Source organism: Anser cygnoides, unplaced genomic scaffold (genome assembly GCF_040182565.1).
Source record: "Anser cygnoides isolate HZ-2024a breed goose unplaced genomic scaffold, Taihu_goose_T2T_genome scaffold_72_1, whole genome shotgun sequence".
In the NCBI taxonomy this organism is placed as follows: Eukaryota; Metazoa; Chordata; class Aves; order Anseriformes; family Anatidae; genus Anser; species Anser cygnoides.
The window spans coordinates 33,911-178,089 of record NW_027103086.1 but is presented as its reverse complement, the minus strand read 5'-3'; the positions used below and the strand labels follow the sequence as shown (position 1 = coordinate 178,089).

At 57.6% G+C, this 144,179-nt stretch overlaps 1 long non-coding RNA gene across 1 annotated transcript; it reads right to left on the bottom strand.

The window, feature by feature from the left end:
* Positions 1-56,143: 56,143 nt before the first annotated feature.
* On the bottom strand, positions 56,144-127,061 carry LOC136789579 (uncharacterized). The gene is made up of 2 exons (XR_010828271.1): positions 123,626-127,061; positions 56,144-57,367 (listed from the first exon to the last, which is right to left on the bottom strand). It is a non-coding gene; the product is annotated as an uncharacterized lncRNA (long non-coding RNA).
* Between the last annotated feature and the right edge of the window lie 17,118 nt (positions 127,062-144,179).

Genomic DNA, 144,179 nt, shown 5'->3' with positions numbered 1-144,179 from the left:
CACTCACTTCACTGCATACCCAGTGGTGCCAGTGCACTCTCTGGACGCACTGCACTGCATCCCCAGTGGTGCCAGTGCACTCTCTGGACTCACTGCACTGCATCTCCAGTGCTGCCTGTGCACTCTCTGGACTCACTGCACTGCATCTCCAGTGGTGCCACTGCACTCTCTGGACTCACTGTACTGCATCCCCAGTGGAGCCCGTGCACTCTCTGCACTCACTGCACTGCATCCCCAGTGGTGCCAGTGCACTCTCTAGAGTCACTGCACTCCATCCCCAGTGGTGCTAGTGCACTCTGTTAACTCACTGCAGTGCATCCCCAGTGGTGCCAGTGCACTCTCTGGACTCACTGAAGGGCATTCCCAGTGGGGCCAGTGCACTCTCTGGACTCACTGCAGTGCATCCCCAGTGGTGCCAGTACACTCACTGGGCTGACTGCACTGCATCCCCAGTGGTGCCAGTGCACTCTCTGGACTCACTGCACTGCATCCCCATTGGTGCCAGTGCATTCTCTGGACTCACCGCACTGCACCCTGAGTGGTGCCAGTGCACTCTCTGGACTCACTGCACCGCATCCCCATTGGTGCCAGTGCACTCTCTGGAGTAACTGCAGTGCATCACCAGTGGTGCCAGTGCACTCTCTGGACTCACTGCACTGCATCCCAGTATTGCCAGTGCACTCTCTGGACTCCCGGCACTGCATCCCCAGTGGTGCCAGTGCACTCTCTGGACTCACCGCACTGCACCCTGAGTGGTGCCAGTGCACTCTCTGTACTCACTGTACTGCATCCCCAGAGGTGCCAGTGCACTCTGTGGACTCACTGCACTGCAGCCCCATTGGTGCCAGTGCACTCTCTGGACTCACTGCACTGCATCCCCAGTGGTGCCAGTGCAGTCTCTGCACTCAATGAAGTGCATCTCCAGTGGTGCCAGTGAACTCTCTGGACTCCCTGAACTGCATACCCAGTGGTGCCAGTGCACTCTCTGGACTCACTGCACTGCATCCCCAGTGGTGCCAGTGCACTCTCTGGACTCACTGCACTGCATCCCCAGTGGTGCCAGTGCACTCTATGGACTCACTGCACTGCATCTCCAGTGGTGCCAGTGCACTCTCTGGACTCACTGCACGGCAACCCCAGTGGTGCCAATGCACTCTCTGGACTCACTGCTGTGCATCCCCAGTGGTGCCAGTGCACTCTCTGGACTCACTGTACTGCATCCCCAGTGGTGCCAGTGCACTCTCTGGACTCACTGCACTGCATCCCCAGTGGTGCCAGTGCACTCTCTGGACTCACTGCACTGCATCCCCAGTGGTGCCAATGCACTCTCTAGACTTGCTGCACTGCATCCCCAGTGGTGCCAGTGCACTCTCTGGACTCGCTGCACTGCATCCCAAGTGGTGCCAGTGCACTCTCTGGACTCACTGCACTGCATCACCAGTGGTGCCAGTGCACTCACTGGATTCACTGCACTGCATCCCCAGTGGTGCCAGTGCACTCTCTGGACTCACTGCAGTGCATCCCCAGTGGTGCCAGTGCACTCTCTGGACTCACTGAAGTGCATTCTCAGTGGTGCCAGTGCACTCTCTGGACTCACTGCAGTGCATCCCCAGTGGTGCCAGTTCACTCACTGGACTCACTGCACTGCATCCCCAGTGGTGCCAGTGCACTATATGGACTCACCGCAGGGCATCCCCAGTGGTGCCAGTGCACTCTCTGCACTCACTGCACTGCATCCCCAGTGGTGCCAGTGCTATCCCTGGACTCACTGCAGTGCATCCCTAGTGGTGCCAGTGCACTCTCTGGATTCACTGCAGGGCATCCCCAGTGGTGCCAGTGCACTCTCTGGACTCACTGCAGTGCATCCCCAGTGGTGCCAGTGCACTCTGTGGACTCACTGCAGTGCATCCCCAGTAGTGCCAGTGCACTCTATGCACTCACTTCAATGCATCCCCAGTGGTGCCAGTTCACTCTCTGGACTCACTGCACTGCATTCCCAGTGGTGCCAGTGCACACTCTGGACTCACTGCACTGCATTCCCAGTGGTGCCAGTGCACTCTCTGGACTCACTGCAGTGCATCCCCAGTGTTGCCAGTGCACTCTCTGGACTAACTGCACTGCATCCCCAGTGGTGCCAGTGCTCTCTCTGGACTCACTGCACTGCATCCCCAGTGGTGCCAGAGCACTCTCTGGACTCACTGCACTGCATCCCCAGTGGTGCCAGTGCACTCTCTGGACTCACTGCACTGCATCCCCAGTGGTGCCAGTGCACTCTCTGGACTCACTATACTGCATCCCCAGTGGAGCCCGTGCACTCTCTGGACTCACTGCACTGCATCCCCAGTGGTGCCAGTGCACTCTCTGGACTCACTGCACTGCATCCCCAGTGGTGCTAGTGCACTCTGTTAACTCACTGCAGTGCATCCCCAGTGGTGCCAGTGCACTCTCTGGACTCACTGAAGGGCATTCCCAGTGGGGCCAGTGCACTCTCTGGACTCACTGCAGTGCATCCCCAGTGGTGCCAGTACACTCACTGGGCTGACTGCACTGCATCCCCAGTGGTGCCAGTGCACTCTCTTTACTCACTGCACTGCATCCCCAGTGGTGCCAGTGCACTCTCTGGACTCACTGTACTGCATCCCCAGTGGAGCCAGTGCACTCTCTGGACTCACTGCACTGCATCCCCAGTGGTGCCAGTGCACTCTCTGGACTCACTGCACTGCATCCCCAGTGGTGCTAGTGCACTCTGTTAACTCACTGCAGTGCATCCCCAGTGGTGCCAGTGCACTCTCTGGACTCACTGAAGGGCATTCCCAGTGGGGCCAGTGCACTCTCTGGACTCACTGCAGTGCATCCCCAGTGGTGCCAGTACACTCACTGGGCTGACTGCACTGCATCCCCAGTGGTGCCAGTGCACTCTCTGGACTCACTGCACCGCATCCCCAGTGGTGCCAGTGCACTCTCTGGAGTAACTGCAGTGCATCACCAGTGGTGCCAGTGCACTCTCTGGACTCACTGCACTGCATCCCCAGTATTGCCAGTGTACTCTCTGGACTCCCGGCACTGCATCCCCAGTGCTGCCTTTGCACTCTCTGGACTCACTGCAGTGCATCCCCAGTGTTGCCAGTGCACTCTCTGGACTCACTGCACTGCATCCCCAGTGGTGCCAGTGCACTCTCTGGACTCACTGCACTGCATCCCCAGTGGTGCCAGTGCACTCTCTGGACTCACTGCACTGCATCCCCAGTGGTGCCAGTGCACTCTCTGGACTCACTGCACTGCAGCCCTGGTGGTGGTAGTGCACTCTCTGGACTCACTGCACTGCAGCCCCAGTGGTGCCACTGCACTCTCTGGACTCACTGCAGTGCGTAGCCAGTGGTGCCAGTGCACTCACTGGACTCACTGCAGTGCATCCCCAGTGGTGCCAGTGCACTCTCTGGACTCACCGCACTGCACCCTGAGTGGTGCCAGTGCACTCTGTGGACTCACTGTACTGCATCCCCAGTGGTGCCAGTGCACTCTGTGGACTCACTGCTGTGCATCCCCATTGGTGCCAGTGCACTCTCTGGACTCACTGCACTGCATCCCCAGTGGTGCCAGTGCACTCTGTGGACACACTGCAGTGCATCCCCAGTGGTGCCAATGCACTCTCTGGACTCACTGCAGTGCATCCCCAGTGGTGCCAGTACACTCACTGGACTCACTGCACTGCATCCCTAGTGGTGCCAGTGCAGTCTCTGCACTCAATGAAGTGCATCTCCAGTGGTGCCAGTGAACTCTCTGGACTCACTGCACTGCATCCCCAGTGGAGCCCGTGCACTCTGTGGACTCACTGCACTGCATCCCCAGTGGTGCCAATGCACTCTCTAGACTTGCTGCACTGCATCCCCAGTGGTGCCAGTGCACTCTCTAGACTCGCTGCACTGCATCCCAAGTGGTGCCAGTGCACTCTCTGGACTCACTGCACTGCATCACCAGTGGTGCCAGTGCACTCACTGGATTCACTGCACTGCATCCCCAGTGGTGACAGTGCACTCTCTGGACTCACTGCAGTGCATCCCCAGTGGTGCCAGTGCACTCTCTGGACTCACTGAAGTGCATTCTCAGTGGTGCCAGTGCACTCTCTGGACTCACTGCACTGCATCCCGAGTGCTGCCTGTGCACTCTCTGGACTCACTGCACTGCATCACCAGTGGTGCCAGTGCACTCTCTGGACTCACTCCACTGCATCACCAGTGGTGCCAGTGCACTCTCTGCACTCACTGCACTGCATCCCCAGTGGTGCCAGTGCACTCACTGGACTCACTGCAGTGCATTCCCTTTGGTGCCAGTGCACTCTCTGGACTCACTGCACTGCATCCCCAGTGGTGCCAGTGCACTCTCTGGACTCACTGCAGTGCATCCCCAGTGGTGCCAGTGCACTCTCTGGACTCACTGCTGTGCATCACCAGTGGTGCCAGTGCACTCTCTGGACTCACTGAAGTGCATCCCCCGTGGTGCCAGTGCAATCTCTGGACTCACTGCACTGCATTCCCAGTGGTGCCAGTGCACACTCTGGACTCACTGCACTGCATTCCCAGTGGTGCCAGTGCACTCTCTGGACTCACTGCAGTGCATCCCCAGTGTTGCCAGTGCACTCTCTGGACTCACTGCACTGCATCCCCAGTGGTGCCAGTGCACTCTCTGGACTCACTGTACTGCATCCCCAGTGGAGCCCATGCACTCTCTGGACTCACTGCACTGCATCCCCAGTGGTGCCAGAGTACTCTCTGGACTCACTGCACTGCATCCCCAGTGGTGCCAGTGCACTCTCTGGACTCACTGCACTGCATCCCCAGTGGTGCCAGTGCACTCTCTGGACTCACTGTACTGCATCCCCAGTGGAGCCCATGCACTCTCTGGACTCACTGCACTGCATCCCCAGTGGTGCCAGTGCACTCTCTGGACTCACTGCACTGCATCCCCAGTGGTGCTAGTGCACTCTGTTAACTCACTGCAGTGCATCCCCAGTGGTGCCAGTGCACTCTCTGGACTCACTGAAGGGCATTCACAGTGGTGCCAGTGCACTCTCTGGACTCACTGCAGTGCATCCCCAGTGGTGCCAGTACACTCACTGGACTGACTGCACTGCATCACCAGTGGTGCCAGTGCACTCTCTGGACTCACTGCACTGCATCCCCATTGGTGCCAGTGCATTCTCTGGACTCACTGCACTGCATCCCCAGTGGTGCCAGTGCACTCTCTGAACTCACTGCACTGCATTCCCAGTGGTGCCAGGGCACTCTCTGGACTCACTGCACTGCATCCCCAGTGGTGCCAGAGCACTCTCTGGACTCACTGCAGTGCATCACATGTGGTGCCAGTGCACTCTCTGGACTCACTGTACTGCATCCCCAGTGTTGCCAGTGCACTCTCCGGAGTAACTGCAGTGCATCCCCAGTGGTGCCAAAGAACTCTCTGGACACCCGGCACCGCATCCCCAGTGGTGCCAGTGCACTCTCTGGACTCACTGCACTGCATCCCCAGTGGTGCCAGTGCACTCACTGGATTCATTGCACTGCATCCCCAGTGGTGCTAGTGCACTCTCTGGACTCACTGCAGTGCATTCTCAGTGGTGCCAGTGCACTCTGTGGACTCACTGCAGTGCATCGCCAGTGGTGCCAGTGCGCTCTCTGGACTCACTGCAGTGCATCCCCAGTGGTGCCAGTGCACTCTCTGGACTCACTACACTGCATCCCCAGTGCTGCCAGTGCACTCTCTGGACTCACTGCACTGCATCCCCAGTGGTGCCAGTGCACTCTCTGGACTCACTGCACTGCATCCCCAGTGGTGCCAGTGCACTCTCTGGACTCACTGCACTGCATCCCCAGTGGTGCCACTGCACTCTCTGGACTCACTGCACTGCATCCCCAGTGGTGCCAGTGCACTCTCTGGACTCACTGCAGGGCATCCGCAGTGGTGCCAGTGCACTCTCTGGACTCACTGCAGTGCATCCCCAGTGGTGCCAATGCACTCTCTGGACTCACTGCACTGCATCCCCAGTGGTGCCAGTGCACTCTCTGGACTCACTGCAGTGCATCCCCAGTGGTGCCAGTGCACTCACTGGACTCACTATACTGCATCACCAGTGGTGTCAGTGCACTCTCTGGACTCACTGCACTGCATCCCCAGTGCTGCCAGTGCATTCATTGGACTCACTGTACTGCATCTCCAGTGGCGCCAGTGCACTCTCTGGGCTCACTGCAGTGCATTCCCAGTGGTGCTAGTGCACTCTCTGGACTCACTGCACTGCATCCCCAGTGGTGCCAGTGCACTCACTGGATTCACTGAACTGCATTCCCAGTGGTGCTAGTGCACTCTCTGGACTCACTGCAGTGCATCCCCAGTGGTGCCAGTGCACTCTTTGGACTCACTGAAGTGCATTCTCAGTGGTGCCAGTGCACTCTCTGGACTCACTGTACTGCATCCCCAGTGGTGCCAGTGCACTCTGAGGACTCACTGAAGTGCATTCTCAGTGGTGCCAGTGCACTCTCTGGACTCACTGCACTGCATCCCCAGTGGTGCCAGTACAGTTACTGGACTCACTGCACTGCATCCCCAGTGGTGCCAGTGCACTCTCTGGACTCACTGCACTGCAGTCCCAGTGGTGCCAGTGCACTCTCTGGACTCAGTGCACTGCATCCCCAGTGCTGCCAGTGCACTCTCTGGACTCACTGCACTGCAGTCCCAGTGGTGCCAGTGCACTCTCTGGACTCACTGCAGTGCATCCCCAGTGGTGCCAGTGCACTCACTGGATTCACTGCAGTGCATTCCCTCTGGTGCCAGTGCACTCTCTGGACTCACTGCAGTGCATCCCCAGTGGTGCCAGTGCAGTCTCTGGACTCACTGCACTGCATCCCCAGTGGTGCCAGTGCACTCTCTGGACTCACTGCACTGCATCCCCAGTGGTGCCAGTGCACTCTCTGGACTCACTGCAGTGCATCCCCAGTGGTGCCAGTGCACTCTCTGGACTCACTGCACTGCATCCCCAGTGGTGCCAGTGCACTCTCTGGACTCACTGCACTGCATCCCCAGTGGTGCCAGAGCACTCTCTGGACTCACTGCACTGCATCCCCAGTGGTGCCAGTGCACTCTCTGGACTCACTGCACTGCAGCCCTAGTGGTGCCAGTGCACTCTCTGGACTCACTGCACTGCATCCCCAGTGGTGCCACTACACTCTCTGGACTCACTGCAATGCATCCCCAGTGGTGCCAGTGCACTCTCTGCACTCACTGCACTGCATCCCCAGTGGTGCCAGTGCACTCACTGGACTCACTGCACTGCATTCTCTCTGGTGCCAGTGCACTCTCTGGACTCACCGCACTGCACCCTGAGTGGTGCCAGTGCACTCTCTGGACTCACTGTACTGCATCCCCAGTGGTGCCAGTGCACTCTGTGGACTCACTGCTGTGCATCCCCATTGGTGCCAGTGCACTCTCTGGACTCACTGCACTGCATCCCCAGTGGTGCCAGTGCACTCTGTGGACTCACTTCAGTGCATCCCCAGTGGTGCCAATACACTCTCTGGACTCACTGCAGTGCATCCCCAGTGGTGCCAGTACACTCACTGGACTCACTGCACTGCATCCCTAGTGGTGCCAGTGCAGTCTCTGCACTCAATGAAGTGCATCTCCAGTGGTGCCAGTGCACTCTCTGGACTCACTGCACTGCATCCCCAGTGGTGCCAGTGCACTCTCTGGACTCACTGCACTGCATCCCCAGTGGTGCCAGTGCACTCTCTGGACTCACTGCACTGCATCTCCAGTTGTGCCAGTGCACTCTCTGGACAAACTGCACTGCATCCCCAGTGGTGCCAATGCACTCTCTGGACTCACTGCTGTGCATCCCCAGTGGTGCCAGTGCACTCTCTGGACTCACTGTACTGCATCCCCAGTGGTGCCAGTGCACTCTCTGGACTCACTGCACTGCATCCCCAGTGGTGCCAGTGCACTCTCTGGACTCACTGCACTGCATCCCCAGTGGTGCCAATGCACTCTCTAGACTTGCTGCACTGCATCCCCAGTGGTGCCAGTGCACTCTCTGGACTCGCTGCACTGCATCCCAAGTGGTGCCAGTGCACTCTCTGGACTCACTGCACTGCATCACCAGTGGTGCCAGTGCACTCACTGGATTCACTGCACTGCATCCCCAGTGGTGCCAGTGCACTCTCTGGACTCCCGGCACTGCATCCCCAGTGCTGCCTGTGCACTCTCTGGACTCACTGCACTGCATCCCCAGTGGTGCCACTGCACTCTCTGCACTCACTGCACTGCATCCCCAGTGGTGCCAGTGCACTCTCTGCACTCACTGCACTGCATCCCCAGTGTTGCCAGTGCACTCTCTGGACTCACTGAAGGGCATTCACAGTGGTGCCAGTGCACTCTCTGGACTCACTGCAGTGCATCCCCAGTGGTGCCAGTACACTCACTGGACTGACTGCACTGCATCCCCAGTGGTGCCAGTGCACTCTCTGGACTCACTGCACTGCATCTCCAGTGGTGCCAGTGCATTCTCTGGACTCACTGCACCGCATCCCCAGTGGTGCCAGTGCACTCTGTGGACTCACTGCACTGCATTCCCAGTGGTGCCAGTGCACTCTCTGGACTCACTGCCCTGCATCCCCAGTGGTGCCAGAGCACTCTCTGGACTCACTGCAGTGCATCACATGTGGTGTCAGTGCACTCTCTGGACTCACTGTACTGCATCCCCAGTGTTGCCAGTGCACTCTCTGGAGTAACTGCAGTGCATCCCCAGTGGTGCCAGTGCACTCACTGGATTCACTGCACTGCATCCCAAGTGGTGCTAGTGCACTCTCTGGACTCACTGCAGTGCATCCCCAGTGCTGCCAGTGCACTCTCTGGACTCACTGAAGTGCATTCTCAGTGGTGCCAGTGCACTGTGTGGACTCACTGCAGTGCATCGCCAGTGGTGCCAGTGCGCTCTCTGGACACACTGCAGTGCATCCCCAGTGGTGCCAGTGCACTCTCTGGACTCACTACACTGCATCCCCAGTGGTGCCAGTGCACTCTGTGGACTCACTGCAGTGCATCCCCAGTGGTGCCAGTGCACTCTCTGGACTCACTGCACTGCATCCCCAGTGGTGCCAGTGCACTCTCTGGACTCACTACACTGCATCCCCAGTGGTGCCAGTGCACTCTGTGGACTCACTGCAGTGCATCCCCAGTGCTGCCAGTGCACTCTCTGGACTCACTGCACTGCATCCCCAGTGGTGCCAGTGCACTCTCTGGACTCACTGCACTGCATCCCCAGTGGTGCCAGTGCACTCTGTGGACTCACTGCAGTGCATCCCCAGTGGTGCCAGTGCACTCTCTGGACTCACTGCACTGCATCCCCAGTGGTGCCAGTGCACTCTCTGGACTCACTGCAGGGCATCCCCAGTGGTGCCAGTGCACTCTCTGCACTCACTGCAGTGCATCCCCAGGGTGCCAATGCACTCTCTGGACTCACTGCACTGCATCCCCAGTGGTGCCAGTGCACTCTCTGGACTCACTGCAGTGCATCCCCAGTGGTGCCAGTGCACTCACTGGACTCACTATACTGCATCACCAGTGGTGCCAGTGCACTCTCTGGACTCACTGCACTGCATCCCCAGTGCTGCCAGTGCATTCACTGGACTCACTGTACTGCATCTCCAGTGGTGCCAGTGCACTCTCTGGGCTCACTGCAGTGCATTCCCAGTGGTGCCAGTGCACTCTCTGGACTCACTGCACTGCATCCCCAGTGGTGCCAGTGCACTCACTGGATTCACTGAACTGCATTCCCAGTGGTGCTAGTGCACTCTCTGGACTCACTGCAGTGCATCCCCAGTGGTGCCAGTGCACTCTTTGGACTCACTGAAGTGCATTCTCAGTGGTGCCAGTGCACTCTCTGGACTCACTGCAGGGCATCCCCAGTGGTGCCAGTGCACTCTCTGGACTCACTGAAGTGCATCCTCAGTGGTGCCAGTACACTCTCTGGACTCACTGCAGTGCATCCCCAGTGGTGCCAGTACACTCACTGGACTCACTGCACTGCATCCCCAGTGGTGCCAGTGCACTCTCTGGACTCACTGCACTGCATTCCTAGTGGTGCCAGTGCACTCTCTGGACTCCCGGCACTGCATCCCCAGTGCTGCCTGTGCACTCTCTGGACTCACTGCACTGCATCCCCAGTGGTGCCAGTGCACTCTCTGGACTCACTGCACTGAATCCCCAGTGGTGCCAGTGCACTCTCTGCACTCACTGCACTGCATCACCAGTGGTGCCAGTGCACTCTCTGCACTCACTGCACTGCATCACCAGTGGTGCCAGTGCACTCTCTGGACTCACTGCAGTGCATCCCCAGTGGTGCCAGTACACTCACTGGACTGACTGCAGTGCATCTCCAGTGGTGCCAGTGCACTCTCTGGACTCACTGCACTGCATCCCCTTTGGTGCCAGTGCATTCTCTGGACTCACTGCACTGCATCCCCAGTGGTGCCAGAGCACTCTCTGGACTCACTGCAGTGCATCACATGTGGTGCCAGTGCACTCTCTGGACTCACTGTACTGCATCCCCAGTGGTGCCAGTGCACTCTGTGGACTCACTGAAGTGCATTCTCAGTGGTGCCAGTGCACTCTCTGGACTCACTGCAGTGCATCCCCAGTGGTGCCAGTACACTTACTGGACTCACTGCACTGCATCCCCAGTGGTGCCAGTGCACTCTCTGGACTCACTGCACTGCATTTCCAGTGGTGCCAGTGCACTCTCTGGACTCAGTGCACTGCATCCCCAGTGCTGCCAGTGCACTCTCTGGACTCACTGCACTGCATCCCCAGTGGTGACAGTGCACTATATGGACTCACTGCAGGGCATCCCCAGTGGTGCCAGTGCACTCTCTGGACTCACTGCACTGCATCCCCAGTGGTGCCAGTGCTATCCCTGGACTCACTGCAGTGCATCCCCAGTGGTGCCAGTGCACTCTCTGGATTCACTGCAGGGCATCCCCAGTGGTGCCAGTGCACTCTCTGGACTCACTGCAGTGCATCCCCAGTGCTGCCAGTGCACTCTGTGGACTCACTGCAGTGCATCCCCAGTAGTGCCAGTGCACTCTCTGCACTCACTTCACTGCATACCCAGTGGTGCCAGTGCACTCTCTGGACGCACTGCACTGCATCCCCAGTGGTGCCAGTGCACTCTCTGGACTCACTGCACTGCATCTCCAGTGCTGCCTGTGCACTCTCTGGACTCACTGCACTGCATCACCAGTGGTGCCAGTGCACTCTCTGGACTCACTGTACTGCATCCCCAGTGGAGCCCGTGCACTCTCTGCACTCACTGCACTTCATCCCCAGTGGTGCCAGTGCACTCTCTGGACTCACTGCACTGCATCCCCAGTGGTGCTAGTGCACTCTGTTAACTCACTGAAGTGCATCCCCAGTGGTGCCAGTGCACTCTCTGGACTCACTGAAGGGCATTCCCAGTGGGGCCAGTGCACTCTCTGGACTCACTGCAGTGCATCCCCAGTGGTGCCAGTACACTCACTGGGCTGACTGCACTGCATCCCCAGTGGTGCCAGTGCACTCTCTGGACTCACTGCACTGCATCCCCATTGGTGCCAGTGCATTCTCTGGACTCACCGCACTGCACCCTGAGTGGTGCCAGTGCACTCTCTGGACTCACTGCACTGCATCCCCAGTGGTTCCAGTGGACTCTCTGGAGTAACTGCAGTGCATCACCAGTGGTGCCAGTGCACTCTCTGGACTCACTGCACTGCATCCCCAGTATTGCCAGTGCACTCTCTGGACTCCCGGCACTGCATCCCCAGTGGTGGCAGTGCACTCTCTGGACTCACTGCACTGCATCCCCAGTGGTGCCAGTGCACTCTCTGGACTCACTGCAGTGCATCCCCAGTGTTGCCAGTGCACTCTCTGGACTCACTGCACTGCATCCCCAGTGGTGCCAGTGCACTCTCTGGACTCACTGCACTGCATCCCCAGTGGTGCCAGAGCACTCTCTGGACTCATTGCACTGCATCACCAGTGGTGCCAGTGCACTCTCTGGACTCACTGCACTGCATCCCCAGTGGTGCCAGTGCACTCTCTGGACTCACTGCACTGCATCCCCAGTGGTGCCAGTGCACTCTCTGGACTCACTGCAGTGCATCCCCAGTGTTGCCAGTGCACTCTCTGGACTCACTGCAGTGCATCCCCAGTGGTGCCAGTGCACTCTCTGGACTCACTGCACTGCATCCCCAGTGGTGCCAGAGCACTCTCTGGACTCACTGCACTGCATCCCCAGTGGTGCCAGTGCACTCTCTGGACTCACTGCACTGCAGCCCTAGTGGTGCCAGTGCACTCTCTGGACTCACTGCACTGCATCCCCAGTGGTGCCAGTGCACTCACTGGACTCACTGCAGTGCATTCCCTCTGGTGCCAGTGCACTCTCTGGACTCACCGCACTGCACCCTGAGTGGTGCCAGTGCACTCTCTGGACTCACTGTACTGCATCCCCAGTGGTGCCAGTGCACTCTGTGGACTCACTGCTGTGCATCCCCATTGGTGCCAGTGCACTCTCTGGACTCACTGCACTGCATCCCCAGTGGTGCCAGTGCACTCTGTGGACTCACTGCAGTGCATCCCCAGTGGTGCCAATGCACTCTCTGGACTCACTGCAGTGCATCCCCAGTGGTGCCAGTACACTCACTGGACTCACTGCACTGCATCCCTAGTGGTGCCAGTGCAGTCTCTGCACTCAATGAAGTGCATCTCCAGTGGTGCCAGTGAACTCTCTGGACTCACTGCACTGCATACCCAGTGGTGCCAGTGCACTCTCTGGACTCACTGCACTGCATACCCAGTGGTGCCAGTGCACTCTCTGGACTCACTGCACTGCATCCCCATTGGTGCCAGAGCACTCTCTGGACTCACTGCACTGCATCTCCAGTGGTGCCAGTGCACTCTCTGGACTCACTGCACTGCATCCCCAGTGGTGCCAATGCACTCTCTGGACTCACTGCTGTGCATCCCCAGTGGTGCCAGTGCACTCTCTGGACTCACTGTACTGCATCCCCAGTGGTGCCAGTGCACTCTCTGGACTCACTGCACTGCATCCCCAGTGGTGCCAGTGCACTCTCTGGACTCACTGCACTGCATCCCCAGTGGTGCCAATGCACTCTCAAGACTTGCTGCACTGCATCCCCAGTGGTGCCAGTGCACTCTCTGGACTCGCTGCACTGCATCCCAAGTGGTGCCAGTGCACTCTCTGGACTCACTGCACTGCATCACCAGTGGTGCCAGTGCACTCACTGGATTCACTGCACTGCATCCCCAGTGGTGCCAGTGCACTCTCTGGACTCACTGCAGTGCATCCCCAGTGGTGCCAGTGCACGCTCTGGACTCACTGAATTGCATTCTCAGTGGTGCCAGTGCACTCTCTGGACTCACTGCAGTGCATCCCCAGTGGTGCCAGTGCACTCACTGGACTCACTGCACTGCATCCCCAGTGGTGCCAGTGCACTATATGGACTCACTGCAGGGCATCCCCAGTGGTGCCAGTGCACTCTCTGGACTCACTGCACTGCATCCCCAGTGGTGCCAGTGCTATCCCTGGACTCACTGCAGTGCATCCCCAGTGGTGCCAGTGCACTCTCTGGATTCACTGCAGGGCATCCCCAGTGGTGCCAGTGCACTCTCTGGACTCACTGCAGTGCATCCCCAGTGCTGCCAGTGCACTCTGTGGACTCACTGCAGTGCATCCCCAGTAGTGCCAGTGCACTCTCTGCACTCACTTCACTGCATACCCAGTGGTGCCAGTGCACTCTCTGGACGCACTGCACTGCATCCCCAGTGGTGCCAGTGCACTCTCTGGACTCACTGCACTGCATCTCCAGTGCTGCCTGTGCACTCTCTGGACTCACTGCACTGCATCACCAGTGGTGCCACTGCACTCTCTGGACTCACTGTACTGCATCCCCAGTGGAGCCCGTGCACTCTCTGCACTCACTGCACTGCATCCCCAGTGGTGCCAGTGCACTCTCTGGACTCACTGCACTGCATCCCCAGTGGTGCTAGTGCACTCTGTTAACTCACTGCAGTGCATCCCCAGTGGTGCCAGTGCACTCTCTGGACTCACTGAAGGGCATTCCCAGTGGGGCCAGTGCACTCTCTGGACTCACTGCAGTGCATCCCCAGTGGTACCAGTACACTCACTGGGCTGACTGCACTGCATCCCCAGTGGTGCCAGTGCACTCTCTGGACTCACTGCACTGCATCCCCATTGGTGCCAGTGCATTCTCTGGACTCACCGCACTGCACCCTGAGTGGTGCCAGTGCACTCTCTGGACTCACTGTACCGCATCCCCAGTGGTGCCAGTGCACTCTCTGGAGTAACTGCAGTGCATCACCAGTGGTGCCAGTGCACTCTCTGGACTCACTGCACTGCATCCCCAGTATTGCCAGTGCACTCTCTGGACTCCCGGCACTGCATCCCCAGTGGTGCCAGTGCACTCTCTGGACTCACTGCACTGCATCCCCAGTGGTGCCAGTGCACTCTCTGGACTCACTGCAGTGCATCCCCAGTGTTGCCAGTGCACTCTCTGGACTCACTGCACTGCATCCCCAGTGGTGCCAGTGCACTCTCTGGACTCACTGCACTGCATCCCCAGTGGTGCCAGAGCACTCTCTGGACTCATTGCACTGCATCCCCAGTGGTGCCAGTGCACTCTCTGGACTCACTGCACTGCATCCCCAGTGGTGCCAGTGCACTCTCTGGACTCACTGCACTGCATCCCCAGTGGTGCCAGTGCACTCTCTGGACTCACTGCAGTGCATCCCCAGTGTTGCCAGTGCACTCTCTGGACTCACTGCACTGCATCCCCAGTGGTGCCAGTGCACTCTCTGGACTCACTGCACTGCATCCCCAGTGGTGCCAGAGCACTCTCTGGACTCACTGCACTGCATCCCCAGTGGTGCCAGTGCACTCTCTGGACTCACTGCACTGCAGCCCTAGTGGTGCCAGTGCACTCTCTGGACTCACTGCACTGCATCCCCAGTGGTGCCACTGCACTCTCTGGACTCACTGCACTGCATCCCCAGTGGTGCCAGTGCACTCTCTGCACTCACTGCACTGCATCCCCAGTGGTGCCAGTGCACTCACTGGACTCACTGCAGTGCATTCCCTCTGGTGCCAGTGCACTCTCTGGACTCACCGCACTGCACCCTGAGTGGTGCCAGTGCACTCTCTGGACTCACTGTACTGCATCCCCAGTGGTGCCAGTGCACTCTGTGGACTCACTGCTGTGCATCCCCATTGGTGCCAGTGCACTCTCTGGACTCACTGCACTGCATCCCCAGTGGTGCCAGTGCACTCTGTGGACTCACTGCAGTGCATCCCCAGTGGTGCCAATGCACTCTCTGGACTCACTGCAGTGCATCCCCAGTGGTGCCAGTACACTCACTGGACTCACTGCACTGCATCCCTAGTGGTGCCAGTGCAGTCTCTGCACTCAATGAAGTGCATCTCCAGTGGTGCCAGTGAACTCTCTGGACTCACTGCACTGCATACCCAGTGGTGCCAGTGCACTCTCTGGACTCACTGCACTGCATCCCCAGTGGTGCCAGTGCACTCTCTGGACTCACTGCACTGCATCCCCAGTGGTGCCAGTGCACTCTCTGGACTCACTGCACTGCATCCCCAGTGGAGCCCGTGCACTCTGTGGACTCACTGCACTGCATCCCCAGTGGTGCCAATGCACTCTCTAGACTTGCTGCACTGCATCCCCAGTGGTGCCAGTGCACTCTCTGGACTCGCTGCATTGCATCCCAAGTGGTGCCAGTGCACTCTCTGGACTCACTGCACTGCATCACCAGTGGTGCCAGTGCACTCACTGGATTCACTGCACTGCATCCCCAGTGGTGCCAGTGCACTCTCTGGACTCACTGCAGTGCATCCCCAGTGGTGCCAGTGCACTCTCTGGACTCACTGAAGTGCATTCTCAGTGGTGCCAGTGCACTCTCTGGACTCACTGCAGTGCATCCCCAGTGGTGCCAGTGCACTCACTGGACTCACTGCACTGCATTCCCAGTAGTGCCAGTGCACTATATGGACTCACTGCACTGCATCCCCAGTGGTGCCAGAGCACTCTCTGGACTCATTGCACTGCATCACCAGTGGTGCCAGTGCACTCTCTGGACTCACTGCACTGCATCCCCAGTGGTGCCAGTGCACTCTCTGGACTCACTGCACTGCATCCCCAGTGGTGCCAGTGCACTCTCTGGACTCACTGCAGTGCATCCCCAGTGTTGCCAGTGCACTCTCTGGACTCACTGCACTGCATCCCCAGTGGTGCCAGTGCACTCTCTGGACTCACTGCACTGCAGCCCTAGTGGTGCCAGTGCACTCTCTGGACTCACTGCACTGCATCCCCAGTGGTGCCAGTGCACTCTCTAGACTCACTGCAGTGCATCCCCAGTGGTGCCAGTGCACTCTCTGCACTCACTGCACTGCATCCCCAGTGGTGCCAGTGCACTCACTGGACTCACTGCAGTGCATTCCCTCTGGTGCCAGTGCACTCTCTGGACAAACCGCACTGCACCCTGAGTGGTGCCAGTGCACTCTCTGGACTCACTGTACTGCATCCCCAGTGGTGCCAGTGCACTCTGTGGACTCACTGCACTGCATCCCCATTGGTGCCAGTGCACTCTCTGGACTCACTGCACTGCATCCCCAGTGGTGCCAGTGCACTCTGTGGACTCACTGCAGTGCATCCCCAGTGGTGCCAATGCACTCTCTGGACTCACTGCAGTGCATCCCCAGTGGTGCCAGTACACTCACTGGACTCACTGCACTGCATCCCTAGTGGTGCCTGTGCAGTCTCTGCACTCAATGAAGTGCATCTCCAGTGGTGCCAGTGAACTCTCTGGACTCACTGCACTGCATACCCAGTGGTGCCAGTGCACTCTCTGGACTCACTGCACTGCATCCCCAGTGGTGCCAGTACACTCTCTGGACTCACTGCAGTGCATCCCCAGTGGTGCCAGTGCACTCTCTGGACTCACTGCACTGCATCCCCAGTGGAGCCCGTGCACTCTGTGGACTCACTGCACTGCATCACCAGTGGTGCCAGTGCACTCACTGGATTCACTGCACTGCATCCCCAGTGGTGCCAGTGCACTCTCTGGACTCACTGCAGTGCATCCCCAGTGGTGCCAGTGCACTCTCTGGAGTCACTGAAGTGCATTCTCAGTGGTGCCAGTGCACTCTCTGGACTCACTGCCGTGCATCCCCAGTGGTGCCAGTGCACTCACTGGACTCACTGCACTGCATCCCCAGTGGTGCCAGTGCACTATATGGACTCACTGCAGGGCATCCCCAGGGGTGCCAGTGCACTCTGTGGACTCACTGCAGTGCATCCCCAGTAGTGCCAGTGCACTCTCTGCACTCACTTCGCTGCATCCCCAGTGGTGCCAGTGCACTCTCTGGACTCAATGCAATGCATCCCCAGTGGTGCCAGTGCACTCTCTGGACTCACTGCACTGCATCCCCAGTGCTGCCTGTGCACTCTCTGGACTCACTGCACTGCATCACCAGTGGTGCCACTGCACTGTCTGGACTCACTGCACTGCATCCCCAGTGGTGCCAGTGCACTCTCTGCACTCACTGCACTGCATCCACAGTGGTGCCAGTGCACTCACTGGACTCACTGCAGTGCATTCCCTTTGGTGCCAGTGCACTCTCTGGACTCACTGCACTGCATCCCCAGTGGTGCCAGTGCACTCTCTGGACTCACTGCACTGCAGCCCCAGTGGTGCCAGAGCACTCTCTGGACTCACTGCAGTGCATCCCCAGTGGTGCCAGTGCACTCTCTGCACTCACTGCACTGCATCCCCAGTGGTGCCAGTGCACTCTCTGGACTCACTGCACTGCATCCCCAGTGGAGCCAGTGCACTCTCTGGACTCACTGCACTGCATCCCCAGTATTGCCAGTGCACTCTCTGGACTCACTGCAGTGCATCCCCAGTGGTGCCAGTACACTCACTGGACTCACTGCACTGCATCCCTAGTGGTGCCAGTGCAGTCTCTGCACTCAATGAAGTGCATCTCCAGTGGTGCCAGTGAACTCTCTGGACTCACTGCACTGCATACCCAGTGGTGCCAGTGCACTCTCTGGACTCACTGCACTGCATCCCCAGTGGTGCCAGTGCACTCTCTGGACTCACTGCACTGCATCACCAGTGGTGCCAGTGCAGTCTCTGGAGTAACTGCAGTGCATCCCCAGTGGTGCCAGTGCACTCTCTGGACTCACTGCAGGGCATCCCCAGTGGTGCCAGTGCACTCTGTGGACTCACTGCAGTGCATCCCCAGTGGTGGCAGTGCGCTCTCTGGACTCACTGCACTCCATCCCCAGTGCTGCCAGTGCACTCTCTGGACTCACTGCACTGCATCCCCAGTGGTGCCAGTGCACTCTCTGGACTCACTGCACTGCATCCCAAGTGGTGCCAGTGCACTCTCTGCACTCACTGCACTGCATCCCCAGTGGTGCCAGTGCACTCTCTGGACTCACTGCAGGGCATCCCCAGTGGTGCCAGTGCACTCTCTGGACTCACTGCACTGCATCCCCAGTGGTGCCAGTGCACTCTCTGCACTCACTGCACTGCATCCCCAGTGGTGCCAGTGCACTCTCTGCACTCACTGCACTGCATCCCCAGTGGTGCCAGTGCACTCTCTGGACTCACTGCACTGCATCCCCAGTGGTGCCAATGCACTCTCTCGAGTCACTGCACTACATCCCCAGTGGTGCCTGTGCACTCTCTGGACTCAGTGCACTGCATCCCCAGTGGTGCCAGTGCACTCTCTGGACTCACTGCACTGCATCCCCAGTGGTGCCAGTGCACTCTCTGCACTCACTGCACTGCATCCCCAGTGGTACCAGTGCGCTCTCTGGACTCACTGCAGTGCATCCCCAGTGCTGCCAGTGTACTCTCTGGACTCACTGCACTGCATCCCCAGTGGTGCCAGTGCACTCTCTGGACTCACTGGAGGGCATCCCCAGTGGTGCCAGTGCACTCTCTGGACTCACTGAACGGCATTCACAGTGGTGCCAGTGCACTCTCTGGACTCACTGCACTGCATCCCCAGTGGTGCCAGTGCACTCTGTGGACTCACTGCACTGCATCCCCAGTGGTGCCAGTGCACTCTCTGGACTCACTGCACTGCATCCCCAGTGGTGCCAATGCACTCTCTGGACTCACTGCACTGCATCCCCAGTGGTGCCAGTGCACTCTCTGGACTCACTGCACTGCATCCCCAGTGGTGCCAGTGCACTCTCTCGAGTCACTGCACTACATCCCCAGTGGTGCCAGTGCACTCACTGGACTTACTGTACTGCATCATCAGTGGTGCCAGTGCACTCTCTGAACTCAACTGCAGTGCATCCCCAGTGGTGCCAGTGCACTCTCTGGACTCACTGCACTGCATCCCCAGTGGTGCCAGTGCTCTCACTGGACTCACTATACTGCATCACCAGTGGTACCAGTGCACTCTCTGGACTCACTGCACTGCATCCCCAGTGCTGCCAGTGCATTCACTGGACTCACTGTACTACATCTCCAGTGGTGCCAGTGCACTCTCTGGGCTCACTGCAGTGCATCACCAGAGGTGCCAGTGCACTCTCTGGACTCACTGCACTGCATCCCCAGTGGAGCCCGTGCACTCTCTGGACTCACTGCACTGCATCCCCAGTGGTGCCAGTGCACTCTCTGGACTCACTGCAGTGCATCCCCAGTGGTGCCAGTGCACTCTCTGGACTCACTGCACTGCATCCCCAGTGGTGCCAGTGCACTCTCTGGACTCACTGCAGGGCATCGCCAGTGGTGCCAGTGCACTCTCTGGACTCAGTGCACTGCATCCCCAGTGGTGCCAGTGCACTCTCTGGACTCTCTGCAGTGCATCCCCAATGTTGCCTGTGCACTCTCTGGAGTAACTGCAGTGCATCCCCAGTGGTGCCAAAGCACTCTCTGGACTCACTGCACCGCATCGCCAGTGGTGCCAGGGCACTCTCTGGGCTCACTGCACTGCATCCCCAGTGGTGCCAGTGCACTCTCTGGAGTCACTGCAGTGCATCCCCAGTGGTGCCAATGCACTCTCTGGACCTCCGGCACCGCATCCCCAGTGGTGCCAGTGCACTCTCTGGACTCGCGGCACTGCATCCCCAGTGGTGCCAGTGCACTCTCTCGAGTCACTGCACTACATCCCCAGTGGTGCCAGTGCACTCACTGGACTCACTGTACTGCATCATCAGTGGTTCCAGTGCACTCTCTGGACTCACTGCACTGCATCCCCAGTGGTGCCAGTGCACTCTCTGGACTCACTGCACTGCATCCCCAGTGGTGCCAGTGCACTCACTGGACTCACTGTACTGCATCCCCAGTGGTGCCAGTGCACTTTCTGGACTCAGTGCACTGCATCCCCAGTGGTTCCTGTGCATTCACTGGACTCACTGTACTGCATTCCCAGTGGTGCCAGTGCACTCTCTGGACTCACTGCACTGCATCACCAGTGGTGCCAGTGCACTCACTGGATTCACTGCACTGCATCCCCAGTGGTGCTAGTGCACTCTCTGGACTCACTGCAGTGCATCCCCAGTGGTGCCAGTGCACTCTCTGGACTCACTGAAGTGCATTCTCAGTGGTGCCAGTGCACTCTCTGGACTCACTGCAGTGCATCCCCAGTGGTGCCAGTGCACTCTCTGGACTCACTGCACTGCATCCCCAGTGGTGCCAGTGCACTCTCTGGACTCACTGCAGTGCATCCCCAGTGGTGCCAGTGCACTCTCTGGACTCACTACACTGCATCCCCAGTGGTGCCAGTGCTATCCCTGGACTCACTGTAGTGCATCCCCAGTGGTGCCAGTGCACTCTCTGGACTCAATGCAGGGCATCCCCAGTGGTGCCAGTACACTCTCTGGACTCACTGCAGTGCATCCCCAGTGGTGCCAGTGCACTCTCTGGACTCACTGCAGTGCATCCCCCGTGGTGCCAGTGCACTCTCTGCACTCACTTCACTGCATCCCCAGTGGTGCCAGTGCACTCTCTGGACTCACTACACTGCATCCCAGGGGTGCCAGAGCACTCTCTGGACTCACTGCACTGCATCCCCAGTGCTGCCTGTGCACTCTCTGGACTCACTGCACTGCATCCCCAGTAGTGGCACAGCACTCTCTGGACTCACTGCACTGCATCCCCAGTGGTGCCAGTGCACTCTCTGCACTCACTGCACTGCATACCCAGTGGTGCCAGTGCACTCTCTGGACTCACTGAAGTGCATTCCCTCTGGTGCCAGTGCACTCTCTGGACTCACTGCAGTGCATCCCCATTGTTGCCAGTGCACTCTCTGGACTCACTGCACTGCATCCCCAGTGGTGCCAGTGCACTCTCTGGACTCACTGAAGTGCATCCCCAGTGGTGCCAGTGCAATCTCTGGACTCACTGCACTGCATCCCCAGTGGTGACAGTGCACACTCTGGACTCACTGCACTGCATCCCCAGTGGTGCCAGTGCACTCTCTGGATTCACTGCACTGCATCCCCAGTGGTGCCAGTACACTCACTGGACTGACTGCACTGCATCCCCAGTGGGGCCAGTGCACTCTCTGGACTCACTGCACTGCATCCCCATTGGTGCCAGTGCACTCTCTGGACTCACCGCACTGCACTCTGAGTGGTGCCAGTGCACTCTCTGGACTCACTGCACTGCATCCCCAGTGTTGCCAGTGCACTCTCTGGACTCACTGCACTGCATCCCCAGTGTTGCCAGAGCACTCTCTGGACTCGGTGCACTGCATCCCCAGTGGTGCCAGTACACTCACTGGACTGACTGCACTGCATCCCCAGTGGGGCCAGTGCACTCTCTGGACTCACTGCACTGCATCCCCATTGGTGCCAGTGCACTCTCTGGACTCACCGCACTGCACTCTGAGTGGTGCCAGTGCACTCTCTGGACTCACTGCACTGCATCCCCAGTGTTGCCAGTGCACTCTCTGGACTCACTGCACTGCATCCCCAGTGGTGCCAGTGCACTCTCTGGACTCGGTGCACTGCATCCCAAGTGGTGCCAGTGCACTCTCTGCACTCACTGCACTGCATCCCCATTGGAGCCCGTGCACTCTCTGGACTCACTGCACTGCATCCCCAGTGGTGCCCGTGCACTCTCTGGACTCACTGCACTGCATCCCCAGTGGTGCCAGTGCACTCTCTGCACTCACTGCAGTGCATCCCCAGTGGTGCCAGTGCACTCTCTGGACTCACTGTACTGCATCCCCAGTGGAGCCCGTGCACTCTCTGGACTCACTGAAGTGCATCCCCAGTGGTGCCAGTGCACTCTCTGGACTCACTGCACTGCATCCCCAGTGCTGCCAGTGCACTCTCTGGACTCACTGCACTGCATCCCCAGTGGTGCCAGTACACTCACTGGACTGACTGCACTGCATCCCCATTGGTGCCAGTGCACTCTCTGGACTCAGTGCACTGCACCCTGAGTGGTGCCAGTGCACTCTCTGGACTCACTGCACTGCATCCCCAGTGGTGCCAGTGCACTCTCTGGACTCACTGCACTGCATCCCCAGTGGTGCCAGAGCACTCTCTGGACTCAATGTACTGCATCCCCAGTGTTGCCAGTGCACTCTCTGGAGTAACTGCAGTGCATCCCCAGTGGTGCCAAAGCACTCTCTGGACTCCCGGAACCGCATCCCCAGTGGTGCCAGTGCACTCTCCGGACTCACTGTACTGCATCCCCAGTGGTGCCAGTGCACTCTCTGCACTCACTGCACTGCATCCCCAGTGGTGCCAGTGCACTCTCTGGACTCGGTGCACTGCATCCCAAGTGGTGCCAGTGCACTCTCTGGATTCACTGCACTTCATCCCCAGTGGAGCCCGTGCACTCTCTGGACTCACTGCACTGCATCCCCAGTGGTGCCAGTGCACTCTCTGGACTCACTGCAGTGCATCACCAGTGGTGCCAGTGCACTCTCTGGACTCACTGCACTGCATCCCAAGTGGTGCCAGTGCACTCTCTGGACTCACTGCAGGGCATCCCCAGTGGTGCCAGTGCACTCTCTGGACTCACTGCACTGCATCCCCAGTGGTGCCAGTGCACTCTCTGGACTCACTGCACTGCATCCCCAGTGGTGCCTGTGCACTCTCTGGACTCACTGCACTGATCCCCATTGGTGCCAGTGCATTCTCTGGACTCACCGCACTGCACCCTGAGTGGTGCCAGTGCACTCTCTGGACTCACTGCACCGCATCACCAGTGGTGCCAGTGCACTCTCTGGACTCACTGAAGTGCATTCTCAGTGGTGCCAGTGCACTCTCTGGACTCACTGCCGTGCATCCCCAGTGGTGCCAGTGCACTCACTGGACTCACTGCACTGCATCCCCAGTGGTGCCAGTGCACTATATGGACTCACTGCAGGGCATACCCAGGGGTGCCAGTGCACTCTGTGGACTCACTGCAGTGCATCCCCAGTAGTGCCAGTGCACTCTCTGCACTCACTTCGCTGCATCCCCAGTGGTGCCAGTGCACTCTCTGGACTCAATGCAATGCATCCCCAGTGGTGCCAGTGCACTCTCTGGACTCACTGCACTGCATCCCCAGTGCTGCCTGTGCACTCTCTGGACTCACTGCACTGCATCACCAGTGGTGCCACTGCACTGTCTGGACTCACTGCACTGCATCCCCAGTGGTGCCAGTGCACTCTCTGCACTCACTGCACTGCATCCACAGTGGTGCCAGTGCACTCACTGGACTCACTGCAGTGCATTCCCTTTGTTGCCAGTGCACTCTCTGGACTCACTGCACTGCATCCCCAGTGGTGCCAGTGCACTCTCTGGACTCACTGCAGTGCATCACCAGTGGTGCCAGTGCACTCTCTGGACTCACTGAAGTGCATCCCCCGTGGTGCCAGTGCAATCTCTGGACTCACTGCACTGCATTCCCAGTGGTGCCAGTGCACACTCTGGACTCACTGCACTGCATCCCCAGTGGTGCCAGTGCTCTCTCTGGACTCACTGCACTGCATCCCCAGTGTTGCCAGAGCACTCTCTGGACTCACTGCACTGCATCCCCAGTGGTGCCAGTGCACTCTCTGGACTCACTGCACTGCATCCCCAGTGGTGCCAGTGCACTCTCTGGACTCACTGTACTGCATCCCCAGTGAAGCCCATGCACTCTCTGGACTCACTGCACTGCATCCCCAGTGGTGCCAGTGCACTCTCTGGACTCACTGCACTGCATCCCCAGTGGTGCTAGTGCACTCTGTTAACTCACTGCAGTGCATCCCCAGTGGTGCCAGTGCACTCTCTGGACTCACTGAAGGGCATTCCCAGTGGGGCCAGTGCACTCTATGGACTCACTGCAGTGCATCCCCAGTGGTGCCAGTACACTCACTGGGCTGACTGCACTGCATCCCCAGTGGTGCCAGTGCACTCTCTGGACTCACTGCACTGCATCCCCATTGGTGCCAGTGCATGCTCTGGACTCACCGCACTGCACCCTGAGTGGTGCCAGTGCACTCTCTGGACTCACTGCACCGCATCCCCAGTGGTGCCAGTGCACTCTCTGGAGTAACTGCAGTGCATCACCAGTGGTGCCAGTGCACTCTCTGGACTCACTGCACTGCATCCCCAGTGGTGCCAGTGCACTCTCTGGACTCACTGCACTGCATCCCCAGTGGTGCCAGAGCACTCTCTGGACTCACTGCAGTGCATCCCCAGTGGTGCCAGTGCACTCTCTGCACTCACTGCACTGCATCCCCAGTGGTGCCAGTGCACTCTCTGGACTCACTGCACTGCATCCCCAGTGGAGCCAGTGCACTCTCTGGACTCACTGCACTGCATCCCCAGTATTGCCAGTGCACTCTCTGGACTCACTGCAGTGCATCCCCAGTGGTGCCAGTACACTCACTGGACTCACTGCACTGCATCCCTAGTGGTGCCAGTGCAGTCTCTGCACTCAATGAAGTGCATCTCCAGTGGTGCCAGTGAACTCTCTGGACTCACTGCACTGCATACCCAGTGGTGCCAGTGCACTCTCTGGACTCACTGCACTGCATCCCCAGTGGTGCCAGTGCACTCTCTGGACTCACTGCACTGCATCACCAGTGGTGCCAGTGCAGTCTCTGGAGTAACTGCAGTGCATCCCCAGTGGTGCCAGTGCACTCTCTGGACTCACTGCAGGGCATCCCCAGTGGTGCCAGTGCACTCTGTGGACTCACTGCAGTGCATCCCCAGTGGTGGCAGTGCGCTCTCTGGACTCACTGCACTCCATCCCCAGTGCTGCCAGTGCACTCTCTGGACTCACTGCACTGCATCCCCAGTGGTGCCAGTGCACTCTCTGGACTCACTGCACTGCATCCCCAGTGGTGCCAGTGCACTCTCTGCACTCACTGCACTGCATCCCCAGTGGTGCCAGTGCACTCTCTGGACTCACTGCAGGGCATCCCCAGTGGTGCCAGTGCACTCTCTGGACTCACTGCACTGCATCCCCAGTGGTGCCAGTGCACTCTCTGCACTCACTGCACTGCATCCCCAGTGGTGCCAGTGCACTCTCTGCACTCACTGCACTGCATCCCCAGTGGTGCCAGTGCACTCTCTGGACTCACTGCAGTGCATCCCCAGTGGTGCCAATGCACTCTCTCGAGTCACTGCACTACATCCCCAGTGGTGCCTGTGCACTCTCTGGACTCAGTGCACTGCATCCCCAGTGGTGCCAGTGCACTCTCTGGACTCACTGCACTGCATCCCCAGTGGTGCCAGTGCACTCTCTGCACTCACTGCACTGCATCCCCAGTGGTACCAGTGCGCTCTCTGGACTCACTGCAGTGCATCCCCAGTGCTGCCAGTGCACTCTCTGGACTCACTGCACTGCATCCCCAGTGGTGCCAGTGCACTCTCTGGACTCACTGGAGGGCATCCCCAGTGGTGCCAGTGCACTCTCTGGACTCACTGCAGTGCATCTCCAGTGGTGCCAGTGCACTCTCTGGACTCACTGCACTGCATCCCAAGTGGTGCCAGTGCACTCTGTGGACTCACTGCACTGCATCCCCAGTGGTGCCAGTGCACTCTCTGGACTCACTGCACTGCATCCCCAGTGGTGCCAATGCACTCTCTGGACTCACTGCACTGCATCCCCAGTGGTGCCAGTGCACTCTCTGGACTCACTGCACTGCATCCCCAGTGGTGCCAGTGCACTCTCTCGAGTCACTGCACTACATCCCCAGTGGTGCCAGTGCACTCACTGGACTTACTGTACTGCATCATCAGTGGTGCCAGTGCACTCTCTGAACTCAACTGCAGTGCATCCCCAGTGGTGCCAGTGCACTCTCTGGACTCACTGCACTGCATCCCCAGTGGTGCCAGTGCACTCACTGGACTCACTATACTGCATCACCAGTGGTGCCAGTGCACTCTCTGGACGCACTGCACTGCATCCCCAGTGCTGCCAGTGCATTCACTGGACTCACTGTACTGCATCTCCAGTGGTGCCAGTGCACTCTCTGGGCTCACTGCAGTGCATCACCAGAGGTGCCAGTGCACTCTCCGGACTCACTGTACTGCATCCCCAGTGGTGCCAGTGCACTCTGTGGACTCACTGCACTGCATCCCCAGTGGTGCCAGTGCACTCTCTGGACTCACTGCACTGCATCCCCAGTGGTGCCAATGCACTCTCTGGACTTGCTGCACTGCATCCCCAGTGGTGCCAGTGCACTCTCTGGACTCGGTGCACTGCATCCCAAGTGGTGCCAGTGCACTCTCTGGACTCACTGCACTGCATCCCCAGTGGTGCCTGTGCACTCTCTGGACTCACTGCACTGATCCCCATTGGTGCCAGTGCATTCTCTGGACTCACCGCACTGCACCCTGAGTGGTGCCAGTGCACTCTCTGGACTCACTGCACCGCATCCCCAGTGGTGCCATTGCACTCTCTGGAGTCACTGCGCTCCATCTCCAGTGGTCGCAGTGCACTCTCTGGAATCACTGCAGTGCATCCGCAGTGTTGCCTGTGCACTCTCTGGAGTAACTGCAGTGCATCCCCAGTGGTGCCAGTGCACTCTCTGGACTCCCGGCACCGCATCCCCAGTGGTGCCAGTGCACTCTCTGGGGTCACTGCAGTGCATCCCCAGTGGTGCCAGTGCACTCTCTGGAGTCACTGCAGTGCATCCCCAGTGGTGCCAATGCACTCTCTGGACTCACTGTACTGCATCCCCAGTGGTTCCAGTGCACTCTCTGGACTCGCGGCACTGCATCCCCAGTGGTGCCAGTGCACTCTCTCGAGTCACTGCACTACATCCCCAGTGGTGCCAGTGCACTCACTGGACTCACTGTACTGCATCATCAGTGGTTCCAGTGCACTCTCTGGACTCACTGCACTGCATCCCCAGTGGTGCCAGTGCACTCTCTGGACTCACTGCACTGCATCCCCAGTGGTGCCAGTGCACTCACTGGACTCACTGTACTGCATCACCAGTGGTGCCAGTGCACTTTCTGGACTCAGTGCACTGCATCCCCAGTGGTTCCAGTGCATTCACTGGACTCACTGTACTGCATTCCCAGTGGTGCCAGTGCACTCTCTGGACTCACTGCACTGCATCCCCAGTGGTGCCAGTGCACTCACTGGATTCACTGCACTGCATCCCCAGTGGTGCTAGTGCACTCTCTGGACTCACTGCAGTGCATCCCCAGTGGTGCCAGTGCACTCTCTGGACTCACTGAAGTGCATTCTCAGTGGTGCCAGTGCACTCTCTGGACTCACTGCAGGGCATCCCCAGTGGTGCCAGTGCACTCTCTGGACTCACTGCACTGCATCCCCAGTGGTGCCAGTGCTATCCCTGGACTCACTGTAGTGCATCCCCAGTGGTGCCAGTGCACTCTCTGGACTCACTGCAGGGCATCCCCAGTGGTGCCAGTACACTCTCTGGACTCACTGCAGTGCATCCCCAGTGGTGCCAGTGCACTCTCTGGACTCACTGCAGTGCATCCCCCGTGGTGCCAGTACACTCACTGGGCTGACTGCACTGCATCCCCAGTGGTGCCAGTGCACTCTCTGGACTCACTGCAGTGCATCCCCATTGGTGCCAGTGCATTCTCTGGACTCACCGCACTGCACCTTGAGTGGTGCCAGTGCACTCTCTGGACTCACTGCACCGCATCCCCAGTGGTGCCAGTGCACTCACTGGACTCACTGCAGTGCATCCCCAGTGGTGCCAGTGCACTCTCTGGACTCACTGTACTGCATCCCCAGTGTTGCCAGTGCAGTCTCTGGAGTAACTGCAGTGCATCCCCAGTGGTGCCAGTGCACTCTCTGGACTCACTGCAGGGCATCCCCAGTGGTGCCAGTGCACTCTGTGGACTCACTGCAGTGCATCCCCAGTGGTGCCAGTGCGCTCTCTGGACTCACTGCACTCCATCCCCAGTGCTGCCAGTGCACTCTCTGGACTCACTGCACTGCATCCCCAGTGGTGCCAGTGCACTCTCTGGACTCACTGCACTGCATCCCCAGTGGTGCCAGTGCACTCTCTGCACTCACTGCACTGCATCCCCAGTGGTGCCAGTGCACTCTCTGGACTCACTGCAGGGCATCCCCAGTGGTGCCAGTGCACTCTCTGGACTCACTGCACTGCATCCCCAGTGGAGCCAGTGCACTCTCTGCACTCACTGCACTGCATCCCCAGTGGTGCCAGTGCACTCTCTGGACTCACTGCAGTGCATCCCCAGTGGTGCCAATGCACTCTCTCGAGTCACTGCACTACATCCCCAGTGGTGCCTGTACACTCACTGGACTTACTGTAATGCATCATCAGTGGTGCCAGTGCACTCTCTGAACTCACTGCAGTGCATCCCCAGTGGTGCCAGTGCACTCTCTGGACTCAGTGCACTGCATCCCCAGTGGTGCCAGTGCACTCACTGGACTGACTGCACTGCATCCCCAGTGGTGCCAGTGCACTCTCTGGACTCACTGCACTGCATCCCCAGTGCTGCCAGTGCATTCACTGGACTCACTGTACTGCATCTCCAGTGGTGCCAGTGCACTCTCTGGGCTCACTGCAGTGCATCCCCAGTGGTGCCAGTGCACTCTCTGGACTCACTGCACTGCATCCCCAGTGGAGCCCGTGCACTCTCTGGACTCACTGCACTGCATCCCCTGTGGTGCCAGTGCACTCTCTGGACTCACTGCACTGCATCCCCAGTGGTGCCAGTGCACCCTCTGGACTCACTGCACTGCATCCCCATTGGTGCCAGTGCATTCTGTGGACTCACCGCACTGCGCCCTGAGTGGTGCCAGTGCACTCCCTGGACTCACTGTAGGGCATCCCCAGTGGTGCCATTGCACTCTCTGGAGTCACTGCGCTGCATCTCCAGTGGTGGCAGTGCACTCTCTGGACTCACTGTAGTGCATCCCCAGTGTTGCCTGTGCACTCTCTGGAGTAACGGCAGTGCATCCCCAGTGGTGCCAGTGCACTCTGTGGACTCACTGCAGTGCATCCCCAGTGGTACCAGTGCGCTCTCTGGACTCACTGCAGTGCATCCCCAGTGCTGCCAGTGCACTCTCTGGACTCACTGCACTGCATCCCCAGTGGTGCCAGTGCACTCTCTGGACTCACTGCACTGCATCCCCAGTGGTGCCTGTGCACTCTCTGGACTCACTGCACTGATCCCCATTGGTGCCAGTGCATTCTCTGGACTCACCGCACTGCACCCTGAGTGGTGCCAGTGCACTCTCTGGACTCACTGCACCGCATCCCCAGTGGTGCCATTGCATTCTCTGGAGTCACTGCGCTCCATCTCCAGTGGTCGCAGTGCACTCTCTGGAATCACTGCAGTGCATCCGCAGTGTTGCCTGTGCACTCTCTGGAGTAACTGCAGTGCATCCCCAGTGGTGCCAGTGCACTCTCTGGGCTCACTGCAGTGCATCCCCAGTGGTGCCAGTGCACTCTCTGGAGTCACTGCAGTGCATCCCCAGTGGTGCCAATGCACTCTCTGGACTCACTGTACTGCATCCCCAGTGGTTCCAGTGCACTCTCTGGACTCGCGGCACTGCATCCCCAGTGGTGCCAGTGTACTCTCTCGAGTCACTGCACTACATCCCCAGTGGTGCCAGTGCACTCACTGGACTCACCGTACTGCATCATCAGTGGTGCCAATGCACTCTCTGTACTCACTGCACTGCATCCCCAGTGGTGCCAGTGCACTCTCTGGACTCACTGAACTGCATCCCCAGTGGTGCCAGTGCACTCACTGGACTCACTGTACTGCATCCCCAGTGGTGCTAGTGCACTCTCTGGACTCACTGCAGTGCATCCCCAGTGGTGCCAGTACACTCTCTGGACTCACTGCACTGCATCCCCAGTGGTGCCAGTGCGCTCTCTGGACTCACTGCAGTGCATCCCCAGTGGTGCCAGTGCACTCACTGGACTCACTGCACTGCATCCCCAGTGGTGCCAGTGCACTCTCTGGACTCACTACAGGGCATCCCCAGTGGTGCCAGTGCACTCTCTGGACTCACTGCACTGCATTTCCAGTGGTGACAGTGAAGTCTTTGGACTCACTGCACTCCATCCCCACTGCTGCCTTTGCATTCCCTGGACTCACTGCACTGCTCCAGCCGCTGCAGCCGCTCCAGCCGCGGTAGCCCTCCAGCCGTGGCAGCCGCTCCACTCGCTAGCGGCTGGAGCGGCTGCCGCGGCTGGAGCGGCTGCCGCGGTTGGAGCGGCTGCCGCGGCTGGAGCGGCTGGAGCGGCTGCCGCGGCTGGAGCGGCTGGCGCGGCTGGAGGGGCTACCGCGGCTGGAGCGGTTAACGCGGCTGGAGCGGATGCCGAGGCTGGAGCGGATGCCGCGGCTGGTGCGGCTGGAGAGGCTGTCGCGGCTGGAGCAGTGCAGTGAGTCCAGAGAGTGCACTGGCACCTTGGGGATGCAGTGCAGTGAGTAAAGAGAGTGTACTGGCACCACTGGGGATGCAGTGCAGTGAGTCCAGAGAGTGCACTGGCACCACTGGGGATGCACTGCAGTGAGTCCAGAGAGTGCACTGGCACCACTGGGGATGCAGTGCCGTGAGTCCAGAGAGTGCACTGGCACCACTGGGGATGCAGTGCAGTCAGTCCAGAGAGTGCCCCGGCAACACTGGGAATGCAGTATAGTGACTGCAGAGAGTGCACTGACAGCACTGCGGATGCAGTGCCGCGAGTCCAGAGAGTGCACTGGCACCACTGGGGATGCGGTGCCGCGAGTCCAGAGAGTGCTTTGGCACCACTGGGGATGCACTGCAGTGACTCCAGAGAGTGCACTGGCACCACTGGGGATGCACTGCAGTGAGTCCAGAGAGTGCACTGGCACCACTGGTGATGCAGTGCAGTGAGTCCAGAGAGTGCCGCTCCAGCCTCGGCATCCGCTCCAGCCGCGTCAACCGCTCCAGCCGCGGTAGCCCCTCCAGCCGCGGCAGACGCTCTAGACGCTCCCACCGCGTCAGCCTCTCCAGCCGCGTTAGCCCCTCCAGCCGCGGCAGCCGCTCCAGCCGCGGCAGGTTTCTCCAGCCGCTCCAGCCGTGGTAGCCGCTCCAAACGCGGCAGGCGCTCCAGCCGCGGCAGCCGATCCAGCCGCTCCAGCCGCGGCAGCCGCTCCAGCCTCTACCGAGTGGAGCGGCTGCCACGGCTGGAGCGGTTGCCGCGGTCGGAGAGTCTGCCGCTTATGCCGCGGAAGGAGCGGCTGTCGCGGCTGGAGCAGTGCAGTGAGTCCAGAGAGTGCACTGGCACCACTGGGGATGCAGTGCAGTGAGTCCAGAGAGTGCACTGTCACCTTTGGGGATGCACTGCAGTGTCTGCAGAGAGTGCCCTGGCACCACTGGGGATGCAGTGCAGTGAGTCAAGAGAGTGCACTGGCACCACTGGGGATGCACTGCAGTGAGTCCAGCGAGTATACTGGCAGCACTGGGGATGCAGTGCAGTGAGTCCAGACAGTGCACTGGCAACACTGGGGATGCAGTGCAGTGAGTCCAGAGAGTGCAATGGCACCACTGGTCATGCACTGCAGTGAGTCCAGAGAGTGCACTGGCACCACTGTGGATGCAGTGCAGTGAGTCCAGAGAGAGCACTGGCACCACTGGGGATGCAGTGCAGTGAGTCCAGAGAGTGCACTGGCACATGTGGGGATGCCCTGCAGTGAGTCCAGAGAGTGCACTGGCACCACTGGGGATACACTGCAGTCATTCCAGATAGTGCACTGGCACCACAGGGGATGCAGTGCAGTGAGTCCAGAGAGTGCACTGGCACCACTGGGGATGCAGTGCAGTGAGTCCAGAGAGTGCACTGGCAACACTGGGGATGCACTGCAGTGAGTCCAGAGAGTACACTGGCACCACTGGGGATGCAGTGCAGTGAGTCCAGAGAGTGCTCTGGCACCACTGGGGATGCAGTGCAGTGAGTCCAGAGAGTACACTGGCACCAATGGGGATGCAGTGCAGTGAGTCCAGAGAGTACACTGGCACCACTGGGGATGCAGTGCAGTGAGTCCAGAGAGTGCACTGGCACCACTGGGGATGCAGTGCATTGAGTCCAGAGAGTGCACTGGCACCACTGGTGATGCAGTCCAGTGAGTCCAGTGAATGCACTGGCACCACTGGGGATGCCCTGCAGTTAGTCCAGAGAGTGCACTGGCACCACTGGGGATGTGTCCAGTGAGTCCAGAGAGTGCACTGGCACCACAGGGGATGCAGTGCAGTCAGTCCAGTGAGTGCACTGGCACCACTGGGGGTGCAGTTCAGTGAGTCCAGAGAGTGCACTGGCACCACTGGGGATGCAGTGCAGTGAGTCCAGAGAGTGCACTGGCACCACTGGGGATGCAGTACAGTGAGTCCAGAGAGTGCACTGGCACCACTGGGGATGCAGTGCAGTGAGTCCAGAGAGTACACTGGCACCACTGGGGCTTCAGTGCAGTGAGTCCAGAGAGTGCACTGGCACCACTGGGGCTTCAGTGCAGTGAGTCCAGAGATTGCACTGGCACCACTGGGGATGCAGTGCAGTGAGTCCAGAGAGTGCTCTGGCACCACTGGGGATGCAGTGCAGTGAGTCCAGAGAGTACACTGGCACCAATGGGGATGCAGTGCAGTGAGTCCAGAGAGTGCACTGGCACCACTGGGTCTTCAGTGCACTGAGTCCAGAGAGTGCACTGGCACCACTGGGGATGCACTGCAGTGAGTCCAGAGAGTGCACTGGCACCACTGGGGATGCACTTCAGTGAGTCCAGAGAGTGCACTGGCACCACTGGGGATGCAGTGCAGTGAGTCCAGAGAGTGCACTAGCACCACTGGGGATGCAGTGCAGTGAGTCCAGTGAGTGTACTGGCACCACTGGGGATGCAGTGCAGTGAGCCCAGAGAGTGCACTGGCACCACTGAGAATGCACTTCAGTGAGTCCAGAGAGTGCACTGGCACCACTGGGGATGCACTGCAGTGAGTCCAGAGAGTGCACTAGCACCACTGGGGATGCAGTGCAGTGAATCCTGTTAGTACACTGGCACCACTGGGGATGCAGTGCAGTGAGTCCAGAGAGTGCACTGGCACCACTGGGGATGCACTGCAGTGAGTCCAGAGAGTGCACTGGCACCACAGGAGATGCAGTACAGTGAGTCCAGTGAATGCACTGGAACCACTGGGGATGCAGTGCAGTGAGTCCAGAGAGTGCACTGGCACCACTGGTGATGCAGTACAGTGAGTCCAGAGAGTGCACTGGCACCACTGGGGATGCAGTGCAGTGAGTCCAGAGAGTGCACTGGCACCACTGGGGATGCAGTGCAGTGAGTCCACAGAGTGCACTGGCACCACCGATGATGCAGTACAGTGAGTCCAGTGAGTGCACTGGCACCACTGGGGATGCAGTGCAGTGACTCGAGAGAGTGCACTGGCACCACTGGGGATGCACTACAGTGAGTCCAGAGATTGCACTGGCACCACTGGGGATGCAGTGCAGTGAGTCCAGAGAGTGCACTGGCACCACTGGGGATGCAGTGCAGTGAGTCCAGAGAGTGCACTGGCACCACTGGGGATGCACTTCAGTGAGTCCAGAGAGTGCACTGGCACCACTGAGAATGCACTTCAGTGAGTCCAGAGAGTGCACTGGCACCACTGGGGATGCAGTGCAGTGAGTCCAGAGATTGCACTGGCACCACTGGGGATGCGGTGCCGGGAGTCCAGAGAGTGCTTTGGCACCACTGGGGATGCACTGCAGTTACTCCAGAGACTGCACTGGCACCAACGGGTTGCAGTGGAGTGAGTCCAGAGAGTGCACTGGCACCACTGGTGATGCAGTGCAGTGAGTCCAGAGAGTGCCGCTCCAGCCTCGGCATCCGCTCCAGCCGCGTCAACCGCTCCAGCCGCGGTAGCCCCTCCAGCCGCGGCAGACGCTCTAGACGCTCCCACCGCGTCAGCCTCTCCAGCCGCGTTAGCCCCTCCAGCCGCGGCAGCCGCTCCAGCCGCGGCAGGTTTCTCCAGCCGCTCCAGCCGCGGTAGCCGCTCCAAACGCGGCAGGCGCTCCAGCCGCGGCAGCCGATCCAGCCGCTCCAGCCGCGGCAGCCGCTCCAGCCTCTACCGAGTGGAGCGGCTGCCACGGCTGGAGCGGTTGCCGCGGTCGGAGAGTCTGCCGCTTATGCCGCGGAAGGAGCGGCTGTCGCGGCTGGAGCAGTGCAGTGAGTCCAGAGAGTGCACTGGCACCACTGGGGATGCAGTGCAGTGAGTCCAGAGAGTGCACTGTCACCTTTGGGGATGCACTGCAGTGTCTGCAGAGAGTGCCCTGGCACCACTGGGGATGCAGTGCAGTGAGTCAAGAGAGTGCACTGGCACCACTGGGGATGCACTGCAGTGAGTCCAGCGAGTATACTGGCAGCACTGGGGATGCAGTGCAGTGAGTCCAGACAGTGCACTGGCAACACTGGGGATGCAGTGCAGTGAGTCCAGAGAGTGCAATGGCACCACTGGTCATGCACTGCAGTGAGTCCAGAGAGTGCACTGGCACCACTGTGGATGCAGTGCAGTGAGTCCAGAGAGAGCACTGGCACCACTGGGGATGCAGTGCAGTGAGTCCAGAGAGTGCACTGGCACATGTGGGGATGCCCTGCAGTGAGTCCAGAGAGTGCACTGGCACCACTGGGGATACATTGCAGTCATTCCAGATAGTGCACTGGCACCACAGGGGATGCAGTGCAGTGAGTCCAGAGAGTGCACTGGCACCACTGGGGATGCAGTGCAGTGAGTCCAGAGAGTGCACTGGCAACACTGGGGATGCACTGCAGTGAGTCCAGAGAGTGCACTAGCACCACTGGGGATGCAGTGCAGTGAGTCCAGAGAGTGCTCTGGCACCACTGGGGATGCAGTGCAGTGAGTCCAGAGAGTACACTGGCACCAATGGGGATGCAGTGCAGTGAGTCCAGAGAGTACACTGGCACCACTGGGGATGCAGTGCAGTGAGTCCAGAGAGTGCACTGGCACCACTGGGGATGCAGTGCATTGAGTCCAGAGAGTGCACTGGCACCACTGGTGATGCAGTCCAGTGAGTCCAGTGAATGCACTGGCACCACTGGGGATGCCCTGCAGTTAGTCCAGAGAGTGCACTGGCACCACTGGGGATGTGTCCAGTGAGTCCAGTGAGTGCACTGGCACCACAGGGGATGCAGTGCAGTCAGTCCAGTGAGTGCACTGGCACCACTGGGGGTGCAGTTCAGTGAGTCCAGAGAGTGCACTGGCACCACTGGGGATGCAGTGCAGTGAGTCCAGAGAGTGCACTGGCACCACTGGGGATGCAGTACAGTGAGTCCAGAGAGTGCACTGGCACCACTGGGGATGCAGTGCAGTGAGTCCAGAGAGTACACTGGCACCACTGGGGCTTCAGTGCAGTGAGTCCAGAGAGTGCACTGGCACCACTGGGGCTTCAGTGCAGTGAGTCCAGAGATTGCACTGGCACCACTGGGGATGCAGTGCAGTGAGTCCAGAGAGTGCTCTGGCACCACTGGGGATGCAGTGCAGTGAGTCCAGAGAGTACACTGGCACCAATGGGGATGCAGTGCAGTGAGTCCAGAGAGTGCACTGGCACCACTGGGTCTTCAGTGCAGTGAGTCCAGAGAGTGCACTGGCACCACTGGGGATGCACTGCAGTGAGTCCAGAGAGTGCACTGGCACCACTGGGGATGCACTTCAGTGAGTCCAGAGAGTGCACTGGCACCACTGGGGATGCAGTGCAGTGAGTCCAGAGAGTGCACTAGCACCACTGGGGATGCAGTGCAGTGAGTCCAGTGAGTGTACTGGCACCACTGGGGATGCAGTGCAGTGAGCCCAGAGAGTGCACTGGCACCACTGAGAATGCACTTCAGTGAGTCCAGAGAGTGCACTGGCACCACTGGGGATGCACTGCAGTGAGTCCAGAGAGTGCACTAGCACCACTGGGGATGCAGTGCAGTGAATCCTGTTAGTACACTGGCACCACTGGGGATGCAGTGCAGTGAGTCCAGAGAGTGCACTGGCACCACTGGGGATGCACTGCAGTGAGTCCAGAGAGTGCACTGGCACCACAGGAGATGCAGTACAGTGAGTCCAGTGAATGCACTGGAACCACTGGGGATGCAGTGCAGTGAGTCCAGAGAGTGCACTGGCACCACTGGTGATGCAGTACAGTGAGTCCAGAGAGTGCACTGGCACCACTGGGGATGCAGTGCAGTGAGTCCAGAGAGTGCACTGGCACCACTGGGGATGCAGTGCAGTGAGTCCACAGAGTGCACTGGCACCACCGATGATGCAGTACAGTGAGTCCAGTGAGTGCACTGGCACCACTGGGGATGCAGTGCAGTGACTCGAGAGAGTGCACTGGCACCACTGGGGATGCACTACAGTGAGTCCAGAGATTGCACTGGCACCACTGGGGATGCAGTGCAGTGAGTCCAGAGAGTGCACTGGCACCACTGGGGATGCAGTGCAGTGAGTCCAGAGAGTGCACTGGCACCACTGGGGATGCACTTCAGTGAGTCCAGAGAGTGCACTGGCACCACTGAGAATGCACTTCAGTGAGTCCAGAGAGTGCACTGGCACCACTGGGGATGCAGTGCAGTGAGTCCAGAGATTGCACTGGCACCACTGGGGATGCGGTGCCGGGAGTCCAGAGAGTGCTTTGGCACCACTGGGGATGCACTGCAGTTACTCCAGAGACTGCACTGGCACCAACGGGTTGCAGTGGAGTGAGTCCAGAGAGTGCACTGGCACCACTGGGGATGCACTGCAGTGAGTCCAGAGAGTGCACTGGCACCACTGGGGATGCCCTGCAGTGAGTCCAGAGAGTGCACTGGCACCACTGGGGATGCAGTGCACCGAGTCCAGAGATTGCACTGGCACCACTGGGGATGCGGTGCAGTGAGTCCAGAGAGTGCATTGGCACCACTGGGGATAAAGTGCAGTGAATCCAGTGAGTGCACTGGCACCACTGGGGATGCAGTGCAGTGAGTCCAGAGAGTGCACTGGCACCACTGGGGATGCACTGCAGTGAGTCCAGAGAGTGCACTGGCACCACTGGAGATGCAGTACAGTAGGTCCACAGAGTGCACTGGCACCACTGGGGATGCAGTGCAGTGAGTCCAGAGAGTGCACTGGCACCACTGGGGATACAGTGCAGTGAATCCAGTGAGTGCACTGGCACCACTGGGGATGCAGTGCAGTGAGTCCAGAGAGCGCACTGGCACCACTGGGGATGCAGTGCAGTGAGTCCAGAGAGTGCACTGGCACCACTGGAGATGCAGTCCAGTGAGTCCAGTGAATGCACTGGCAGCACTGGGGATGCAGTGCAGTGAGTCCAGAGAGTGCACTGGCACCACTGGGGATGCCCTGCAGTGAGTCCAGAGAGTGCACTGGCACCACTGGGGATGCAGTGCAGTGAGTCCAGAGAGTGCACTGGCAACACTGGGGATGCAGTGCAGTGAGTCCAGAGAGTGCACTGGCAACACTGGGGATGCACTGAAGTGAGTCCAGAGAGTGCACTGGCACCATTGGGGATGCAGTGCAGTGAGTCCAGAGAGTGCACTGGCACCACTGGGGATGCACTGCAGTGAGTCCAGAGAGTGCACTAGCACCACTGGGGATGCAGTGCAGTGAATCCTGTTAGTACACTGGCACCACTGGGGATGCAGTGCAGTGAGTCCAGACAGTGCACCTGCACCACTGGAGATGCAGTACAGTGAGTCCAGTGAATGCACTGGAACCACTGGGGATGCAGTGCAGTGAGTCCAGAGAGTGCACTGGCACCACTGGTGATGCAGTACAGTGAGGACAGTGAGTGCACTGGCACCACTGGTCCTGCAGTGCAGTGAGTCCAGAGAGTGCAGAGGCACCACTGGGGATGCAGTGCAGTGAGTCCAGAGAGTGCACTGGCACCACTGATGATGCAGTACAGTGAGTCCAGGGAGTGCACTGGCGCCACTGGAGATGTAGTGCAGTGACTCGAGAGAGTGCACTGGCACCACTGGGGATGCAGTGCAGTGAGTCCAGAGAGTGCACTGGCACCACTGGGGATGCAGTGCAGTGAGTCCAGAGATTGCACTGGCACCACTGGGGATGCAGTGCAGTGAGTCCAGAGAGTGCTCTGGCACCACTGGGGATGCAGTGCAGTGAGTCCAGAGAGTACACTGGCACCACTGGGGATGCAGTGCATTGAGTCCAGAGAGTGCACTGGCACCACTGGTGATGCAGTCCAGTGAGTCCAGTGAATGCACTGGCACCACTGGGGATGCCCTGCAGTTAGTCCAGAGAGTGCACTGGCACCACTGGGGATGTGTCCAGTGAGTCCAGTGAGTGCACTGGCACCACAGGGGATGCAGTGCAGTCAGTCCTGTGAGTGCACTGGCACCACTGGGGGTGCAGTTCAGTGAGTCCAGAGAGTGCACTGGCACCACTGGGGATGCACTGCAGTGAGTCCAGAGAGTGCACTGGCACCACTGGGGATGCAGTACAGTGAGTCCAGAGAGTGCACTGGCACCACTGGGGATGCAGTGCAGTGAGTCCAGAGAGTGCACTGGCACCACTGGGGATGCAGTGCAGTGAGTCCAGAGAGTGCACTGGCACCACTGGGGCTCCAGTGCAGTGAGTCCAGAGAGTGCACTGGCACCACTGGGGATGCAGTACAGTGAGTCCAGAGAGTGCACTGGCACCACTGGTGATGCAGTCCAGTGAGTCCAGTGAATGCACTGGCACCACTGGGGATGCCCTGCAGTGAGTCCAGAGATTGCACTGGCACCACTGGGGATGTGTCCAGTGAGTCCAGTGAGTGCACTGGCACCACAGGGGATGCAGTGCAGTCAGTCCAGTGAGTGCACTGGCACCACTGGGGGTGCAGTACAGTGAGTCCAAAGAGTGCACTGGCACCACTGGGGATGCACTGCAGTGAGTCCAGAGAGTGCACTGGCACCACTGGGGATGCCCTGCAGTGAGTCCAGAGAGTGCACTGGCACCACTGGGGATGCAGTGCAGTGAGTCCAGAGAGTGCACTGGCACCACTGGGGATGCACTTCAGTGAGTAGAGAGAGTGCACTGGCACAACTGGGGCTTCAGTGCAGTGAGTCCAGAGAGTGCACTGGCACCACTGGGGATGCAGTGCAGTGAGTCCAGAGAGTGCACTGGCACCACTGGAGATGCAGTGCAGTGAGTCCAGAGAGTGCATTGTCACCACTGGGGATGCAGTACAGTGAGTCCACAGAGTGCACTGGCACCACTGGGGATGCAGTACAGTGAGTCCAGGGAGTGCACTGGCACCACTGGGGATGCAGTGCAGTGAGTCCAGAGAGTGCACTGGCACCACTGCGGATGCACTTCAGTGACTCCAGAGAGTGCACTGGCACCACTGGGGCTTCAGTGCAGTGAGTCCAGAGAGTGCACTGGCACCACTGGGGATGCACTGCAGTGAGTCCAGAGAGTGCACTGGCACCACTGGGGATGCACTTCAGTGAGTCCAGAGAGTGCACTGGCACCACTGGGGATGCAGTGCAGTGAGTCCAGAGAGTGCACTGGCACCACTGGGGATGAAGTGCAGTGAGTCCAGTGAGTGTACTGGCACCACTGGGGATGCACTGCAGGGAGCCCAGAGAGTGCACTGGCACCACTGAGAATGCACTTCAGTGAGTCCAGAGAGTGCACTGGCACCACTGGGGATGCAGTGCAGTGAGTCCAGAGAGTGCACTAGCACCACTGGGGATGCAGTGCAGTGAATCCTGTTAGTACACTGGCACCACTGGGGATGCAGTGCAGTGAGTCCAGAGAGTGCACTGGCACCACTGGGGATGCAGTGCAGTGAGTCCAGAGAGTGCACTGGCACCACTGGAGATGCAGTACAGTGAGTCCAGTGAATGCACTGGAACCACTGGGGATGCAGTGCAGTGAGTCCAGAGAGTGCACTGGCACCACTGGGGATGCAGTGCAGTGAGTCCAGAGAGTGCACTGGCACCACTGGGGATGCAGTGCAGTGAGTCCAGAGAGTGCACTGGCACCACCGATGATGCAGTACAGTGAGTCCAGTGAGTACACTGGCACCACTGGGGATGCAGTGCAGTGACTCGAGAGCGTGCACTTGCACCACTGGGGATGCACTACAGTGAGTCCAGAGATTGCACTGGCACCACTGGGGATGCAGTGCAGTGAGTCCAGAGAGTGCACTGGCACCACTGGGGATGCAGTGCAGTGAGTCCAGAGAGTGCACTGGCACCACTGGGGATGCACTTCAGTGAGTCCAGAGAGTGCACTGGCACCACTGGGGATGCAGTGAAGTGAGTCCAGAGAGTGCACTGGCACCACTGTTGATGCAGTCCAGTGAATGCACTGGCACCACTGGTGATGCAGTCCAGTGAGTCCAGTGAATGCACTGGCACCACTGGGGATGCTGTGCAGTGAGTGCAGAGAGTGCACTGGCACCACTGGGGATGCAGTACAGTGTGTCCAGTGAGTGCACTGGCACCACTGGGGATGCAGTGCAGTGACTCCGGAGAGCGCACTGGCACCACTGGGGATGCAGTGCAGTCAGTCCAGTGAGTGCACTGGCACCACTGGGGATGCAGTGCAGTGAGTGCAGAGAGTGCAATGGCACCAATGGGGATGCACTTCAGTGAGTCCAGAGAGTGCACTGGCACCACTGGGGATGCAGTGCAGTAAGTCCAGAGAGTGCACTGGCACCACTGGGGATGCAGTTCTGTGATTCCAGAGAGCGCACTGGCACCACTGGGGATGCAGTTCAGTGAGTGCAGAGAGTGCACTGGCACCACTGGGGATGCAGTGCAGTGAGTCCAGAGAGTGCACTGGCACCACTGGGGATGCACTGCAGTGAGTCCAGAGAGTGCACTGGCACCACTGGGGATGCAGTGCAGTGAGTCCAGAGAGTGCACTGGCACCACTGGTGATGCAGTGCAGTGAGTCCAGAGAGTGCACTGGCACCACTGGGGATGCAGTGCAGTGAGTCCAGAGAGTGCACTGGCACCACTGGGGATGCACGGCAGTGAGTCCAGAGAGTGCAGTGGCACCACTGGGGATGCAGTGCAGTGAGTCCAGAGAGAGCACTGGCACCACTGGGGATGCACTACAGTGAGTCCACAGAGTGCACTGGCACCACTGGGGATGCAGTGCAGTGAGTCCAGTGAGTGTACTGGCACCACTGGGGATGCACTGCAGGGAGCCCAGAGAGTGCACTGGCACCACTGAGAATGCACTTCAGTGAGTCCAGAGAGTGCACTGGCACCACTGGTGATGCACTGCAGTGAGTCCAGAGAGTGCACTAGCACCACTGGGGATGCAGTGCAGTGAATCCTGTTAGTACACTGGCACCACTGGGGATGCAGTGCAGTGAGTCCAGAGAGTGCACTGGCACCACTGGGGATGCAGTGCAGTGAGTCCAGAGAGTGCACTGGCACCACTGGAGATGCAGTACAGTGAGTCCAGTGAATGCACTGGAACCACTGGGGATGCAGTGCAGTGAGTCCAGAGAGTGCACTGGCACCACTGGGGATGCAGTGCAGTGAGTCCAGAGAGTGCACTGGCACCACTGGGGATGCAGTGCAGTGAGTCCAGAGAGTGCACTGGCACCACCGATGATGCAGTACAGTGAGTCCAGTGAGTACACTGGCACCACTGGGGATGCAGTGCAGTGACTCGAGAGCGTGCACTTGCACCACTGGGGATGCACTACAGTGAGTCCAGAGATTGCACTGGCACCACTGGGGATGCAGTGCAGTGAGTCCAGAGAGTGCACTGGCACCACTGGGGATGCAGTGCAGTGAGTCCAGAGAGTGCACTAGCACCACTGGGGATGCACTTCAGTGAGTACAGAGAGTGCACTGGCACCACTGGGGATGCAGTGCATTGAGTCCAGAGAGTGCACTGGCACCACTGTTGATGCAGTCCAGTGAATGCACTGGCACCACTGGTGATGCAGTCCAGTGAGTCCAGTGAATGCACTGGCACCACTGGGGATGCTGTGCAGTGAGTGCAGAGAGTGCACTGGCACCACTGGGGATGCAGTACAGTGTGTCCAGTGAGTGCACTGGCACCACTGGGGATGCAGTGCAGTGACTCCGGAGAGCGCACTGGCACCACTGGGGATGCAGTGCAGTCAGTCCAGAGAGTGCACTGGCACCACTGGGGATGCAGTGCAGTAAGTCCAGAGAGTGCACTGGCACCACTGGGGATGCAGTTCTGTGACTCCAGAGAGCGCACTGGCACCACTGGGGATGCAGTGCAGTGAGTGCAGAGAGTGCACTGGCACCACTGGGGATGCCGTGCAGTGAGTCCAGAGAGTGCACTGGCACCACTGGGGATGCACTGCAGTGAGTCCAGAGAGTGCACTGGCACCACTGGGGATGCAGTGCAGTGAGTCCAGTGAGTGCACTGGCACCACTGGTGATGCAGTGCAGTGAGTCCAGAGAGTGCACTGGCACCACTGGGGATGCAGTGCAGTGAGTCCAGAGAGTGCACTGGCACCACTGGGGATGCACGGCAGTGAGTCCAGAGAGTGCAGTGGCACCACTGGGGATGCAGTGCAGTGAGTCCAGAGAGAGCACTGGCACCACTGGGGATGCACTACAGTGAGTCCACAGAGTGCACTGGCACCACTGGGAATGCTCTGCAGTGAGTCCAGAGATTGCACTGGCACCACTGGGGATGCAGTGCAGTGAGTCCAGAGAGTGCACTGGCACCACTGGGGATGCACTTCAGTGAGTCCAGAGAGTGCACTGGCACCACTGGGAATTCAGTGCAGTGAGTCCAGAGAGTGCACTGGCACCACTGGGGCTTCAGTGCAGTGAGTCCAGAGATTGCACTGGCACCACTGGGGATGCAGTGCAGTGAGTCCAGAGAGTGCTCTGGCACCACTGGGGATGCAGTGCAGTGAGTCCAGAGAGTACACTGGCACCAATGGGGATGCAGTGCAGTGAGTCCAGAGAGTGCACTGGCACCACTGGGGATGCAGTACAGTGAGTCCAGAGAGTGCACTGGCACCACTGGTGATGCAGTCCAGTGAGTCCAGTGAATGCACTGGCACCACTGGGGATGCCCTGCAGTGAGTCCAGAGATTGCACTGGCACCACTGGGGATGTGTCCAGTGAGTCCAGTGAGTGCACTGGCACCACAGGGGATGCAGTGCAGTCAGTCCAGTTAGTGCACTGGCACCACTGGGGGTGCAGTACAGTGAGTCCAGAGAGTGCACTGGCACCACTGGGGATGCACTGCAGTGAGTCCAGAGAGTGCACTGGCACCACTGGGGATGCCCTGCAATGAGTCCAGAGAGTGCACTGGCACCACTGGGGATGCAGTGCAGTGAGTCCAGAGAGTGCACTGGCACCACTGGGGATGCAGTGCAGTGAGTCCAGAGAGTGCACTGGCACAACTGGGGCTTCAGTGCAGTGAGTCCAGAGAGTGCACTGGCACCACTGGGGATGCAGTGCAGTGAGTCCAGAGAGTGCACTGGCACCACTGGAGATGCAGTGCAGTGAGTCCAGAGAGTGCACTGTCACCACTGGGGATGCAGTACAGTGAGTCCACAGAGTGCACTGGCACCACTGGGGATGCAGTACAGTGAGTCCAGGGAGTGCACTGGCACCACTGGGGATGCAGTGCAGTGAGTCCAGAGAGTGCACTGGCACCACTGCGGATGCACTTCAGTGACTCCAGAGAGTGCACTGGCACCACTGGGGCTTCAGTGCAGTGAGTCCAGAGAGTGCACTGGCACCACAGGGGATGCACTGCAGTGAGTCCAGAGAGTGCACTGGCACCACTGGGGATGCACTTCAGTGAGTCCAGAGAGTGCACTGGCACCACTGGGGATGCAGTGCAGTGAGTCCAGTGAGTGTACTGGCACCACTGGGGATGCACTGCAGTGAGCCCAGAGAGTGCACTGGCACCACTGAGAATGCACTTCAGTGAGTCCAGAGAGTGCACTGGCACCACTGGGGATGCACTGCAGTGAGTCCAGAGAGTGCACTAGCACCACTGGGGATGCAGTGCAGTGAATCCTGTTAGTACACTGGCACCACTGGGGATGCAGTGCAGTGAGTCCAGAGAGTGCACTGGCACCACTGGGGATGCACTGCAGTGAGTCCAGAGAGTGCACTGGCACCACAGGAGATGCAGTACAGTGAGTCCAGTGAATGCACTGGAACCACTGGGGATGCAGTGCAGTGAGTCCAGAGAGTGCACTGGCACCACTGGTGATGCAGTACAGTGAGTCCAGTGAGTGCACTGGCACCACTGGGGATGCAGTGCAGTGAGTCCAGAGAGTGCACTGGCACCACTGGGGATGCAGTGCAGTGAGTCCAGAGAGTGCACTGGCACCACCGATGATGCAGTACAGTGAGTCCAGTGAGTGCACTGGCACCACTGGGGATGCAGTGCAGTGACTCGAGAGAGTGCACTGGCACCACTGGGGATGCACTACAGTGAGTCCAGAGATTGCACTGGCACCACTGGGGATGCAGTGCAGTGAGTCCAGAGAGTGCACTGGCACCACTGGGGATGCAGTGCAGTGAGTCCAGAGAGTGCACTGGCACCACTGGGGATGCACTTCAGTGAGTACAGAGAGTGCACTGGCACCACTGAGAATGCACTTCAGTGAGTCCAGAGAGTGCACTGGCACCACTGGGGATGCAGTGCAGTGAGTCCAGAGATTGCACTGGCACCACTGGGGATGCGGTGCCGGGAGTCCAGAGAGTGCTTTGGCACCACTGGGGATGCACTGCAGTTACTCCAGAGACTGCACTGGCACCAACGGGTTGCAGTGCAGTGAGTCCAGAGAGTGCACTGGCACCACTGGGGATGCAGTGCAGTGAGTCCAGAGAGTGCACTGGCACCACTGGGGATGCAGTGCTGTGAGTCCATAGAGTGCACTAGCACCACTGGGGATGCAGTGCAGTGAGTCCAGAGATTGCACTGGCACCACTGGGGATGCGGTGCCGGGAGTCCAGAGAGTGCTTTGGCACCACTGGGGATGCACTGCAGTTACTCCAGAGACTGCACTGGCACCAACGGGTTGCAGTGCAGTGAGTCCAGAGAGTGCACTGGCACCACTGGGGATGCACTGCAGTGAGTCCAGAGTGTGCACTGGCACCACTGGGGATGCCCTGCAGTGAGTCCAGAGAGTGCACTGTCCCCACTGGGTATGCAGTACAGTAGGTCCACAGAGTGCACTGGCACCACTAGGGATGCAGTGCAGTGAGTCCAGAGAGTGCACTGGCACAACTGGGGATACAGTGCAGTGAATCCAGTGAGTGCACTGGCACCACTGGGGATGCAGTGCAGTGAGTCCAGAGAGTGCACTGGCACCACTGGGGATGCACTGCAGTGAGTCCAGAGAGTGCACTGGCACCACTGGAGATGCAGTCCAGTGAGTCCAGTGAATGCACTGGCAGCACTGGGGATGCAGTGCAGTGAGTCCAGAGAGTGCACTGGCACCACTGGGGATGCCCTGCAGTGAGTCCAGAGAGTGCACTGGCACCACTGGGGATGCAGTGCAGTGAGTCCAGAGAGTGCACTGGCAACACTGGGGATGCAGTGCAGTGAGTCCAGAGAGTGCACTGGCAACACTGGGGATGCACTGCAGTGAGTCCAGAGAGTGCACTGGCACCATTGGGGATGCAGTGCAGTGAGTCCAGAGAGTGCACTGGCACCACTGGGGATGCAGTGCAGTGAGTCCAAAGACTTCACTGTCACCACTGGGGATGCAGTGCAGTGAGTCCAGAGAGTGCACTGGCACCACTGGTGATGCACTGCAGTGAGTCCAGAGATTGCACTGGCACCACTGGGGATGCACTGCAGTGAGTCCAGAGAGTGCACTGGCACCACTGGGGATGCACTTCAGTGAGACCAGAGAGTGCACTGGCACCACTGGGGATGCAGTGCAGTGAGTCCAGAGAGTGCACTGGCACCACTGGGGATGCAGTGCAGTGAGTCCAGTGAGTGTACTGGCACCACTGGCGATGCACTGCAGTGAGCCCAGAGAGTGCACTGGCACCACTGAGAATGCACTTCTGTGAGTCCAGAGAGTGCACTGGCACCACTGGGGATGCACTGCAGTGAGTCCAGAGAGTGCACTAGCACCACTGGGGATGCAGTGCAGTGAATCCTGTTAGTACACTGGCAACACTGGGGATGCAGTGCAGTGAGTCCAGACAGTGCACTGGCACCACTGGAGATGCAGTACAGTGAGTCCAGTGAATGCACTGGAACCACTGGGGATGCAGTGCAGTGAGTCCAGAGAGTGCACTGGCACCACTGGTGATGCAGTACAGTGAGGCCAGTGAGTGCACTGGCACCACTGGTCCTGCAGTGCAGTGAGTCCAGAGAGTGCAGAGGCACCACTGGGGATGCAGTGCAGTGAGTCCAGAGAGTGCTCTGGCACCACTGATGATGCAGTACAGTGAGTCCAGAGAGTACACTGGCACCACTGGGGATGCAGTGCAGTGAGTCCAGAGAATGCACTGGCACCACTGGGGATGCAGTGCATTGAGTCCAGAGAGTGCACTGGCACCACTGGTGATGCAGTCCAGTGAGTCCAGTGAATGCACTGGCACCACTGGGGATGCCCTGCAGTTAGTCCAGAGAGTGCACTGGCACCACTGGGGATGTGTCCAGTGAGTCCAGTGAGTGCACTGGCACCACAGGGGATGCAGTGCAGTGAGTGCAGAGAGTGCACTGGCACCACTGGGGGTGCAGTTCAGTGAGTCCAGAGAGTGCACTGGCACCACTGGGGATGCAGTGCAGTGAGTCCAGAGAGTGTACTGGCACCACTGGGGATGCAGTACAGTGAGTCCAGAGAGTGCACTGGCACCACTGGGGATGCAGTGCAGTGAGTCCAGAGAGTGCACTGGCACCACTGGGGATGCAGTGCAGTGAGTCCAGAGAGTGCACTGGCACCACTGGGGCTTCAGTGCAGTGAGTCCAGAGAGTGCACTGGCACCACTGGGGCTTCAGTGCAGTGAGTCCAGAGATTGCACTGGCACCACTGGGGATGCAGTGCAGTGAGTCCAGAGAGTGCTCTGGCACCACTGGGGATGCAGTGCAGTGAGTCCAGAGAGTACACTGGCACCAATGGGGATGCAGTGCAGTGAGTCCAGAGAGTGCACTGGCACCACTGGGGATGCAGTACAGTGAGTCCAGAGAGTGCACTGGCACCACTGGTGATGCAGTCCAGTGAGTCCAGTGAATGCACTGGCACCACTGGGGATGCCCTGCAGTGAGTCCAGAGATTGCACTGGCACCACTGGGGATGTGTCCAGTGAGTCCAGTGAGTGCACTGGCACCACAGGGGATGCAGTGCAGTCAGTCCAGTGAGTGCACTGGCACCACTGGGGATGCACGGCAGTGAGTCCAGAGAGTGCAGTGGCACCACTGGGGATGCACTGCAGTGAGTCCAGAGAGTGCACTGGCACCACTGGGGATGCCCTGCAGTGAGTCCAGAGAGTGCACTGGCACCACTGGGGATGCAGTGCAGTGAGTCCAGAGAGTGCACTGGCACCACTGGGGATGCACTTCAGTGAGTACAGAGAGTGCACTGGCACAACTGGGGCTTCAGTGCAGTGAGTCCAGAGAGTGCACTGGCACCACTGGGGATGCAGTGCAGTGAGTCCAGAGAGTGCACTGGCACCACTGGAGATGCAGTGCAGTGAGTCCAGAGAGTGCACTGTCACCACTGGGGATGCAGTACAGTGAGTCCACAGAGTGCACTGGCACCAGTGGGGATGCAGTACAGTGAGTCCAGGGAGTGCAGTGGCACCACTGGGGATGCAGTGCAGTGAGTCCAGAGAGTGCACTGGCACCACTGCGGATGCACTTCAGTGACTCCAGAGAGTGCACTGGCACCACTGGGGCTTCAGTGCAGTGAGTCCAGAGAGTGCACTGGCACCACTGGGGATGCACTGCAGTGAGTCCAGAGAGTGCACTGGCACCACTGGGGATGCACTTCTGTGAGTCCAGAGAGTGCACTGGCACCACTGGGGATGCAGTGCAGTGAGTCCAGAGAGTGCACTGGCACCACTGGGGATGCAGTGCAGTGAGTCCAGTGAGTGTACTGGCACCACTGGGGATGCACTGCAGTGAGCCCAGAGAGTGCACTGGCACCAATGGGGATGCACTGCAGTGAGTCCAGAGAGTGCACTAGCACCACTGGGGATGCAGTGCAGTGAATCCTGTTAGTACACTGGCACCACTGGGGATGCAGTGCAGTGAGTCCAGAGAGTGCACTGGCACCACTGGGGATGCACTGCAGTGAGTCCAGAGAGTGCACTGGCACCACTGGAGATGCAGTACAGTGAGTCCAGTGAATGCACTGGAACCACTGGGGATGCAGTGCAGTGAGTCCAGAGAGTGCACTGGCACCACTGGTGATGCAGTACAGTGAGTCCAGTGAGTGCACTGGCACCACTGGGGATGCAGTGCAGTGAGTCCAGAGAGTGCACTGGCACCACTGGGGATGCAGTGCAGTGAGTCCAGAGAGTGCACTGGCACCACCGATGATGCAGTACAGTGAGTCCAGTGAGTGCACTGGCACCACTGGGGATGCAGTGCAGTGACTCGAGAGAGTGCACTTGCACCACTGGGGATGCACTACAGTGAGTCCAGAGATTGCACTGGCACCACTGGGGATGCAGTGCAGTGAGTCCAGAGAGTGCACTGGCACCACTGGGGATGCAGTGCAGTGAGTCCAGAGAGTGCACTGGCACCACTGGGGATGCACTTCAGTGAGTACAGAGAGTGCACTGGCACCACTGGGGATGCAGTGCATTGAGTCCAGAGAGTGCACTGGCACCACTGTTGATGCAGTCCAGTGAATGCATTGGCACCACTGGTGATGCAGTCCAGTGAGTCCAGTGAATGCACTGACACCACTGGGGATGCTGTGCAGTGAGTGCAGAGAGTGCACTGGCACCACTGGGGATGCAGTACAGTGTGTCCAGTGAGTGCACTGGCACCACTGGGGATGCAGTGCAGTGACTCCGGAGAGCGCACTGGCACCACTGGGGATGCAGTGCAGTCAGTCCAGTGAGTGCACTGGCACCACTGGGGATGCAGTGCAGAGAGTGCAGAGAGTGCAATGGCACCAATGGGGATGCACTTCAGTGAGTCCAGAGAGTGCACTGGCACCACTGGGGATGCAGTGCAGTAAGTCCAGAGAGTGCACTGGCACCACTGGGGATGCAGTGCTGTGACTCCAGAGAGCGCACTGGCACCACTGGGGATGCAGTGCAGTGAGTGCAGAGAGTGCACTGGCACCACTGGGGATGCAGTGCAGTGAGTCCAGAGAGTGCACTGGCACCACTGGGGATGCACTGCAGTGAGTCCAGAGAGTGCACTGGCACCACTGGGGATGCAGTGCAGTGAGTCCAGAGAGTGCACTGGCACCACTTGTGATGCAGTGCAGTGAGTCCAGAGAGTGCACTTGCACCACTGGGGATGCAGTGCAGTGAGTCCAGAGAGTGCACTGGCACCACTGGGGATGCACTGCAGTGAGTCCAGAGAGTGCAGTGGCACCACTGGGGATGCAGTGCAGTGAGTCCACAGAGTGCACTGGCACCACTGGGAATGCTCTGCAGTGAGTCCAGAGATTGCACTGGCACCACTGGGGATGCAGTGCAGTGAGTGCAGAGAGTGCACTGGCACCACTGGGGATGCACTTCAGTGAGTTCAGAGAGTGCACTGGCACCACTGGGGATGGGTTTCAAGCCAACTGCATTAACCGCTCATGCTTCTTTCTTATGAGACGTTAGTAAACCAATTACTTAGCGTTGTCAAACTAAATCACAGGTAAAAATCCTGTACATCTCATGTGGCCAACCACTCCCAACTAGGATTCCAAGAACCAGGAGGTTCGGTGAAAATAGGGCTAGTGGTATTAGAGGGGTGATTATTAGGGTAAGCCCTAAGCTGTCTTTAATGGAGAAGTATGGGTGGAATGGGATTTTGTCGCAGTCTGATACGATTCCTAGTGGGTTATTTGAGCCTGATTCGTGTAGGAAGGTTAGGTGGACTAGGGTGATTCCTGCAATTAGGAAGGGCAGTAGGAAGTGGATGGCGAAGAATCGGGTTAAGGTTGGATTGTCTACTGAGAATCCTCCTCAGGCTCATTCTACTAGAGTTTGCCCAATGTACGGGATGGCTGAGAATAGGTTGGTGATTACGGTGGCCCCTCAGAATGACATTTGTCCTCATGGTAGGACATACCCTACGAAGGCAGTTGCTATTAGGGTGAGTAGGAGGATTACTCCTGTGTTTCAGGTTTCTTTGTATAGGTAGGAGCCGTAGTAGAGGCCTCGTCCGATGTGTAAGTAGATGCAGATAAATTAGAGCGAAGCACCGTTGGCGTGGAGGTTGCGGATGAGCCATCCGTACTGGACGTCTCGGCATGTGTGAGCTACTGAGGAGAAGGCGAGTGAAGTGTCTGCGGTGTAGTGTATGGCTAGTAGCAGGCCTGTTAGGATTTGTGTGGCTAAGCAGATGGCTAGAAGGGAGCCGAAGTTTCATCAGGCAGAGATGTTGGAGGGGGCGGGTAGGTCGATTAGGGAGTTGTTGATTATTTTTAGTAGGGGATGGGATTTGCGGATGTTAGGGGCCATTAGTGAGTCTGTGTGTTATTAGGATTATTACCAGGATGGAGAGGGCGAAGGATCCTAGGTAGGCCTTAATTAGCCCTGTGTGTATTGAGGTTGCGGCTTTGCTTGCGGCTACTTGTAGTTCAGCAAGGCCCTCTGGCCCTATTTTTTTGAGTCAGGAGAGGTCGATCAAGTGTAGGGCAATGTTTTGTCCCTTTTCTAGTAGGTTTTTGGAGAAGAATCGGTGTACTAGGGGGTTGAAGTACCCTAATGCAGAGGAGAAGTTTATGAGGGGGTTTGGTTTGGGGTGAGTGAGGGTGTGTGTTATGTTCGATAGTTCTAGGGCTAGGATGATTCCTAGGATTGTTATGAGGATGGCAGCGGTTTTGGTGATAAGGGGTATGGTTATTGGGGGGGTTTTGGTTGGTGTGATGAAAGAGGTAATGATTATTCCTGCTGTAATGCTGCCTAGGGCGAGTCGGGTTAGGGGGGGCGGTGATTAGTGGGTTGTTTTCGTTTATTGATACTATTGGGGGGATTCGGGTTTGTCCAGCTTGGACTAGGATGGTTATGCGGATGCTGTAGGTTGCGGTGAATGCTGTGGCTATAAGGGTTAGGAGTAGGGCTCAAGTATTTAGGTATGATGTGTTTAAGCTTTCGATGATGAGGTCTTTTGAGTAGAATCCGGCTAGGAATGGGGTTCCTATCAGCGCCAGGTTTCCGATGGTTAGGCAGGAAGTAGTGACTGGGAGTATTTTCTGTAGGCCTCCTATCTTTCGGATATCTTGTTCTCCGTTTAGGTTGTGGATGATAGACCCTGAGCATAGGAATAGTATGGCTTTAAAGAAGGCATGGGTTGAGATGTGTAGGAAGGCTAGTTGTGGGAGGTTTAGTCCGATAGTGACTATTATTAGTCCTAGTTGGCTGGATGCTGAGAAAGCAATGATTTTTTTGATGTCATTTTGGGTTAGGGCGCATGTGGCAGCGAATAGGGTTGATAGAGCACCTAGGCATAGGCAGGCAGTTAGGGCTGTCTGGTTGGTGGCTAGCAGGGGGTGCATGCGGATGAGCAGGAAGATTCCGGCTACTACTATGGTACTGGAGTGCAGTAGGGCTGATACTGGGGTGGGGCCTTCTATTGCTGCGGGCAGTCATGGGTGCAGTCCAAATTGGGCGGATTTTCCTGCGGCTGCGAGGATTAATCCTATGAGGGGGAGGATTGGGGTTTGGTGGGGGTGTACGGCTTGTTGGATCTCTCAGGTGTTGAATGTTGAAGCTAGTCATGCTATGCTCAGGATCAGTCCGATGTCTCCGATTCGGTTGTAGATTACGGCTTGTAGGGCGGCGGTGTTGGCATCTGCTCGGCCTTGTCATCAGCTGATGAGAAGGAAGGACATGATTCCTACTCCTTCCCAGCCTACGAATAGGAGGAATATGTTGTTTGCGGTTGTTAGGAGGAGTATGGCGACTAGGAATGTCAGTAGGTAGGTGAAAAATTTTGTTACGTATGGCTCTGAGGCCATGTATCATATGGCGAATTGTAGGATTGATCATGTTACAAATAGGGCGATTGGAAGAAATGTTATTGAGTATTGGTCTATTTTTAGGCTCAGGGGGATTTTAAAGTTTATAATGAATTTTCACTCCCAGTGGCAGGTGACAGATTCTACTCCCGAGTAGATGAATGCGGTTGTAGGGGCTAGGCTAATTAGGAATGCGGTTTTAACAGCGCGGGTGGTGGCTTGTGGGGTGTTTTTAAAGTTTTTAAATAGAAATGGCAGGATGATTGGGGTTAGGAGGATTGTCAGCGTGAGTAGTGTGAGGGAGTTGATTAGTAGTGTGGGGTTCACTACTTTTACTTGGATTTGCACCAAGATGGGTGGTTCCTAAGACCAGTGGATTGCTGTTATCCTTTAAAAGTAAGGGGGCTGAGGTTTTAGGCTCAGATGTAAGAGTTAGCAGCTCTTGTTGGTTAAACCCTCCCCTCGGCAGGTAAGAAGGTTTGAACTTCTATTCTTAGAATCACAGTCTAATGTTTGGTTTAAACTATACTTGCATGAGGGGATTCCGGAGATCAGTTCGGGTTTGAGGATTAGGAGGAATATTGGGATAATGTGGAGTGTTATGAGCAGGTGTTCTCGCGTGGTTGAGTTTTGCATAGATGTGATGTGGGAGGGGATTGAGCCTCGTTGGGTCATTAGTAGTATGAATAAGGTGTAGGAGGCGGTTAGTAGGGTTGCGATTCCTGTTAGGATGATCGTGAAGGCAGATCAGTTGAATAAGGTGATTATAATGGTTAGCTCTGCTATGAGGTTTGTTGTTGGGGGTAAGGCTATGTTTGTTAGATTGGCCAGCAATCATCAGGTAGCTATGAGTGGTAGGAGAGGTTGTAGGCCTCGTGTGAGTAGTAGAATTCGGCTGTGCGTACGTTCATAGTTTGTGTTGGCTAGGCAGAATAGTATGGAGGAAGTTAGTCCATGGGAAATTATTAGGATCATTGCCCCTGAGAATGATCAGTGGGTTTGGATTATTCCTGCGGCGATAACTAGGCCTATGTGGCTAACGGATGAATAAGCGATTAGTGATTTTAGGTCTGTCTGTCGTAGGCAGATTGAGCTAGTCATTAGGGCGCCTCATAGGGCCAGGGTTAGGAAGGGGTAGTGCAGGAGGTTGGACAGTGGGCCCATAAATAGAGTGACTCGTATAATTCCGTATCCTCCTAGCTTTAGTAGTAGGGCGGCGAGGAGTATTGAGCCTGCGATGGGTGCTTCTACGTGGGCTTTTGGCAGTCAGATGTGTAGGCCGTATAGTGGGGCTTTTACTATGAATGCTACGAGCAGTGCTAGACCTGATAGTATTCCTGTCCATGAGGTGGATAGGGTTGGGTGGGTTAGTTGTAGGGTTGGCAGGTGCAGGGTGCCAATTTTCACGTATAGGTGTATGATTGTGATTAGCAGGGGTAGAGAGCTTACTAGCGTGTAGAATAGCAGGTAGATGCCAGCGCTTAGGCGTTCTGGTTGGTTCCCCCATCGGGTGATTAAGATTAGGGTGGGAATGAGGGTTGCTTCAAATGAGATGTAAAATAGTGCTAGTTCTGTGGTGGAAAAGGCTAGTAGGATGAATGGCTGGACTGCGACTAAGGTTGAGATAAAGATTCGTTTGCGTTGTAGGGGTTCTTGTTGCAGGTGGTTTTGGCTTGCTATGATTATGAGTGGGAGTAGTCAGCAGGATAGTACTAGGAGGGGGGATGAGATTTGGTCAATTCCTGTTCAGTTGGATAAAAATTTGTAGGGGTAGTAGGTTGGGATTAATCACTGTAGGCTTAGGGCAGCGATTAGGAGGCTGTATAAGGTGGTGTTAGTCCACAGAAATTTTGGTGGAGACAGCAGGGCTGTTGGAAGAAGTATGATTGTGGGTAGGATGATTTTTAGCATTGCAGGAGGTTTAGGTTGTGTAGATGGTCGGAGCCATGTGTGCGGGTGGAGGCTACTAGGATGGCCAGGCCTGTGCCCGCCTCACACGCTGAGAAGGTTAGCATGAGAATTGGTACCATGGTGAATGAGGAGACTTGGTTTTCGATGGATCATATTGATAGGCCTACGAATATCGATAATATTATGCTTTCAAGGCATAGTAGGGCGGATACTAGGTGGGTTCGGTGGAAGGCTAGTCCTAGTCCGCTGAAAATGAAGGCTGAGTAGAAGCTTAAATGTAGGGGCGACATAAGAAAGTTACAGGGTTGGCTGTAATCTGCTGGGTCGAAACCAGCTATCTTTTTGGTTAGACTAACTTTCTGTTATTCTGCTCATTCTAGGCCCCCTTGAATTCACTCGTAGGCCAGTCCGAGTGTTAGGAGAAGGAGGATCACTACAGTTCAGGTGAGGGTCATTAGGGGGGATTGGAGTTGGACGGCTCATGGCAGGGGGAGTAGGAGGGCGATTTCTAGGTCGAATAGGACGAACAGGATGGCTACTGAGGAAGAATCGGACTGAGAATGGTAATCGAGCAGATCCAAGTGGGTCGAACCCACATTCGTACGGTGAGAGTTTCTCTGAGTCGGGGTTTATTTGGGCGAGTCAGAAGTTTAATGCGGTTAGGGCGGCGCTTAGGATTGATGATAGGGCGAATATGAACATGAGTGCGTTCATTGCTCTCCTCTGGGTTTATACCAGATTCTAGAGATTGGAAGTCAATTGTAATTAATATACTAGAAGAGCAAGATCCTCATCAGTAGATGGTTATGTAGAGGAATAGTCAGATGACGTCTACGAAGTGTCAGTATCAGGCTGCTGCCTCGAATCCGAAGTGGTGGTCTGATGTAAAGTGGAACTTGATCAGTCGGAAGAGGCAGACGGTCAGGAAGGAGGATCCGATGATTACGTGGAGTCCGTGGAATCCAGTGGCAACGAAGAAGGTAGATCCGTAGACGCTATCGGCGATTGAGAATGGGGCTTCGTGGTATTCTATTGCTTGTAGGGCTGTGAAGTAGAATCCCAGGAGGATCGTTAGGGTTAGGGCGTGGATGGCGTGTTTTCGGTTTCCTTCTGTGATGCTGTGATGGGCTCACGTTACGGTAACGCCTGAGGCTAGTAGGATGGCTGTGTTTAGTAGGGGGACTTCTATCGGGTTGAGTGGTTTAATTCCTGTTGGGGGTCATTGGCCTCCTAGTTCTGGGGTTGGGGCCAGGCTCGAGTGGAAGAACGCTCAGAAGAACCCTAAGAAGAAGAATGCTTCGGATGTGATGAAAAGGATTATGCCGTATCGTAGGCCTTTTTGGACTGTGGGAGTGTGATGGCCTTGGAAGGTGCTTTCTCGTACAATGTCTCGTCATCATTGGAGTATTACTAGGAGTATTGAGATGAGGCCTAGGGTTAGTAGTATGGATGAGTTGTAGTGGAATCACATGATTAATCCTGAGGTTGTGAGTAGGGCGGCGGCTGCCCCGAAGATTGGTCAAGGGCTTGGGTCAACTATGTGGTATGAGTGTGCTTGGTGTGCCATTAGATGTTTTCTTGTAAGTATAGGCTTAGAAGGAGCACGAAGACGTAGGCCTGGATTATGGCTACTGCTACTTCTAGGATGGTTAGGAGTAGTAGGATGATTATTGTTAGGATGGATACTGCAGGAAGGGTGGGTATTAATGCAATGGAGGCTGTAGAGATGAGTTGGATGAGTAAGTGTCCTGCTGTAAGGTTGGCTGTAAGGCGGACTCCGAGGGCTAGGGGGCGGATTAGTAGGCTGGTTGTTTCGATCAGGATTAGTGCGGGGATTAGGGGTGTAGGGGTACCTTCGGGTAATAGGTGGGCTAAAGAGGCTGATGGTTGGTTTCGTAGGCCTGTTAGTAGTGTGGCGAGCCATAGTGGGAAGGCTAGGGCTATGTTCATAGATAGTTGGGTGGTTGGGGTGAATGTATATGGAAGGAGGCCTAGAAGGTTGATTGTAAGAAGTATGATTATTAGGGATGTAAATATTATGGCTCATTTGTGGCCATTTTTGTTGAGTGGGACTATTAGTTGTTTTGTGATTAGGTGAAGGAGTCATGTTTGGATAGTAGAAAGGCGGTTGTTGATTCATCGGTTGTTTGGGGACGGGAATAGTAGGGCTGGGAAGAGTAGGGATAGTAGGATTAAGGGGATGCCGAATAGATTGGGGCTGGAAAATTGGTCAAAGAAGCTTAGGTTCATGGTCAGGATCATGGTGTGGGTTTGGTAGTGAGGGAGGTCTTATTTGATGGGGGGTTGGTTGTGGTGAAGGCTAGTAGTTTTGGTTGGATGAGGAGTGCTAGGGTTAATCAGGTTATAATTATGATTGAAAATCATGGTGCGGGGTTAAGCTGTGGCATATCATTAAGGAGGGGGAAGTCCCTCTTTGGCTAGCTTAAAAGGCTAGTGCTGTTGCATAGCTTCTTAATGATTAGGATGATGATAGAAGGGACGATCAGGCCTCGAAATGTGGGAGTGGGGTTGATTCTACTACAATGGGTATGTAGCTGTGATTAGCCCCGCAAATTTCTGAGCATTGTCCGTAAAAAATCCCAGGCCGGGTGGTAATGAATGAAGTTTGGTTTAGTCGGCCTGGGATTGCGTCTGTTTTAACTCCGAGCGTTGGGACTGCTCAGGAGTGGAGTACGTCTCCTGCAGTAATGATTACGCGGATGGGGGATTCTATTGGGATAACTACGCGGTGGTCAACTTCTAGCAGTCGGAAGTGGCCGTTGGGTAAGTCTGGGGTGGGCACTATGTAGGAGTCGAATGATAGGTCTTTGAAGTCTGTGTATTCGTAGCTTCAGTATCATTGGTGGCCGATGGCTTTTAGGGTGAGGTCTGGTTCATCGATTTCGTCCATTATGTAGAGGATTTGTAGGGATGGGAGGGCGAGGAGTACCAGGACGATAGCAGGTAGGATTGTCCAGATCAGCTCTACTTCTTGGGCGCCTACAGCATTGGACGAGAGTTTTTCTGTTAGTATGTGGGCTAAAAGGTAGAGAACTAGGCTGCAGATAGCTAGGGCAACGATTAGGGCGTGGTCGTGGAATTCAACGAGTTCTTCTATGATGGGTGATGAGGCGTCTTGGAATCCTAGTTGGGAGTGGTTGGCCACATGAGATGTACAGGATTTTTACCTGTGATTTAGTCTTGACAAGGCTATGTAATTGGTTTACTAACGTCTCATAAGAAAGAAGCATGAGCGGTTAATGCAGTTGGCTTGAAACCAGCATGTGAGGGTTCGATTCCTTCCTTTCTTGTACTTGGACGAAGGCCGGTTCCTCGAAAGTATGGTATGGGGGAGGGCAGCCGTGGATTCATTCAACGTTTGTGGTAGTTAGTTCTGGTTGTAGGACTTTTCGTTTGGCCGAAAAGGCTTCTCAGATGATGAATATTAGTATGATTACGGCTACTATTGAGATTAGGGAGCCGATGGAGGAAATGGTGTTTCATAGTGTGTAGGCGTCGGGATAGTCCGAGTATCGTCGGGGTATTCCTGCTAGGCCTAGGAAGTGCTGGGGGAAGAACGTTAGGTTTACTCCTGTAAATATTACCCCGAAGTGGGCTTTTGCTCATGTTTGGTGTAGGGTAAACCCAGTGAGTAGTGGGAATCAGTGAGTAAATCCTGCTAGAATGGCAAAGACGGCGCCTATGGATAGGACGTAGTGGAAGTGGGCAACTACGTAGTACGTGTCGTGCAGGGCGATGTCTAGGGAAGAGTTTGCAAGAACGATTCCTGTTAATCCTCCGATGGTAAATAGGAAGATAAATCCTAGAGCTCATAGTATTGGGGGGTCTCATTTGATTGTTCCTCCGTGCAGGGTGGCTAGTCAGCTAAATACTTTGATTCCGGTAGGGATGGCAATGATTATAGTGGCTGATGTAAAGTAGGCTCGGGTATCAACGTCTATTCCTACTGTAAACATGTGGTGAGCTCAGACGATGAATCCTAGGAAGCCGATGGATAGTATGGCTCAGACTATTCCCATGTAGCCGAAGGGCTCCTTTTTGCCTGAGTAGTACGTGACTACGTGTGAGATGATTCCGAACCCCGGTAGGATCAGAATATAGACTTCTGGGTGTCCGAAGAATCAGAATAGGTGTTGGTACAGGATTGGGTCTCCTCCTCCAGCGGGGTCGAAGAATGTGGTGTTTAGGTTTCGATCAGTTAGTAATATTGTAATACCGGCGGCGAGTACGGGGAGTGATAGAAGGAGTAGGATGGCGGTAATTAGTACGGATCAGACAAATAGTGGGGTTTGGTATTGTGAGAGTGCGGGGGGTTTTATGTTGATGGCTGTGGTGATAAAGTTGATGGCCCCAAGGATGGAGGAGATACCGGCTAAGTGGAGTGAGAAGATAGCCAGGTCTACTGAAGCTCCGGCGCGGGCAAGGTTACCTGCTAGGGGAGGGTAGACAGTTCAGCCTGTGCCGGCGCCAGCTTCTACAGTGGATGAGGCTAGTAGTAGGAGGAATGATGGGGGGAGGAGTCAAAAGCTTATGTTGTTTATTCGCGGGAATGCTATGTCGGGGGCACCGATTATGAGGGGGACTAATCAGTTGCCGAATCCTCCGATCATGATGGGTATGACTATAAAGAAGATTATTACAAAGGCATGAGCGGTAACGATTACATTGTAAATTTGGTCGTCGCCTAGGAGAGTCCCTGGTTGTCCTAGTTCTGCGCGGATTAATAGGCTGAGTGCGGTGCCGACTATTCCTGCTCATGCCCCGAAGATGAGGTACAGGGTGCCAATATCCTTATGGTTAGTGGAAAATAGTCATCGGTTGATGAAGGTGACGGGTAAGATGGCTGAGTGTTGAAGCGTTAGGCTGTAGTCCTTTTTACAGAGGTTTAATTCCTCTTCTTATCGGCTCTGTAGTGAAATTCATGTTGAGTTGCAAGCTCATCGATGCGCACTAGGGTGCGTCAGGGTCTTTGTAGGCAGAAGCCAATTGGTTTAGGCATTTAGCTGTTAACTAGAGTTTTGTGGGATCGAAGCCCATCTGTCTAGGGAGGCTTTAGCTTAATTAAAGCGTCTGACTTGCATTCAGAAGATACAGGTTAATATTCTGTAAGTCTTAATGTGCAGAAACTAAGAGGGTTTAACTCTTATTTAAGGCTTTGAAGGCCTTCGGTTTGGGGTGTTATCCTAAGTTTCTAGACAATGGCATGTATTATTGGGGACAGGGGAAGTAAGAGGATTGATAGTGAGGCAAGGACCGCAGTAGGTGTGCTTGGGGCTTTGCTAGTGTATCATTGTTTTATGTGGTTAGAGGAGTTGGGGGGAAGGGTAATTGTTGAGTGGTATGCGAGGCGTAGGTAGAAGAAGAGGCTGAGCAGTGATAGCATGGCAATTGCCATGGCTGCTAGTGTTATTTCCTGTTTAGTTAGTTCTTGGATGATAAGTCACTTTGGTATAAAGCCTGTTAATGGGGGGAGGCCTGCTAGGGATAAAAGTACTAGTATTAGGGTGGCGTTTAGCACTGGGGTTTTTGTTCATGAGGTTGTGATCATGGATAGGTTAAGGGCTTTGATTTTGTTAAGGGCTAGGAATACGGCTGATGTTATGATTGTGTATAGGTAGAAGGTAAGTAAGGCCAATTTGGGGCTGTAAACTAGGATGATGGCGATTCAGCCTAAGTGGGAGATGGACGAGAAGGCTAGGATTTTGCGTGTTTGTGTTTGGTTCAGTCCTATTCAGCCTCCTAGTGCTGTTGAGGCTAGGGCCATGGCGGTGAGTAGAGCTGGGTCGAGGGATTTGGATGTTAGTAGGAGCAGGGTTAGTGGGGGGAATTTTATGAGGGTCGAGAGTAGCAGGGCTGTTATTAGTGGCGATCCTTGTAGTACTTCTGGGAATCAGAAGTGAAATGGCACTAGGCCCAGTTTAATAGCGATTGCTGCTGTCAGTAGTAGACAGGAGGTTGGGTGGTTTATTTGTGTGATGTCTCATTGGCCGGTGACTCAGGCATTGGTTATGCTAGAGAATAGGACCAGGGCGGAAGCAGCTGCTTGGGTAAGGAAGTCTCTGGACTCACTGAAGTGCATCCCCAGTGGTGCCAGTGCACTCTCTGCACTCACTGCACTGCATCCCCAGTGGTGCCAGTGCACTCTCTGGACTCACTGCAGTGCATCCCCAGTGGTGCCAGTGCACTCTCTGGACTCACTGCACTGCATCCCCAGTGGTGCCAGTGCACTCCCTGGACTCACTGCACTGCATCCCCAGTGGTTCCAGTGCATTCACTGGACTCACAGTACTGCATCTCCAGTGGTGCCAGTGCACTCTCTGGGCTCACTGCAGTGCATCCCCAGTGGTGCCAGTGCACTCTCTGGACTCACTGCACTGCATCCCCAGCGGTGCCAGTGCACTCACTGGATTCACTGCACTGCATCCCCAGTGGTGCCAGTGCACTCTCTGGAGTCACTGCGCTGCATCCCCAGTGGTGCCAGTGCACTCTCTGGACACACTGAAGTGCATTCTCAGTCGTGCCAGTGCACTCTCTGGACTCACTGCACTGCATCCCCAGTGGTGCCAGTGCACTCTCTGGACTCACTGCACTGCATCCCCAGTGGTGCCAGTGCACTCTCTGGACTCACTGCACTGCATCCCCAGTGGTGCCAGTGCAATCCCTGGACTCACTGTAGTGCATCCCCAGTGGTGCCAGTGCACTCTCTGGACTCACTGCAGGGCATCCCCAGTGGTGCCAGTGCACTCACTGGACTGACTGCACTGCATCCCCAGTGGAGCCAGTGCGCTCTCCGGAGTCAGAGCACTGCATCCCCAGTGGTGCCAGTGCACTCACTGGACTCACTGTACTGCATCACAGGTGGTGCCAGTGCACTCTCTGGACTCACTGCACTGCATCCCCAGTGGTGCCAGTGCACTCTCTGGACTCACAGCACTGCATCCCCAGTGGTGCCAGAGCACTCTCTGGACTAACTGCACTATATCCCCAGTGGTGCCAGAGCACTCTCTGGACTCACTGCACTGCATCCCCAGTGGTGCCAGTGCACTCTCTGGACTCACTGTACTGCATCCCCAGTGGAGCCCGTGCAGTCTCTGGACTCACTGAAGTGCATCCCCAGTGGTGCCAGTGCACTCTCTGGACTCACTGCACTGCATCCCCAGTGGTGCTAGTGCACTCTGTGGACTCACTGCAGTGCATCCCCAGTGGTGCCAGTGCACTCTCTGGACTCACTGAAGGGCATTCTCAGTGGTGCCAGTGCACTCTCTGCACTCACTGCAGTGCATCCCCAGTGGTGCCAGTACACTCACTGGACTGACTGCACTACATCCCCAGTGGTGCCAGTGCACTCTCTGGACTCACTGCACTGCATCCCCATTGGTGCCAGTGCATTCTCTGGACTCACCGCACTGCACCCTGAGTGGTGCCAGTGCACTCTCTGGACTCACTGCACTGCATCCCCAGTGGTGCCAGTGCACTCTCTGGACTCACTGCACTGCATCCCCAGTGGTGCCAGTGCACTCTCTGGACTCACTGTACTGCATCCCCAGTGGTTCCAGAGCACTCTCTGGACTCACTGCAGTGCATCCCCAGTGGTGCCAGTGCACTCTCTGGACTCACTGTACTGCATCCCCAGTGTTGCCAGTGCACTCTCTGGAGTAACTGCAGTGCATCCCCAGTGGTGCCAAAGCACTCTCTGGACTCCCGGCACCGCATTCCCAGTGGTGCCAGTGCACTCTCTGGGCTCACTGCAGTGCATCCCCAGGGTTCCAGTGCACTCTCTTGACTCACTGCACTGCATCCCCAGTGGTGCCAGTGCACTCACTGGATTCACTGCACTGCATCCCCAGTGGTGCCAGTGCACTCTCTGGACTCACGGCACTGCATCCCCAGTGGTGCCAGTGCACTCTCTGGACTCACTGCAGGGCATCCCCAGTAGTGCCAGTGCACTCTCTGCACTCACTTCACTGCATCCCCAGTGTTGCCAGTGCACTCTCTGGAGTAACTGCAGTGCATCCCCAGTGGTGCCAAAGCACTCTCTGGACTCCCGGCAGCGCATCCCCAGTGGTGCCAGTGCACTCTCTGGACTCACTGCACTGCATCCCCAGTGGTGCCAGTGCACTCTCTGGACTCACTGCAGGGCATCCCCAGTGGTGCCAGTGCACTCTCTTGACTCACTGCAGTGCATCCCCAGTGGTGCCAGTGCACTCTCTGGACTCACTGCACTGCATCCCCAGTGCTGCCAGTGCACTCACTGCACTCACTGCAGTGCATTCCCTCTGGTGCCAGTGCACTCTCTGGACTCACTGCACTGCATCCCCAGTGGTGCCAGTGCACTCTCTGGACTCACTGCAGTGCATCCCCAGTGGTGCCAGTGCACTCTCTGGACTCACTGAAGTGCATCCCCCGTGGTGCCAGTGCACTCTCTGGACTCACTGCACTGCATTCCCAGTGGTGCCAGTGCACACTCTGGAGTCACTGCACTGCATCCCCAGTGGTGCCAGTGCACTCTCTGGACTCACTGCAGTGCATCCCCAGTGTTGCCAGTGCACTCTCTGGACTCACTGCAGTGCATTCCCTCTGGTGCCAGTGCACTCTCTGGACTCACTGCACTGCATCCCCAGTGGTGCCAGAGCACTCTCTGGACTCACTGCACTGCATCCCCAGTGGTGCCAGTGCACTCTCTGGACTCACTGCAGTGCATCCCCAGTGGTGCCAGTGCACTCTCTGGCCTCACTGTACTGCATCCCCAGTGGAGCCCGTGCAGTCTCTGGACTCACTGAAGTGCATCCCCAGTGGTGCCAGTGCACTCTCTGGACTCACTGCACTGCATCCCCAGTGGTGCTAGTGCACTCTGTGGACTCACTGCAGTGCATCCCCAGTGGTGCCAGTGCACTCTCTGGACTCACTGAAGGGAATTCTCAGTGGTGCCAGTGCATTCACTGGACTCACTGCAGTGCATCTCCAGTGGTGCCAGTGCACTCACTGGACTGACTGCACTGCATCCCCAGTGGTGCCAGTGCACTCTCTGGACTCACTGCACTGCATCCCCATTGGTGCCAGTGCATTCTCTGGACTCACTGCAGGGCATCCCCAGTGGTGCAAGTGCACTCTCTGGACTCACTGCACTGCATCCCCAGTGGTGCCAGTGCTATCCCTGGACTCACTGTAGTGCATCCCCAGTGGTGCCAGTGCACTCTCTGGACTCACTGCAGGGCATCCCCAGTGGTGCCAGTGCACTCTCTGGACTCACTGCACTGCATCCCCAGTGGTGCCAGTGCACTCTCTGGACTCACTGCAGTGCATCCCCAGTAGTGCCAGTGCACTCTCTGCACTCACTTCACTGCATCACCAGTGGTGCCAGTGCACTCTCTGGACTCACTGCAGTGCATCCCCAGTGGTGCCAGTACACTCTCTGGACTCACTGCACTGCATCACCAGTGCTGCATGTGCACTCTCTGGACTCACTGCACTGCATCCCCAGTGGTGCCACTACACTATCTGGACTCACTGCACTGCATCCCCAGTGGTGCCAGTGCACTCACTGCACTCACTGCAGTGCATTCCCTCTGGTGCCAGTGCACTCTCTGGACTCACTGCAGTGCATCCCCAGTGGTGCCAGTGCACTCTCTTGACTCACTGCACTGCATCCCCAGTGGTGCCAGTGCACTCTCTGGACTCACTGCAGTGCATCACCAGTGGTGCCAGTGCACTCTCTGGACTCACTGAAGTGCATCCCCCGTGGTGCCAGTGCACTCTCTGGACTCACTGCACTGCATTCCCAGTGGTGCCAGTGCACACTCTGGAGTCACTGCACTGCATCCCCAGTGGTGCCAGTGCACTCTCTGGACTCACTGCAGTGCATCCCCAGTGTTGCCAGTGCACTCTCTGGACTCACTGCAGTGCATTCCCTCTGGTGCCAGTGCACTCTCTGGACTCACTGCACTGCATCCCCAGTGGTGCCAGAGCACTCTCTGGACTCACTGCACTGCATCCCCAGTGGTGCCAGTGCACTCTCTGGACTCACTGCAGTGCATCCCCAGTGGTGCCAGTGCACTCTCTGGACTCACTGTACTGCATCCCCAGTGGAGCCCGTGCACTCTCTGGACTCACTGAAGTGCATCCCCAGTGGTGCCAGTGCACTCTCTGGACTCACTGCACTGCATCCCCAGTGGTGCTAGTGCACTCTGTGGACTCACTGCAGTGCATCCCCAGTGGTGCCAGTGCACTCTCTGGACTCACTGAAGGGCATTCTCAGTGGTGCCAGTGCACTCTCTGGACTCACTGCAGTGCATCTCCAGTGGTGCCAGTACACTCACTGGACTGAATGCACTGCATCCCCTGTGGTGCCAGTGCACTCTCTGGACTCACTGCACTGCATCCCCATTGGTGCCAGTGCATTCTCTGGACTCACCGCACTGCACCCTGAGTGGTGCCAGTGCACTCTCTGGACTCACTGCACCGCATCCCCAGTGGTGCCAGTGCACTCTCTGGAGTAACTGCAGTGCATCACCAGTGGTGCCAGTGCACTCTCTGGACTCACTGCACTGCATCCCCAGTGGTGCCAGTGCACTCTCTGGACTCACTGCAGTGCATCCCCAGTGGTGCCAGAGCACTCTCTGGAGTAACTGCAGTGCATCACCAGTGGTGCCAGTGCACTCTCTGGACTCACTGCACTGCATCCCCAGTGGTGCCAGTGCACTCTCTGGACTCACTGCAGTGCATCCCCAGTGGTGCCAGAGCACTCTCTGGACTCACTGCAGTGCATCCCCAGTGGTGCCAGTGCACTCTCTGGACTCACTGCACTGCATACCCAGTGGTGCCAGTGCACTCACTGCACTCACTGCAGTGCATTCCCTCTGGTGCCAGTGCACTCTCTGGACTCACTGCAGTGCATCCCCAGTGGTGCCAGTGCACTCTCTGGACTCACTGCACTGCATCCCCCGTGGTGCCAGTGCACTCTCTGGACTCACTGCAGTGCATCCCCAGTGGTGCCAGTGCACTCTCTGGACTCACTGCAGTGCATCACCAGTGGTGCCAGTGCACTCTCTGGACTCACTGAAGTGCATCCCCCGTGGTGCCAGTGCACTCTCTGGACTCACTGCACTGCATTCCCAGTGGTGCCAGTGCACACTCTGGAGTCACTGCACTGCATCCCCAGTGGTGCCAGTGCACTCTCTGGACTCACTGCAGTGCATCCCCAGTGTTGCCAGTGCACTCTCTGGACTCACTGCAGTGCATTCCCTCTGGTGCCAGTGCACTCTCTGGACTCACTGCACTGCATCCCCAGTGGTGCCAGAGCACTCTCTGGACTCACTGCACTGCATCCCCAGTGGTGCCAGTGCACTCTCTGGACTCACTGCAGTGCATCCCCAGTGGTGCCAGTGCACTCTCTGGACTCACTGTACTGCATCCCCAGTGGAGCCCGTGCACTCTCTGGACTCACTGAAGTGCATCCCCAGTGGTGCCAGTGCACTCTCTGGACTCACTGCACTGCATCCCCAGTGGTGCTAGTGCACTCTGTGGACTCACTGCAGTGCATCCCCAGTGGTGCCAGTGCACTCTCTGGACTCACTGAAGGGCATTCTCAGTGGTGCCAGTGCACTCTCTGGAGTCACTGCAGTGCATCTCCAGTGGTGCCAGTACACTCACTGGACTGAATGCACTGCATCCCCAGTGGTGCCAGTGCACTCTCTGGACTCACTGCACTGCATCCCCATTGGTGCCAGTGCATTCTCTGGACTCACCGCACTGCACCCTGAGTGGTGCCAGTGCACTCTCTGGACTCACTGCACCGCATCCCCAGTGGTGCCAGTGCACTCTCTGGAGTAACTGCAGTGCATCACCAGTGGTGCCAGTGCACTCTCTGGACTCACTGCACTGCATCCCCAGTGGTGCCAGTGCACTCTCTGGACTCACTGCACTGCATCCCCAGTGGTGCCAGAGCACTCTCTGGACTCACTGCAGTGCATCCCCAGTGGTGCCAGTGCACTCTCTGGACTCGCGGCACTGCATCCCCAGTGGTGCCAGTGCACTCTCTCGAGTCACTGCACTACATCCCCAGTGGTGCCAGTGCACTCACTGGACTCACTGTACTGCATCATCAGTGGTGCCAGTGCACTCTCTGGACTCACTGCACTGCATCCCCAGTGGTGCCAGTGCACTCTCTGGACTCACTGCACTGCATCCCCAGTGGTGCCAGTGCACTCACTGGACTCACTGTACTGCATCACCAGTGGTGCCAGTGCACTCTCTGGACTCATTGCACTGCATCCCCAGTGGTTCCAGTGCATTCACTGGACTCACTGTACTGCATCTCCAGTGGTGCCAGTGCACTCTCTGGACTCACTGCACTGCATCACCAGTGGTGCCAGTGCACTCACTGGATTCACTGCACTGCATCCCCAGTGGTGCTAGTGCACTCTCTGGACTCACTGCAGTGCATCCCCAGTGGTACCAGTGCACTCTCTGGACTCACAGAAGTGCATTCTCAGTGGTGCCAGTGCACTCTCTGGACTCACTGCAGTGTATCCCCAGTGGTGCCAGTGCACTCACTGGACTCACTGCACTGCATCCCCAGTGATGCCAGTGCACTCTCTGGACTCACTGCAGGGCATCCCCAGTGGTGCTAGTGCACTCTCTGGACTCACTGCACTGCATCCCCAGTGGTGCCAGTGCTATCCCTGGACTCACTGTAGTGCATCCCCAGTGGTGCCAGTGCACTCTCTGGACTCACTGCAGGGCATCCCCAGTGGTGCCAGTGCACTCACTGGACTCACTGCACTGCATTCCCTCTGGTGCCAGTGCACTCTCTGGACTCACTGCAGTGCATCCCCAGTGGTGCCAGTGCACTCACTGGACTCACTGCACTGCATCCCCAGTGGTGCCAGTGCACTCTCTGGACTCACAGAAGTGCATTCTCAGTGGTGCCAGTGCACTCTCTGGACTCACTGCAGTGCATCCCCAGTGGTGCCAGTGCACTCACTGGACTCACTGCACTGCATCCCCAGTGATGCCAGTGCACTCTCTGGACTCACTGCAGGGCATCCCCAGTGGTGCCAGTGCTATCCCTGGACTCACTGTAGTGCATCCCCAGTGGTGCCAGTGCACTCTCTGGACTCACTGCAGGGCATCCCCAGTGGTGCCAGTGCACTCACTGGACTCACTGCAGTGCATTCCCTCTGGTGCCAGTGCACTCTCTAGACTCACTGCAGTGCATCCCCAGTGGTGCCAGTGCACTCTCTGGACTCACTGCACTGCATCCCCAGTGGTGCCAGTGCACTCTCTGGACTCACTGCTGTGCATCACCTGTGGTGCCAGTGCACTCTCTGGACTCACTGAAGTGCATCCCCAGTGGTGCCAGTGCAATCTCTGGACTCACTGCACTGCATTCCCAGTGGTGCCAGTGCACACTCTGGACTCACTGCACTGCATCCCCAGTGGTGCCAGTGCACTCTCTGGACTCACTGCAGTGCATCCCCAGTGGTGCCAGTGCAATCTCTGGACTCACTGCTCTGCATCCCCAGTGGTGCCAGTGCACTCTCTGGACTCACTGCACTGCAGCTCCAGTGGTGCCAGAGCACTCTCTGGACTCACTGCACTGCATCCCCAGTGGTGCCAGTGCACTCTCTGCACTCACTGCACTGCATCCCCAGTGGTGCCAGTGCACTCTCTGGACTCACTGCACTACATCCCCAGTATTGCCTGTGCACTCTGTGGACTCACTGCACTGCATCCCCAGTGCTGCCTGTGCACTCTCTGGACTCACTGCACTGCATCCCCAGTGGTGCCACTGCACTCTCTGGACTCACTGCACTGCATCCCCAGTGGTGCCAGTGCACTCTCTGCACTCACTGCACTGCATCCCCAGTGGCGCCAGTGCACTCACTGGACTCACTGCAGTGCATTCCCTCTGGTGCCAGTGCACTCTCTGGACTCACTGCACTGCATCCCCAGTGGTGCCAGTGCACTCTCTGGACTCACTGCACTGCATCCCCAGTGGTGCCAGTGCACTCTCTGGACTCAATGCAGTGCATCACCAGTGGTGCCAGTGCACTCTCTGGACTCACTGAAGGGCATCCCCCGTGGTGCCAGTGCAAACTCTGGACTCACTGCACTGCATTCCCATTGGTGCCAGTGCACACTCTGGACTCACTGCACTGCATCCCCAGTGGTGCCAGTGCACTCTCTGGACTCACTGCACTGCAGCCCCATTGGTGCCAGTGCACTCTCTGGACTCACTGCACTACATCCCCAGTATTGCCAGTGCACTCTCTGGACTCACTGCACTGCATCCCCAGTGCTGCCTGTGCACTCTCTGGACTCACTGCAGTGCATCCCCAGTGGTGCCAGTGCACTCTCTGGACTCACTGCACTGCATCCCCAGTGGTGCCAGTGCACTCACTGGACTCACTGCAGTGCATTCCCTCTGGTGCCAGTGCACTCTCTGGACTCACTGCACTGCATCACCAGTGGTGACAGTGCCATCTCTGGACTCACTGCAGTGCATCCCCAGTGGTGCCAGTGCACTCTCTGGACTCACTGCACTGCATCCCCAGTGGTGCCAGTGCACTCTCTGGACTCAATGAAGTGCATCCCCCGTGGTGCCAGTGCATTCTCTGAACTCACTGCACTGCATCCCCAGTGGTGCCAGTGCACACTCTGGACTCACTGCACTGCATCCCCAGTGGTGCCAGTGCACTCTCTGCACTCACTGCACTGCATCCCCAGTGGTGCCAGAGCACTCTCTGGACTCACTGCACTGCATCCCCAGTGGTGCCAGTGCACTCTATGGACTCACTGCACTGCATCCCCAGTGGTGCCAGTGCACTCTCTGGACTCACTGCACTGCATCCCCAGTGGAGCCCGTGCACTCTCTGGACTCAGTGCACTGCATCCCCAGTGGTGCCAGTGCACTCTCTGGACTCACTGCTCTGCATCCCCAGTGGTGCTAGTGCACTCTGTGGACTCACTGCACTGCATCCCCAGTGGTGCCACTGCACTCTCTGGACTCACTGCACTGCATCCCCAGTGGTGCCAGTGCACTCTCTGGACTCACTGCACTGCATCCCCAGTGGTGCCAGTACACTCACTGGACTGACTGCACTGCATCCCCAGTGGTGCCAGTGCACTCTCTGGACTCACTGCACTGCATCCCCTTTGGTGCCAGTGCATTCTCTGGACTCACCGCACTGCACCCTGAGTGGTGCCAGTGCACTCTCTGGACTCACTGCACCGCATCCCCAGTGGTGCCAGTGCACTCTCTGGAGTAACTGCACTGCATCCCCAGTGGTGCCAGTGCACTCTCTGGACTCACTATACTGCATCCCCAGTGGTGCCAGAGCACTCTCTGGACTCACTGCACTGCATCCCCAGTGGTGCCAGTGCACTCTCTGGACTCACTGCACTGCATCCCCAGTGGTTCCAGTGCACTCTCTGGAGTAACTGCAGTGCATCCCCAGTGGTGCCAAAGCACTCTCTGGACTTCCGGCACCGCATCCCCAGTGGTGCCAGTGCACTCTCTGGACTCACTGTACTGCATCCCCAGTGGTGCCAGTGCACTCTCTGGACTCACTGCACTGCATCCCCAGTGGTGCCAGTGCACTCTCTGGACTCACTGCACTGCATCCCCACCGGTGCCAATGCACTCTCTGGACTTGCTGCACTGCAACCCCAGTGGTGCCAGTGCACTCTCTGGACTCACTGCACTGCATCCCCAGTGGTGCCAGTGCACTCACTGGACTCACTGCACTGCATCCCCAGTGGTGCCAGTGCACTCTCTGGACTCACTGCAGGGCATCCCCAGTGGTGCCACTGCAATCTCAGGACTCACTGAACTGCATCCCCATTGGTGCCAGTGCATTCTCTGGACTCACCGCACTGCACCCTGAGTGGTGCCAGTGCACTCTCTGGACTCACTGCACCGCATCCCAAGTGGTGCCATTGCACTCTCTGGAGTCACTGCGCGTCATCTCCAGTGGTGGCAGTGCACTCTCTGGACTCACTGCAGTGCATCCCCAGTGGTGCCAGTGCACTCTCTGGACTCCCGGTACCGCATCCCCAGTGGTGCCAGTGCACTCTCTTGGCTCACTGCAGTGCATCCCCATTGGTGCCAGTGCACTCTCTGGAGTCACTGCAGTGCATCCCCAGTGGTGCCAATGCACTCTCTGGACCTCCGGCACCGCATCCCCTGTGGTGCCAGTGCACTCTCTGGACTCGCGGCACTGCATCCCCAGTGGTGCCAGTGCACTCTCTCGAGTCACTGCACTACATCCCCAGTGGTGCCAGTGCACTCACTGGACTCACTGTACTGCATCCCCACTGGTGCCAGTGCACTCTGTGGACTCACTGCAGTGCATCCCCAGTGGTGCCAGTGCACTCTCTGGACTCACTGCACTGCATCCCCAGTGGTGCCAGTGCACTCACTGGACTCACTGTACTGCATCACCAGTGGTGCCAGTGCACTCTCTGGACTCAGTGCACTGCATCCCCAGTGGTTCCAGTGCATTCACTGGACTCACTGTACTGCATCTCCAGTGGTGCCAGAGCACTCTCTGGACTCACTGCACTGCATCACCAGTGGTGACAGTGCACTCACTGGATTCACTGCACTGCATCCCCAGTGGTGCTAGTGCACTCTCTGGACTCACTGCAGTGCATCCCCAGTGGTGCCAGTGCACTCACTGGACTCACTGCAGGGCATCCCCAGTGGTGCCAGTGCACTCTCTGGACTCACTGCAGGGCATCCCCAGTGGTGCCAGTGCACTCTCTGGACTCACTGCACTGCATCCCCAGTGGTGCCAGTGCTATCCCTGGACTCACTGTAGTGCATCCCCAGTGGTGCCAGTGCACTCTCTGGACTCACTGTAGGGCATCCCCAGTGGTGCCAGTGCACTCTCTGGACTCACTTCAGGGCATCCCCAGTGGTGCCAGTGTACTCTCTGGACTCACTGCAGTGCATTCCCTCTGGTGCCAGTGCACTCTCTGCACTCACTTCACTGCATCCCCAGTGGTGCCAGTGCACTCTCTGGAGTCACTGCACTGCATTCCCAGTGGTGACAGTGAAGTCTTTGGACTCACTGCACTGCATCCCCAGTGGTGCCAGTGCAATCTCTGGACTCACTGCACTGCATCCCCAGTGTTGCCAGTGTACTCTCTGGACTCACTGCACTGCATCCCCATTGGTGCCATTACATTCTCTGGACTCACCGCACTGCACCCTGAGAGGTGCCAGTGCACTCTCTGGACTCACTGCACCGCATCCCCAGTGGTGCCAGTGCACTCTCTGGACTCACTGCAGTGCATCCCCAGTGGTGCCAGTGCACTCTCTGGACACACTGCAGTGCATCCCCAGTGTTGCCTGTGCACTCTCTGGTGTAACTGCAGTGCATCCCCCGTGGTGCCAAAGCACTCTCTGGACTCCCGGCACCGCATCCCCAGTGGTGCCAGTGCACTCTCTGGGCTCACTACACTGCATCCCCAGTGGTGCCAGCGCACTCTCTGGACTCAGTGCAGTACATCCCCAGTGGTGCCAGTGCACTCTCTGGACTCACTACAGTACATCCCCAGTGGTGCCAGTGCACTCTCTGGACTCACTGTACTGCATCCCCAGTGTTGCCAGTGCACTCTCTGGAGTAACTGCAGCGCATCCCCAGTGGTGCCAAAGCACTCTCTGGACTCCCGGCACCGCATCCCCAGTGGTGCCAGTGCACTCTCTGGACTCACTGCAGTGCATCCCCAGTGGTTCCAGTGCACTCTCTTGAATCACTGCACTGCATCCCCAGTGGTGCCGGTGCACTCTCTGGACTCAGTGCACTGCATCCCCAGTGCTGCCAGTGCATTCACTGGACTCACTGTACTGCATCTCCAGTGGTGCCAGTGCACTCTCTGGGCTCACTGCAGTGCATCCCCAGTGGTGCCAGTGCACTCTCTGGACTCACTGCACTGCATCCCCAGTGGTGCCTGTGCACTCTCTGGACTCACTGCACTACATCCCCAGTGGTGCCAGTGCACTCTCTGGACTCACTGCAGGGCATCCCCAGTGGTGCCAGTGCACTCTCTGGACTCAGTGCACTGCATCCCCAGTGGTGCCAGTGCACTCTCTGGACTCACTGCACTGCATCCCCAGTGGTGCCAGAGCAATCTCTGGACTCACGGCACCGCATCCCCAGTGGTGCCAGTGCACTCTCTGGACTCACTGCACTGCATCCCCAGTGGTGCCAGTGCACTCTCTGGACTCACTGCACTGCATCCCCAGTGATGCCAGTGCACTCTCTGGATTCACTGCAGGGCATCCCCAGTGGTGCCAGTGCTATCCCTGGACTCACTGTAGTGCATCCCCAGTGGTGCCAGTGCACTCTCTGGACTCACTGCAGGGCATCCCCAGTGGTGCCAGTGCACTCACTGGTCTCACTGCAGTGCATTCCCTCTGGTGCCAGTGCACTCTCTAGACTCACTGCAGTGCATCCCCAGTGGTGCCAGTGCACTCTCTGGACTCACTGCACTGCATCCCCAGTGGTGCCAGTGCACTCTCTGGACTCACTGCTGTGCATCACCTGTGGTGCCAGTGCACTCTCTGGACTCACTGAAGTGCATCCCCAGTGGTGCCAGTGCAATCTCTGGACTCACTGCACTGCATTCCCAGTGGTGCCAGTGCACACTCTGGACTCACTGCACTGCATCCCCAGTGGTGCCAGTGCACTCTCTGGACTCACTGCAGTGCATCCCCAGTGGTGCCAGTGCACTCTCTGGACTCACTGCTCTGCATCCCCAGTGCTGCCTGTGCACTCTCTGGACTCACTGCACTGCATACCCAGTGGTGTCAGAGCACTCTCTGGACTCACTGCACTGCATCCCCAGTGGTGCCAGTGCACTCTCTGCACTGACTGCACTGCATCCCCAGTGGTGCCAGTGCACTCTCTGGACTCACTGCACTACATCCCCAGTATTGCCAGTGCACTCTGTGGACTCACTGCACTGCATCCCCAGTGCTGCCTGTGCACTCTCTGGACTCACTGCACTGCATCCCCAGTGGTGCCAGTGCACTCTCTGGACTCACTGCACTGCATCCCCAGTGGTGCCAGTGCACTCTCTGCACTCACTGCACTGCATCCGCAGTGGCGCCAGTGCACTCACTGGACTCACTGCAGGGCATTCTCTCTGGTGCCAGTGCACTCTCTGGACTCACTGCACTGCATCCCCAGTGGTGCCAGTGCACTCTCTGGACTCACTGCAGTGCATCCCCAGTGGTGCCAGTGCACTCTGTGGACTCAATGCAGTGCATCCCCAGTGGTGCCAGTGCACTCTCTGGACTCACTGAAGTGCATCCCCCGTGGTGCCAGTGCAAACTCTGGACTCACTGCACTGCATTCCCATTGGTGCCAGTGCACACTCTGGACTCTCTGCACTGCATCCCCAGTGGTGCCAGTGCACTCTCTGGACTCACTGCACTGCAGACCCATTGGTGCCAGTGCACTCTCTGGACTCACTGCACTACATCCCCAGTATTGCCAGTGCACTCTCTGGACTCACTGCACTGCATCCCCAGTGCTGCCTGTGCACTCTCTGGACTCACTGCACTGCATCCCCAGTGGTGCCAGTGCACTCTCTGGACTCACTGCACTGCATCCCCAGTGGTGCCAGTGCACTCACTGGACTCACTGCAGTGCATCCCCAGTGGTGCCAGTGCACTCTCTGGACTCACTGCACTGCATCCCCAGTGGTGACAGTGCCATCTCTGGACTCACTGCAGTGCATCCCCAGTGGTGCCAGTGCACTCTCTGGACTCACTGCACTGCATCCCCAGTGGTGCCAGTGCACTCTCTGGACTCAATGAAGTGCATCCCCCGTGGTGCCAGTGCATTCTCTGAACTCACTGCACTGCATTCCCAGTGGTGCCAGTGCACACTCTGGACTCACTGCACTGTATCCCCAGTGGTGCCAGTGCACTGTCTGGACTCACTGCACTGCATCCCCAGTGGTGCCAGAGCACTCTCTGGACTCACTGCACTGCATCCCCAGTGGTGCCAGTGCACTCTATGGACTCACTGCACTGCATCCCCAGTGGTGCCAGTGCACTCTCTGGACTCACTGTACTGCCTCCCCAGTGGTGCCACTGCACTCTCTGGACTCAGTGCACTGCATCCCCAGTGGTGCCAGTGCACTCTCTGGGCTCACTGCAGTGCATCCCCAATGGTGCCAGTGCACTCTCTGGACTCACTGCACTGCATCCCCAGTGGTGCCAGTGCACTCTCTGGACTCACTGCAGTGCATCCCTAGTAGTGCCAGTGCACTCTCTGGACTCACTGCACTGCATCCCCAGTGGTGCCAGTGCATTCACTGGACTCACTGTACTGCATCCCCAGTGGTGCCAGTGCACTCTCTGGACTCACTGCACTGCATCCCCAGTGCTGCCTGTGCACTCTCTGGACTCACTGCACTGCATCCCCAGTGGTGCCAGTGCACTCTCTGGACTCACTGCACTGCATCCCCAGTGATGCTAGTGCACTCTGTGGACTCACTGCAGTGCATCCCCAGTGGTGCCAGTGCACTCTCTGGACTCACTGAAGGGCATTCTCAGTGGTGCCAGTGCACTCTCTGGACTCAGTGCACTGCATCCCCAGTGGTGCTAGTGCACTCTGTGGACTCACTGCAGTGCATCCCCAGTGGTGCCAGTACACTCACTGGACTGACTGCACTGCATCCCCAGTGGTGCCAGTGCACTCTCTGGACTCACTGCACTGCATCCCCAGTGGTGCTAGTGCACTCTGTGGACTCACTGCAGTGCATCCCCAGTGGTGCCAGTGCACTCTCTGGACTCACTGAAGGGCATTCTCAGTGGTGCCAGTGCACTCTCTGGACTCACTGCACTGCATCCCCAGTGGTGCTAGTGCACTCTGTGGACTCACTGCAGTGCATCCCCAGTGGTGCCAGTACACTCACTGGACTGACTGCACTGCATCCCCAGTGGTGCCAGTGCACTCTCTGGACTCAGTGCACTGCATCCCCAGTGGTGCCAGTGCACTCTCTGGACTCAGTGCACTGCATCCCCAGTGGTGCCAGTGCACTCTCTGGAGTCACTGCGCTGCATCTCCAGTGGTGGCAGTGCACTCTCTGGACTCACTGCAGTGCATCCCCAGTGTTGCCTGTGCACTCTCTGGAGTAACTGCAGTGCATCCCCAGTGGTGCCAAAGCACTCTCTGGACTCCCGGTACCGCATCGCCAGTGGTGCCAGTGTACTCTCTGGGCTCACTGCAGTGCATCCCCAGTGGTGCCAGTGCACTCTCTGGAGTCACTGCAGTGCATCCCCAGTGGTGCCAATGCACTCTCTGGACCTCCGGCACCGCATCCCCAGTGGTGCCAGTGCACTCTCTCGAGTCACTGCACTACATCCCCATTGGTGCCAGTGCATTCTCTGGACTCACCGCACTGCACCCTGAGTGGTGCCAGTGCACTCTCTGGACTCACTGCACCGCATCCCCAGTGGTGCCAAAGCACTCTCTGGACTCCCGGCACCGCATCCCCAGTGGTGCCAGTGCACTCTCTGGACTCACTGCACTGCATCCCCAGTGGTGCTAGTGCACTCTGTGGACTCACTGCAGTGCATCCCCAGTGGTGCCACTGCACTCTCTGGACTCACTGCACTGCATCCCCAGTGGTGCCAGTGCACTCTCTGGACTCACTGCACTGCATCCCCAGTGGTGCCAGTACACTCACTGGACTGACTGCACTGCATCCCCAGTGGTGCCAGTGCACTCTCTGGACTCACTGCACTGCATCCCCATTGGTGCCAGTGCATTCTCTGGACTCACCGCACTGCACCCTGAGTGGTGCCAGTGCACTCTCTGGACTCACTGCACCGCATCCACAGTGGTGCCAGTGCACTCTCTGGAGTAACTGCACTGCATCCCCAGTGGTGCCAGTGCACTCTCTGGACTCACTGTACTGCATCCCCAGTGTTGCCAGTGCACTCTCTGGAGTAACTGCAGCGCATCCCCAGTGGTGCCAAAGCACTCTCTGGACTCCCGGCACCGCATCCCCAGTGGTGCCAGTGCACTCTCTGGACTCACTGCAGTGCATCCCCAGTGGTTCCAGTGCACTCTCTTGACTCACTGCAGGGCATCCCCAGTGGTGCCAGTGCACTCTCTGGACTCAGTGCACTGCATCCCCAGTGCTGCCAGTGCATTCACTGTACTCACTGTACTGCATCTCCAGTGGTGCCAGTGCACTCTCTGGGCTCACTGCAGTGCATCCCCAGTGGTGCCAGTGCACTCTCTGGACTCACTGCACTGCATCCCCAGTGGTGCCAGTGCACTCTCTGGACTCACTGCACTACATCCCCAGTGGTGCCAGTGCACTCTCTGGACTCACTGCAGGGCATCCCCAGTGGTGCCAGTGCACTCTCTGGACTCAGTGCACTGCATCCCCAGTGGTGCCAGTGCACTCTCTGGACTCACTGCACTGCATCCCCAGTGGTGCCAGAGCAATCTCTGGACTCACGGCACCGCATCCCCAGTGGTGCCAGTGCACTCTCTGGACTCACTGCAGTGCATCCCCAGTGGTGCCAGTGCACTCTCTGGACTCACTGCAGTGCATCCCCAGTGTTGCCTGTGCACTCTCTGGAGCAACTGCAGTGCATCCCCAGTGGTGCCAAAGCACTCTCTGGACTCCCGGCACCGCATCCCCAGTGGTGCCAGTGCACTCTCTGGGCTCACTGCAGTGCATCCCCAGTGGTGCCAGTGCACTCTCTGGACTCACTGCACTGCATCCCCAGTGGTGCCAGTGCACTCTCTGGACTCACTGAAGTGCATTCTCAGTGGTGCCAGTGCACTCTCTGGACTCACTGCACTGCATCCCCAGTGGTGCCAGTGCTATCCCTGGACTCACTGCACTGCATTCCCAGTGGTGACAGTGAAGTCTTTGGACTCACTGCAGGGCATCCCCAGTGGTGCCAGTGCACTCTCTGGACTCACTGCACTGCATCCCCAGTGGTGCCAGTGCTATCCCTGGACTCACTGTAGTGCATCCCCAGTGGTGCCAGTGCACTCTCTGGACTCACTGCAGGGCATCCCCAGTGGTGCCAGTGCACTCTCTGGACTCACTGCACTGCATCCCCAGTGGTGCCAGTGCACTCTCTGGACTCACTGCAGTGCATCCCCAGTAGTGCCAGTGCACTCTCTGCACTCACTTCACTGCATCACCAGTGGTGCCAGTGCACTCTCTGGACTAACTGCACTGCATCCCCAGTGGTGCCAGTGCACTCTCTGGACTCACTGCACTGCATCCCCAGTGCTGCCTGTGCACTCTCTGGACTCACTGCAGTGCATCCCCAGTGGTGCCAGTGCACTCACTGGATTCACTGCACTGCATCCCCAGTGGTGCTAGTGCACTCTCTGGACTCACTGCAGTGCATCCCCAGTGGTGCCACTGCACTCTCTGGACTCACTGCACTGCATCCCCAGTGGTGCCAGTGCACTCTCTGGACTCACTGCACTGCATCCCCAGTGGTGCCAGTACACTCACTGGACTGACTGCACTGCATCCCCAGTGGTGCCAGTGCACTCTCTGGACTCACTGCACTGCATCCCCATTGGTGCCAGTGCATTCTCTGGACTCACCGCACTGCACCCTGAGTGGTGCCAGTGCACTCTCTGGACTCACTGCACCGCATCCCCAGTGGTGCCAGTGCACTCTCTGGAGTAACTGCACTGCATCCCCAGTGGTGCCAGGGCACTCTCTGGACTCACTATACTGCATCCCCAGTGGTGCCAGAGCACTCTCTGGACTCACTGCACTGCATCCCCAGTGGTGCCAGTGCACTCTCTGGACTCACTGTACTGCATCCCCAGTGTTACCAGTGCACTCTCTGGAGTAACTGCAGCGCATCCCCAGTGGTGCCAAAGCACTCTCTGGACTCCCGGCACCGCATCCCCAGTGGTGCCAGTGCACTCTCTGGACTCACTGCAGTGCATCCCCTGTGGTTCCAGTGCACTCTCTTGACTCACTGCACTGCATCCCCAGTGGTGCCAGTGCACTCTCTGGACTCAGTGCACTGCATCCCCAGTGCTGCCAGTGCATTCACTGGACTCACTGTACTGCATCTCCAGTGGTGCCAGTGCACTCTCTGGGCTCACTGCAGTGCATCCCCAGTGGTGCCAGTGCACTCTCTGGACTCACTGCACTGCATCCCCAGTGGTGCCAGTGCACTCTCTGGACTCACTGCACTACATCCCCAGTGGTGCCAGTGCACTCTCTGGACTCACGGCAGGGCATCCACAGTGGTGCCAGTGCACTCTCTGGACTCAGTGCACTGCATCCCCAGTGGTGCCAGTGCACTCTCTGGACTCACTGCACTGCATCCCCAGTGGTGCCAGAGCAATCTCTGGACTCACGGCACCGCATCCCCAGTGGTGCCAGTGCACTCTCTGGACTCACTGCACTGCATCCCCAGTGGTGCCAGTGCACTCTCTGGACTCACTGCAGTGCATCCCCAGTGTTGCCTTTGCACTCTCTGGAGCAACTGCAGTGCATCCCCAGTGGTGCCAAAGCACTCTCTGGACTCCCGGCACCGCATCCCCAGTGGTGCCAGTGCACTCTCTGGGCTCACTGCAGTGCATCCCCAGTGGTGCCAGTGCACTCTCTGGACTCACTGCACTGCATCCCCAGTGGTGCCAGTGCACTCTCTGGACTCACTGAAGTGCATTCTCAGTGGTGCCAGTGCACTCTCTGGACTCACTGCACTGCATCCCCAGTGGTGCCAGTGCTATCCCTGGACTCACTGCACTGCATTCCCAGTGGTGACAGTGAAGTCTTTGGACTCACTGCAGGGCATCCCCAGTGGTGCCAGTGCACTCTCTGGACTCACTGCACTGCATCCCCAGTGGTGCCAGTGCTATCCCTGGACTCACTGTAGTGCATCCCCAGTGGTGCCAGTGCACTCTCTGGACTCACTGCAGGGCATCCCCAGTGGTGCCAGTGCACTCTCTGGACTCACTGCACTGCATCCCCAGTGGTGCCAGTGCACTCTCTGGACTCACTGCAGTGCATCCCCAGTAGTGCCAGTGCACTCTCTGCACTCACTTCACTGCATCACCAGTGGTGCCAGTGCACTCTCTGGACTAACTGCACTGCATCCCCAGTGGTGCCAGTGCACTCTCTGGACTCACTGCACTGCATCCCCAGTGCTGCCTGTGCACTCTCTGGACTCACTGCAGTGCATCCCCAGTGGTGCCACTGCACTCACTGGATTCACTGCACTGCATCCCCAGTGGTGCTAGTGCACTCTCTGGACTCACTGCAGTGCATCCCCAGTAGTGCCAGTGCACTCTCTGGACTCACAGAAGTGCATTCTAAGTGGTGCCAGTGCACTCTCTGGACTCACTGCAGTGCATCCCCAGTGGTGCCAGTGCACTCACTGGACTCACTGCACTGCATCCCCAGTGATGCCAGTGCACTCTCTGGACTCACTGCAGGGCATCCCCAGTGGTGCCAGTGCACTCTCTGGACTCACTGCACTGCATCCCCAGTGGTGCCAGTGCTATCCCTGGACTCACTGTAGTGCATCCCCAGTGGTGCCAGTGCACTCTCTGGACTCACTGCAGGGCATCCCCAGTGGTGCCAGTGCACTCACTGGACTCACTGCAGTGCATTCCCTCTGGTGCCAGTGCACTCTCTGGACTCACTGCAGTGCATCCCCAGTGGTGCCAGTGCACTCTCTGCACTCACTGCACTGCATCCCCAGTGGTGCCAGTGCACTCTCTGGACTCACAGAAGTGCATTCTCAGTGGTGCCAGTGCACTCTCTGGACTCAATGCACTGCATCCCCAGTGGTGCCAGTGCACTCATTGGACTCACTGCACTGCATCCCCAGTGATGCCAGTGCACTCTCTGGACTCACTGCAGGGCATCCCCAGTGGTGCCAGTGTACTCTCTGGACTCACTGCACTGCATCCCCAGTGGTGCCAGTGCTATCCCTGGACTCACTGTAGTGCATCCCCAGTGGTGCCAGTGCACTCTCTGGACTCACTGCAGGGCATCCCCTGTGGTGCCAGTGCACTCACTGGACTCACTGCAGTGCATTCCCCAGTGGTGCCAGTGCACTCTCTGGACTCACTGCAGTGCATCCCCAGTGGTGCCAGTGCACTCTCTGGACTCACTGCTGTGCATCATCTCTGGTGCCAGTGCACTCTCTGGACTCACTGCACTGCATCCCCAGTGGTGCCAGTGCACTCTCTGGACTCACCGCACTGCACCCTGAGTGGTGCCAATGCACTCTCTGGACTCACTGCACCGCATCCCCAGTGGTGCCAGTGCACTCTCTGGAGTAACTGCAGTGCATCACCAGTGGTGCCAGTGCACTCTCTGGACTCACTGCACTGCATCCCCAGTGGTGCCAGTGCACTCTCTGGACTCACTGCACTGCATAACCAGTGGTTCCAGAGCACTCTCTGGACTCACTGCAGTGCATCCCCAGTGGTGCCAGTGCACTCTCTGGACTCACTGTACTGCATCCCCAGTGGTGCTAGTGCACTCTCTGGACTCACTGCACTGCATCCCCAGTGGTGCCAAAGCACTCTCTGGACTCCCGGCACCGCATCCCCAGTTGTGCCAGTGCACTCTCTGGACTCACTGCAGTGCATCCCCAGTGGTGCCAGTGCACTCTCTGGACTCACTGCACTACATCCCCAGTGGTGCCAGTGCACTCACTGGACTTACTGTACTGCATCTTCAGTGGTGCCAGTGCACTCTCTGGACTCACTGCAGTGCATCCCCAGTGGTGCCAGTGCACTCTCTGGACTCACTGCACTGCATCCCCAGTGGTGCCAGTGCACTCACTGGACTCACTATACTGCATCACCAGTGGTGCCAGTGCACTCTCTGGACTCACTGCACTGCATCCCCAGTGCTGCCAGTGCATTCACTGGACTCACTGTACTGCATCTCCAGTGGTGCCAGTGCACTCTCTGGGCTCATTGCAGTGCATCCCCAGTGGTGCCAGTGCACTCTCTGGAATCACTGCACTGCATCCCCAGTGGAGCCCGTGCACTCTCTGGACTCACTGTACTGCATCATCAGTGGTGCCAGTGCACTCTCTGGACTCACTGCACTGCATCCCCTGTGGTGCCAGTGCACTCTCTGGACTCACTGCACTGCATCCCCAGTGGTTCCAGTGCACTCTCTGGACTCACTGTACTGCATCACCAGTGGTGCCAGTGCACTCTCTGGACTCATTGCACTGCATCCCCAGTGGTTCCAGTGCATTCACTGGACTCACTGTACTGCATCTCCAGTGGTGCCAGTGCACTCTCTGGACTCAGTGCACTGCATCACCAGTGGTGCCAGTGCACTCACTGGATTCACTGCACTGCATCCCCAGTGGTGCTAGTGCACTCTCTGGACTCACTGCAGTGCATCCCCAGTGGTGCCAGTGCACTCTCTGGACTCACAGAAGTGCATTCTCAGTGGTGCCAGTGCACTCTCTGGACTCACTGCAGTGCATCCCCTGTGGTGCCAGTGCACTCTCTGGACTCACTGCACTGCATCCCCAGTGGTTCCAGTGCACTCTCTGGACTCACTGTACTGCATCACCAGTGGTGCCAGTGCACTCTCTGGACTCATTGCACTGCATCCCCAGTGGTGCCAGTGCACTCACTGGACTCACTGCACTGCATCCCCAGTGATGCCAGTGCACTCTCTGGACTCACTGCAGGGCATCCCCAGTGGTGCCAGTGCACTCTCTGGACTCACTGCACTGCATCCCCAGTGGTGCCAGTGCTATCCCTGGACTCACTGTAGTGCATCCCCAGTGGTGCCAGTGCACTCTCTGGACTCACTGCAGGGCATCCCCAGTGGTGCCAGTGCACTCACTGGACTCACTGCAGTGCATCCCCAGTGGTGCCAGTGTACTCTCTGCACTCACAGAAGTGCATTCTCAGTGGTGCCAGTGCACTCTCTGGACTCAATGCACTGCATCCCCAGTGGTGCCAGTGCACTCACTGGACTCACTGCACTGCATCCCCAGTGATGCCAGTGCACTCTGTGGACTCACTGCAGGGCATCCCCAGTGGTGCCAGTGCACTCTCTGGACTCACTGCAGGGCATCCCCAGTGGTGCCAGTGCACTCACTGGACTCACTGCAGTGCATTCCCCAGTGGTGCCAGTGCACTCTCTGGACTCACTGCAGTGCATCCCCAGTGGTGCCAGTGCACTCTCTGGACTCACTGCTGTGCATCATCTCTGGTGCCAGTGCACTCTCTGGACTCACTGAAGTGCATCCCCAGTGGTGCCAGTGCAAACTCTGGACTCACTGCACTGCATTACCATTGGTGCCAGTGCACACACTGGACTCACTGCACTGCATCCCCAGTGGTGCCAGTGCACTCTCTGGACTCACTGCACTGCAGCCCCTTTGGTGCCAGTGCACTCTCTGGACTCACTGCACTACATCCCCAGTATTGCCAGTGCACTCTCTGGACTCACTGCACTGCATCCCCAGTGCTGCCTGTGCACTCTCTGGACTCACTGCACTGCATCCCCAGTGGTGCCAGTGCACTCTCTGGACTCACTGCACTGCATCCCCAGTGGTGCCAGTGCACTCACTGGACTCACTGCAGTGCATTCCCTCTGGTGCCAGTGCACTCCTGGACTCACTGCACTGCATCCCCAGTGGTGCCAGTGCAATCTCTGGACTCACTGCAGTGCATCCCCAGTGGTGCCAGTGCACTCTCTGGACTCACTGCACTGCATCCCCTTTGGTGCCAGTGCATTCTCTGGATTCACCGCACTGCACCCTGAGTGGTGCCAGTGCACTCTCTGGACTCACTGCACCGCATCCCCAATGGTGCCAGTGCACTCTCTGGAGTAACTGCACTGCATCCCCAGTGGTGCCAGTGCACTCTCTGGACTCACTATACTGCAGCCCCAGTGGTGCCAGAGCACTCTCTGGACTCACTGCAGTGCATCCCCAGTGGTGCCAGTGCACTCTCTGGACTCACTGCACTGCATCCCCAGTGGTGCCAGTGCACTCTCTGGACTCACTGCACTGCATCCCCAGTGGTGCCAGTGCACTCTCTGGACTCACTGCACTGCATCCCCACTGGTGCCAATGCACTCTCTGGACTTGCTGCACTGCATCCCCAGTGGTGCCAGTGCACTCTCTGGACTCGGTGCACTGCATCCCCAGTGGTGCCAGTGCACTCTCTGGACTCACTGCAGTGCATCCCCAGTGGTGCCAGTGCACTCTCTGGACTCACTGCAGTGCATCCCCAGTGGTGCCAGTGCCCTCTCTGGACTCAGTGCACTGCATCTCCAATGGTGCCAGTGCACTCTCTGGAGTCACTGCGCGTCATCTCCGGTGGTGGCAGTGCACTCTCTGGACTCACTGCAGTGCATCCCCAGTGTTGCCTGTGCACTCTCTGGAGTCACTGCAGTGCATCCCCAGTGGTGCCAATGCACTCTCTGGACCTCCGGCACCGCATCCCCTGTGGTGCCTGTGCACTCTCTCGAGTCACTGCACTACATCCCCAGTGGTGCCAGTGCACTCTCTGGACTCACTGTACTGCATCCCCAGTGGTGCCAGTTCACTCTGTGGACTCACTGCAGTGCATCCCCAGTGGTGCCAGTGCACTCTCTGGACTCAGTGCACTGAATTCCCAGTGGTGCCAGTGCACTCTCTGGACTCAGTGCACTGCATCCCCAGTGGTTCCAGTGCATTCACTGGACTCACTGTACTGCATCTCCAGTGGTGCCAGTGCACTCTCTGGACTCACTGCACTGCATCCCCAGTGGTGCCACTGCACTCACTGGATTCACTGCACTGCATCCCCATTGGTGCTAGTGCACTCTCTGGACTCACTGCAGTGCATCCCCAGTTGTGCCATTGCACTCTCTGGACTCACTGAAGTGCATTCTCAGTGGTGCCAGTGCACTCTCTGGACTCACTGCAGTGCATCCCCAGTGGTGCCAGTGCACTCACTGGACTCACTGCAGTGCATCCCCAGTGGTGCCAGTGCACTCTCTGGACTCACTGCAGGGCATCCCCAGTGGTGCCAGTGCACTCTCTGGACTCACTGCACTGCATCCCCAGTGGTGCCAGTGCTATCCCTGGACTCACTGCACTGCATTCCCAGTGGTGACAGTGAAGTCTTTGGACTCACTGCGCTGCATCCCCAGTGTTGCCAGTGCACTCTCTGGACTCACTGCACTGCATCCCCATTGGTGCCATTACATTCTCTGGACTCACCGCACTGCACCCTGAGTGGTGCCAGTGTACTCTCTGGACTCACTGCACCGCATCCCCAGTGGTGCCAGTGCACTCTCTGGTGTAACTGCAGTGCATCCCCCGTGGTGCCAAAGCACTCTCTGGACCTCCGGCACCGCATCCCCTGTGGTGCCAGTGCACTCTCTGGACTCGCGGCACTGCAGCCCCAGTGGTGCCAGTGCACTCTCTCGAGTCACTGCACTACATCGTCAGTGGTGCTAGTGCACTCACTGGACTCACTGTACTGCATCATCAGTGGTGCCAGTGCACTCTCTGGACTCACTGTACTGCATCCCCAGTGGTGCCAGTGCACTCTCTGGACTCACTGCACTGCATCCCCAGTGGTGCCAGTGCACTCACTGGACTCACTGTACTGCATCACCAGTGGTGCCAGTGCAATCTCTGGACTCACTGCACTTCATCCCCAGTGGTTCCAGTGCATTCACTGGACTAACTGTACTGCATCTCCAGTGGTGCCAGTGCACTCTCTGGACTCACTGCACTGCATTCCCAGTGGTGCTAGTGCACTCTCTGGACTCACTGCAGTGCATCCCCAGTGGTGCCAGTGCACTCTCTGGACTCACTGAAGTGCATTCTCAGTGGTGCCAGTGCACTCTCTGGACTCACTGCAGTGCATCCCCAGTGGTGCCAGTGCACTCTCTGGACTCACTGCACTGCATCCCCAGTGGTGCCAGTGCACTCTCTGGACTCACTGCACTGCATCCCCAGTGGTGCCAGTGCACTCTCTGGACTCACTGCACTGCATCCCCAGTGGTGCCAGTGCTATCCCTGGACTCAGTGTAGTGCATCCCCAGTGGTGCCACTGCACTCTCTGGACTCACTGTAGGGCATCCCCAGTGGTGCCAGTGCACTCTCTGGAATCACTGCAGTGTATCCCCAGTAGTGCCAGTGCACTCTCTGGTCTCACTTCACTGCATCCCCATTGGTGCCACTGCACTCTCTGGACTCACTGCACTGCATTCCCAGTAGTGACAGTGAAGTCTTTGGACTCACTGCACTCCATCCCCACTGGTGCCTTTGCACTCCCTGGACTCACTGCACCGCTCCAGCTGCGGCAGCCGCTCCAGCCGCGGTAGCCCTCCAGCCGTGGCAGCCGCTCCACTCGGTAGCGGCTGGAGCGGCTGCCGCGGCTGGAGCGGCTGGAGCGGCTGCTGCGGCTGGAGCAGCTGCCGCGGCTGGAGCGGCTGGAGCGGCTGCCGCGGCTGGAGCGGCTGCCGCGGCTGGAGGGGCTACCGCGGCTGGAGCGGTTAACGCGGCTAGAGCGGATGCCGAGGCTGGAGCGGATGCCGCGGCTGGTGCGGCTGGAGAGGCTGCCGCGGCTGGAGCAGTGCAGTGAGTCTTGAGAGTGCACTGGCACCACAGGGGATGCACTGCTGTGAGTCCAGAGTGCACTAGCACCACTGGGGATGCACTGCAGTGAGTCCAGAGAGTGCACTAGCACCACTGGGGATGCAGTGCAGTGAGTCCAGAGAGTGCACTGGCACCACTGGGGATGCAGTGCACTGTGTCCAGAGAGTGCCGCTCCAGCCTCGGCATCCGCTCCAGCCCAGTCAACCGCTGCATCCGCGGTAGCCCCTCCAGCCGCGGCGGCCGCTCCAGCCCCTCCAGCCGCTCCAGCCGCGGCAGCCGCTCCATCCGCGGCAGCCGCTCCAGCCGCTCCAGCCGCGGCAGCCGCTCCAGCCTCTACCGAGTGGAGCGCCTGCCACGGTCGGAGGGCTACCGCGGCTGGAGCGGCTGCCGCGGCTGGAGCAGTGCAGTGAGTCCAGGGAGTGCACTGGCACCACTGGAGATGCAGTACAGTGAGTCCAGTGAATGCACTGGCACCACTGGGGATGCAGTGCACTGTGTCCAGAGAGTGCACTGGCACCACTGGTGATGCAGTACAGTGAGTCCAGTGAGTGCACAGGCAGCACTGGGGATGCAGTGCAGTGAGTCCAGAGAGTGCACTGGCACCACTGGGGATGCAGTGCAGTGAGTCCAGAGAGTGCACTGGCACCACTGAGGATGCACTGCAGTGAGTCCAGAGAGTGCAATGGCACCACTGGTGATGCAGTGCAGTGAGTCCAGAGAGTGCACTGGAACCACTGGGGATGAACTGCAGTGAGTCCAGAGAGTGCACTAGCACCACTGGGGATGCAGTGCAGTGAGTCCAGAGAGTGCACTGGCACCACTGGGGATGCACTGCAGTGAGTCCAGAGAGTGCACTGGCACCACTGGGGATGCAGTGCAGTGAGTCCAGAGAGTGCACTGGCATCACTGGTGATGAAGTGCAGTGAGTCCAGAGAGTGCCGCTCCAGCCTCGGCATCCGCTCCAGCCGCGTTAACCGCTCCAGCCCCTCCAGCCGCGGCAGCCGCTCCAGCCGCGGAACCGCTCCAGCCGCTCCAGCCGCGGCAGCCGCTCCAAACGCGGTAGGCGCTCTAGCCGTGGCAGCCGCTCCAGCCGCTCCAGCCGCGGCAGCCGCTCCAGCCGCTACCGACTGGAGCGGCTGCCACGGCTGGAGCGGTTGCCGCGGTTGGAGCGCCTGCCGCGTTTGGAACGGCTACCGCGTCTGCCGCGGCTGGAGCGGCTGGAGCGGCTGCCGCGGTCGGAGAGTCTGCCGCGTATGCCGCGGACGGAGCGGCTGCCGCGGCTGGAGCGGCTGCCGCGGCTGCCGCGGCTGCCGAAGCTGGAGAGCTACCGCGGCTGCAGCGACTGCCGCGGCTGGAGCAGTGCAGTGAGTCCAGAGAGTGCACTGGCACCACTGGGGATGCAGTGCAGTGAGTCCAGAGAGTGCACTGTCACCTTTCGGGATGCACTGCAGTGTCTGCAGAGAGTGCCCTGGGACCACAGGGGATGCAGTGCAGTGAGTCCAGAGAGTGCACTCTCACCACTGGGGATGCACTGCAGTGAGTCCAGAGAGTGCACTGGCTCCACTGGGGATGCAGTGCAGTGAGTCCAGAGAGTGCACTGTCACCTTTCGGGATGCACTGCAGTGTCTGCAGAGAGTGCCCTGGGACCACAGGGGTTGCAGTGCAGTGAGTCCAGAGAGTGCACTCTCACCACTGGGGATGCAGTGCAGTGAGTCCAGAGGGTGCACTGGCACCACTGGGGATGCAGTACAGTGAGTCCAGAGAGTGCACTGGCACCACTGGGGATGCAGTTCAGTGAGTCCAGAGAGTGCACTGGCACCAATGGGGATGCAGTGCAGTGAGTCCAGAGAGTGCACTGGCACCACTGGCGATGCAGTGCAGTGAGTCCAGAGAGTGCACTGGCACCACTGGGGATGCAGTGCAGTGAATCAAGAGAGTGCACTGGAACCACAGGGGATGCAGTACAGTGAGTCCAGAGAGTACACTGGCACCACTGTGGATGCAGTTCAGTGTGTCCAGAGAGTGCACTGGCACCAGTGGGGATGCAGTACAGTGAGTCCAGAGAGTGCACTGGCACCACTGGGGATGCACTGCAGTGAGTCCAGAGAGTGCACTGACACCACTGGCGATGCAGTGCAGTGAGTCCAGAGAGTGCACTGGCACCACTGGGGATGCAGTGCAGTGAGTCCAGAGACTGCACTGGTACCACAGGGGATGCAGTACAGTGAGTCCAGAGAGTACACTGGCACCATTGGGGATGCAGTTCAGTGTGTCCAGAGAGTGCACTGGCACCAGTGGGGATGCAGTACAGTGAGTCCAGAGAGTGCACTGGCAGCACTGGGGATGCAGCGCAGTGACTCCAGAGAGTGCACTGACACCAGTGGGAATGCGGTGCAGTGAGTCCAGAGAGTGCAATGACACCACTCAGCGTGCAGTGCGGTGAGTCCAGAGAGTGCATTGGCACCACTGGGGATGCACTGCAGTGAGTCCAGAGTGCACTGGCACCACTGGGGATGCAGTGCAGTGAGTCCAGAGAGTGCCGCTCCAGCCTCGGCATCCGCTCCAGCCCAGTCAACCGCTGCATCCGCGGTAGCCCCTCCAGCTGCGGCAGACGCTCCAGCCGCGGCAGCCTCTCCAGCCGCTCCAGCCGCGGCAGCCGCTCCAGCCCCTCCAGCCGCGCCAGCCGCTCCAGCCACGGCAGCCGCTCCATCCGCGGCAGCCGCGGCAACCGCTCAAGCCGCGGCAGCCGCTCCAGCCGCGGCAGCCGCTCCAGCCGCTCCAGCCGCGGCAGCCGCTCCAGCCGAGGCAGCCGCTCCAGGCGCTACCGAGTGGAGCGGCTGCCACGGCCGGAGGTCTACCGCGGCTGGAGCGGCTGCCGCGGCTGGAGCAGTGCAGTGAGTCCAGGGAGTGCACTGGCACCAATGGGGATGCCCTGCAGTGAGTCCAGAGAGGGCACTGGCACCACTGGGGATGCAGTGCAGTGAGTCCAGAGAGTGCACTGGCACCAATGGGGATGCCCTGCAGTGAGTCCAGAGAGGGCACTGGCACCACTGGGGATGCAGTGCAGTGAGTCCAGAGAGTGCACTGGCACCAATGGGGATGTGTCCAGTGAGTCCAGTGAGTGCACTGGTACCACTGGGGATGCAGTACAGTGAGTCCAGAGAGTGCACTGGCACCACTGGGGATGCACTGCAGTGAGTCCAGAGAGTGCACTGGCACCACTGGGGATGCACTGCAGTGAGTCCAGAGATTGCACTGGAACCACTGGGGATACAGTCCAGTAAGTCCAGTGAATGCACTGGCACCAATGGGGATGCTGTGCAATGAGTGCAGAGAGTGCACTGGCACCACCTGTGATGCAGTACAGTGTGTCCAGTGAGTGCACTGGCACAACTGGGGATGCAGTGCTGTGACTCCGGAGAGCGCACTGGCACCACAGGTGATGCACTCCAGTGAGTCCAGAGAGTGCACTGGCACCACTGGGGATGCCCTGCAGTGAGTCCAGAGAGTGCACTAGCACCACTGGGGGTGCAGTAAAGTGAGTCCAGAGAGTGCACTGGCACCAGTGGGGATGCACTGCAGTGAGTCCAGACAGTACACTGGCACCACAGGGGATGCCCTGCAGTGAGTCCAGAGACTGCACTGGCACCACTGGGGATGCCTTGCAGTGAGTCCAGAGAGTGCACTGGCACCACTGGGGATGCAGTGCAGTGAGTCCAGAGAGTGCACTGGCACCAGTGGGTATGCACTGCAGTGAGTCCAGACAGTACACTGGCACCACAGGGCATGCCCTGCAGTGAGTCCAGAGACTGCACTGGCACCACTGGGGATGCAGTGCAGTGAGTCCAGAGAGTGCACTGGCACCACTGGGGATGCAGTGCAGTGAGTCCAGAGAGTGCACTGGCACCACTGGGGATGCAGTACAGTGAGTCCAGTGAGTGCACTGGCATCACTGGGGATGCCCTGCAGTGAGTCCAGAGAGTGCACTGGCACCACTGGGGATGCAGTGCAGTGAGTCCAGAGAGTGCACTGGCACCACTGGGGATGCAGTGCAGTGAGTCCAGAGAGTGCACTGGCAGCACTGGGCTTGCAGTGCAGTGAGTTCAGAGAGTGCACTGGCACCACTGGGGATGCAGTGCAGTGAGTCCAGAGAGTGCACTGGCACCACAGGTGATGCACTCCAGTGAGTCCAGAGAGTGCACTGGCACCACTGGGGATGCCCTGCAGTGAGTCCAGAGAGTGCACTGGCACCACTGGGGGTGCAGTAAAGTGAGTCCAGAGGGTGCACTGGCACCAGTGGGGATGCACTGCAGTGAGTCCAGACAGTACACTGGCACCACAGGGGATGCACTGCAGTGAGTCCAGAGACTGCACTGGCAACACTGGGCTTGCAGTGCAGTGAGTCCAGAGAGTGCACTGGCACCACAGGTGATGCACTCCAGTGAGTCCAGAGAGTGCACTGGCACCAATGGGGATGCCCTGCAGTGAGTCCAGAGAGTGCACTGGCACCACTGGGGATGCAGTGCAGTGAGTCCAGAGAGTGCACTGGCACCACGGTGGATGCAGTGCAGTGAGTCCAGAGAGTGCACTGGCACCAATGAGAATGCACTTCATAGAGTGCAGAGAGTGCACTGGCACCACTGGGTATGCACTGCAGTGACTCCAGAGAGTGCACTGGCAGCACTGGGGATGCACTGCAGTGAGTCCAGAGAGTGCACTGGCACCACTGGGGATGCAGTGCAGTGAGTCCAGAGAGTGCACTGGCACCACTGGGGATGCAGTGCAGTGAGTCCAGAGAGTGCACTACACCACTGGGGATGCGGTGCCGGGAGTCCAGAGAGTGCTTTGGCACCACTGGGGATGCAGTGCAGTTACTCCAGAGACTGCACTGGCACCACTGGGGATGCAGTGCAGTGAGTCCAGAGAGTGCACTGGCACCACTGGGGATGCAGTGCAGTTAGTCCAGAGAGTGCAGTGGCACCACTGGGGATGCCCTGCAGTGAGTCCAGAGAGTGCACTGTCACCACTGGGGATGCAGTACAGTGTGTCCAGAGAGTGCACTGGCACCACTGGGGATGCAGTGCAGTGAGTCCAGAGAGTGCACTGGCACCACTGGGGATGCAGTGCACTGAGTCCAGAGAGTGCACTGGCACCACTGGGGATGCAGTGCAGTGAGTCCAGAGATTGCACTGGCACCACTGGGGGATGCAGTGCAGTGAGTCCAGAGACTTCACTGGCACCACTGGGAATGCAGTGCAGTGAGTCCAGAGAGTGCACTGGCACCAATGGGGATGCCCTGCAGTGAGTCCAGAGAGTGCACTGGCACCACTGGGGATGCAGTGCAGTGAGTCCAGAGAGTGCACTGGCACCATTGGGGATGTGTCCAGTGAGTCCAGTGAGTGCAATGGCACCACTGGGGATGCAGTACAGTGAGTCCAGAGAGTGCACTGGCACCACTGGGGATGCACTGCAGTGAGTCCAGAGAGTGCACTGGCACCACTGGGGATGCACTGCAGTGAGTCCAGAGATTGCACTGGCACCACTGGGGATACAGTGCAGTGAGTCCAGAGAGTGCACTGGCACCAGTGGGGATGCAGTGCAGTGAGAACAGAGAGTGCACTGCCACCACTGGGGATGCAGTGCAGTGAGTCCAGAGAGTGCACTGGCACCACTGGGGATGCAGTGCAGTGAGTCCAGAGAGTGCTCTGGCACCACTGGGGATGCAGTGCAGTAAGTCCAGAGAGTACACTGTCACCACTGGGGATGCAGTGCAGTGAGTCCAGAGAGTGCACTGGCACCACTGGGGATGCAGTGCAGTGAGTCCAGAGAGTGCACTGGTACCACAGGGGATGCAGTACAGTGAGTCCAGAGAGTACACTGGCACCATTGGGGATGCAGTTCAGTGTGTCCAGAGAGTGCACTGGCACCAGTGGGGATGCAGTACAGTGAGTCCAGAGAGTGCACTGGCACCACTGGGGATGCACTGCAGTGAGTCCAGAGAGTGCACTGGCATCACTGGGGATGCAGCGCAGTGACTCCAGAGAGTGCACTGACACCAGTGGGAATGCGGTGCAGTGAGTCCAGAGAGTGCAATGGCACCACTCAGCGTGCAGTGCGGTGAGTCCAGAGAGTGCATTGGCACCACTGGGGATGCACTGCAGTGAGTCCAGAGTGCACTAGCACCACTGGGGATGCAGTGCAGTGAGTCCAGAGAGTGCACTGGCTCCACTGGGGATGCAGTGCAGTGAGTCCAGAGAGTGCCGCTCCAGCCTCGGCATCCGCTCCAGCCCAGTCAACCGCTGCATCCGCGGTAGCCCCTCCAGCCGCGGCAGACGCTCCAGCCGCGGCAGCCTCTCCAGCCGCTCCAGCCGCGGCAGCCGCTCCAGCCCCTCCAGCCGCGCCAGCCGCTCCAGCCGCGGCAGCCGCTCCATCCGCGGCAGCCGCGGCAGCCGCTCAAGCCGCGCCAGCCGCTCCAGCCGCGGCAGCCGCTCCAGCCGCTAAAGCCGCGGCAGCCGCTCCAGCCGAGGCAGCCGCTCCAGGCGCTACCGAGTGGAGCGGCTGCCACGGCCGGAGGTCTACCGCGGCTGGAGCGGCTGCCGCGGCTGGAGCAGTGCAGTGAGTCCAGGGAGTGCACTGGCACCAATGGGGATGCCCTGCAGTGAGTCCAGAGAGGGCACTGGCACCACTGGGGATGCAGTACAGTGAGTCCAGAGAGTGCACTGGCACCAATGGGGATGCCCTGCAGTGAGTCCAGAGAGGGCACTGGCACCACTGGGGATGCAGTGCAGTGAGTCCAGAGAGTGCACTGGCACCAATGGGGATGTGTCCAGTGAGTCCAGTGAGTGCACTGGCACCACTGGGGATGCAGTACAGTGAGTCCAGAGAGTGCACTGGCACAACTGGGGATGCAGTGCTGTGACTCCGGAGAGTGCACTGGCACCACTGGGGATGCAGTGCAGTGAGTCCAGAGATTGCACTGGAACCACTGGGGATACAGTGCAGTGAGTCCAGAGAGTGCACTGGCACCACTGGGGATGCAGTGCAGTGAGTCCAGAGAGTGCACTGGCACCACTGGGGATGCAGTGCAGTGAGTCCAGAGAGTGCACTGGCACCACTGGGGATGCAGTGCATTGAGTCCAGAGAGTGCACTGGCACCACTGGTAATGCAGTCCAGTGAGTCCAGTGAATGCACTGGCACCAATGGGGATGCTGTGCAATGAGTGCAGAGAGTGCACTGGCACCACCTGTGATGCAGTACAGTGTGTCCAGTGAGTGCACTGGCACAACTGGGGATGCAGTGCTGTGACTCCGGAGAGCGCACTGGCACCACTGGGGATGCAGTGCAGTCAGTCCAGTGAGTACACTAGCACCACTGGGGAAGCCCTGCAGTGAGTCCAGAGACTGCACTGGCACCACTGGGGATGCAGTGCAGTGAGTCCAGAGAGTGCACTGGCACCACTGGGAATGCAGTGCAGTGAGTCCAGAGAGTGCACTGGCACCACTGGGGATGCAGTACAGTGAGTCCAATGAGTGCACTGGCATCACTGGGGATGCCCTGCAGTGAGTCCTGAGAGTGCACTGGCACCACTGGGGATGCCCTGCAGTGAGTCCACAGAGTGCACTGGCACCACTGGGGATGCAGTGCAGTGAGTCCAGAGAGTGCACTGGCAGCACTGGGCTTGCAGTGCAGTGAGTTCAGAGAGTGCACTGGCACCACTGGGGATGCAGTGCAGTGAGTCCAGAGAGTGCACTGGCACCACAGGTGATGCACTCCAGTGAGTCCAGAGAGTGCACTGGCACCACTTGGGATGCCCTGCAGTGAGTCCAGAGAGTGCACTGGCACCACTGGGGATGCAGTGCAGTGAGTCCAGAGAGTGCACTGGCACCACTGGGGATACACTGCAGTGAGTCCAGAGAGTGCACTGGCACCAATGAGAATGCACTTCATAGAGTGCAGAGAGTGCACTGGCACCACTGGTGATGCACTGCAGTGACTCCAGAGAGTGCACTGGCAGCACTGGGGATGCACTGCAGTGAGTCCAGAGAGTGCACTGGCACCACTGGGAATGCAGTGCAGTGAGTCCAGAGAGTGCACTGGCACCACTGGGGATGCAGTGCAGTGAGTCCAGAGAGTGCACTACACCACTGGGGATGCGGTGCCGGGAGTCCAGAGAGTGCTTTGGCACCACTGGGGATGCACTGCAGTTACTCCAGAGACTGCACTGGCACCACTGGGGATGCAGTGCAGTGAGTCCAGAGAGTGCACTGGCACCACTGGGGATGCAGTGCAGTTAGTCCAGAGAGTGCAGTGGCACCACTGGGGATGCCCTGCAGTGAGTCCAGAGAGTGCACTGTCACCACTGGGGATGCAGTACAGTGTGTCCAGAGAGTGCACTGGCACCACTGGGGATGCAGTGCAGTGAATCCAGAGAGTGCACTGGCACCACTGGGGATGCAGTGCAGTGAGTCCAGAGAGTGCACTGGCACCACTGGGGATGCAGTGCAGTGAGTCCAGAGATTGCACTGGCACCACTGGGGATGCAGTGCAGTGAGTCCAGAGAGTGCACTGGCACCACTGGGAATGCAGTGCAGTGAGTCCAGAGAGTGCACTGGCACCAATGGGGATGCCCTGCAGTGAGTCCAGAGAGTGCACTGGCACCACTGGGGATGCAGTGCAGTGAGTCCAGAGAGTGCACTGGCACCATTGGGGATGTGTCCAGTGAGTCCAGTGAGTGCAATGGCACCACTGGGGATGCAGTACAGTGAGTCCAGAGAGTGCACTGGCACCACTGGGGATGCACTGCAGTGAGTCCAGAGAGTGCACTGGCACCACTGGGGATGCACTGCAGTGAGTCCAGAGATTGCACTGGCACCACTGGGGATACAGTGCAGTGAGTCCAGAGAGTGCACTGGCACCACTGGGGATGCAGTGCAGTGAGAACAGAGAGTGCACTGCCACCACTGGGGATGCAGTGCAGTGAGTCCAGAGAGTGCACTGGCACCACTGGGGATGCACTTCAGTGTCTACAGAGAGTGCACTGACACCACTGGGGATACAGTGCAGTGAGTCCAGAGAGTGCACTGGCACCACTGGGGATGCAGTGCAGTGAGTCCAGAGAGTGCTCTGGCACCACTGGGGATGCAGTGCAGTGAGTCCAGAGAGTACACTGGCACCACTGGGGATGCAGTGCAGTGAGTCCAGAGAGTGCACTGGCACCACTGGGGATGCACTGCAGTGAGTCCAGAGAGTGCTCTGGCACCTCTGCTGATGCAGTCCAGTGAGTCCAGTGAATGCACTGACACCACTGGGGATGCTGTGCAGTGAGTGCAGAGAGTTCACTGGCTCCACCTGTGATGCAGTACAGTGTGTCCAGTGAGTGCACTGGCACCACTGGGGATGCAGTGCTGTGACTCCGGAGAGTGCACTGGCACCACTGGGAATGCAGTGCAGTGAGTCCAGAGATTGCACTGGCACCACTGGGGATGCAGTGCAGTGAGTCCAGAGACTTCACTGGCACCACTGGGAATGCAGTGCAGTGAGTCCAGAGAGTGCACTGGCACCAATGGGGATGCCCTGCAGTGAGTCCAGAGAGTGCACTGGCACCACTGGGGATGTGTCCAGTGAGTCCAGAGAGTGCACTGGCACCACTGGGGATGCAGTGCAGTGAGTCCAGAGACTGCAGTAGCACCACTGGGGATGCAGTGCTGTGAATCCTGTTAGTACACTGGCACCACTGGGGATGCAGTGCAGTGAGTCGAGAGAGCTCAATGGCACCACTGGGGTTGCACTGCAGTGAGTCCAGAGAGTGCACTGGCACTACTGGGGATGCAGTACAGTGAGTCCAGAGAGTGCACTGGCACCACTGGGGATGCAGTGCAGTTAGTCCAGAGAGTTCACTGGCACCACTGGGGCTGCAGTGCAGTGAGTCCAGAGAGTGCACTGGCACCACTGGGGATGCACTGCAGTGAGTCCAGAGATTGCACTGGCACCACTGGGGATGCAGTACAGTGAGTCCACAGAGTGCACTGGCACCACTGGGGATGCAGTACAGTGAGTCCACAGAGTGCACTGGCACCACTGGGGATGCAGTGCAGTGAGTCCAGAGATTGCACTGGTACCACTGGGGATGCAGTGCAGTGAGTCTAGAGAGTGCACTGGCACCACTGGGGATGCAGTGCAGTGAGTCCAGAGAGTGAACTGGCACCACTGGGGATGCACTGCAGTGAGTCCAGAGAGTGCACTGGCACCTCTGGGGATGCAGTGCAGTGAGTCCAGAGAGTGCACTGGCACCACTGGGGATGCAGTACAGTGAGTCCAGAGAGTGCACTGGCACCTCTGGGGATACAGTGCAGTGAGTCTAGAGAGTGCACTGGCACCACTGGGGATGCAGTGCAGTGAGTCCAGAGAGTGCACTGGCACCACTGGGGATGCAGTGCAGTGAGTCCAGAGAGTGCACTGGCACCTCTGGGGATGCAGGGCAGTGAGTCCAGAGAGTGCACTGGAACCACTGGGGATACAGTGCAGTGAGTCTAGAGAGTGCACTGGCACCACTGGGGATGCAGTGCAGTGAGTCCAGAGAGTGCACTGGCACCACTGGGGATGCAGTGCAGTGAGTCCAGAGAGTGCACTGGCACCACTGCGTATGCACTTCAGTGACTACAGAGAGTGCACTGACACCACTGGGTATACAGTGCAGTGAGTCCAGAGAGTGCACTGGCACCACTGGGGATGCACTGCAGTGAGTCCAGAGAGTGCACTGGCACCACTGGGGATGCAGTGCATTGAGTCCAGAGAGTGCACTGGCACCACTGGTAATGCAGTCCAGTGAGTCCAGTGAATGCACTGGCACCACTGGGGATGCTGTGCAGTGAGTGCAGAGAGTGCACTGGCACCACCTGTGATGCAGTACAGTGTGTCCAGCGAGTGCACTGGCACCACTGGGGATGCAGTGCTGTGACTCCGGAGAGCGCACTGGCACCACTGGGGATGCAGTGCAGTCAGTCCAGTGAGTACACTGGCACCACTGGGGATGCAGTGCAGTGAGTCCAGAGAGTGCACTGGCACCACTGGGGATGCCCTGCAGTGAGTCCAGAGAGTGCACTGGCACCACTGGGGATGCAGTGCAGTGAGTCCAGTGAGTGCAGTAGCACCACTGGGGGTGCAGTACAGTGAGTCCAGAGAGTGCACTGGCACCACTGGGGATGCACTGCAGTGAGTCCAGACAGTGCACTGGCACCACTGGGGATGCCCTGCAGTGAGTCCAGAGAGTGCACTGGCACCACTGGGGATGCAGTGCAGTGAGTCCAGAGAGTGCACTGGCACCACTGGGGATGCAGTGCAGTGAGTCCAGAGAGTGCACTGGCACCACTGGGGATGCAGTACAGTGAGTCCAGTGAGTGCACTGGCACCACTGGGGATGCCCTGCAGTGAGTCCAGAGAGTGCACTGGCACCACTGGGGATGCCCTGCAGTGAGTCCAGAGAGTGCACTGGCACCACTGGGGATGCAGTGCAGTGAGTCCAGAGAGTGCACTGGCAGCACGGGGGTTGCAGTGCAGTGAGTCCAGAGAGTGCACTGGCACCACAGGTGATGCACTCCAGTGAGTCCAGAGAGTGCACTGGCACCACTGGGGATGCCCTGCAGTGAGTCCAGAGAGTGCACTGGCACCACTGGGGATGCACTGCAGTGAGTCCAGAGAGTGCACTGGCACCACTGAGAATGCACTTCATAGAGTCCAGAGAGTGCACTGGCACCACTGGGGATGCACTGCAGTGACTCCAGAGAGTGCACTGGCAGCACTGGGGATGCACTGCAGTGAGTCCAGAGAGTGCACTGGCACCACTGGGGATGCAGTGCAGTGAGTCCAGAGAGTGCACTGGCACCACTGGGGATGCAGTGCAGTGAGTCCAGAGAGTGCACTGGCACCACTGGGGATGCGGTGCCGGGAGTCCAGAGAGTGCTTTGGCACCACTGGGGATGCACTGCAGTTACTCCAGAGACTGCACTGGCACCACTGGGGATGCAGTGCAGTGAGTGCAGAGAGTGCAGTGGCACCACTGGGGATGCACTGCAGTGAGTACAGAGAGTGCAGTGGCACCACTGGGGATGCCCTGCAGTGAGTCCAGAGAGTGCACTGTCACCACTGGGGATGCAGTACAGTGAGTCCAGAGAGTGCACTGTCACCACTGGGGATGCAGTGCAGTGTGTCCAGAGAGTGCACTGGCACCACTGGAGATGCAGTGCAGTGAATCCAGAGAGTGCACTGGCACCACTGGGGATGCAGTGCAGTGAGTCCAGAGAGTGCACTGGCACCACTGGGGATGCAGTGCAGTGAGTCCAGAGACTTCACTGGCACCACTGGGAATGCAGTGCAGTGAGTCCAGAGAGTGCACTGGCACCAATGGGGATGCCCTGCAGTGAGTCCAGAGAGTGCACTGGCACCACTGGGGATGCAGTGCAGTGAGTCCAGAGAGTGCACTGGCACCACTGGGGATGTGTCCAGTGAGTCCAGTGAGTGCAATGGCACCACTGGGGATGCAGTACAGTGAGTCCAGAGAGAGCACTGGCACCACTGGGGATGCAGTGCAGTGAGAACAGAGAGTGCACTGCCACCACTGGGGATGCAGTGCAGTGAGAACAGAGAGTGCACTGCCACCACTGGGGATGCAGTGCAGTGAGTCCAGAGAGTGCACTGGCACCTCTGGGGATGCACTTCAGTGTCTACAGAGAGTGCACTGACACCACTGGGGATACAGTGCAGTGAGTCCAGAGAGTGCACTGGCACCACTGGGGATGCACTGCATTTAGTCCAGAGAGTGCTCTCGCACCAATGGGGATGCAGTGCAGTGAGTCCAGAGAGTACACTGGCACCACTGGGGATGCAGTGCAGTGAGTCCAGAGAGTGCACTGGCACCACTGGGGATGCAGTGCATTGAGTCCAGAGAGTGCACTGGCACCACTGGTGATGCAGTCCAGTGAGTCCAGTGAATGCACTGGCACCACTGGGGATGCTGTGCAGTGAGTGCAGAGAGTTCACTGGCACCACCTGTGATGCAGTACAGTGTGTCCAGTGAGTGCACTGGCAAAACTGGGGATGCAGTGCTGTGACTCCGGAGAGCGCACTGGCACCACTGGGAATGCAGTGCAGTGAGTCCAGAGATTGCACTGACACCACTGGGGATGCAGTGCAGTGAGTCCAGAGACTTCACTGGCACCACTGGGGATGTGTCCAGTGAGTCCAGTGAGGGCACTGGCACCACTGGGGATGCAGTGCAGTGAGTCCAGAGAGTGCACTGGCACCAATGGGGATGCACTGCAGTGAGTCCAGAGAGTGCACTGGCACCACTGGGGATGCACTGCAGTGAGTCCAGAGATTGCACTGGCACCACTGGGGATACAGTGCAGTGAGTCCAGAGAGTGCACTGGCACCACTGGGGATGCAGTGCAGTGAGTCCAGAGAGTGCACTGGCACCTCTGGGGATGCACTTCAGTGACTACAGAGAGTGTACTGACACCACTGGGGATACAGTGCAGTGAGTCCAGAGAGTGCACTGGCACCACTGGGGATGCAGTGCAGTGAGTCCAGAGAGTGCTCTGGCACCACTGGGGATGCAGTGCAGTGAGTCCAGAGAGTACACTGGCACCACTGGTGATGCAGTGCAGTGAGTCCAGAGAGTGCACTGGCACCACTGGGGATGCAGTGCAGTGAGTCCAGAGAGTGCACTGGCACCACTGGTGATGCAGTCCAGTGAGTCCAGTGAATGCACTGGCACCACTGGGGATGCTGTGCAGTGAGTGCAGAGAGTTCACTGGCACCACCTGTGATGCAGTACAGTGTGTGCAGTGAGTGCACTGGCAACACTGGGGATGCAGTGCTGTGACTCCGGAGAGCGCATTGGCACCACTGGGGATGCCCTGCAGTGAGTCCAGAGAGTGCACTGGCACCACCTGTGATGCAGTACAGTGTGTCCAGTGAGTGCACTGGCACAACTGGGGATGCAGTGCTGTGACTCCGGAGAGCGCACTGGCACCACTGGGGATGCAGTGCAGTCAGTCCAGTGAGTACACTGGCACCACTGGGGATGCAGTGCAGTGAGTCCAGAGAGTGCACTGGCACCACTGGGGATGCCCTGCAGTGAGTCCAGAGAGTGCACTGGCACCACTGGGGATGCAGTGCAGTGAGTCCAGAGAGTGCACTAGCACCACTGGGGGTGCAGTGCAGTGAGTCCAGAGAGTGCACTGGCACCACTGGGGATGCACTGCAGTGAGTCCAGACAGTGCATTGGCACGACTTGGGATGCCCTGCAGTGAGTCCAGAGAGTGCACTGGCACCACTGGGGATGCAGTGCTGTGAGTCCAGAGAGTGCACTGGCACCACTGGGGATGCAGTGCAGTGAGTCCAGAGAGTGCACTGGCACCACTGGGGATGCAGTACAGTGAGTCCAGAGAGTGCACTGGCACCACTGGGGATGCAGTGCAGTGAGTCCAGAGAGTGCACTGGCACCACTGGGGATGCAGTACAGTGAGTCCAGTGAGTGCACTGGCACCACTGGGGATGCCCTGCAGTGAGTCCAGAGAGTGCACTGGCACCACTGGGGATGCCCTGCAGTGAGTCCAGAGAGTGCACTGGCACCACTGGGGATGCAGTGCAGTGAGTCCAGAGAGTGCACTGGCAGCACTGGGGTTGCAGTGCAGTGAGTCCAGAGAGTGCACTGGCACCACAGGTGATGCACTCCAGTGAGTCCAGAGAGTGCACTGGCACCACTGGGGATGCCCTGCAGTGAGTCCAGAGAGTGCACTGGCACCACTGGGGATGCAGTGCAGTGAGTCCAGAGAGTGCACTGGCACCACTGGGGATGCACTGCAGTGAGTCCAGAGAGTGCACTGGCACCACTGGGGATGCAGTACAGTGAGTCCAGTGAGTGCACTGGCACCACTGGGGATGCCCTGCAGTGAGTCCAGAGAGTGCACTGGCACCACTGAGAATGCACTTCATAGAGTCCAGAGAGTGCACTGGCACCACTGGGGATGCACTGCAGTGAGTCCAGAGAGTGCACTGGCACTACTGGGGATGCGGTGACGGGAGTCCAGAGAGTGCTTTGGCACCACTGGGGATGCACTGCAGTTACTCCAGAGACTGCACTGGCACCACTGGGGATGCAGTGCAGTGAGTGCAGAGAGTGCACTGGCACCACTGGGGATGCACTGCAGTGAGTACAGAGAGTGCAGTGGCTCCACTGGGGATGCACTGCAGTGAGTCCAGAGAGTGCACTGTCACCACTGGGGATGCCCTGCAGTGAGTCCAGAGAGTGCACTGGCACCACTGGGGATGCAGTGCAGTGTGTCCAGAGAGTGCACTGGCAACACTGGAGATGCAGTGCAGTGAATCCAGTGAGTGCACTGGCACCATTGGGGATGCCCTGCAGTGAGTCCAGAGAGTGCACTGGCACCACTGGGGATGCAGTGCAGTGAGTCCAGAGATTGCACTGGCACCACTGGGGATGCAGTGCAATGAGTCCAGAGAGTGCACTGGCACCACTGGGGATGTGTCCAGTGAGTCCAGTGAGTGCAATGGCACCACTGGGGATGCAGTACAGTGAGTCCAGAGAGTGCACTGGCACCACAGGGGAAGCACTGCAGTGAGTCCAGAGAGTGCACTGGCACCACTGGGGATGCCTTGCAGTGAGTCCAGAGATTGCACTGGTACCACTGGGGATACAGTGCAGTGAGTCCAGAGAGTGCACTGGCACCACTGGGGATGCAGTGCAGTGAGAACAGAGAGTGCACTGCCACCACTGGGGATGCAGTGCAGTGAGTCCAGAGAGTGCACTGGCACCTCTGGGGATGCACTTCAGTGTCTACAGAGAGTGCACTGACACCACTGGGGATACAGTGCAGTGAGTCCAGAGAGTGCACTGGCACCACTGGGGATGCAGTGCAGTGAGTCCAGAGAGTGCTCTGGCACCACTGGGGATGTAGTGCAGTGAGTCCAGAGAGTACACTGGCACCACTGGGGATGCAGTGCAGTGAGTCCAGAGAGTGCACTGGCACCACTGGGGATGCAGTGCATTGAGTCCAGAGAGTGCACTGGCACCACTGGTGATGCAGTCCAGTGAGTCCAGTGAATGCACTGGCACCACTGGGGATGCTGTGCAGTGAGTGCAGAGAGTACACTGGCACCACGTGTGATGCAGTACAGTGTGTCCAGTGAGTGCACTGGCACCACTGGGGATGCAGTGCTGTGACTCCGGAGAGCGCACTGGCACCACTGGGAATGCAGTGCACTGAGTCCAGAGATTGCACTGGCACCACTGGGGATGCAGTGCAGTGAGTCCAGAGACTTTACTGGCACCACTGGGAATGCAGTGCAGTGAGTCCAGAGAGTGCACTGGCACCAATGGGAATGCCCTGCAGTGAGTCCAGAGAGTGCACTGGCACCACTGGGGATGCAGTGCAGTGAGTCCAGAGAGTGCACTGGCACCACTGGGGATGTGTCCAGTGAGTCCAGAGAGTGCACTGGCACCACTGGGGATGCAGTGCAGTGAGTCCAGAGAGTGCACTAGCACCACTGGGGATGAAGTGCAGTGAATCCTGTTAGTACACTGGCACCACTGGGGATGCAGTGCAGTGAGTCGAGAGAGCTCAATGGCACCACTGGGGATGCACTGCAGTGAGTCCAGAGAGTGCACTGGCACCTCTGGGGATGCACTTCAGTGTCTACAGAGAGTGCACTGACACCACTGGGGATACAGTGCAGTGAGTCCAGAGAGTGCACTGGCACCACTGGGGATGCAGTGCAGTGAGCCCAGAGAGTGCTCTGGCACCACTGGGGATGTAGTGCAGTGAGTCCAGAGAGTACACTGGCACCACTGGGGATGCAGTGCAGTGAGTCCAGAGAGTGCACTGGCACCACTGGGGATGCAGTGCATTGAGTCCAGAGAGTACACTGGAACCACTGGTGATGCAGTCCAGTGAGTCCAGTGAATGCACTGGCACCACTGGGGATGCTGTGCAGTGAGTGCAGAGAGTACACTGGCACCACGTGTGATGCAGTACAGTGTGTCCAGTGAGTGCACTGGCACCACTGGGGATGCAGTGCTGTGACTCCGGAGAGCGCACTGGCACCACTGGGAATGCAGTGCAGTGAGTCCAGAGATTGCACTGGCACCACTGGGGATGCAGTGCAGTGAGTCCAGAGACTTCACTGGCACCACTGGGAATGCAGTGCAGTGAGTCCAGAGAGTGCACTGGCACCAATGGGAATGCCCTGCAATGAGTCCAGAGAGTGCACTGGCACCACTGGGGATGCAGTGCAGTGAGTCCAGAGAGTGCACTGGCACCACTGGGGATGTGTCCAGTGAGTCCAGAGAGTGCACTGGCACCACTGGGGATGCAGTGCAGTGAGTCCAGAGAGTGCACTAGCACCACTGGGGATGAAGTGCAGTGAATCCTGTTAGACACTGGCACCACTGGGGATGCAGTGCAGTGAGTCGAGAGAGCTCAATGGCACCACTGGGGATGCACTGCAGTGAGTCCAGAGAGTGCACTGGCACTACTGGGGATGCAGTACAGTGAGTCCAGAGAGTGCACTGGCACCACTGGGGATGCAGTGCAGTTACTCCAGAGAGTTCACTGGCACCACTGGGGCTGCAGTGCAGTGAGTCCAGAGAGTGCACTGACACCACTGGGGATGCAGTGCAGTGAGTCCAGAGAGTGCACTGGCACCACTGGGGATGCACTGCAGTGAGTCCAGAGATTGCACTGGCACCACTGGTGATGCAGTACAGTGAGTCCACAGAGTGCACTGGCACCACTGGGGATGCAGTACAGTGTGTCCAGAGAGTGCACTGGCACCACTGGGGATGCAGTGCAGTGAGTCCAGAGATTGCACTGGCACCACTGGGGATGCAGTGCAGTGAGTCCAGAGACTTCACTGGCTCCACTGGGGATGCAGTGCAGTGAGTCCAGAGAGTGCACTGGCACCAATGGGGATGCCCTGCAGTGAGTCCAGAGAGGGCACTGGCACCACTGGGGATGCAGTGCAGTGAGTCCAGAGTGTGCACTGGCACCAATGGGGATGTGTCCAGTGAGTCCAGTGAGTGCACTGGCACCACTGGGGATGCAGTACAGTGAGTCCAGAGAGTGCACTGGCACCACTGGGGATGCAGTGCAGTGAGTCCAGAGAGTGCACTGGCACCACTGGGGATGCACTGCAGTGAGTCCAGAGAGTGCACTGGCACCACTGGGGATGCAGTGCAGTGAGTCCAGAGAGTGCACTGGCACCACTGGGGATGCACTGCAGTGAGTCCAGAGAGTGCACTGGCACCACTGGGGATACAGTCCAGTGTGTCCAGTGAGTGCACTGGCACCACTGGGGATGCAGTGCTGTGACTCCGGAGAGCGCACTGGCACCACTGGGAATGCAGTGCAGTGAGTCCAGAGATTGCACTGGCACCACTGGGGATGCAGTGCAGTGAGTCCAGAGACTTCACTGGCACCACTGGGAATGCAGTGCAGTGAGTCCAGAGAGTGCACTGGCACCAATGGGGATGCCCTGCACTGAGTCCAGAGAGTGCACTGGCACCACTGGGGATGCAGTGCAGTGAGTCCAGAGAGTGCACTGGCACCACTGGGGATGTGTCCAGTGAGTCTAGTGAGTGCACTGGCACCACTGGGGATGCAGTGCAGTGACTCCAGAGAGTGCACTGGCACCACTGGGGATGCAGTGCAGTGAGACCAGAGAGTACACTGGCACCACTGGGGATGCAGTGCAGTGAGTCCAGAGATTGCACTGGCACCACTAGGGATACAGTGCAGTGAGTCCAGAGAGTGCACTGGCACCACTGGGGATGCAGTGCAGTGAGTCCAGAGAGTGCACTGGCACCACTGGGGATGCAGTGCAGTGAGTCCAGAGAGTGCACTGGCACCTCTGGGGATGCACTTCAGTGACTACAGAGAGTGCACTGACACCACTGGGGATACAGTGCAGTGAGTCCAGAGAGTGCACTGGCACCACTGGTGATGCAGTACAGGGAGTCCAGAGAGTGTACTGGAACCACTGGGGATGCACTGCAGTGAGTCCAGAGAGTGCACTGGCACCACTGGGGATGCAGTACAGTGAGTCCAGAGATTGCACTGGCACTACTGGGGATGCAGTGCAGTGAGTCCAGAGAGTGCACTGGCACCACTGGGGATGCAGTGCAGTGAGTCCAGAGAGTGCACTGGCACCACTGGGGATGCAGTGCATTGAGTCCAGAGAGTGCACTGGCACCACTGGGGATGCACTGCAGTGAGTCGAGAGAGTGCACTGTCACCACTAGTGATGCAGTACAGTGAGTCCAGAGAGTGCACTGGCACCACTGGGGATGCAGTGCAGTGAGTCCAGAGAGTGCACTAGCACCACTGGGGATGCAGTGCAGTGAATCCTGTTAGTACACTGGCACCACTGGGGATGCACTGCAGTGAGTCCAGAGAGTGCACTGGCACCACTGGAGATGCAGTACAGTGAGTCAAGTGAATGCACTGGAACCACTGGGGATGCAGTGCAGTGAGTCCAGAGAGTGCACTGGCACCACTGGGGAAGCAGTGCAGTAAGTCCATAGAGTGCACTGGCACCACCGATGATGAAGTACAGTGAGTTCAGTGAGTGCACTGGCACCACTGGGGATGCAGTGCAGTGAGTCCAGAGAGTACACTGGCACCACTGGTGATGCAGTGCAGTGAGTCCAGAGAGTGCACTGGCACCACTGGGGATGCAGTGCAGTGAGTCCAGAGAGTGCAGTGGCACCACCGGGGATGCAGTGCAGTGAGTCCAGAGAGTGCACTGGCACCACTGGGGATGCAGGGCAGTGAGTCCAGAGAGTGCACTGGCACCACTGGGGATGCAGTGCAGTGAGTCCAGAGAGTGCACTGGCACCACTGGGGATGCAGTGCAGTTAGTCCAGAGAGTTCACTGGCACCACTGGGGATGCACTGCAGTGAGTCCAGAGAGTGCACTGGCACCACTGGGGATGCAGTGCAGTGAGTCCAGAGTGTGCACTGGCACCAATGGGGATGTGTCCAGTGAGTCCAGTGAGTGCACTGGCACCACTGGGGATGCAGTACAGTGAGTCCAGAGAGTGCACTGGCACCACTGGGGATGCACTGCAGTGAGTCCAGAGAGTGCACTGGCACCACTGGGGATGCACTGCAGTGAGTCCAGAGAGTGCACTGGCACCACTGGGGATACAGTCCAGTGAGTCCAGTGAATGCACTGGCACCACTGGGGATGCTGTGCAGTGAGTGCAGAGAGTTCACTGGCACCACCTGTGATGCAGTACAGTGTGTCCAGTGAGTGCACTGGCACCACTGGGGATGCAGTGCTGTGACTCCGGAGAGCGCACTGGCACCACTGGGAATGCAGTGCAGTGAGTCCAGAGATTGCACTGGCACCACTGGGGATGCAGTGCAGTGAGTCCAGAGACTTCACTGGCACCACTGGGAATGCAGTGCAGTGAGTCCAGAGAGTGCACTGGCACCACTGGGGATGCCCTGCACTGAGTCCAGAGAGTGCACTGGCACCACTGGGGATGCAGTGCAGTGAGTCCAGAGAGTGCACTGGCACCACTGGGGATGTGTCCAGTGAGTCTAGTGAGTGCACTGGCACCACTGGGGATGCAGTGCAGTGAGTCCAGAGAGTGCACTGGCACCACTGGGGATGCAGTGCAGTGAGACCAGAGAGTACACTGGCACCACTGGGGATGCAGTGCAGTGAGTCCAGAGATTGCACTGGCACCACTAGGGATACAGTGCAGTGAGTCCAGAGAGTGCACTGGCACCACTGGGGATGCAGTGCAGTGAGTCCAGAGAGTGCACTGGCACCACTGGGGATGCAGTGCAGTGAGTCCAGAGAGTGCACTGGCACCTCTGGGGATGCACTTCAGTGACTACAGAGAGTACACTGACACCACTGGGGATACAGTGCAGTGAGTCCAGAGAGTGCACTGGCACCACTGGTGATGCAGTACAGGGAGTCCAGAGAGTGTACTGGCACCACTGGGGATGCACTGCAGTGAGTCCAGAGAGTGCACTGGCACCACTGGGGATGCAGTACAGTGAGTCCAGAGATTGCACTGGCACTACTGGGGATGCAGTGCAGTGAGTCCAGAGAGTGCACTGGCACCACTGGGGATGCAGTGCAGTGAGTCCAGAGAGTGCACTGGCACCACTGGGGATGCAGTGCATTGAGTCCAGAGAGTGCACTGGCACCACTGGGGATGCACTGCAGTGAGTCGAGAGAGTGCACTGTCACCACTGGTGATGCAGTACAGTGAGTCCAGAGAGTGCACTGGCACCACTGGGGATGCAGTGCAGTGAGTCCAGAGAGTGCACTAGCACCACTGGGGATGCAGTGCAGTGAATCCTGTTAGTACACTGGCACCACTGGGGATGCACTGCAGTGAGTCCAGAGAGTGTACTGGCACCACTGGAGATGCAGTACAGTGAGTCAAGTGAATGCACTGGAACCACTGGGGATGCAGTGCAGTGAGTCCAGAGAGTGCACTGGCACCACTGGGGAAGCAGTGCAGTAAGTCCATAGAGTGCACTGGCACCACCGATGATGAAGTACAGTGAGTTCAGTGAGTGCACTGGCACCACTGGGGATGCAGTGCAGTGAGTCCAGAGAGTACACTGGCACCACTGGTGATGCAGTGCAGTGAGTCCAGAGAGTGCACTGGCACCACTGGGGATGCAGTGCAGTGAGTCCAGAGAGTGCAGTGGCACCACCGGGGATGCAGTGCAGTGAGTCCAGAGAGTGCACTGGCACCACTGGGGATGCAGTGCAGTGAGTCCAGAGAGTGCACTGGCACCACTGGGGATGCAGTGCAGTGAGTCCAGAGAGTGCACTGGCACCACTGGGGATGCAGTGCAGTTAGTCCAGAGAGTTCACTGGCACCACTGGGGATGCAGTGCAGTGAGTGCAGAGAGTGCACTGGCACCACTGGGGATGCAGTGCAGTGAGTCCAGAGAGTGCACTGGCACCACTGGGGATGCACTGCAGTGAGTGCAGAGAGTGCACTGGCACCACTGGGGATGCAGTACAGTGAGTCCACAGAGTGCACTGGCACCACAGGGGATGCAGTACAGTGAGTCCAGAGAGTGCACTGGCACCACTGGGGATGCAGTGCAGTGAGTCCAGAGATTGCACTGGCACCACTGGGGATGCAGTGCAGTGAGTCCAGAGACTTCACTGGCACCACTGGGAATGCAGTGCAGTGAGTCCAGAGAGTGCACTGGCACCAATGGGGATGCCCTGCAGTGAGTCCAGAGAGTGCACTGGCACCACTGGTGATGCAGTGCAGTGAGTCCAGAGAGTGCACTGGCACCACTGGGGATTTGTCCAGTGAGTCCAGTGAGTGCACTGGCACCACTGGGGATGCAGTACAGTGAGTCCAGAGAGTGCACTGGCACCACTGGGGATGCACTGCAGTGAGTCCAGAGAGTGCACTGGCACCACTGGGGATGCACTGCAGTGAGTCCAGAGATTGCACTGGCACCACTGGGGATACAGTGCAGTGAGTCCAGAGAGTGCACTGGCACCACTGGGGATGCAGTGCAGTGAGTCCAGAGAGTGCACTGGCACCACTGGGGATGCAGTGCAGTGAGTCCAGAGAGTGCACTGGCACCTCTGGGGATGCACTTCAGTGACTACAGAGAGTGAACTGACACCACTGGGTATACAGTGCAGTGAGTCCAGAGAGTGCACTGGCACCACTGGGGATGCAGTGCAGTGAGTCCAGAGAGTGCTCTGGCACCACTGGGGATGCAGTGCAGTGAGTCCAGAGAGTAAACTGGCACCACTGGGGATGCAGTGCAGTGACTCCAGAGAGTGCACTGGCACCACTGGGGATGCAGTGCATTGAGTCCAGAGAGTGCACTGGCACCATTTGTTATGCAGTCCAGTGAGTCCAGTGAATGCACTGGCACCACTGGGGATGCTGTGCAGTGAGTGCAGAGAGTGCACTGGCACCACCTGTGATGCAGTACAGTGTGTCCAGTGAGTGCACTGGCACCACTGGGGATGCAGTGCTGTGACTCCGGAGAGCGCACTGGCACCACTGGGGATGCAGTGCAGTCAGTCCAGTGAGTACACTGGCACCACTGGGGATGCACTGCAGTGAGTCCAGAGAGTGCACTGGCACCACTGGGGATGCCCTGCAGTGAGTCCAGAGAGTGCACTGGCACCACTGGGGATGCAGTGCAGTGAGTCCAGAGAGTGCACTGGCACCACTGAGAATGCAGTGCAGTGAGTCCAGAGAGTGCACTGGCACCACTGGTGATGCAGTCCAGTGAGTCCAGTGAGTGCACTGGCACCACTGGGGATGCCCTGCAGTGTGTCCAGAGAGTGCACTGGCACCACTGGGGATGCCCTGCAGTGAGTCCAGAGAGTGCACTGGCACCACTGGGGATGCAGTGCAGTGAGTCCAGAGAGTGCACTGGCAGCACTGGGGTTGCAGTGCAGTGAGTCCAGAGAGTGCACTGGCACCACAGGTGATGCACTCCAGTGAGTCCAGAGAGTGCACTTGCACCACTGGGGATGCAGTGCAGTGACTCCAGAGAGTGCACTGGCTCCACTGGGGATGCCCTGCAGTGAGTCCAGAGAGTGCACTGGCACCACTGTGGATGCGGTGCAGTGAGTCCAGAGAGTGCACTGGCACCACTGGGGATGCACTGCAGTGAGTCCAGACAGTGCACTGGCACCACTGAGAATGCACTTCATAGAGTCCAGAGAGTAAACTGGCACCACTGGGGATGCAGTGCAGTGAGTCCAGAGAGTTCACTGGCACCACTGGGGATGCAGTGCAGTGGGTCCAGAGAGTGCACTGGCACCACTGGAGCTTCAGTGCAGTGAGTCCAGAGAGTGCACTGGCACCACTGGGGATGCAGTGCAGTGAGTCCAGAGAGTGCACTGGAACCACTGGGGATGCACTGCAGTGAGTCCAGAGAGTGCTTTGGCACCACTGGGGATGCACTGCAGTTACTCCAGAGACTGCACTGGCACCACTGGGGATGCAGTGCAGTGACTCCAGAGAGTGCACTGGCACCACTGGGGATGCACTGCAGTGAGTACAGAGAGTGCAGTGGCACCACTGGGGATGCCCTGCAGTGAGTCCAGAGAGTGCACTGTCACCACTGGGGATGCAGTACAGTGAGTCCAGAGAGTGCACTGGCACCACTGGGGATGCAGTGCAGTGAGTCCAGAGAGTGCACTGGCACCACTGGGGATGCAGTGCAGTGAGTCCAGAGATTGCACTGGCACCACTGGGGATGCAGTGCAGTGAGTCTAGAGACTTCACTGGCACCACTGGGAATGCAGTGCAGTGAGTCCAGAGAGTGCACTGGCACCAATGGGGATGCCCTGCAGTGAGTCCAGAGAGTGCACTGGCACCACTGGGGATGCACTGCAGTGAGTCCAGAGAGTGCACTGGCACCACTGGGGATGCAGTGCAGTGAGTCCAGAGAGTGCACTGGCACCACTGGGGATGCAGTACAGTGAGTCCAGAGAGTGCACTGGCACCACTGGGGATGCACTGCAGTGAGTCCAGAGAGTGCACTGGCACCTCTGGGGATGCACTGCAGTGAGTCCAGAGATTGCACTGGCACCACTGGGGATACAGTGCAGTGAGTCCAGAGAGTGCACTGGCACCACTGGGGATGCAGTGCAGTGAGTCCAGAGAGTACACTAGCACCACTGGGGATGCAGTGCAGTGAGTCCAGTGAATGCACTGGCACCACTGGGGATGCAGTGCATTGAGTCCAGAGAGTGCACAGGCACCACTGGTGATGCAGTCCAGTGAGTCCAGTGAATGCACTGGCACCACTGGGGATGCTGTGCAGTGAGTGCAGAGAGTGCACTGGCACCACCTGTGATGCAGTACAGTGTGTCCAGTGAGTGCACTGGCACCACTGGGGATGCAGTGCTGTGACTCCGGAGAGCGCACTGGCACCACTGGGGATGCAGTGCAGTCAGTCCAGTGAGTACACTGGCACCACTGGGGATGCAGTGCAGTGAGTCCAGAGAGTGCACTGGCACCACTGGGGATGCCCTGCAGTGAGTCCAGAGAGTGCACTGGCACCACTGGGGATGTGTCCAGTGAGTCCAGAGAGTGCACTGGCACCACTGGGGATGCCCTGCAGTGAGTCCAGAGAGTGCACTGGCACCACTGGGGATGCAGTGCAGTGAGTCCAGAGAGTGCACTGGCACCACTGGGGATGCAGTGTAGTGAGTCCAGAGAGTGCACTGGCACCACTGGGGATGCAGTTCAGTGAGTCCAGAGAGTGCACTGGCACCCCTTGGGATGCACTGCAGTGAGACCAGAGAGTGCACTGGCACCACTGAGAATGCACTTCAGTGAGTCCAGAGAGTGCACTGGCACCACTGGTGATGCACTGCAGTGAGTCCAGAGAGTGCACTAGCACCACTGGGGATGCAGTGCAGTGAATCCAGCGAGTGCACTGGTACCACTGGGGATGCAGTGCAGTGAGTCCAGAGAGTGCACTGGCACCACTGGGGATGCACTGCAGTGAGCCCAGAGAGTGCACTGGCACCACTGGAGGTGCAGTACATTGAGTCCAGTGAATGCACTGGCAGCACTGGGGTTGCAGTGCAGTGAGTCCAGAGAGTGCACTGGCACCACTGGTGATGCAGTTTAGTGAGTCCAGAGAGTGCACTGGCACCACTGGTGATGCAGTGCAGTGAGTCCAGAGAGTGCACTGGCACCACTGGTGATGCAGTGCAGTGAGTCCAGAGAGTGCACTGGCACCACTGTGGATGCAGTGCAGTGAGTCCAGTGAGTGTACTGGCACCACTGGGGATGCAGTGCAGTGAGTCCAGAGAGTGCACTGGCACCACTGAGAATGCACTTCAGTGAGTCCAGAGAGTGCACTGGCACCACTGGGGATGCACTGCAGTGAGTCCAGAGAGTGCACTGGCACCACTGAGAATGCACTTCAGTGAGTCCAGAGAGTGCACTGGCACCACTGGGGATGCACTGCAGTGAGTCCAGAGAGTGCACTGGCACCTCTGGGGATGCACTGCAGTGAGTCCAGAGATTGCACTGGCACCACTGGGGATACAGTGCAGTGAGTCCAGAGAGTGCACTGGCACCACTGGGGATGCAGTGCAGTGAGTCCAGAGAGTACACTAGCACCACTGGGGATGCAGTGCAGTGAGTCCAGTGAATGCACTGGCACCACTGGGGATGCAGTGCATTGAGTCCAGAGAGTGCACAGGCACCACTGGTGATGCAGTCCAGTGAGTCCAGTGAATGCACTGGCACCACTGGGGATGCTGTGCAGTGAGTGCAGAGAGTGCACTGGCACCACCTGTGATGCAGTACAGTGTGTCCAGTGAGTGCACTGGCACCACTGGGGATGCAGTGCTGTGACTCCGGAGAGCGCACTGGCACCACTGGGGATGCAGTGCAGTCAGTCCAGTGAGTACACTGGCACCACTGGGGATGCAGTGCAGTGAGTCCAGAGAGTGCACTGGCACCACTGGGGATGCCCTGCAGTGAGTCCAGAGAGTGCACTGGCACCACTGGGGATGTGTCCAGTGAGTCCAGAGAGTGCACTGGCACCACTGGGGATGCCCTGCAGTGAGTCCAGAGAGTGCACTGGCACCACTGGGGATGCAGTGCAGTGAGTCCAGAGAGTGCACTGGCACCACTGGGGATGCAGTGTAGTGAGTCCAGAGAGTGCACTGGCACCACTGGGGATGCAGTTCAGTGAGTCCAGAGAGTGCACTGGCACCCCTTGGGATGCACTGCAGTGAGACCAGAGAGTGCACTGGCACCACTGAGAATGCACTTCAGTGAGTCCAGAGAGTGCACTGGCACCACTGGTGATGCACTGCAGTGAGTCCAGAGAGTGCACTAGCACCACTGGGGATGCAGTGCAGTGAATCCAGCGAGTGCACTGGTACCACTGGGGATGCAGTGCAGTGAGTCCAGAGAGTGCACTGGCACCACTGGGGATGCACTGCAGTGAGCCCAGAGAGTGCACTGGCACCACTGGAGGTGCCGTACATTGAGTCCAGTGAATGCACTGGCAGCACTGGGGTTGCAGTGCAGTGAGTCCAGAGAGTGCACTGGCACCACTGGTGATGCAGTTTAGTGAGTCCAGAGAGTGCACTGGCACCACTGGTGATGCAGTGCAGTGAGTCCAGAGAGTGCACTGGCACCACTGGTGATGCAGTGCAGTGAGTCCAGAGAGTGCACTGGCACCACTGTGGATGCAGTGCAGTGAGTCCAGTGAGTGTACTGGCACCACTGGGGATGCAGTGCAGTGAGTCCAGAGAGTGCACTGGCACCACTGAGAATGCACTTCAGTGAGTCCAGAGAGTGCACTGGCACCACTGGGGATGCACTGCAGTGAGTCCAGAGAGTGCACTGGCACCACTGGGGATGCAGTGCAGTGAGTCCAGAGAGTGCACTGGCACCACTGGGGATGCAGTGCAGTGAGTCCAGAGAGTGCACTGGCACCACTGGGGATGCGGTGCCGGGAGTCCAGAGAGTGCTTTGGCACCACTGGGGATGCACTGCAGTTACTCCAGAGACTGCACTGGCACCACTGGGGATGCAGTGCAGTGAGTGCAGAGAGTGCACTGGCACCACTGGGGATGCACTGCAGTGAGTACAGACAGTGCACTGGCACCACTGGGGATGCCCTGCAGTGAGTCCAGAGAGTGCACTGTCACCACTGGGGATGCAGTACAGTGAGTCCAGAGAGTGCACTGGCACCACTGGGGATGCAGTGCAGTGAGTCCAGAGAGTGCACTGGCACCACTGGGGATGCAGTGCAGTGAATCCAGTGAGTGCACTGGCAAAACTGGGGATGCAGTGCAGTGAGTCCAGAGAGTGCACTGGCACCACTGGGGATGCACTGCAGTGAGCCCAGAGAGTGCACTGGCACCACTGGAGATGCAGTCCAGTGAGTCCAGTGAATGCACTGGCAGCACTGGGGATGCAGTTCAGTGAGTCCAGAGAGTGCACTGGCACCACTGGTGATGCAGTATAGTGAGTCCAGAGAGTGCACTGGCACCACTGGGGATGCAGTGCAGTGAGTCCAGAGAGTGCTCTGGCACCTCTGGGGATGCAGTGCAGTGAGTCCAGAGAGTACACTGGCACCACTGGGGATGCAGTGCAGTGAGTCCAGAGAGTGCACTGGCACCACTGGTTATGCAGTGCATTGAGTCCAGAGAGTGCACTGGCACCATTGGTTATGCAGTCCAGTGAGTCCAGTGAATGCACTGGCACCACTGGGGATGCTGTGCAGTGAGTGCAGAGAGTGCACTGGCACCACCTGTGATGCAGTACAGTGTGTCCAGTGAGTGCAATGGCACCACTGGGGATGCAGTGCTGTGACTCCGGAGAGCGCACTGGCACCACTGGGGATGCAGTGCAGTCAGTCCAGTGAGTACACTGGCACCACTGGGGATGCAGTGCAGTGAGTCCAGAGAGTGCACTGGCACCACTGGGGATGCCCTGCAGTGAGTCCAGAGAGTGCACTGGCTCCACTGGGGATGTGTCCAGTGAGTCCAGTGAGTGCACTGGCACCACTGGGGATGCAGTGCAGTCAGTCCAGTGAGTGCACTAGCACCACTGGGGGTGCAGTACAGTGAGTCCAGAGAGTGCACTGGCACCACTGGGGATGCACTGCAGTGAGTCCAGAGAGTGCACTGGCACCACTGGGGATGCCCTGCAGTGAGTCCAGAGAGTGCACTGGCACCACTGGGGATGCAGTGCAGTGAGTCCAGAGAGTGCACTGGCACCACTGAGAATGCAGTGCAGTGAGTCCAGAGAGTGCACTGGCACCACTGGTGATGCAGTACAGTGAGTCCAGTGAGTGCACTGGCACCACTGGGGATGCCCTGCAGTGGGTCCAGAGAGTGCACTGGCACCACTGTGGATGCGGTGCAGTGAGTCCAGAGAGTGCACTGGCACCACTGGGGATGCAGTGCAGTGAGTCCAGACAGTGCACTGGCACCACTGAGAATGCACTTCATAGAGTCCAGAGAGTGCACTGGCACCACTGGGGATGCACTGCAGTGAGTCCAGAGAGTGCACTGGCACCACTGGGGATGCACTGCAGTGAGTCCAGAGAGTGCACTGGCACCACTGGGGCTTCAGTGCAGTGAGTCCAGAGAGTGCACTGGCACCACTGGGGATGCAGTGCAGTGAGTCCAGAGAGTGCACTGGCACCACTGGGGATGTGGTGCCGGGAGTCCAGAGAGTGCTTTGGCACCACTGGGGATGCACTGCAGTTACTCCAGAGACTGCACTGGCACCACTGGGGATGCAGTGCAGTGAGTCCAGAGAGTGCACTGGCACCACTGGGGATGCACTGCAGTGAGTACAGAGAGTGCAGTGGCACCACTGGGGATGCCCTGCAGTGAGTCCAGAGAGTGCACTGTCACCACTGGGGATGCAGTACAGTGAGTCCAGAGAGTGCACTGGCACCAATGGTGATGCAGTGCAGTGAGTCCAGAGAGTGCACTGGCACCACTGGGGATGCAGTGCAGTGAGTCCAGAGAGTGCACTGGCACCACTGGGGATGCAGTGCAGTGAGTCCAGAGACTTCACTGGCACCACTGGGAATGCAGTGCAGTGAGTCCAGAGAGTGCACTGGCACCAATGGGGATGCCCTGCAGTGAGTCCAGAGAGTGCACTGGCACCACTGGGGATGCACTGCAGTGAGTCCAGAGAGTGCACTGGCACCACTGGGGATGTGTCCAGTGAGTCCAGTGAGTGCACTGGCACCACTGGGGATGCAGTGCAGAGAGTGCAGAGAGTGCAATGGCACCAATGGGGATGCACTTCAGTGAGTCCAGAGAGTGCACTGGCACCACTGGGGATGCAGTGCAGTAAGTCCAGAGAGTGCACTGGCACCACTGGGGATGCAGTGCTGTGACTCCAGAGAGCGCACTGGCACCACTGGGGATGCAGTGCAGTGAGTGCAGAGAGTGCACTGGCACCACTGGGGATGCAGTGCAGTGAGTCCAGAGAGTGCACTGGCACCACTGGGGATGCACTGCAGTGAGTCCAGAGAGTGCACTGGCACCACTGGGGATGCAGTGCAGTGAGTCCAGAGAGTGCACTGGCACCACTTGTGATGCAGTGCAGTGAGTCCAGAGAGTGCACTTGCACCACTGGGGATGCAGTGCAGTGAGTCCAGAGAGTGCACTGGCACCACTGGGGATGCACTGCAGTGAGTCCAGAGAGTGCAGTGGCACCACTGGGGATGCAGTGCAGTGAGTCCACAGAGTGCACTGGCACCACTGGGAATGCTCTGCAGTGAGTCCAGAGATTGCACTGGCACCACTGGGGATGCAGTGCAGTGAGTGCAGAGAGTGCACTGGCACCACTGGGGATGCACTTCAGTGAGTTCAGAGAGTGCACTGGCACCACTGGGGATGGGTTTCAAGCCAACTGCATTAACCGCTCATGCTTCTTTCTTATGAGACGTTAGTAAACCAATTACTTAGCGTTGTCAAACTAAATCACAGGTAAAAATCCTGTACATCTCATGTGGCCAACCACTCCCAACTAGGATTCCAAGAACCAGGAGGTTCGGTGAAAATAGGGCTAGTGGTATTAGAGGGGTGATTATTAGGGTAAGCCCTAAGCTGTCTTTAATGGAGAAGTATGGGTGGAATGGGATTTTGTCGCAGTCTGATACGATTCCTAGTGGGTTATTTGAGCCTGATTCGTGTAGGAAGGTTAGGTGGACTAGGGTGATTCCTGCAATTAGGAAGGGCAGTAGGAAGTGGATGGCGAAGAATCGGGTTAAGGTTGGATTGTCTACTGAGAATCCTCCTCAGGCTCATTCTACTAGAGTTTGCCCAATGTACGGGATGGCTGAGAATAGGTTGGTGATTACGGTGGCCCCTCAGAATGACATTTGTCCTCATGGTAGGACATACCCTACGAAGGCAGTTGCTATTAGGGTGAGTAGGAGGATTACTCCTGTGTTTCAGGTTTCTTTGTATAGGTAGGAGCCGTAGTAGAGGCCTCGTCCGATGTGTAAGTAGATGCAGATAAATTAGAGCGAAGCACCGTTGGCGTGGAGGTTGCGGATGAGCCATCCGTACTGGACGTCTCGGCATGTGTGAGCTACTGAGGAGAAGGCGAGTGAAGTGTCTGCGGTGTAGTGTATGGCTAGTAGCAGGCCTGTTAGGATTTGTGTGGCTAAGCAGATGGCTAGAAGGGAGCCGAAGTTTCATCAGGCAGAGATGTTGGAGGGGGCGGGTAGGTCGATTAGGGAGTTGTTGATTATTTTTAGTAGGGGATGGGATTTGCGGATGTTAGGGGCCATTAGTGAGTCTGTGTGTTATTAGGATTATTACCAGGATGGAGAGGGCGAAGGATCCTAGGTAGGCCTTAATTAGCCCTGTGTGTATTGAGGTTGCGGCTTTGCTTGCGGCTACTTGTAGTTCAGCAAGGCCCTCTGGCCCTATTTTTTTGAGTCAGGAGAGGTCGATCAAGTGTAGGGCAATGTTTTGTCCCTTTTCTAGTAGGTTTTTGGAGAAGAATCGGTGTACTAGGGGGTTGAAGTACCCTAATGCAGAGGAGAAGTTTATGAGGGGGTTTGGTTTGGGGTGAGTGAGGGTGTGTGTTATGTTCGATAGTTCTAGGGCTAGGATGATTCCTAGGATTGTTATGAGGATGGCAGCGGTTTTGGTGATAAGGGGTATGGTTATTGGGGGGGTTTTGGTTGGTGTGATGAAAGAGGTAATGATTATTCCTGCTGTAATGCTGCCTAGGGCGAGTCGGGTTAGGGGGGGCGGTGATTAGTGGGTTGTTTTCGTTTATTGATACTATTGGGGGGATTCGGGTTTGTCCAGCTTGGACTAGGATGGTTATGCGGATGCTGTAGGTTGCGGTGAATGCTGTGGCTATAAGGGTTAGGAGTAGGGCTCAAGTATTTAGGTATGATGTGTTTAAGCTTTCGATGATGAGGTCTTTTGAGTAGAATCCGGCTAGGAATGGGGTTCCTATCAGCGCCAGGTTTCCGATGGTTAGGCAGGAAGTAGTGACTGGGAGTATTTTCTGTAGGCCTCCTATCTTTCGGATATCTTGTTCTCCGTTTAGGTTGTGGATGATAGACCCTGAGCATAGGAATAGTATGGCTTTAAAGAAGGCATGGGTTGAGATGTGTAGGAAGGCTAGTTGTGGGAGGTTTAGTCCGATAGTGACTATTATTAGTCCTAGTTGGCTGGATGCTGAGAAAGCAATGATTTTTTTGATGTCATTTTGGGTTAGGGCGCATGTGGCAGCGAATAGGGTTGATAGAGCACCTAGGCATAGGCAGGCAGTTAGGGCTGTCTGGTTGGTGGCTAGCAGGGGGTGCATGCGGATGAGCAGGAAGATTCCGGCTACTACTATGGTACTGGAGTGCAGTAGGGCTGATACTGGGGTGGGGCCTTCTATTGCTGCGGGCAGTCATGGGTGCAGTCCAAATTGGGCGGATTTTCCTGCGGCTGCGAGGATTAATCCTATGAGGGGGAGGATTGGGGTTTGGTGGGGGTGTACGGCTTGTTGGATCTCTCAGGTGTTGAATGTTGAAGCTAGTCATGCTATGCTCAGGATCAGTCCGATGTCTCCGATTCGGTTGTAGATTACGGCTTGTAGGGCGGCGGTGTTGGCATCTGCTCGGCCTTGTCATCAGCTGATGAGAAGGAAGGACATGATTCCTACTCCTTCCCAGCCTACGAATAGGAGGAATATGTTGTTTGCGGTTGTTAGGAGGAGTATGGCGACTAGGAATGTCAGTAGGTAGGTGAAAAATTTTGTTACGTATGGCTCTGAGGCCATGTATCATATGGCGAATTGTAGGATTGATCATGTTACAAATAGGGCGATTGGAAGAAATGTTATTGAGTATTGGTCTATTTTTAGGCTCAGGGGGATTTTAAAGTTTATAATGAATTTTCACTCCCAGTGGCAGGTGACAGATTCTACTCCCGAGTAGATGAATGCGGTTGTAGGGGCTAGGCTAATTAGGAATGCGGTTTTAACAGCGCGGGTGGTGGCTTGTGGGGTGTTTTTAAAGTTTTTAAATAGAAATGGCAGGATGATTGGGGTTAGGAGGATTGTCAGCGTGAGTAGTGTGAGGGAGTTGATTAGTAGTGTGGGGTTCACTACTTTTACTTGGATTTGCACCAAGATGGGTGGTTCCTAAGACCAGTGGATTGCTGTTATCCTTTAAAAGTAAGGGGGCTGAGGTTTTAGGCTCAGATGTAAGAGTTAGCAGCTCTTGTTGGTTAAACCCTCCCCTCGGCAGGTAAGAAGGTTTGAACTTCTATTCTTAGAATCACAGTCTAATGTTTGGTTTAAACTATACTTGCATGAGGGGATTCCGGAGATCAGTTCGGGTTTGAGGATTAGGAGGAATATTGGGATAATGTGGAGTGTTATGAGCAGGTGTTCTCGCGTGGTTGAGTTTTGCATAGATGTGATGTGGGAGGGGATTGAGCCTCGTTGGGTCATTAGTAGTATGAATAAGGTGTAGGAGGCGGTTAGTAGGGTTGCGATTCCTGTTAGGATGATCGTGAAGGCAGATCAGTTGAATAAGGTGATTATAATGGTTAGCTCTGCTATGAGGTTTGTTGTTGGGGGTAAGGCTATGTTTGTTAGATTGGCCAGCAATCATCAGGTAGCTATGAGTGGTAGGAGAGGTTGTAGGCCTCGTGTGAGTAGTAGAATTCGGCTGTGCGTACGTTCATAGTTTGTGTTGGCTAGGCAGAATAGTATGGAGGAAGTTAGTCCATGGGAAATTATTAGGATCATTGCCCCTGAGAATGATCAGTGGGTTTGGATTATTCCTGCGGCGATAACTAGGCCTATGTGGCTAACGGATGAATAAGCGATTAGTGATTTTAGGTCTGTCTGTCGTAGGCAGATTGAGCTAGTCATTAGGGCGCCTCATAGGGCCAGGGTTAGGAAGGGGTAGTGCAGGAGGTTGGACAGTGGGCCCATAAATAGAGTGACTCGTATAATTCCGTATCCTCCTAGCTTTAGTAGTAGGGCGGCGAGGAGTATTGAGCCTGCGATGGGTGCTTCTACGTGGGCTTTTGGCAGTCAGATGTGTAGGCCGTATAGTGGGGCTTTTACTATGAATGCTACGAGCAGTGCTAGACCTGATAGTATTCCTGTCCATGAGGTGGATAGGGTTGGGTGGGTTAGTTGTAGGGTTGGCAGGTGCAGGGTGCCAATTTTCACGTATAGGTGTATGATTGTGATTAGCAGGGGTAGAGAGCTTACTAGCGTGTAGAATAGCAGGTAGATGCCAGCGCTTAGGCGTTCTGGTTGGTTCCCCCATCGGGTGATTAAGATTAGGGTGGGAATGAGGGTTGCTTCAAATGAGATGTAAAATAGTGCTAGTTCTGTGGTGGAAAAGGCTAGTAGGATGAATGGCTGGACTGCGACTAAGGTTGAGATAAAGATTCGTTTGCGTTGTAGGGGTTCTTGTTGCAGGTGGTTTTGGCTTGCTATGATTATGAGTGGGAGTAGTCAGCAGGATAGTACTAGGAGGGGGGATGAGATTTGGTCAATTCCTGTTCAGTTGGATAAAAATTTGTAGGGGTAGTAGGTTGGGATTAATCACTGTAGGCTTAGGGCAGCGATTAGGAGGCTGTATAAGGTGGTGTTAGTCCACAGAAATTTTGGTGGAGACAGCAGGGCTGTTGGAAGAAGTATGATTGTGGGTAGGATGATTTTTAGCATTGCAGGAGGTTTAGGTTGTGTAGATGGTCGGAGCCATGTGTGCGGGTGGAGGCTACTAGGATGGCCAGGCCTGTGCCCGCCTCACACGCTGAGAAGGTTAGCATGAGAATTGGTACCATGGTGAATGAGGAGACTTGGTTTTCGATGGATCATATTGATAGGCCTACGAATATCGATAATATTATGCTTTCAAGGCATAGTAGGGCGGATACTAGGTGGGTTCGGTGGAAGGCTAGTCCTAGTCCGCTGAAAATGAAGGCTGAGTAGAAGCTTAAATGTAGGGGCGACATAAGAAAGTTACAGGGTTGGCTGTAATCTGCTGGGTCGAAACCAGCTATCTTTTTGGTTAGACTAACTTTCTGTTATTCTGCTCATTCTAGGCCCCCTTGAATTCACTCGTAGGCCAGTCCGAGTGTTAGGAGAAGGAGGATCACTACAGTTCAGGTGAGGGTCATTAGGGGGGATTGGAGTTGGACGGCTCATGGCAGGGGGAGTAGGAGGGCGATTTCTAGGTCGAATAGGACGAACAGGATGGCTACTGAGGAAGAATCGGACTGAGAATGGTAATCGAGCAGATCCAAGTGGGTCGAACCCACATTCGTACGGTGAGAGTTTCTCTGAGTCGGGGTTTATTTGGGCGAGTCAGAAGTTTAATGCGGTTAGGGCGGCGCTTAGGATTGATGATAGGGCGAATATGAACATGAGTGCGTTCATTGCTCTCCTCTGGGTTTATACCAGATTCTAGAGATTGGAAGTCAATTGTAATTAATATACTAGAAGAGCAAGATCCTCATCAGTAGATGGTTATGTAGAGGAATAGTCAGATGACGTCTACGAAGTGTCAGTATCAGGCTGCTGCCTCGAATCCGAAGTGGTGGTCTGATGTAAAGTGGAACTTGATCAGTCGGAAGAGGCAGACGGTCAGGAAGGAGGATCCGATGATTACGTGGAGTCCGTGGAATCCAGTGGCAACGAAGAAGGTAGATCCGTAGACGCTATCGGCGATTGAGAATGGGGCTTCGTGGTATTCTATTGCTTGTAGGGCTGTGAAGTAGAATCCCAGGAGGATCGTTAGGGTTAGGGCGTGGATGGCGTGTTTTCGGTTTCCTTCTGTGATGCTGTGATGGGCTCACGTTACGGTAACGCCTGAGGCTAGTAGGATGGCTGTGTTTAGTAGGGGGACTTCTATCGGGTTGAGTGGTTTAATTCCTGTTGGGGGTCATTGGCCTCCTAGTTCTGGGGTTGGGGCCAGGCTCGAGTGGAAGAACGCTCAGAAGAACCCTAAGAAGAAGAATGCTTCGGATGTGATGAAAAGGATTATGCCGTATCGTAGGCCTTTTTGGACTGTGGGAGTGTGATGGCCTTGGAAGGTGCTTTCTCGTACAATGTCTCGTCATCATTGGAGTATTACTAGGAGTATTGAGATGAGGCCTAGGGTTAGTAGTATGGATGAGTTGTAGTGGAATCACATGATTAATCCTGAGGTTGTGAGTAGGGCGGCGGCTGCCCCGAAGATTGGTCAAGGGCTTGGGTCAACTATGTGGTATGAGTGTGCTTGGTGTGCCATTAGATGTTTTCTTGTAAGTATAGGCTTAGAAGGAGCACGAAGACGTAGGCCTGGATTATGGCTACTGCTACTTCTAGGATGGTTAGGAGTAGTAGGATGATTATTGTTAGGATGGATACTGCAGGAAGGGTGGGTATTAATGCAATGGAGGCTGTAGAGATGAGTTGGATGAGTAAGTGTCCTGCTGTAAGGTTGGCTGTAAGGCGGACTCCGAGGGCTAGGGGGCGGATTAGTAGGCTGGTTGTTTCGATCAGGATTAGTGCGGGGATTAGGGGTGTAGGGGTACCTTCGGGTAATAGGTGGGCTAAAGAGGCTGATGGTTGGTTTCGTAGGCCTGTTAGTAGTGTGGCGAGCCATAGTGGGAAGGCTAGGGCTATGTTCATAGATAGTTGGGTGGTTGGGGTGAATGTATATGGAAGGAGGCCTAGAAGGTTGATTGTAAGAAGTATGATTATTAGGGATGTAAATATTATGGCTCATTTGTGGCCATTTTTGTTGAGTGGGACTATTAGTTGTTTTGTGATTAGGTGAAGGAGTCATGTTTGGATAGTAGAAAGGCGGTTGTTGATTCATCGGTTGTTTGGGGACGGGAATAGTAGGGCTGGGAAGAGTAGGGATAGTAGGATTAAGGGGATGCCGAATAGATTGGGGCTGGAAAATTGGTCAAAGAAGCTTAGGTTCATGGTCAGGATCATGGTGTGGGTTTGGTAGTGAGGGAGGTCTTATTTGATGGGGGGTTGGTTGTGGTGAAGGCTAGTAGTTTTGGTTGGATGAGGAGTGCTAGGGTTAATCAGGTTATAATTATGATTGAAAATCATGGTGCGGGGTTAAGCTGTGGCATATCATTAAGGAGGGGGAAGTCCCTCTTTGGCTAGCTTAAAAGGCTAGTGCTGTTGCATAGCTTCTTAATGATTAGGATGATGATAGAAGGGACGATCAGGCCTCGAAATGTGGGAGTGGGGTTGATTCTACTACAATGGGTATGTAGCTGTGATTAGCCCCGCAAATTTCTGAGCATTGTCCGTAAAAAATCCCAGGCCGGGTGGTAATGAATGAAGTTTGGTTTAGTCGGCCTGGGATTGCGTCTGTTTTAACTCCGAGCGTTGGGACTGCTCAGGAGTGGAGTACGTCTCCTGCAGTAATGATTACGCGGATGGGGGATTCTATTGGGATAACTACGCGGTGGTCAACTTCTAGCAGTCGGAAGTGGCCGTTGGGTAAGTCTGGGGTGGGCACTATGTAGGAGTCGAATGATAGGTCTTTGAAGTCTGTGTATTCGTAGCTTCAGTATCATTGGTGGCCGATGGCTTTTAGGGTGAGGTCTGGTTCATCGATTTCGTCCATTATGTAGAGGATTTGTAGGGATGGGAGGGCGAGGAGTACCAGGACGATAGCAGGTAGGATTGTCCAGATCAGCTCTACTTCTTGGGCGCCTACAGCATTGGACGAGAGTTTTTCTGTTAGTATGTGGGCTAAAAGGTAGAGAACTAGGCTGCAGATAGCTAGGGCAACGATTAGGGCGTGGTCGTGGAATTCAACGAGTTCTTCTATGATGGGTGATGAGGCGTCTTGGAATCCTAGTTGGGAGTGGTTGGCCACATGAGATGTACAGGATTTTTACCTGTGATTTAGTCTTGACAAGGCTATGTAATTGGTTTACTAACGTCTCATAAGAAAGAAGCATGAGCGGTTAATGCAGTTGGCTTGAAACCAGCATGTGAGGGTTCGATTCCTTCCTTTCTTGTACTTGGACGAAGGCCGGTTCCTCGAAAGTATGGTATGGGGGAGGGCAGCCGTGGATTCATTCAACGTTTGTGGTAGTTAGTTCTGGTTGTAGGACTTTTCGTTTGGCCGAAAAGGCTTCTCAGATGATGAATATTAGTATGATTACGGCTACTATTGAGATTAGGGAGCCGATGGAGGAAATGGTGTTTCATAGTGTGTAGGCGTCGGGATAGTCCGAGTATCGTCGGGGTATTCCTGCTAGGCCTAGGAAGTGCTGGGGGAAGAACGTTAGGTTTACTCCTGTAAATATTACCCCGAAGTGGGCTTTTGCTCATGTTTGGTGTAGGGTAAACCCAGTGAGTAGTGGGAATCAGTGAGTAAATCCTGCTAGAATGGCAAAGACGGCGCCTATGGATAGGACGTAGTGGAAGTGGGCAACTACGTAGTACGTGTCGTGCAGGGCGATGTCTAGGGAAGAGTTTGCAAGAACGATTCCTGTTAATCCTCCGATGGTAAATAGGAAGATAAATCCTAGAGCTCATAGTATTGGGGGGTCTCATTTGATTGTTCCTCCGTGCAGGGTGGCTAGTCAGCTAAATACTTTGATTCCGGTAGGGATGGCAATGATTATAGTGGCTGATGTAAAGTAGGCTCGGGTATCAACGTCTATTCCTACTGTAAACATGTGGTGAGCTCAGACGATGAATCCTAGGAAGCCGATGGATAGTATGGCTCAGACTATTCCCATGTAGCCGAAGGGCTCCTTTTTGCCTGAGTAGTACGTGACTACGTGTGAGATGATTCCGAACCCCGGTAGGATCAGAATATAGACTTCTGGGTGTCCGAAGAATCAGAATAGGTGTTGGTACAGGATTGGGTCTCCTCCTCCAGCGGGGTCGAAGAATGTGGTGTTTAGGTTTCGATCAGTTAGTAATATTGTAATACCGGCGGCGAGTACGGGGAGTGATAGAAGGAGTAGGATGGCGGTAATTAGTACGGATCAGACAAATAGTGGGGTTTGGTATTGTGAGAGTGCGGGGGGTTTTATGTTGATGGCTGTGGTGATAAAGTTGATGGCCCCAAGGATGGAGGAGATACCGGCTAAGTGGAGTGAGAAGATAGCCAGGTCTACTGAAGCTCCGGCGCGGGCAAGGTTACCTGCTAGGGGAGGGTAGACAGTTCAGCCTGTGCCGGCGCCAGCTTCTACAGTGGATGAGGCTAGTAGTAGGAGGAATGATGGGGGGAGGAGTCAAAAGCTTATGTTGTTTATTCGCGGGAATGCTATGTCGGGGGCACCGATTATGAGGGGGACTAATCAGTTGCCGAATCCTCCGATCATGATGGGTATGACTATAAAGAAGATTATTACAAAGGCATGAGCGGTAACGATTACATTGTAAATTTGGTCGTCGCCTAGGAGAGTCCCTGGTTGTCCTAGTTCTGCGCGGATTAATAGGCTGAGTGCGGTGCCGACTATTCCTGCTCATGCCCCGAAGATGAGGTACAGGGTGCCAATATCCTTATGGTTAGTGGAAAATAGTCATCGGTTGATGAAGGTGACGGGTAAGATGGCTGAGTGTTGAAGCGTTAGGCTGTAGTCCTTTTTACAGAGGTTTAATTCCTCTTCTTATCGGCTCTGTAGTGAAATTCATGTTGAGTTGCAAGCTCATCGATGCGCACTAGGGTGCGTCAGGGTCTTTGTAGGCAGAAGCCAATTGGTTTAGGCATTTAGCTGTTAACTAGAGTTTTGTGGGATCGAAGCCCATCTGTCTAGGGAGGCTTTAGCTTAATTAAAGCGTCTGACTTGCATTCAGAAGATACAGGTTAATATTCTGTAAGTCTTAATGTGCAGAAACTAAGAGGGTTTAACTCTTATTTAAGGCTTTGAAGGCCTTCGGTTTGGGGTGTTATCCTAAGTTTCTAGACAATGGCATGTATTATTGGGGACAGGGGAAGTAAGAGGATTGATAGTGAGGCAAGGACCGCAGTAGGTGTGCTTGGGGCTTTGCTAGTGTATCATTGTTTTATGTGGTTAGAGGAGTTGGGGGGAAGGGTAATTGTTGAGTGGTATGCGAGGCGTAGGTAGAAGAAGAGGCTGAGCAGTGATAGCATGGCAATTGCCATGGCTGCTAGTGTTATTTCCTGTTTAGTTAGTTCTTGGATGATAAGTCACTTTGGTATAAAGCCTGTTAATGGGGGGAGGCCTGCTAGGGATAAAAGTACTAGTATTAGGGTGGCGTTTAGCACTGGGGTTTTTGTTCATGAGGTTGTGATCATGGATAGGTTAAGGGCTTTGATTTTGTTAAGGGCTAGGAATACGGCTGATGTTATGATTGTGTATAGGTAGAAGGTAAGTAAGGCCAATTTGGGGCTGTAAACTAGGATGATGGCGATTCAGCCTAAGTGGGAGATGGACGAGAAGGCTAGGATTTTGCGTGTTTGTGTTTGGTTCAGTCCTATTCAGCCTCCTAGTGCTGTTGAGGCTAGGGCCATGGCGGTGAGTAGAGCTGGGTCGAGGGATTTGGATGTTAGTAGGAGCAGGGTTAGTGGGGGGAATTTTATGAGGGTCGAGAGTAGCAGGGCTGTTATTAGTGGCGATCCTTGTAGTACTTCTGGGAATCAGAAGTGAAATGGCACTAGGCCCAGTTTAATAGCGATTGCTGCTGTCAGTAGTAGACAGGAGGTTGGGTGGTTTATTTGTGTGATGTCTCATTGGCCGGTGACTCAGGCATTGGTTATGCTAGAGAATAGGACCAGGGCGGAAGCAGCTGCTTGGGTAAGGAAGTCTCTGGACTCACTGAAGTGCATCCCCAGTGGTGCCAGTGCACTCTCTGCACTCACTGCACTGCATCCCCAGTGGTGCCAGTGCACTCTCTGGACTCACTGCAGTGCATCCCCAGTGGTGCCAGTGCACTCTCTGGACTCACTGCACTGCATCCCCAGTGGTGCCAGTGCACTCCCTGGACTCACTGCACTGCATCCCCAGTGGTTCCAGTGCATTCACTGGACTCACAGTACTGCATCTCCAGTGGTGCCAGTGCACTCTCTGGGCTCACTGCAGTGCATCCCCAGTGGTGCCAGTGCACTCTCTGGACTCACTGCACTGCATCCCCAGCGGTGCCAGTGCACTCACTGGATTCACTGCACTGCATCCCCAGTGGTGCCAGTGCACTCTCTGGAGTCACTGCGCTGCATCCCCAGTGGTGCCAGTGCACTCTCTGGACACACTGAAGTGCATTCTCAGTCGTGCCAGTGCACTCTCTGGACTCACTGCACTGCATCCCCAGTGGTGCCAGTGCACTCTCTGGACTCACTGCACTGCATCCCCAGTGGTGCCAGTGCACTCTCTGGACTCACTGCACTGCATCCCCAGTGGTGCCAGTGCAATCCCTGGACTCACTGTAGTGCATCCCCAGTGGTGCCAGTGCACTCTCTGGACTCACTGCAGGGCATCCCCAGTGGTGCCAGTGCACTCACTGGACTGACTGCACTGCATCCCCAGTGGAGCCAGTGCGCTCTCCGGAGTCAGAGCACTGCATCCCCAGTGGTGCCAGTGCACTCACTGGACTCACTGTACTGCATCACAGGTGGTGCCAGTGCACTCTCTGGACTCACTGCACTGCATCCCCAGTGGTGCCAGTGCACTCTCTGGACTCACAGCACTGCATCCCCAGTGGTGCCAGAGCACTCTCTGGACTAACTGCACTATATCCCCAGTGGTGCCAGAGCACTCTCTGGACTCACTGCACTGCATCCCCAGTGGTGCCAGTGCACTCTATGGACTCACTGTACTGCATCCCCAGTGGAGCCCGTGCAGTCTCTGGACTCACTGAAGTGCATCCCCAGTGGTGCCAGTGCACTCTCTGGACTCACTGCACTGCATCCCCAGTGGTGCTAGTGCACTCTGTGGACTCACTGCAGTGCATCCCCAGTGGTGCCAGTGCACTCTCTGGACTCACTGAAGGGCATTCTCAGTGGTGCCAGTGCACTCTCTGCACTCACTGCAGTGCATCCCCAGTGGTGCCAGTACACTCACTGGACTGACTGCACTACATCCCCAGTGGTGCCAGTGCACTCTCTGGACTCACTGCACTGCATCCCCATTGGTGCCAGTGCATTCTCTGGACTCACCGCACTGCACCCTGAGTGGTGCCAGTGCACTCTCTGGACTCACTGCACCGCATCCCCAGTGGTGCCAGTGCACTCTCTGGACTCACTGCACTGCATCCCCAGTGGTGCCAGTGCACTCTCTGGACTCACTGCACTGCATCCCCAGTGGTGCCAGTGCACTCTCTGGACTCACTGTACTGCATCCCCAGTGGTTCCAGAGCACTCTCTGGACTCACTGCAGTGCATCCCCAGTGGTGCCAGTGCACTCTCTGGACTCACTGTACTGCATCCCCAGTGTTGCCAGTGCACTCTCTGGAGTAACTGCAGTGCATCCCCAGTGGTGCCAAAGCACTCTCTGGACTCCCGGCACCGCATTCCCAGTGGTGCCAGTGCACTCTCTGGGCTCACTGCAGTGCATCCCCAGGGTTCCAGTGCACTCTCTTGACTCACTGCACTGCATCCCCAGTGGTGCCAGTGCACTCACTGGATTCACTGCACTGCATCCCCAGTGGTGCCAGTGCACTCTCTGGACTCACGGCACTGCATCCCCAGTGGTGCCAGTGCACTCTCTGGACTCACTGCAGGGCATCCCCAGTAGTGCCAGTGCACTCTCTGCACTCACTTCACTGCATCCCCAGTGTTGCCAGTGCACTCTCTGGAGTAACTGCAGTGCATCCCCAGTGGTGCCAAAGCACTCTCTGGACTCCCGGCAGCGCATCCCCAGTGGTGCCAGTGCACTCTCTGGACTCACTGCACTGCATCCCCAGTGGTGCCAGTGCACTCTCTGGACTCACTGCAGGGCATCCCCAGTGGTGCCAGTGCACTCTCTTGACTCACTGCAGTGCATCCCCAGTGGTGCCAGTGCACTCTCTGGACTCACTGCACTGCATCCCCAGTGCTGCCAGTGCACTCACTGCACTCACTGCAGTGCATTCCCTCTGGTGCCAGTGCACTCTCTGGACTCACTGCACTGCATCCCCAGTGGTGCCAGTGCACTCTCTGGACTCACTGCAGTGCATCCCCAGTGGTGCCAGTGCACTCTCTGGACTCACTGAAGTGCATCCCCCGTGGTGCCAGTGCACTCTCTGGACTCACTGCACTGCATTCCCAGTGGTGCCAGTGCACACTCTGGAGTCACTGCACTGCATCCCCAGTGGTGCCAGTGCACTCTCTGGACTCACTGCAGTGCATCCCCAGTGTTGCCAGTGCACTCTCTGGACTCACTGCAGTGCATTCCCTCTGGTGCCAGTGCACTCTCTGGACTCACTGCACTGCATCCCCAGTGGTGCCAGAGCACTCTCTGGACTCACTGCACTGCATCCCCAGTGGTGCCAGTGCACTCTCTGGACTCACTGCAGTGCATCCCCAGTGGTGCCAGTGCACTCTCTGGCCTCACTGTACTGCATCCCCAGTGGAGCCCGTGCAGTCTCTGGACTCACTGAAGTGCATCCCCAGTGGTGCCAGTGCACTCTCTGGACTCACTGCACTGCATCCCCAGTGGTGCTAGTGCACTCTGTGGACTCACTGCAGTGCATCCCCAGTGGTGCCAGTGCACTCTCTGGACTCACTGAAGGGAATTCTCAGTGGTGCCAGTGCATTCACTGGACTCACTGCAGTGCATCTCCAGTGGTGCCAGTGCACTCACTGGACTGACTGCACTGCATCCCCAGTGGTGCCAGTGCACTCTCTGGACTCACTGCACTGCATCCCCATTGGTGCCAGTGCATTCTCTGGACTCACTGCAGGGCATCCCCAGTGGTGCAAGTGCACTCTCTGGACTCACTGCACTGCATCCCCAGTGGTGCCAGTGCTATCCCTGGACTCACTGTAGTGCATCCCCAGTGGTGCCAGTGCACTCTCTGGACTCACTGCAGGGCATCCCCAGTGGTGCCAGTGCACTCTCTGGACTCACTGCACTGCATCCCCAGTGGTGCCAGTGCACTCTCTGGACTCACTGCAGTGCATCCCCAGTAGTGCCAGTGCACTCTCTGCACTCACTTCACTGCATCACCAGTGGTGCCAGTGCACTCTCTGGACTCACTGCAGTGCATCCCCAGTGGTGCCAGTACACTCTCTGGACTCACTGCACTGCATCACCAGTGCTGCATGTGCACTCTCTGGACTCACTGCACTGCATCCCCAGTGGTGCCACTACACTATCTGGACTCACTGCACTGCATCCCCAGTGGTGCCAGTGCACTCACTGCACTCACTGCAGTGCATTCCCTCTGGTGCCAGTGCACTCTCTGGACTCACTGCAGTGCATCCCCAGTGGTGCCAGTGCACTCTCTTGACTCACTGCACTGCATCCCCAGTGGTGCCAGTGCACTCTCTGGACTCACTGCAGTGCATCACCAGTGGTGCCAGTGCACTCTCTGGACTCACTGAAGTGCATCCCCCGTGGTGCCAGTGCACTCTCTGGACTCACTGCACTGCATTCCCAGTGGTGCCAGTGCACACTCTGGAGTCACTGCACTGCATCCCCAGTGGTGCCAGTGCACTCTCTGGACTCACTGCAGTGCATCCCCAGTGTTGCCAGTGCACTCTCTGGACTCACTGCAGTGCATTCCCTCTGGTGCCAGTGCACTCTCTGGACTCACTGCACTGCATCCCCAGTGGTGCCAGAGCACTCTCTGGACTCACTGCACTGCATCCCCAGTGGTGCCAGTGCACTCTCTGGACTCACTGCAGTGCATCCCCAGTGGTGCCAGTGCACTCTCTGGACTCACTGTACTGCATCCCCAGTGGAGCCCGTGCACTCTCTGGACTCACTGAAGTGCATCCCCAGTGGTGCCAGTGCACTCTCTGGACTCACTGCACTGCATCCCCAGTGGTGCTAGTGCACTCTGTGGACTCACTGCAGTGCATCCCCAGTGGTGCCAGTGCACTCTCTGGACTCACTGAAGGGCATTCTCAGTGGTGCCAGTGCACTCTCTGGACTCACTGCAGTGCATCTCCAGTGGTGCCAGTACACTCACTGGACTGAATGCACTGCATCCCCTGTGGTGCCAGTGCACTCTCTGGACTCACTGCACTGCATCCCCATTGGTGCCAGTGCATTCTCTGGACTCACCGCACTGCACCCTGAGTGGTGCCAGTGCACTCTCTGGACTCACTGCACCGCATCCCCAGTGGTGCCAGTGCACTCTCTGGAGTAACTGCAGTGCATCACCAGTGGTGCCAGTGCACTCTCTGGACTCACTGCACTGCATCCCCAGTGGTGCCAGTGCACTCTCTGGACTCACTGCAGTGCATCCCCAGTGGTGCCAGAGCACTCTCTGGACTCACTGCAGGGCATCCCCAGTGGTGCCAGTGCACTCTCTGGACTCGCGGCACTGCATCCCCAGTGGTGCCAGTGCACTCTCTCGAGTCACTGCACTACATCCCCAGTGGTGCCAGTGCACTCACTGGACTCACTGTACTGCATCATCAGTGGTGCCAGTGCACTCTCTGGACTCACTGCACTGCATCCCCAGTGGTGCCAGTGCACTCACTGGACTCACTGTACTGCATCACCAGTGGTGCCAGTGCACTCTCTGGACTCATTGCACTGAATCCCCAGTGGTTCCAGTGCATTCACTGGACTCACTGTACTGCATCTCCAGTGGTGCCAGTGCACTCTCTGGACTCACTGCACTGCATCACCAGTGGTGCCAGTGCACTCACTGGATTCACTGCACTGCATCCCCAGTGGTGCTAGTGCACTCTCTGGACTCACTGCAGTGCATCCCCAGTGGTACCAGTGCACTCTCTGGACTCACAGAAGTGCATTCTCAGTGGTGCCAGTGCACTCTCTGGACTCACTGCAGTGCATCCCCAGTGGTGCCAGTGCACTCACTGGACTCACTGCACTGCATCCCCAGTGATGCCAGTGCACTCTCTGGACTCACTGCAGGGCATCCCCAGTGGTGCTAGTGCACTCTCTGGACTCACTGCACTGCATCCCCAGTGGTGCCAGTGCTATCCCTGGACTCACTGTAGTGCATCCCCAGTGGTGCCAGTGCACTCTCTGGACTCACTGCAGGGCATCCCCAGTGGTGCCAGTGCACTCACTGGACTCACTGCAGTGCATTCCCTCTGGTGCCAGTGCACTCTCTGGACTCACTGCAGTGCATCCCCAGTGGTGCCAGTGCACTCACTGGACTGACTGCACTGCATCCCCAGTGGTGCCAGTGCACTCTCTGGACTCACTGCACTGCATCCCCATTGGTGCCAGTGCATTCTCTGGACTCACTGCAGGGCATCCCCAGTGGTGCCAGTGCACTCTCTGGACTCACTGCACTGCATCCCCAGTGGTGCCAGTGCTATCCCTGGACTCACTGTAGTGCATCCCCAGTGGTGCCAGTGCACTCTCTGGACTCACTGCAGGGCATCCCCAGTGGTGCCAGTGCACTCTCTGGACTCACTGCACTGCATCCCCAGTGGTGCCAGTGCACTCTCTGGACTCACTGCAGTGCATCCCCAGTAGTGCCAGTGCACTCTCTGCACTCACTTCACTGCATCACCAGTGGTGCCAGTGCACTCTCTGGACTCACTGCAGTGCATCCCCAGTGGTGCCAGTGCACTCTCTGGACTCACTGCACTGCATCACCAGTGCTGCATGTGCACTCTCTGGACTCACTGCACTGCATCCCCAGTGGTGCCACTGCACTATCTGGACTCACTGCACTGCATCCCCAGTGGTGCCAGTGCACTCTCTGGACTCACTGCACTGCATACCCAGTGGTGCCAGTGCACTCACTGCACTCACTGCAGTGCATTCCCTCTGGTGCCAGTGCACTCTCTGGACTCACTGCAGTGCATCCCCAGTGGTGCCAGTGCACTCTCTGGACTCACTGCACTGCATCCCCCGTGGTGCCAGTGCACTCTCTGGACTCACTGCAGTGCATCCCCAGTGGTGCCAGTGCACTCTCTGGACTCACTGCAGTGCATCACCAGTGGTGCCAGTGCACTCTCTGGACTCACTGAAGTGCATCCCCCGTGGTGCCAGTGCACTCTCTGGACTCACTGCACTGCATTCCCAGTGGTGCCAGTGCACACTCTGGAGTCACTGCACTGCATCCCCAGTGGTGCCAGTGCACTCTCTGGACTCACTGCAGTGCATCCCCAGTGTTGCCAGTGCACTCTCTGGACTCACTGCAGTGCATTCCCTCTGGTGCCAGTGCACTCTCTGGACTCACTGCACTGCATCCCCAGTGGTGCCAGAGCACTCTCTGGACTCACTGCACTGCATCCCCAGTGGTGCCAGTGCACTCTCTGGACTCACTGCAGTGCATCCCCAGTGGTGCCAGTGCACTCTCTGGACTCACTGTACTGCATCCCCAGTGGAGCCCGTGCACTCTCTGGACTCACTGAAGTGCATCCCCAGTGGTGCCAGTGCACTCTCTGGACTCACTGCACTGCATCCCCAGTGGTGCTAGTGCACTCTGTGGACTCACTGCAGTGCATCCCCAGTGGTGCCAGTGCACTCTCTGGACTCACTGAAGGGCATTCTCAGTGGTGCCAGTGCACTCTCTGGACTCACTGCAGTGCATCTCCAGTGGTGCCAGTACACTCACTGGACTGAATGCACTGCATCCCCAGTGGTGCCAGTGCACTCTCTGGACTCACTGCACTGCATCCCCATTGGTGCCAGTGCATTCTCTGGACTCACCGCACTGCACCCTGAGTGGTGCCAGTGCACTCTCTGGACTCACTGCACCGCATCCCCAGTGGTGCCAGTGCACTCTCTGGAGTAACTGCAGTGCATCACCAGTGGTGCCAGTGCACTCTCTGGACTCACTGCACTGCATCCCCAGTGGTGCCAGTGCACTCTCTGGACTCACTGCACTGCATCCCCAGTGGTGCCAGAGCACTCTCTGGACTCACTGCAGTGCATCCCCAGTGGTGCCAGTGCACTCTCTGGACTCGCGGCACTGCATCCCCAGTGGTGCCAGTGCACTCTCTCGAGTCACTGCACTACATCCCCAGTGGTGCCAGTGCACTCACTGGACTCACTGTACTGCATCATCAGTGGTGCCAGTGCACTCTCTGGACTCACTGCACTGCATCCCCAGTGGTGCCAGTGCACTCTCTGGACTCACTGCACTGCATCCCCAGTGGTGCCAGTGCACTCACTGGACTCACTGTACTGCATCACCAGTGGTGCCAGTGCACTCTCTGGACTCATTGCACTGCATCCCCAGTGGTTCCAGTGCATTCACTGGACTCACTGTACTGCATCTCCAGTGGTGCCAGTGCACTCTCTGGACTCACTGCACTGCATCACCAGTGGTGCCAGTGCACTCACTGGATTCACTGCACTGCATCCCCAGTGGTGCTAGTGCACTCTCTGGACTCACTGCAGTGCATCCCCAGTGGTACCAGTGCACTCTCTGGACTCACAGAAGTGCATTCTCAGTGGTGCCAGTGCACTCTCTGGACTCACTGCAGTGTATCCCCAGTGGTGCCAGTGCACTCACTGGACTCACTGCACTGCATCCCCAGTGATGCCAGTGCACTCTCTGGACTCACTGCAGGGCATCCCCAGTGGTGCTAGTGCACTCTCTGGACTCACTGCACTGCATCCCCAGTGGTGCCAGTGCTATCCCTGGACTCACTGTAGTGCATCCCCAGTGGTGCCAGTGCACTCTCTGGACTCACTGCAGGGCATCCCCAGTGGTGCCAGTGCACTCACTGGACTCACTGCACTGCATTCCCTCTGGTGCCAGTGCACTCTCTGGACTCACTGCAGTGCATCCCCAGTGGTGCCAGTGCACTCACTGGACTCACTGCACTGCATCCCCAGTGGTGCCAGTGCACTCTCTGGACTCACAGAAGTGCATTCTCAGTGGTGCCAGTGCACTCTCTGGACTCACTGCAGTGCATCCCCAGTGGTGCCAGTGCACTCACTGGACTCACTGCACTGCATCCCCAGTGATGCCAGTGCACTCTCTGGACTCACTGCAGGGCATCCCCAGTGGTGCCAGTGCTATCCCTGGACTCACTGTAGTGCATCCCCAGTGGTGCCAGTGCACTCTCTGGACTCACTGCAGGGCATCCCCAGTGGTGCCAGTGCACTCACTGGACTCACTGCAGTGCATTCCCTCTGGTGCCAGTGCACTCTCTAGACTCACTGCAGTGCATCCCCAGTGGTGCCAGTGCACTCTCTGGACTCACTGCACTGCATCCCCAGTGGTGCCAGTGCACTCTCTGGACTCACTGCTGTGCATCACCTGTGGTGCCAGTGCACTCTCTGGACTCACTGAAGTGCATCCCCAGTGGTGCCAGTGCAATCTCTGGACTCACTGCACTGCATTCCCAGTGGTGCCAGTGCACACTCTGGACTCACTGCACTGCATCCCCAGTGGTGCCAGTGCACTCTCTGGACTCACTGCAGTGCATCCCCAGTGGTGCCAGTGCAATCTCTGGACTCACTGCTCTGCATCCCCAGTGGTGCCAGTGCACTCTCTGGACTCACTGCACTGCAGCTCCAGTGGTGCCAGAGCACTCTCTGGACTCACTGCACTGCATCCCCAGTGGTGCCAGTGCACTCTCTGCACTCACTGCACTGCATCCCCAGTGGTGCCAGTGCACTCTCTGGACTCACTGCACTACATCCCCAGTATTGCCTGTGCACTCTGTGGACTCACTGCACTGCATCCCCAGTGCTGCCTGTGCACTCTCTGGACTCACTGCACTGCATCCCCAGTGGTGCCACTGCACTCTCTGGACTCACTGCACTGCATCCCCAGTGGTGCCAGTGCACTCTCTGCACTCACTGCACTGCATCCCCAGTGGCGCCAGTGCACTCACTGGACTCACTGCAGTGCATTCCCTCTGGTGCCAGTGCACTCTCTGGACTCACTGCACTGCATCCCCAGTGGTGCCAGTGCACTCTCTGGACTCACTGCACTGCATCCCCAGTGGTGCCAGTGCACTCTCTGGACTCAATGCAGTGCATCACCAGTGGTGCCAGTGCACTCTCTGGACTCACTGAAGGGCATCCCCCGTGGTGCCAGTGCAAACTCTGGACTCACTGCACTGCATTCCCATTGGTGCCAGTGCACACTCTGGACTCACTGCACTGCATCCCCAGTGGTGCCAGTGCACTCTCTGGACTCACTGCACTGCAGCCCCATTGGTGCCAGTGCACTCTCTGGACTCACTGCACTACATCCCCAGTATTGCCAGTGCACTCTCTGGACTCACTGCACTGCATCCCCAGTGCTGCCTGTGCACTCTCTGGACTCACTGCAGTGCATCCCCAGTGGTGCCAGTGCACTCTCTGGACTCACTGCACTGCATCCCCAGTGGTGCCAGTGCACTCACTGGACTCACTGCAGTGCATTCCCTCTGGTGCCAGTGCACTCTCTGGACTCACTGCACTGCATCACCAGTGGTGACAGTGCCATCTCTGGACTCACTGCAGTGCATCCCCAGTGGTGCCAGTGCACTCTCTGGACTCACTGCACTGCATCCCCAGTGGTGCCAGTGCACTCTCTGGACTCAATGAAGTGCATCCCCCGTGGTGCCAGTGCATTCTCTGAACTCACTGCACTGCATCCCCAGTGGTGCCAGTGCACACTCTGGACTCACTGCACTGCATCCCCAGTGGTGCCAGTGCACTCTCTGCACTCACTGCACTGCATCCCCAGTGGTGCCAGAGCACTCTCTGGACTCACTGCACTGCATCCCCAGTGGTGCCAGTGCACTCTATGGACTCACTGCACTGCATCCCCAGTGGTGCCAGTGCACTCTCTGGACTCACTGCACTGCATCCCCAGTGGAGCCCGTGCACTCTCTGGACTCAGTGCACTGCATCCCCAGTGGTGCCAGTGCACTCTCTGGACTCACTGCTCTGCATCCCCAGTGGTGCTAGTGCACTCTGTGGACTCACTGCACTGCATCCCCAGTGGTGCCACTGCACTCTCTGGACTCACTGCACTGCATCCCCAGTGGTGCCAGTGCACTCTCTGGACTCACTGCACTGCATCCCCAGTGGTGCCAGTACACTCACTGGACTGACTGCACTGCATCCCCAGTGGTGCCAGTGCACTCTCTGGACTCACTGCACTGCATCCCCTTTGGTGCCAGTGCATTCTCTGGACTCACCGCACTGCACCCTGAGTGGTGCCAGTGCACTCTCTGGACTCACTGCACCGCATCCCCAGTGGTGCCAGTGCACTCTCTGGAGTAACTGCACTGCATCCCCAGTGGTGCCAGTGCACTCTCTGGACTCACTATACTGCATCCCCAGTGGTGCCAGAGCACTCTCTGGACTCACTGCACTGCATCCCCAGTGGTGCCAGTGCACTCTCTGGACTCACTGCACTGCATCCCCAGTGGTTCCAGTGCACTCTCTGGAGTAACTGCAGTGCATCCCCAGTGGTGCCAAAGCACTCTCTGGACTTCCGGCACCGCATCCCCAGTGGTGCCAGTGCACTCTCTGGACTCACTGTACTGCATCCCCAGTGGTGCCAGTGCACTCTCTGGACTCACTGCACTGCATCCCCAGTGGTGCCAGTGCACTCTCTGGACTCACTGCACTGCATCCCCACCGGTGCCAATGCACTCTCTGGACTTGCTGCACTGCAACCCCAGTGGTGCCAGTGCACTCTCTGGACTCACTGCACTGCATCCCCAGTGGTGCCAGTGCACTCACTGGACTCACTGCACTGCATCCCCAGTGGTGCCAGTGCACTCTCTGGACTCACTGCAGGGCATCCCCAGTGGTGCCACTGCAATCTCAGGACTCACTGAACTGCATCCCCATTGGTGCCAGTGCATTCTCTGGACTCACCGCACTGCACCCTGAGTGGTGCCAGTGCACTCTCTGGACTCACTGCACCGCATCCCAAGTGGTGCCATTGCACTCTCTGGAGTCACTGCGCGTCATCTCCAGTGGTGGCAGTGCACTCTCTGGACTCACTGCAGTGCATCCCCAGTGGTGCCAGTGCACTCTCTGGACTCCCGGTACCGCATCCCCAGTGGTGCCAGTGCACTCTCTTGGCTCACTGCAGTGCATCCCCATTGGTGCCAGTGCACTCTCTGGAGTCACTGCAGTGCATCCCCAGTGGTGCCAATGCACTCTCTGGACCTCCGGCACCGCATCCCCTGTGGTGCCAGTGCACTCTCTGGACTCGCGGCACTGCATCCCCAGTGGTGCCAGTGCACTCTCTCGAGTCACTGCACTACATCCCCAGTGGTGCCAGTGCACTCACTGGACTCACTGTACTGCATCCCCACTGGTGCCAGTGCACTCTGTGGACTCACTGCAGTGCATCCCCAGTGGTGCCAGTGCACTCTCTGGACTCACTGCACTGCATCCCCAGTGGTGCCAGTGCACTCACTGGACTCACTGTACTGCATCACCAGTGGTGCCAGTGCACTCTCTGGACTCAGTGCACTGCATCCCCAGTGGTTCCAGTGCATTCACTGGACTCACTGTACTGCATCTCCAGTGGTGCCAGAGCACTCTCTGGACTCACTGCACTGCATCACCAGTGGTGACAGTGCACTCACTGGATTCACTGCACTGCATCCCCAGTGGTGCTAGTGCACTCTCTGGACTCACTGCAGTGCATCCCCAGTGGTGCCAGTGCACTCACTGGACTCACTGCAGGGCATCCCCAGTGGTGCCAGTGCACTCTCTGGACTCACTGCAGGGCATCCCCAGTGGTGCCAGTGCACTCTCTGGACTCACTGCACTGCATCCCCAGTGGTGCCAGTGCTATCCCTGGACTCACTGTAGTGCATCCCCAGTGGTGCCAGTGCACTCTCTGGACTCACTGTAGGGCATCCCCAGTGGTGCCAGTGCACTCTCTGGACTCACTTCAGGGCATCCCCAGTGGTGCCAGTGTACTCTCTGGACTCACTGCAGTGCATTCCCTCTGGTGCCAGTGCACTCTCTGCACTCACTTCACTGCATCCCCAGTGGTGCCAGTGCACTCTCTGGAGTCACTGCACTGCATTCCCAGTGGTGACAGTGAAGTCTTTGGACTCACTGCACTGCATCCCCAGTGGTGCCAGTGCAATCTCTGGACTCACTGCACTGCATCCCCAGTGTTGCCAGTGTACTCTCTGGACTCACTGCACTGCATCCCCATTGGTGCCATTACATTCTCTGGACTCACCGCACTGCACCCTGAGAGGTGCCAGTGCACTCTCTGGACTCACTGCACCGCATCCCCAGTGGTGCCAGTGCACTCTCTGGACTCACTGCAGTGCATCCCCAGTGGTGCCAGTGCACTCTCTGGACACACTGCAGTGCATCCCCAGTGTTGCCTGTGCACTCTCTGGTGTAACTGCAGTGCATCCCCCGTGGTGCCAAAGCACTCTCTGGACTCCCGGCACCGCATCCCCAGTGGTGCCAGTGCACTCTCTGGGCTCACTACACTGCATCCCCAGTGGTGCCAGCGCACTCTCTGGACTCAGTGCAGTACATCCCCAGTGGTGCCAGTGCACTCTCTGGACTCACTACAGTACATCCCCAGTGGTGCCAGTGCACTCTCTGGACTCACTGTACTGCATCCCCAGTGTTGCCAGTGCACTCTCTGGAGTAACTGCAGCGCATCCCCAGTGGTGCCAAAGCACTCTCTGGACTCCCGGCACCGCATCCCCAGTGGTGCCAGTGCACTCTCTGGACTCACTGCAGTGCATCCCCAGTGGTTCCAGTGCACTCTCTTGAATCACTGCACTGCATCCCCAGTGGTGCCGGTGCACTCTCTGGACTCAGTGCACTGCATCCCCAGTGCTGCCAGTGCATTCACTGGACTCACTGTACTGCATCTCCAGTGGTGCCAGTGCACTCTCTGGGCTCACTGCAGTGCATCCCCAGTGGTGCCAGTGCACTCTCTGGACTCACTGCACTGCATCCCCAGTGGTGCCTGTGCACTCTCTGAGACTCACTGCACTACATCCCCAGTGGTGCCAGTGCACTCTCTGGACTCACTGCAGGGCATCCCCAGTGGTGCCAGTGCACTCTCTGGACTCAGTGCACTGCATCCCCAGTGGTGCCAGTGCACTCTCTGGACTCACTGCACTGCATCCCCAGTGGTGCCAGAGCAATCTCTGGACTCACGGCACCGCATCCCCAGTGGTGCCAGTGCACTCTCTGGACTCACTGCACTGCATCCCCAGTGGTGCCAGTGCACTCTCTGGACTCACTGCACTGCATCCCCAGTGATGCCAGTGCACTCTCTGGATTCACTGCAGGGCATCCCCAGTGGTGCCAGTGCTATCCCTGGACTCACTGTAGTGCATCCCCAGTGGTGCCAGTGCACTCTCTGGACTCACTGCAGGGCATCCCCAGTGGTGCCAGTGCACTCACTGGTCTCACTGCAGTGCATTCCCTCTGGTGCCAGTGCACTCTCTAGACTCACTGCAGTGCATCCCCAGTGGTGCCAGTGCACTCTCTGGACTCACTGCACTGCATCCCCAGTGGTGCCAGTGCACTCTCTGGACTCACTGCTGTGCATCACCTGTGGTGCCAGTGCACTCTCTGGACTCACTGAAGTGCATCCCCAGTGGTGCCAGTGCAATCTCTGGACTCACTGCACTGCATTCCCAGTGGTGCCAGTGCACACTCTGGACTCACTGCACTGCATCCCCAGTGGTGCCAGTGCACTCTCTGGACTCACTGCAGTGCATCCCCAGTGGTGCCAGTGCACTCTCTGGACTCACTGCTCTGCATCCCCAGTGCTGCCTGTGCACTCTCTGGACTCACTGCACTGCATACCCAGTGGTGTCAGAGCACTCTCTGGACTCACTGCACTGCATCCCCAGTGGTGCCAGTGCACTCTCTGCACTGACTGCACTGCATCCCCAGTGGTGCCAGTGCACTCTCTGGACTCACTGCACTACATCCCCAGTATTGCCAGTGCACTCTGTGGACTCACTGCACTGCATCCCCAGTGCTGCCTGTGCACTCTCTGGACTCACTGCACTGCATCCCCAGTGGTGCCAGTGCACTCTCTGGACTCACTGCACTGCATCCCCAGTGGTGCCAGTGCACTCTCTGCACTCACTGCACTGCATCCGCAGTGGCGCCAGTGCACTCACTGGACTCACTGCAGGGCATTCTCTCTGGTGCCAGTGCACTCTCTGGACTCACTGCACTGCATCCCCAGTGGTGCCAGTGCACTCTCTGGACTCACTGCAGTGCATCCCCAGTGGTGCCAGTGCACTCTGTGGACTCAATGCAGTGCATCCCCAGTGGTGCCAGTGCACTCTCTGGACTCACTGAAGTGCATCCCCCGTGGTGCCAGTGCAAACTCTGGACTCACTGCACTGCATTCCCATTGGTGCCAGTGCACACTCTGGACTCTCTGCACTGCATCCCCAGTGGTGCCAGTGCACTCTCTGGACTCACTGCACTGCAGACCCATTGGTGCCAGTGCACTCTCTGGACTCACTGCACTACATCCCCAGTATTGCCAGTGCACTCTCTGGACTCACTGCACTGCATCCCCAGTGCTGCCTGTGCACTCTCTGGACTCACTGCACTGCATCCCCAGTGGTGCCAGTGCACTCTCTGGACTCACTGCACTGCATCCCCAGTGGTGCCAGTGCACTCACTGGACTCACTGCAGTGCATCCCCAGTGGTGCCAGTGCACTCTCTGGACTCACTGCACTGCATCCCCAGTGGTGACAGTGCCATCTCTGGACTCACTGCAGTGCATCCCCAGTGGTGCCAGTGCACTCTCTGGACTCACTGCACTGCATCCCCAGTGGTGCCAGTGCACTCTCTGGACTCAATGAAGTGCATCCCCCGTGGTGCCAGTGCATTCTCTGAACTCACTGCACTGCATTCCCAGTGGTGCCAGTGCACACTCTGGACTCACTGCACTGTATCCCCAGTGGTGCCAGTGCACTGTCTGGACTCACTGCACTGCATCCCCAGTGGTGCCAGAGCACTCTCTGGACTCACTGCACTGCATCCCCAGTGGTGCCAGTGCACTCTATGGACTCACTGCACTGCATCCCCAGTGGTGCCAGTGCACTCTCTGGACTCATTGCACTGCATCCCCAGTGGTGCCAGTGCAATCTCTGGACTCACTGCACTGCATCCCCAGTGGTGCCAGTGCACTCTCTGGGCTCACTGCAGTGCATCCCCAATGGTGCCAGTGCACTCTCTGGACTCACTGCACTGCATCCCCAGTGGTGCCAGTGCACTCTCTGGACTCACTGCAGTGCATCCCTAGTAGTGCCAGTGCACTCTCTGGACTCACTGCACTGCATCCCCAGTGGTGCCAGTGCATTCACTGGACTCACTGTACTGCATCCCCAGTGGTGCCAGTGCACTCTCTGGACTCACTGCACTGCATCCCCAGTGCTGCCTGTGCACTCTCTGGACTCACTGCACTGCATCCCCAGTGGTGCCAGTGCACTCTCTGGACTCACTGCACTGCATCCCCAGTGATGCTAGTGCACTCTGTGGACTCACTGCAGTGCATCCCCAGTGGTGCCAGTGCACTCTCTGGACTCACTGAAGGGCATTCTCAGTGGTGCCAGTGCACTCTCTGGACTCAGTGCACTGCATCCCCAGTGGTGCTAGTGCACTCTGTGGACTCACTGCAGTGCATCCCCAGTGGTGCCAGTACACTCACTGGACTGACTGCACTGCATCCCCAGTGGTGCCAGTGCACTCTCTGGACTCACTGCACTGCATCCCCAGTGGTGCTAGTGCACTCTGTGGACTCACTGCAGTGCATCCCCAGTGGTGCCAGTGCACTCTCTGGACTCACTGAAGGGCATTCTCAGTGGTGCCAGTGCACTCTCTGGACTCACTGCACTGCATCCCCAGTGGTGCTAGTGCACTCTGTGGACTCACTGCAGTGCATCCCCAGTGGTGCCAGTACACTCACTGGACTGACTGCACTGCATCCCCAGTGGTGCCAGTGCACTCTCTGGACTCAGTGCACTGCATCCCCAGTGGTGCCAGTGCACTCTCTGGACTCAGTGCACTGCATCCCCAGTGGTGCCAGTGCACTCTCTGGAGTCACTGCGCTGCATCTCCAGTGGTGGCAGTGCACTCTCTGGACTCACTGCAGTGCATCCCCAGTGTTGCCTGTGCACTCTCTGGAGTAACTGCAGTGCATCCCCAGTGGTGCCAAAGCACTCTCTGGACTCCCGGTACCGCATCGCCAGTGGTGCCAGTGTACTCTCTGGGCTCACTGCAGTGCATCCCCAGTGGTGCCAGTGCACTCTCTGGAGTCACTGCAGTGCATCCCCAGTGGTGCCAATGCACTCTCTGGACCTCCGGCACCGCATCCCCAGTGGTGCCAGTGCACTCTCTCGGAGTCACTGCACTACATCCCCATTGGTGCCAGTGCATTCTCTGGACTCACCGCACTGCACCCTGAGTGGTGCCAGTGCACTCTCTGGACTCACTGCACCGCATCCCCAGTGGTGCCAAAGCACTCTCTGGACTCCCGGCACCGCATCCCCAGTGGTGCCAGTGCACTCTCTGGACTCACTGCACTGCATCCCCAGTGGTGCTAGTGCACTCTGTGGACTCACTGCAGTGCATCCCCAGTGGTGCCACTGCACTCTCTGGACTCACTGCACTGCATCCCCAGTGGTGCCAGTGCACTCTCTGGACTCACTGCACTGCATCCCCAGTGGTGCCAGTACACTCACTGGACTGACTGCACTGCATCCCCAGTGGTGCCAGTGCACTCTCTGGACTCACTGCACTGCATCCCATTGGTGCCAGTGCATTCTCTGGACTCACCGCACTGCACCCTGAGTGGTGCCAGTGCACTCTCTGGACTCACTGCACCGCATCCACAGTGGTGCCAGTGCACTCT